Genomic DNA, 144,179 nt, shown 5'->3' on the forward strand with positions numbered 1-144,179 from the left:
GAAGAAAAAGTAGAGCTAATGCACGTTTGCTCAAGGCCACTCATTAGGGAGAAATGCAAAGCAAATGATAACTTTTTTTCCCTGTTTTCTCCTCCATTTGAAAATGAAACTATTGATCTTGTATCCGGCAAAGCTTTTAAAGTGTACTGTAAATGAATGCAGGGCTCTATCACTATGTACTGCTCGCTTTTACATTTCAGGGGAATTGACATATCTTACAAAATGTCATAATTGTGCTAGCAGGCAGTTGGGAATAATGACTTTGGGCTGCTTTTTTTATTTATTTCCCCTTTCTTTCTGAGGAAGGAGAGATGTCACGGAGAGTAGCAGGAAAGTGGTCAGCACATGGACTCAAGCATGCCGTCGATGAGATGACGTATTTCCTTTCCTATGACTTCTGTTATCTAAGAACAGTCACAGGTCATATTACTCACATGTTTTCCCCAGTCAAACAGTATTTTCATTGGAAGCTGAGTTTCACAGGGTCCTACGCTTCCAAGCAATGAACACTTTATGTTCCATTGTTTGATAATGTGTGCACAAATGTTTTAAAGCATTTCCTAAACTATTATATTCACTTATTATTTATGTATCCGCAATGACATAAGGATTGTCTTGTCAGACCATGGCCCGGCTGGTCTGTTTTGAGACAGCTTTGCCTTAGTTATCCATATCCTGGTAACCTCCAGGTTGAACTACTGCAATGTATGATACATGGTGCTGCCATTGAAGATGGTTCTGAAACTGTCCTGCAACATACTGTTGCAGGAGTATGTTAAATTGGACGGGTTGCCAGGGACCCATCTCACCTGTGTGAAAACATCTGCACTGGATCTGGGTCCATTTTTGGTGATTCTCTTTTAAAGACCTTCATGGCTTGGGACCAAGAGTTGGACCACCTTTCTCCGTATGAGCCAGTGTTTTAAGATCAACCACAGAGGCCCTTCTTGGAGTATGCTCATTGTCACAGGTAGATCAGGTGACTAGTTAGCAAACAAGCCTTTTCGTTTCCGCTTTCCTGATTATGGAATACTCTCACTAAAGAGGGTTACTTACCAGCTACTTGTAATTTCAGTACCAGGCAAAAGACCTTTCTTTAATCTCACAGATATTTTAACAGTACAGTGGTACCTCGGGTTAAGAATTTAATTCATTCCGGAGGTCTGTTCTTAACCTGAAACTGTTCTTAACCTGAAGCACTACTTTAGCTAATGGGGCCTCCCACTGCCACTGCACCACCAGAGCACGATTTGTGTTCTCATCCTGAAGCAAAGTTCTTAACCCAAGGTACTATTTCTGGGTTAGCGGAGTCTGTAACCTGAAGCGTATGTAACCCGAGGTACCACTGTATGGCATTGTTGGTGTTATCTCCCCTGCCTGGTTTTTAATTATGTTCATATTTTATCTGCTGCAGATTTTATCATTTCTGATGGCGTTTTAATTATTGTTGTATGAAGGTAAAGGGACCCCTGACCATTAGGTCCAGTCGTGGCCGATTCTGGGGTTGCAGTGCTCATCTCGCTTTATTGGCCGAGGGAGCTGCCGTACAGCTTCCGGGTCATGTGGCCAGCATGACTAAGCTGCTTCTGGTGAACCAGAGCAGTGCACGGAAACGCCGTTTACCTTCCCACCGGAGCGGTACCTATTTATCTACTTTCACTTTGACATGCTTTAGAACTGCTAGGTTGGCAGGATAGTTTTTGAATATTTGAAGGGTGGGGCGTACATATTTGAATCAAATAAACCAGCATTCCTTCTCTGATACACCACTGAAAGCTCATGTTCTGAGTACAGTATAGTACTTTGTATCTTCTTTCACCCTTCATATCAAGCAATCAGAGTACAGTGCTGTTCACCATGGAAGTTAAGTTTTACTTGGTGTGGATGATGTTCATTAATAGACCTTTAGTGGTTGCAATTACTGGAGGAATAAGAATAAGAAAAGCTTGTAAGTCAGCTAGATTCTAATCAAAACTAGTGAACTGGAAAATCTTCTCTAAAGGATTGACAAACAACCATTGGGAATTTCCCAATAAACCAGTGAATCAAAGTGGGTAGATAGTAGATAACGCCAAGTAGAATTTACTGAATATATATATATATATATATATATATATATATATATATATGAGAATATAGAATATAGGTGAAGAAATCACCCCAAACGTCAGGGCTGGTGATACATGAAAAGTATGGGGACAATCTTATGATTTCATCACACACTCAGCTCCACTATAATAGTAGGGATGGCAATAGGCATAGGGAGTGTATAGAGTTAATGACAGTTGCTAAACCCACCACTTGACTTCTGCACTGGGCTTCCCAGAAAACTTCTGAATGGCACAGCTGTGCTTAGTTGTGTTTTTAGATATGGAAAAGTGGCAAAAAGAGACATAAGACTTCCAACCAAGGGTTAAGGTTTATTAAATTTATACATTGCTTCCCACTCAGAAATCATATACATACAATTAAAAATGCCATTTCAGTTCTAATGAATGAGTAGTTCTTGGGCCGTGCTCCCAGAAATATCAGTGGTCCCGAGCATATGATGAAGAGCGAGAGAAAGAGTATAAAATTTCTTTGAGGTTTTTTTTATGTTCTGAAAAGTTTAACCTCCGATGACCATCACCCTGGCTCTTCGGCAGTGGAAAGTGGCTGCATGAAAACCTAGAGTCATAGTATCTTAGAATTGATGCTTTTGAATTATGGTGCTGGAGGAGACTCTTGAGAGTCCCATGGACTGCAAGGAGATCAAACGTATCCATTCTTAAGGAAATCAGCCCTGAGTGCTCACTGGAAGGACAGATCATGAAGCTGAGGCTCCAGTACTTTGGCCACCTCATGAGAAGAGAAGACTCCCTGGAAAAGACCCTGATGTTGGGAAAGATGGAGGGCACAAGAAGAAGGGGACAACAGAGGACAAGATGGTTGGATAGTGTTCTCGAAGCTACTAGCATGAGTTTGACCAAACTGCGGGAGGCAGTGGAAGACAGGAGTGCCTGGCATGCTCTGGTCCATGGGGTCACGAAGAGTCGGACACAACTAAATGACTAAAGAACAACAACAAAGTGGCCTGGAGGGTCCTCTATTCCAACTCTCTGTAATGCAGGAATCCTGCCCACAGCCATCCCAGAGTGGGCTTGAACCACTAATGTTCTGGTTAACTGCTAGATGCACTGACCCATTGTGCATGAAGGACAGAAGTGTGTGTGCAAATTTTGTGCATTTGCGTGCCTCAGCTTATACTGTATTTACTTGAATATAATGCACACATTTTGCCAAATTACATTGAGAAAATTAGGGTGCACATTCGATTTGATGGCGCCTTTACATTTACCAGCAAATACTTTTTTGGTTTCAAGGTTTTGAAAATTGAGGCGAAATAGATTTGATGGCACATTAGATTCACATCAATATGGAAGTAGTTCTACCCATTCAAAAGGTGGGCTAGAAGCGACATTATAGTTATAAAGTTATGTGTGGAGTAGAGAAAGCGGGTAGAGAAAAGTATCTCTCTCACACAAACGCAGAACATTAGAAGTCATGGACATCCAATGAAGCCAAATGCTGGAAAATTCAGGGCAGATTTTTAAAAGGACTTATTCACACAGCACATAGTTAAACTATGGAGCTCACTCCCACAGGAGACAGTGATAGCTAACAACTTGTTGTTGTTGTTGTTTAATCGTTTAGTCGTGTTCGACTCTTCATGACCCCCTGGACCAGAGCACACCAGGCACTCCTGTCTTCCACGTCAAACTCATGCTGGTAGCTTCAAGAACACTGTCCAACCATCTCGTTCTCTGTCGTCCCCTTCTCCTTGTGCCCTCAATCTTTCCCAACATCAGGGTCTTTTCCAGGGAGTCTTCTCTTCTCACGAGGTGGCCAAAGTATTGGAGTCTCAGCTTCAGGATCTGTCCTTCCAGTGAGCACTCAGGGCTGGTTTCCTTAAGAATGGATAGGTTTGATCTTCTTGCAGTCCATGGGACTCTTAAGAGTCTCCTCCAACACCATAATTCAAAAGCATCAATTCTTCGGCGATCAGCTTTCTTTTTGGTCCAGCTCTCACTTCCATACATCAACTTAGACAAAAACTTAGCTAACAACTTAGACAGCTTTAAAGAGTGGAGAAATTCTCAGAACAGAAGGCTATCAATGGTTAGTAGCCATAGTGGATATGTTCTGCTTCCACAGCTAGAGTCAATAATGTTTCTGAGTACCAGTTGCAGGAAACTACAGGAGGAGAGAGTGCTCTTGTGCTCTGATCCTGCTTGCAGGTTTCCCACAGGCATCTGTTTGGCCACTGTGAGAACTGGATGCTCGGCTTGATGAACAATTGGCCTGATCCAATGTTCTTGCATTCTTAACTCAGATGTATGTTCTTATTTATTTTTTTCTGCAGTTACTAGCTTGATGATGGCAATAAATATAGTTTTCTAGGTTAAGCCCCTTGGTAGTTGGAACCTGTGCCAATATGCTGTATAACAAAAAGGCAAGCCTTACTATTTCATTTTTTTTAATAAAACAGATGGAACTTGATGATTTCCAATGAATTTAATGGTAACCTATATAGCATAACGGGGTTTGTTTAAGACAGATGATTTAAATTCCCCATTTCTAAATGCAGACCACATGAATCAATACTGAAGAAAACATTCTTCCATGGAAACAAAATATATGTTGAGTATAAATACAACACCAACTAAAATACATCAGAATATTTTCTTAGTCGTGGGGTTCACGTTAGCTATATGACAGTTAGATGGACAGCAGGCATTCAGTTCCTATGTGTTTCTATGCATGAATAAGTCCCTTTAGGTTTAATGCAGTTTCTTACTTCAAAGTTTGCAGCCTTTGATTCACTCCAAAGAACTTGCCAGTGGAACTTTGCTGAAAATTCATTCAAATAATAACCTTCTATAAAGAATATGCAGAGAGCACTTTGGGCAACATTTCCACAAAGTGGTACTAAATAATAAGGCAATTCTGTAATTGCAGTGCATTCATCACTGCAGTAAATCATTTGACTCCAACCCAGTGCAGGTAAAAGGGATCATAGTTTATTTTAGATCATATGTCACACTAAAGGTATTGTGTCTCCTCCCTTCCCAGTTGCGGCCGATGACAAATGCAAAGGCACTTGGATAACATCTTCAAATGAAAGAGATAACTCAGTATTTTGGCTATCAAGTAAGGATCAAAGCCGAAGCAAAGCTTCCCATTCCTTGATTGCTGGATTTGACATCCAGTATCCAAATGCTGAGAGTATCTTCATCAGGAGAAGAGAATTCTGGAATGCCAGAAAAGGCTTCTCTTGAAACCAGACAAGAATCGGTCAACACAGCCTTCTCAGCAAGGCAAGAAAATAGTCACCAGCTGAGTAAAGCCTTGGGATGACATGATGATGGATGGCCAGATGGTTTCAATCACACAGAAAAAGAACAAACTATCCTAAAACAGTAGGGCACAGTTCTTGGGATGCAATACAATGACCTAGTCAAAAATAAGCTGATGAGGTGAGCCAAGAAATCCAAGGTTTTGGGTGTGATTTTGCTGACTTTCTCAATGCTGTCTCCTTTTTTGCCTTGAAAGAGAAGTGAAAGCAAGAAATGCCACAAATAAAGGAGATGTAACTTTCAATAGAGTCTGCACAGACACCAGGCCTAGCTATTATTGTCACCAAGCAGAACCACAAACAGTTACCACAGCTGTAAACACCTCAATTGGGAAGCCTGATGCAAAGTTTAGCTTAGCGTAGTTTCTCAAACAAATGGAAAAGCCACAATCTTTTTCAAGATAACACAGGCATACCTGTGTTCTATACCAGCTTCCACCAACCTGCTGCTCTCCAGATGTTCTCAACATCAACTCCCAACAGCCCAAGCCAGCACAAAGCTGCCTTTTTATACCAAGACAGAGCATTGCTCCGTCTAACTCAATACTGACTACACTGACTGACAGCAGCTCTCTAGGACAAGAGTATCTCCCAACTCTATCTGCAGGTGCCAGGGACTGATCTTAGAACCATCTGCATGCAAAACAGATGCTCTGCCAGTGCGCTAAGGCTGTTCTCTTATAGGCAGAGTCACATCAGGTACCCTGGCCCTAAGCTGATGGTGACTTTATTTTTAAGGTCACAACCAGCTGCTATGCAAGCTGAAGATGAAATTTATACTCCCAGATTCAAACTTGGCTCACAACAGTTGGGTCTAAAGAGCATCTCTTTTTGCACACAGGATCTTTAATGGGTTCCTCGCGTGCTGGAAACAAACTCACAAGAAGATACATAATTCACACTAACTACCCAGCTGCACTTAATGCATTGGCAGCTATAACCTTTAAGAAACAAGAAGTCGCATACTTTGCACATAAGTTATGGATGCTTCCATTAATCAAGTATAATCTAATAGATAGGTGTTTCAGTGTGTCATGTCCAGTGTGCATTTTTCACCACAAGGTAGCCAATTAGACTGAAAACACCAAAGTGGCAGAGATATAGTTGTGCTCTCTACCGGGATTGGTTGGTGCGCCTCCTAGTTTCTTAGGTGACCTTGTCCCGCTTTATTAGTCTTGAATTGCCTATTCCTATGTCTTTAATATCTATGCTGCAGGGAAAGGTTTCAAAGATATTACTTTTCTTCCTAGCAAAGGAGCATTATGATGATACAATGGCTAAACCTTTTGTTGAAACACAGCCAAGGATTCAAAGACTTCAGGGAGTAGCAGCTGGTATCCCCTACTCCAGTATTTCTCTCCCTGAACTTCAGTAGTTTACCACTTTCAACATAGTGCTAAAACAATTGTTCCAACAGCACAGAGATTTCTGCTTGCAAAATAGAACTTTCCATGCCTCCCTAAACCTCTTCTGGGGTTTCTTCAACCCCCGGAGCAGATTTGAGGAAGGCATGAGGGAAGAGGGAGGAGTCTTGTAATGCAATCAGAAATCCTAGGGCTGTTGGGACTCATTAGTAGAATACTGCACTGTGCTTCTATCTTCTTTATGGCATGTTGAAATTCAGCAGATACAGCTTCTCACACCACAGCCTCTGCTTACCGGGACGACCTGCACCTGTTGGCTTTCTGTTTGTCAGGCAATAGAGCACCGCTGTTAAGAAATTCAAAAGGGAATGGAATTTAATCTGGAGCAAACCAAGCTCTGGTTCTCTGGAGCAAGCTAATGCCTTTAGTTGATCCAGTCCCTTTTGGCAGAGGTTTAGGAGCCAGGGGCTAGCTATGTACGTCTTAAAGGCTTCTTTTTTTTAAGTCTCCTTCAATTATGAATTGAAAATGAGGCCAATACTGCCAAGCATGTCTGGGAAGAAGAATGGGTAGCCAGAAGGGAGAGTGGCGAGGCAGCAACATATTGCTCTTTTTATTTGTAAACAGAATCCCTCTGGGAGTCCTGGTTGAAAGGCACCGTCATTAATTACATTTGAGAGGGAAAATCAGGAGAATCTACACCACGGAGATTGGGTGCTGATTCCTCTCCCTGAAGCTGCAGCGGAAACTTCACGCTCATCTGTCAGGAACAGTGATGAAATGAAGCAAAGCCCGTGAGGGAAATGTGTGTTTTCAAGGATGTTACACAATTGTAAAACAGAGTGCTCTCCATGGCTCCCCTAACTCCATAGTGGAATTTTATATCAAATAGACATACACACACACCCCTGATCTCTCTTGTCCATGAATCCTGTGCCAGACACTGGATATATTGTTTCATTTCAGGACTCTTCACATGGTTGTAGAGAGAAGAATAAAGTGGCAAAACATGAAGATTTCCCAAAGAAAAATGAATATTGCCTGTCTGTCCTCTGCCTTAGGCTGTATCCACTCTCTCGTTTACTGTGCACCCACTGCGTTTTCAGTGCTGGGTTTTAAATCTGTGTTCACACAATGTTATCCAAAATGCATATGTATCCTGTGCTTTGCTATGAGATATTACTATCTGATGCATTGTTTATCAAACTAGCTTTGCACCTATTGAAATCCTTAAGTCATTCCTTTGTCATCTCTTGCCAAGGTGTGAACACATTTGCACAGTGTAAATAAAAGCAGAAACAAATTGAAGCCATGCCCATATGAACAGCTAGGGGGGAAAGAGCTGCGAAATGGAGGCACACACAAGCCCAACTTCATGGAACTCTAAGGTGGTACTATGAACACACCTCTAGATAAGTGTGGAGTGCCATTACCAAGACTTCCTTAGCTACCCCTAGCTTCAGTGGTGTTGCAAAAGTGTAGCTGTTAGAGAAACAGCATATGTACCATCACTGGAGAAGCTTCTTTGATGTCACAGAACATGCAATGAATCCTCTATGTTGGATAGTGGGCTGATTTCTTTTTGCATTGCCATCAGATGTTTCCAATTTTAAAAATAACGTTCTCTGCTTCCAGAACTCAGATGATAAATCCCCCAATAAATAAACAAAGGGCTGAGCCGAATGTTCACCAGTTTCAATATTTGAGTTAAACTAACAATATCAGTTTGGAGGTAATTTCTCCAGGAGACCACTTAAATTGTGCAAATATTCGCTCTTTTAAAACTCCTGTGCCATTATTTCATCAGTATGCTGCTGGTTTTGTACCATTTTGTGGGAAGAGCTGCAGCTCACTGGAAGAACTTCTGCTTTGCAAGCAGAAAGCTCCAGGTGAATGTCCCTGCGTCTTCAGATAGGGCTGGAATATAACCTTATCAGAAACCATGTAGAACTGCTGAATCCCTGGAGAGCTACTGGCCATCAGCACAGACAGCACTGACCTAGCTATACCAATAGTCTGAAGAAGAAGAAGAAGAGTTTGGATTTGATATCCCGCTTTATCACTACCCGAAGGAGTCTCAAAGCGGCTAACATTCTCCTTTCCCTTCCTCCCCCACAACAAACACTCTGTGAGGTGAGTGGGGCTGAGAGACTTCAAAGAAGTGTGACTGGCCCAAGGTCACCCAGCAGCTGCATGTGAAGGAGCGGAGACGTGAACCCGGTTCCCCGATTATGAGTCTACCGCTCTTAACCACTACACCACACTGGCTCTCTGATTTGGTCTGATTTGGTATAAGGTGACTTTCTATGTTCCTTAAAGTGTCAGTAATCAGAACCTGCAATAGAAAATACTATGAGCTGTTGGCAAATGAAGTGACGAGGCAACACCATGTTGAAGCCATACCAAAAGTGTAAAGGCAGGTTTTACATAACATGGCTGTGTGATTCATGATTGCCTCCTTTGTTTCCCCTCTCAAATTTCTCGAAGAATTAGCCTCATGGGTATAAAATATCGGTGTGTGGGAGAAACACACACACTCAGATATAATTTTCGGATTCAGAGCCCTTGTGGATTTTCATATGGCATCTGTGTTCTCAATAATATTTGTGTGGATGTTGGAATATTCCTCCTTCATGGTAGCTTTCATTGAATGCCCGCACAATTTAATGCCCATATATTTTGCTGCTGAAATAGTAAGTTGCTGAACTTTTCCTGAACTTGTTATTCTCAGAACACAGTGCATAGTTAATACAATCTATCGTCTTCAACCCTAACTTGCATTTTATTATTTCACAAACCTTGTCATCATTTAATATAAATCCACTAAGAACAATACTGCTGGACCTGTAATTGGAACTCCATAAATACACATTCCAGGCAGATTATTGGAGAATACATTCCCTTAACTCTTGACAGTCTGAAAAACAAGGAGGCAAGTAGGTTTCAAAAGATCATGTTTCAAGCATAATACATGTGGGGTAAAATATGTGTGTGTGTGTGTGTGTGTGTGTGTAGGCTGAAAAATTGTTTTGCTGAAATTCACAGAAATGAGATGTAGCAAAGTTTCAGCAGGTGGAGTTGTTTATGGTTTCTACTGAGTCTGAATCTATATGGACAGAATAAAATCACAGAGAATCTTGAGGTGGCTGAACAGGCAGAAGCAATTCAGACTGCAAATGGAGAAGTCCTTTTGCAAGTGTTCCCCAACACTTGTTTGTTTGTCTTAAGAAAACCCTGCAAGGAGGAGAACAGCAGGAAGTAGACTGAGCTGGGATCTTAACCGTAATGTGACTGTTTCCTACCTGCAGAGGTGTTTCTATGCAGCATTCAAAAAGTATGCTCCTCATCTACGTGGGAATGGTACATTTGAAAGAACAGCCTGGATCTGTGATAAAGAACATGTTTTGCATGAAAAACATCCCATGTTCAATACCCAGTATCCCCAGATAGAGCTGGGAATGTTCCCTCTCTGAACCCCTGGAGAACCCCTGGTGGATAGTGTAGATGGACTAATGGTGCATCTTCTGTGTAATGTGGTTTCCTATGTTGTAAAGCAACACAGTACACTTTACCCTCTCAGGGTTTTGCCAACTCATTGCTTGTGTCAAAACACCATTAATTCTCCCTTGCTGCTGTTTCTTTCTAATCTTCTTCATCAACTTTAGGGTCTGATCCAACACTCAATATTTTTTTCAGCCCCCACAACACCCCAATGGATTTTGGTGACAGAAAAGAATGGGGAGGGATTGAAGCAAGCACAGCACTGGGGTGGCAGAAAAGGAAAAAGAAAATTCTCCATGTAGCCCTAATGGGGATGTAAACTGCCTCCACTTTATTAATTTGATGCATAGATCAAATGGGATGGGTAGGCTGTGTGTACACCCTGTACATCTCTGTGTTTGTTTTTCTCTATTATGTGTCTTCTGACAGGTTAGCCAAGGGAGAATGTATCTCTTGGACCACAGCTCTATGCAGACAAAAATTGGATTCTGATTAAAGAAAAGGAAGTTGTGATGATGAAACTCTATTTTTGCTTGTTTGCTTGCTGTAGTGGTCTTTAAAAAATATTCTGACAATGGAAGCTGGCTCATTGAGGCAACTGAAGCAGTGCCCCATCAATTTCTATCTGCCTTCAATCACCAGCCATCTATCTAGCTGCTTCCTTACTTAGAGTCAGTTCAAGGGCTAACTCTGCCTGTCTGCTTCCTCATCATTAGTCTCAGTGTTGTCCTTAGCAGGGAGGATGGGCTCTGCCCATTATTGGCTCTGTCTCCTCTTGCTGTTGTTTCCCCGCCTTCTGCCCCACTGGTCCTGATGGTCCCCAGCCATCACCATTGCCCGATACTTCACTCACGTATAGTGATGTTGCAGCTCTCCACCTCCAAGCCCAACCAAGATCTAACTTGTATTCCATGAGATGGTTAATCCAATTGGTTCAGAACTGTGATGAACTGAACCTAAGGTGGAGCGGGAATGAGGGAAACCCAGAATGACATATCCATCCATCCCTAAGTACTAATAAAGCAGCCCAATGCATAAGGAGCATAAAGACTAAAGGAAGCTATAAAGGGCACAAATCAATCTTCTTGTTTTTCAGAACAAAAAGAGACAGAGACAGAGAGACCATAGATCAGTAGTAGACCAGATATATAAAGAAGGTCCCAGAGTCAACCTCTGGCAGTCTAAAAAGGTTCATTTATCAGGTGGTGGGAGAAATCCCTGCCTAAACTCCTGAAGATTTGCTGGTGGTCAGAAAAGACAGTGGCCAGATAGTCTGCCCACCTGATATAAGACAGATTGAGGACATCAGAAGAATCCTGTTGGATGAGACCAAAGGCCCATTTAGTCCAACACTATGTTCTTACAGTAGCCAACCAGGTGCCTATGGAAAGCCCACGAACTGGAAACTAGTATGATGTCCCTCTCCAAACTTTGCTTTCCAGCTACTGGTACTCAGAGGCCTATTTCCTGGTGGTAATATATAATCATAATGACAAGTAACTAATGATGGCCTTATCCTCTGTGAATTTCCCTAATCCCCTGGAAGTCATCCAAGTTGGGAACCACCATTCTATCTTGGGATAGCAAATCCCATAGTTTAATTATGTGGTGTTCCTAAAAGGCTAGATGATGGGGGAGTGGGACTATTATTTGAAGTTTGCTTTGGGCCCAGAGAAATGAAGATTGTGCTAGAATGCTGCCTTCTGGGGAATTCCTTCAATGTTTGCAGACTATAATTTATTGCCCCATTCGGAGGCAATGGCAAGAAGCCTGCCTATATTGCTGCTTTTAATCCAGACTTCTCACCAGGTCTTTTGAGAGAGAGGGAAAGTGAGGGAGGGAGTTTTCAACAGAAATTCAATGGTATTTCTAGAGAGAACTTCAGCAGCATCGAGCTCATCTCAGAGGCTCTCAATTCTGGCTGTTAAAATACAGTATGTGTCTCGAGGTAACACTTCATGCAATCCTCCCAGGCATCACAGAGCCATTTGTAATTGTTGATAAATTATAGTGCTTATCATTTTTAACAGGGTAAGCAGCAAGTGTTGGTGCTCCCACAGGGCTGACAGCTTTAGAAGGAAAGCAATTTGCAGATATGGTTCCTTCTGCTTCTCCTCTCTGTAGAATAGACTATCCAGAAAGAGGGTAATAATTCTGGCCTCCTCCGATGCAAATGAAAACTCAGAGGCTACAGGTTGTGTCAGGAAGCATTTAATAATTCAAGAATGTGTTTATATTTCTAAATTTGTGTACAAGGATCCTTGCCATCAGTTGATTGGCCCTTTGTACCCAATGAGTAGGGAGCTAATTATTTTATTTTGTTTAGCCTATTTCTTAACCATCCTTCATTTAGAAGATTCTAAGGAGGTATAGAAAAGTATTCACACAACTTAGAAATATAATATAGAATACAGAAATACAAAATGAACACAACAATGTAGAAAAATAAGATGCAGACTGAAAAAAGAACTAAATAATAAGTGACACAAAATTCCTACCAAAATGCCTGGACAAACAGGAAGACCTTATCCTTGCACAAAGTTGTAATGTTCACATCAGACATGCCTCCCAGAAGAGGGGGATTTCAGAACTGTGGCACCACCACAGAAAAGGTCTTCTCCTTTGTGAAAACATAACATATAACTGCTAAAGAGGGTATACATGGAGAAGAGTCCCTACAGAATATCTTAATAGAAAGGCAGGTGGATATGGGAAGTGGTACTTCCTCGAGTATCAAAGAGGCACTAGACCCAATGCTCCACAGTGTGCAAGGATAGCATACAAAGCTCCACAAATAAGGATTCCCATTTCAAATTTCTACACTTAGCCAAAGGGAAACGAGTGAAGGTTTAGAGGGCTCAATATGGCTCCAGACCTTGATGGAGCAAACGTTAATCCTGCTGCTCCATTTTTATAGCTATCCTGGCTCATTCATGATGACAGTTCTTTGGCCTTCTATGACTGGGTCGTTCCGCTCCCGTTCCAAGAACCTCATCTTGCCCTCTGGCCCCTTGTGGTCACCTTTGTCTTCTGATTTAGACTTAGTATGTGATGACATCTCAGAAAACTAGGATGTGACTGAAACAATTACCCCTCTCTCTTCCCCCATGACTACAAAATGTAGCACAATTTATTCCAAATGATTGCAACATTCACATTTAAGATGCCCTGCTTTCCCCCCCACCCCAAAAGTGCACTGGTCAAGGAATCCAATTTTGTTTAAATAAAAAGGTAAAGGGACCCCTGACCATTAGGGCCAGTCGTGACTGACTCTTGGGTTGCGGTGCTCATCTCGCTTTATTGGCTGAGGGAGCCGGCGTACAGTCATGTGGCCAGCAAGACTAAGCTGCTTCTGGCGAACCAGAGCAGCGCACAGAAACGCCATTTACCTTCCCGCTGGAGCGGTACCTATTTATCTACTTGCACTTTGACGTGCTTTCGAACTGCTAGGTTGGCAGGAGCAGGGACCGAGCAACAGGAGCTCACCCCGTCGCGGGGATTCGAACCACCTACCTTCTGATCGGCAAGTCCTAGGCTCTGTGGTTTAACCTACAGCGCAATAGAAGATAGGATATTCTGATGCAAACAGTTTGATTTATTTTTCCTTCCATGCTTAATATACACTGCTCTGCTATAGCTTATTTGCTGCTTGTAGTCCTAAGGCCACTTCATACTTGCTATGTTTCTAACTGAAGATAATCTAAACGTAGGGTGAATTGTTATGTGTGAAGCAGTTCTGTGGTTCCAGCAACATAGGACTGACCTGCTCTATTCTCATGACCAGAAATTGTGCTGAAGTTGCATCAGCATCCCTGTGACATCTAAGGGTACCAGGAAGAAAAGGATAACAGTGCATGGTTTTCATGCAGGAAGTCTCTAGTTCAGTCCCAAGCACCAACAACTCAGGTGGCATGGACTGGGTAAGATCTCCGAGACCTGGAGACCTGATGCTGATCAGAGTGGGAGTCACTGAACTAGCCATACCAATGATTAAGGCAGCTTCATGCATTCAAAGTGACGCTTGTGTGCCTGTTTCGAAAATGGCCACCCTGTCAAAGGTACAGAGATAACAAACACATTCTGGCCACTTGGTGACACTGTTCTTGCATTTTCATCTCACTTTGTGTGGAACAAACAAATTACATTGGGTTGGGCTTTTTTTTTTAGGTGTTTTTCTTTATTTTTTGGAAAGCAGCAGACAGTTTAAGTCAGAAAGCTAATCCATAAAAACAAATACAATCTGCCCATTGTCTACCCTTCATTTGCTCCCTCCTTGTGAAAACCAGGAGGCGCTAAATGATTTACAGTACACCCCAGACAGCCTTTTACCATTTATGATTAGCTCTCCAAGTACATGGGAAGCACGGAGTCTCCACGCTTCACATTTTGAAGGCAACCAAACCCTTCGCTCAAGCATCACCTCAGTATAATGTTAATTTGAAGTGAATTTACCCAGCACAGTTTAATGCTTTGTACGTATTATATTTTGCCACAGAGTATGTCCCATAAAGCTCCTTGACTGGCGCATACTTGTACTCATTATATGTAAGACCTAAATCTAATAAAAACCAATTCACTCAAACAGGGTTGGAGCCTTTTAAAAATCAGGATTTGCCTGAGGGGATAGGAAGGAGCTTGACACTGCGTCTGAAGTGCATATTGGGGAAAGTTGTTTTTTTTTTTAAAGCAATAACTATACCTCCTGCCAGATCATTACTTTCTTTTTTCTTTCTCTTTTAAAAAATCATTTTTTATTCTTCACACAGCAGAGACCCTTAGTCAATATGCAATATCTGGAGGTATATCACAAACCCAAGCAATAGGGTCTAAATCAGATGGAACCATGTGATTAGCTTTTTACTTTCACAGGTACACTTTTGCACATCATTGTTGCAGTCGTATGTCTCATCTAGGGATGGGGGATAAATCTTTTTCAGTTCACATTTAATGGTGAATTCACAATTTCTGAAGCACCATGTGGCCCGACAGACAGCGATCCTTTGAGATTCATACTCCTTTGAATATTGCAATGCAGTTCTCAAGCTAAGTAATGTGCCCCCAAAATGTGTACATTAAAATGTTCATAAAAGTGCATACAATATGAAGACGCACTGTGCATATTCTGGATATATTGTGAAGATGGCATATAAAAAAATATGTGTTTTACGCATCATTGCACAACAATGTACATGTCGGGCAAAATTTACAGCAAACTGCTGATGAATTTTCATACTTTTTTTTTAAATGTAAACTGATGTGGAAATGTGAAAAAAACTGAGTTTTAAGATAACAAAATGAGAAACGGAGAGAAATCATAACTGATTAATTCACCCATCCCTAGCTTGATCTAGGGATGAGCCAGTGTGGAGAGCCAGTGTGGTGTAGTGGTTAAGAGCGATAGACTTGTAATCTGGGGAACCGGGTTCGCGTCTCCGCTCCTCCACATGCAGCTGCTGGGTGACCTTGGGTCAGTCACACTTCTTTGAAGTCTCTCAGTCCCACTCACCTCACAGAGTGTTGTTGTGAGGGAGGAAGGGGAAGGAGAATGTTAGCCGCTTTGAGACTCCCTAGGGTAGTGATAAAGCGGGATATCAAATCCAAACTCTTCTTCAAACTCTTCATCTGTTGTGATGTCCCCCTTTTTCAAGCTAACCAAGGTTTGGACAGATTCACAGTCACATTTTTCATCTGAAAGTCACAACCACTTTCTGCCTACTTGCCTAGAAATTTCTGTAACATATCAGAGATCACAGACTGGGCATTTTCAGAATATGCACTGTAAGAAGTATCCACAGTTGGAGATTAGAGGTCACATGTGGTGGGCATTTTCACCTGAAGCTGCTGTGTGCTCAGTGCTAGATCTGTATCTCCTGATCACATTTAGATTTCCCCCTGCCCCATATAGATTGTTTTTAAAGAAATCTATTCCAGAGGTGTTTATTTCCTGAAATTAGTACTGGCACAATTAATAGTTGCCATATCACATTAGACTCATGCTCATCTAACTGAAAATAAGGTTGCTAAATTAAGGCTGTGATAGTCAAGATTTTGAAGAGCAACTGAATATGCAAGGATGTCCTATGGACTGCATGCACCTCATAGAGATGAAAGGGAAATTAGGTTCAGATCCCATTTTAATGTGGACTTAACTAATTCATACTTCAAAATGCAAACTGTAACATAGCTATCCTTCAGTTCTCCAATGAAATAATGTGTGCCCAAATGCTTATATTATGAGAAAGTGTGCGCAGAAATGCATATTAATGAACACAACATACAAAAATGGAAATTGGTTATATTAGGCAATATTTACATCCATTAGGCAAAATTGCATATGAAAATCCGTATGTTAGGGAAAATGTGAAATTAAATGCTAATGAATTTTTATAGGAACTGCTTTAAAAAAATACAAATGGATGCACAAGTGTGGAGGACTGAATTTAAGTTTGGAAAAATGAGAAACTGAGATAGGGTTGTGATACGTCCGGAATGTCCCAGACATAGCTGGAATATGGTAACCCTAAACTCATCCCAGATTTCTCCATCCCTAGTGTCTCATGGAACCTGTACTTCCTCATGCATAAGTTTCAACATATGCCATATATATGGTCTTCATCCATCAAAATTCTGCAGCCTATTTAGAGCCACTGTGCTTCTAAATTTGCTTGATAAAATAATCAACAGCAAAAAGAAAAGAAAAGCAAGTGTTGCCAGAATATTGGAGCTGCTCCCTTTCTCTGATCAAGCAATCACTTTCTGTTCTCTAATAAATAACATTTTTAGCCTGGATGCCTATCAAACTTCAAGTAGGTCAATATCAAATCATTGAAGTACTCTTGCTGTCAGCTGAGGAAAACTATTTTTTTAGGATGATATAATGTCTCTGGTTATAGGTTATCAGATGGAGGCAAACAATAAACCAATGATCTTGTCATCAGTCCATCAATTCTGCCCACTTGGCTGCTTGCTGAAGGGCAAAATGAAACAAGCAAAGAATGAAGGAGTATTTTGAGGACCTGGAAGAGACTCAGGAAAATAGAGTGAACATTTCTTCCAAGAATTGGCATTTTTTATTACTTCCATTTTACATTATATATCGCATTTATTATTGCTATTTTGTTTTCAAATACTAGTAGAAATTGTAGCTCTTGCTATTTACAGTGGTACCTCAGGTTACAGATGCTTTAGGTTACAGACTCCGCTAACCCAGAAGTAGTACCTCGGGTTAAGAACTTTGCTTCAGGATGAGAAGAGTAATCGCGCGGTGGCGGCGCGGCAGCAACAGTGGGAGGCCCCATTAGCTAAAGTGGTACCTCAGGTTAAGAACAGTTTCAGGTTAAGAGCGGACCTCCAGAACGAATTAAGTTCTTAACCCAAGGTACCACTGTATATTCCACCTTTTCTCCAATGTGCTTGGAGTTGTGTTAAATGGATGGGATTGCCCCACTTTATCATAACAGGACTATGAGATAGGTTAGCCAGAGGGAGGGAGAGAAGTTGAGATGTGGGGATTAGTACAAGCTTGCCAGGGTGTAATCCTATATACACCTACCTGGTAGTAAGTGCCACTGCACTGTAGGACTAATTCCTGAGTTTACCTGCGTAGGAGTGTGCTGTCAATGAACTTCATGACAGAGTGAGGATTCAACCCCTGATCCAAATGCCAACATTCAAACAACATGACACAATGTTCAATTAGCATTGTGAAGTATACATACAAGAGCTAAATTAACTGCAGAAGAAAGATCCATAACCCAGATCTGTGATTTCTTGAGACTACTAGTTTTGGAAACTCAAATAAATTAGGATGAGAAAAAGCATGATAGGGCAGTGCTTATGTGGATAAAATCAGTAAATTCCCCTCATTGATCACCTCCTATAACAAGCAAACTGGTGTGGTTAAGCTTTAGGCATGCAACAGCTTCTACGGCTTAACATATACCAGTGAGTGATGTGGCCATTTCACAACATTTGACATTCAGTTGGATATACCCTTAATTTTATGTGGGCTACTGTAAATATTCTTCTGTGTAAACACACACACCATTTAACTAGTCTTCTGGAACCAAGTTGGCTATCTTGGCTGCCCAGACTGGCAATTTGGATAAATGAGGTCGTACTTTATGTTCTCTGTTTTCTAGTGGATAAAATGATCTTACTAAATGTCACAAATGCAATTCAGGAATAGGGGTAAGCAGTTCAAGATGAATGAAAAATGAGCCCAGCAGCTGTTGGTCATATTTTAACCTAAAGGTGAACTTTTTCTGTGCTTCTTGACATTTCTGTAAAGTTCTTTCTTCTGTTCTTGAATTTCACTTTCACACTCTTCTTTCTTTCTTGTTCTGGGCTTGATCAGTAAGCAGATAGCTAGAGAGGGATTGAGTAGCTTAATTCTGTCTTGTTTTCACTTTCATTGATGTTCAATCATAGGTCCATACCTTCTCATTTTGCATGGATGTTTTAAAAGGATGCATGTAAAGTCCACATTTGAATTCTACACATTTTGTATGTATTTTATGCACTTTAAATGTAAAACACACATTCTCAGTGCTTTTTGATGCATTCCCCCCACAAAATGTATGTTTTGGTCCAGCTCCGCCCTCAAAGCCTATATGTTTCAGCTGGGCTAAAATGTCATCTCAGCACTAAACATTAAGCCCCCATATCTCAAAGCTGAATTGGCACAGTGTGCCAATAGATGCATGGAATTCCATTGTAAACTTAGTGTGGGTTCCATTGCCTATCTATAGCATGTTCCTTTCAAGAAGAAGGAGCCCTTTTCATTCAGTAGAGGGGCCCAGAGCAGTGACATATGCAGAGACGCAATAAGAGGCAGCTTGCTTGTCACTGGAAGAGACTGAATGACCACTTCAAATAACAAGCAGTGCTAGCCAAGCCCAGTGGCTACTGCTCAGAAGACAACAAGGCCTAAGGAGGAAATTGTGCAGAGACAAAACTGGAAAACTATGTGTCCTTTGAGGTCTTGGGAGAATTTGATTACTCAGGAAATTGATTCCATACAGCAGGCTTGCCATTCTCTTTTGGCACACCATTTGTGAATATTTGCACTAGGGATTCACTTTAGCCTGGAGTTGTTCTTTGTTTAAGTGCTCTGTCCCTTGGACAGCTCTAGTGATCATTACTACTACTAATGAAGAAGGAAAGTAGCTCTGATCAACTGCAAAATGTGTGTGTGTGTGTATATATATATATATATATATATATATATATATATATAACAATACCCAATTTGCTGGGAGCACAATTATCAGTTAAAGAGAAGTGGGTGGGTAAAGCCTTTATGTCTGGAGTCTAAAATTACTTAACTGCACCACTGTTGGAATCAAGGATTGGGTTGGAAGGCATGGGATCCAAACAGGATGATGACTTGACATTTAAAAAAAAGAATTTGACCACTGGGACTCTGTCTTTGTCCCAAGGTAATTGTACACCACACACATGCACACAGTCTCATGAGTCACACAGAAATCTATTTCATAGTTTCCAGAACTTTCATTATTATTGGAGAAGGATAAGAACTTAAGAAAAGTGTTACTGCTTTCCTTTTACCTCAAGCCTACTGGTAACACAGTGTGTATTTGTAGTATTAAAAACATCTCAGGTTACTTTTTTTAAAAAAATGGGTAGAGGTGAGACATGCAGTTAATGGTGTGGGAGGGAATCGTTGTACTAGCTTCAGCTGAGGAGAGGCAGTCACTAAGACATCCATCCAGTCATTCTTACTGCCTCTGTCACCATCATTTGTGGTGTACATGTTTGGTAACTTTAGTCTGCATGTCTTTAGCCTTGGCTAGGACATCAAGGGTTTGAAATATGAAATTCCTAAAAGGGGAAAAGTATTGGCTTACTAACGAAAATAAAATTTTGAAAAATAATGTTTTGCCATTCTTCTGCCAAGATCTGGTTTGAACTCAGAAGCCAAAACCCACTGTAAATTATATTTAATAGCTGAGACTTCTGAATCCCCAAAGGAAAGCAATGAGGTTTTCATGTCTATTAGACACCGCTAGAAGGATTTCCTGAATATGAAAAGTAATATAATATCTCACAAATATGCCACATTTATTGGCAGCCTCAAGAAGGTCAAGATATGATTGGGGGGAAGAGGCGGAATCTTAAAGACCTGAACATGAGAATTTTAGACTGCACCCAGACAGTAGTTTCCTCTTAAAATTGCAGTGGCAAACTAACTTGGATATGGCTCTTGTATCCTGAAAATTGCAGCCTTATAGGTCTTAGAAATGTTCCAGAACCAACTAGAGGGTTTTGATGGACCCTCATAGGCCCATAAGATTGCATGGCTACAGTGAGCAGTTGGCAAGTGCACAGTGATGGGAATATATGTGATGAAACATAAAAGCTGGCACATTTCTGGACTTCTACGCTATTGTAGATGTGAAATTGCAACTTGAATGGTGAGAGAACAGAGTTAAAATGAATATTTCAAATTCAAATGGGACACTGTTGAAACTGAAAACTGCAATGATTGGTGAAATCCAATTTCATAAATTAACACATAACACTGGGATCTCAAAAAGTTCATTCCAAAATGAAACATAGTGAAAATTCGTGGCTTTCTCTGCTACATTTCAAGCACAGCGGTCTGCATTTTCCCTTTCCAGCCTTCTCCCTCTGCAGCTTAATGGGAGTTTGACAATATCCCAGGGTATATTCTTTGAACCCATAACTGTATGCAAAAATATAACACTGGACCAATTTGAATGCTTGGCAGTGCTTTCAGCTTTTGTTCTGTACTGTATGTGCAATTTTGCAATAGATGCAACTGGATATATGATCATTTTATTACACAATCACATGCATATTGTAACGATTCAAGGCATTTCTACACTGTGGGCATAGCCCAATACACTGTGGGAAAAGCCAATTACATTAGCATGTAACTAAGGGACATTTCCTGTTCAGCAACCCCATGAACTCACAGAAAGTCTGTCACCAGTGCAGCAATATTGCACTAGATAGAAGGGGCCATTAAGGGAAAGAAAAACTGGCATTTTGCCAACCTGATGCCCTCCAGATATTTTGTACCAGAAGTCCCATAACCCTAAACCTGCACAGCCAAAACATTCATAGTCCAAAAAGCTGGAGGGTAACACATTGGTGAAAGTTGCCCTACATACACATGGAAACATGTTGTGTACTAGGGATGAGGGAGAATTTCAATTTAGTTCACATTTAAACCTGAATTTATCAACTGTGCACTTTCCTAAACCATATGAGAACCAAAACACAGCCATGCTATGAAATCCATCCAATATTTGTTATGGAATTTTCTGCCCAAACAATGTTAATAAACTACATATATTGGAGGAAAGTGTGCATAAAAATGAATATAATAGCAAAAAGAGCATACTAAAATATATTATGTTAGGATAAATCCCTTGCAAAAATGTATATATTAGTCAAAGTGTCATACAGAAATGTGTTCATTGTGAAATATTTGCACTAAAATGCTGAAGAATTTTTTTATGAAGATTTTCAAAAAGAAAAAAGAAAACCTGCAGATGGTTGCAGAAATCTAGTCAACCAAATTTAAGATTGAAAGAATAAGAAACTGAGAGAATTGAAATTGACAGATCCCTTCCATTCCCAATTCTGACTATCATTAGACATTCTGAAGCTCTTTGTTTTCATAACACAAATTGTGGTCTCTATGCAACAATTGGCTTGCTTCTTTTCTGGCTCAGTTATTGTATTAAACGGAATTAATGAACAGTAGATTGCAGAATGCCCTGAACATTCTGAAGTTTCTTCTGACTCTGTTCTCACAGAGAAAAAAATATGACAATTTACACCCAATCCTCATCAGTCTAAATATGTTAAAGAAACAGTAATATGGTTACAACTGTACAAAAAAGTTATTTATAAAAATCAGGCATCTGCAGCTGGGTTTTGCTCCAGGATAAATAAGATTAGGATTTAGCCTGAAAGCTAGTTAATTCCCAAGGATATGTACATATGCCCAATTAAAAGAGAGAGAAGGGGAGTGAGAGAGAAAGAAAGAGACTTAAGTTCAGCAGAGTTTTGTTCGGGTAATTAAGTGGACATTCATTAGTCTGTACCTTCTTATAGCATAAAAATATCAACAAGACACAGAGCACTGAATCACCTTTTTGTAACTGAAGATCAGATTCCTGTGAAACCTGCCACTCATCTGCTGTTGCCATTATGGGTGTATTCATCCCATCTTTCTTCATAATGATAGAAGTAGGCATCTAATGAAATACACTTGTTTTTCATACCACAGTACATTTGTTGGCCTTCAATGTGCTGTAGGGTTCAATGGCAGGGATGTTTATGTTATGTTAATTTCTCTTCAAGTTTAGAAATTTCACTGGAGGCTGCCATTTTGTGTGTATAGTGGCTTCCATTTCACCCACACCCAAGCAAATAACATAGAACAAATCTACACATAGGGCATTTAAAAAATAAAATAAATCCCAGAAGCCACTTCAAAGAACTCTGTCACTGCTGTATCCTTGAAGGTGGTAGTTTTTATTTCCACTACAACTGCTTCCACCACCCTCCCACAGAATTCTTCAGAAATCCTCCAACAAGATTGTCCCCAGATCTGCCAACTCCAAATCAGGGGGAAACTGTGGGGGATTTTGCAACAGCTCTGCAAAACAGATTTCAAATAGTGCTCAGATGGACTTCCATCATGAACTCCCCCCCCCCACCTCCATTCCAGGAAAACATCTGTCTCACTGCTCTGCTCCATCACAAATGAGGAGATGGAATGTTTGATATCCCGCAAGTGGGGAAAAGGGCCTACAAACTATTCTATGACTGTGTTGAAGGGTGTCTTGTTTGTGCCCAGTTGCTGCTCATGACTCCTTAACTAAAGAAATCAATGGGAAAATCAATGCATTGCGCCTGAAATATCTCCTCAAGGTTAAGACATAGAGCTAAACCTCAGAAATCCTTGTTTTGAGATCCAAGGGATATTTATAAAGGCTAGGTCTGTTGATTGCTACGTGGATCTCCTGCATTCATGAGGACTATATATCCAAATACTAGACTCTGAAAACAAGCAAAACAAGGCATTGCCTCCAGGTCCACATGCAAGATTCCTAGAGATATCTATGTGGTCAGTGGAATGCTGGATTAGAATGGATATTGATCTATTGCAACAAAACAATTCTCATGCTAGGCTTTTATTGGCTACATCAGAGCGTGCCTGCCTTTATTCTTTATTTGATTTCTGAAAAGGCCATCTCAGGAGAAAGCCCCCCAAAGTCCTCAGGGCAGCATTCCACACCCTATCTTAGCACCATTTCTTTATATTCAGGATGTCATTCTCTTACTGGGTCATGTCAAATGTTTTTCTGTCCAGATAAAAAGAAAACTGTGAGTGTGGGTGGGAGGGAGAATCTGACTGGGAAACATTAAAGATGCAACCACTGAGCTGAGACGTCCTTCGATCAATAAATTACACACAAGCCCATGAACGAGCAAAACAGAAAGCGAGAAAGAAACTGTTCCCAGTGTGATGCTGCCTTTATTAAAGAAGCAAAGTGAAAGACGATGAGTAATGCCTGTTATCAAGGAAAAGGATTAGATTCAGTGTCGAGGATATCTGAAATGTCACCCATTTTAGTCTAAGGAGGGAGGGGGAGAAATCTATTGCAGGGCTTCCCAGCTGCTCTTTGTTTTATGCACTCGTTCTGTCAAAATATCAAGGTTATTGCTTTCTTTCCCCGATATTTATGGAAAATTCATAAAGTCCTAGCTACAAAGCTGTAAAAAAAATTGAAAACATAATATAAAACAATCCCAAACATTGCCATGATATAAAACACCCACCCACAAATGTGTACTCTAGCCATGGTTGCAACCCTGTGCTCAGTAACAGCTGCTTAATTCTCATACAAATCAATGGGTCTCGTGTGTGAGCAGCAAGGACTTAAGGCTTTAGGACGGCTAGAAATAAAGGCCTTGCAAAACAGACCAGTCATGGCTATATGTGTTCATACTAAAGAGAGTACATGTATTGAAATCATTGGAATTCACTTTGGAAGGGCCATAGCTCAGTGGGAGAACATCTGCTCTGCATGTAGAAGGCCCCGGGTTCAATCCTCGGCATTTCCAGGTCCCCTGTCTAAAATCCCACAGAGCTTCTGCTGGCCCGTGTTTACAGTATTGGGCTAGAGGGACCGGTGGTCTGGCTCAGTATAAGGCAGTTTTCTATGTTCCTACTTCTGAGTAAATGTGCAAAAGAATGCAAAGTAGAGATTTTTCTTTAATACAGTGGTATCTAGGGTTACATACGCATCAGGTTACATACGTTTCAGGTAACAGACTCCGCAAACCCAGAAATAGTACCTCGGGTTAAGAACTTTGCTTCAGGGTGAGAACAGAAATCATGCGGTGGCGGCACGGCAGCAGCAGGAGGCCCCATTAGCTAAAGTGGTGCTTCAGGTTAAGAACAGTTTCAGGTTAAGTACAGACCTCCAGAACCAATTAAGTACTTAACCCAAGGTACCACTGTATTTAACAGATTGTAGATCTAAAACAAACCGGCATGCCAACAGTTCAAAACTCACAAACTGCACTGACAATCTTAAACAGGGGTAGTCAATCTGATGCCCTTCAGGTGTTTTGAATGACAACTTCTGTCAGCACCTTGGTTGTGCTGGCTGGGGCTGTTGGGAATTGAAATCCAACAACGTCTGGAGGGCAGTATGCCAGATATGCCTTTACTAGGATGCAAGACCACTGTTTTGAAGGATCCCTTAGCAAAATGCCATGTGGTGATCCCCTTCCTACCTAAAGGCAAAGGTAAAGGGACCCCTGACCATTAGGTCCAGTTGTGGACGACTCTGGGGTTGCGGCGCTCATCTCGCTTTATTGGCCGAGGGAGCCGGCGTACAGCTTCCGGGTCATGTGGCCAGCATGACTAAGCCGCTTCTGGTGAACCAGAAACGTTGTTTACCTTCCTGCTGGAGCAGTACCTATTTATCTACTTGCACTTTGACGTGCTTTCGAACCTAGGTGGATGCTAAAAGGAGGAGGAGGAGCACACTGAATGAGTGGCTGGCAGTTAAGAGGAGGAGGAGGAGTTTGGATTTGATATCCCGCTTTATCACTACCTGAAGGAGTCTCAAAGCGGCTAACATTTTCCTTTCCCTTCCTCCCCCACAACAAACACTCTGTGAGGTGAGTGGGGCTGAGAGACTTCAGAGAAGTGTGACTAGCCCAAGGTCACCCAGCAGCTGCATGTGGAGGAGTGGAGACATGAACCCGGTTCCCCAGATTATGAGACTACCGCTCTTAACTACTACACCACACTGGCTCTCTTAACAAGGGCATTGTGGGAAATTCATATGACATTTCCCAGCAAAGCCATTAGCTACACCCTATAGCAGCCTATCCTTATGCCATGTCTGTAGGTCACAGGCCCCATTGAACTAGGAATTTCCTCTGAGTAAACTTGATAAGGGTTGCATTGCTTCCCATTGGCATTTTGGGAATAACATTTCTCATCTACTTTACATGGCTGCTGAAAGTATTGTTGAGAGAATATCTGCTTTAAATATCTGAAACAAGAGTTGCCATGGAAATGCCACCCAAACTCAAAGTGAATGCAGAAGTTCCTCATCAGGTTGAACCATCTGAAGGAGATCAAAATATTTTCCATAAGGCTAGCTAGATTCCCTGCAATGTGCCATATAAATGCTAAACATTATTAGGACAAAATTGCTCTCACTTCCCTATTTCTCTTTTTTGTAATGAATAGCGATTCATACATTAACAGAGATTCTAAGTGCTGTGTGCCTTGAGGTTGTTTCTGCATTTGAATCTTCTATCAGAGTCATTATTTTCACTGAGTGTCAGCTTATCTAAGACAACTTAAAGTGCAATACTTGAATTTCAATTTATTTATGTGAGACTAAATATCAGCACCAGTTATGAGATGGGCACTTGGCTGCTCTCTGCAGAGCAACCTTTCTGTGAAATACGGTCACTAGGAAACATTTATGTCAAGTTTCAGTTGTGTGGTAAAAGTGGAGGATATGAAGAAAAAAAATGAAGCTGTCTTTTACTGAGTCAGATGTGGGGGATAAGTATGGATCCAGTTTTAAAATTATTTCATTTTTTTAAATGAAATAATTTAAAGAATTATAATTTAAAGAATTTCTCAGAAGATAATTTCAAGAGGAAAAACTTTTAGAAGACTTCACACACACAGCTTAAACAGCTTACCCATAAAGTCCCAAATTCATTGCCGCCTTATCACTCCCTTTCCTGGTAAGTGGAAGCAATAATGACCTCACTGTACTGGGTAAGCTACTTCGGCCCTCCCCAATATTCACCCACATCAACTTCCATTTTGCCACCCCAATGTTGCAGGGATAATTTTGGTTGGCCATTTTGGCTTTACTTAGCAGGGATGAGATGTGCCTCCCAGCAAAATGATACCAGCATTTGCTCCCCTGAGGGGAACTTCAAACCCACAACCTCACACACGAAAAGTCTCAACTGACAAGCAAAACCTTGTGGAAAGATCTACAGGACAAACACAGTCTGACACCAACTGCTCACCATGGAGAACGTCAAACTGTTTCTTTCTTGTCAACATTTCTGGGAAGGAGATGAAAAGTTAATTTGATTATGTCTTGGGCAGGAGAAATTCGCACAGGGCTCAGGACAACGGGGAGATCAGCATGATGGACTGAGGCTGAGGGACAATATATTTATTGGGAAGTAATGTTTAGACCACTTTTTGACCTCCTGTTTTGTAATATTGTTTTATATGAATACTTAAAGCTGCTTTATTGTGGGTTTCTTAATGATATTATATTACTTGGCAACATCAGTCCTTTCTATCCCAAGCATTATAATCGTGATGTGCTGTAACCGTGAGGTTCTATTATTATGTCCATTGCTGTTATTGTTTGTAAGTTGCTTTGGGATTCACTTGAGTGGAAAGCGGCATAGAAATGCAATAACTCAATATGCATAATATTCAATAGACAATGGGAACTGTGCCTATCTCAGCACTGTTCTGGACATTATCTGGGCAATGTGTTCAGCTTGAAAAACAACAACAATAAGGAATGTGCATACTCCAGCATAATCTGATCATAATCATTTACTTTGTCCATGCAGTAAGCATAGCCTCCAAGTGAACTCAGAAAATTTATAGAAAATCAGCAGCACAAGAAGAGAATTTTCTATATTGTTCATTTAAATTATACTTTGTCTGCAAGTTATGTTGGAGAACATTGTTAAATAAGTAGTAACTGAGCAAATTAATTGAGAACAATCTACACCACCTTGAGCTCATTGGAAGGAAAAGTTGGTATATAAATGTAATAAAATTAATGAATGAATGATGTAACAGCTACATAGTGTTGCACGTCAAGGCCCCGGTGCACCCCCTAAGAATAATAAAAACACATTGACACAGAATTTTAGTTTAAAGGTTAATAGGCAAAATTTAGGCCACAACTTTATTGATTACAGAACTGAATGGTATTGGCTTAGGCATTGGCAATAACTATATCTGACTCCTGCCTTCCTTGCAGGAAGTCTGGAAGGTTAAACCACCAAAAGAGGGAGCTCCGTTGATGGCGACCAACTGAAGCTCACCCCGGGGTTCCCGCTGGATCCTGGCATGGCCCTAACCCCCCAAGCAGACTTTGGATGAAATCCAGACGTGTGGATTCCTTCAACGGAATACCCTTGTACCTGGAGGGGCAGGTAATGGTCGCACCTCCCCACATCTCACTAAGCCAATGCCTAACCGCCAAACCTTACAAAGTTGTGACGATTGCTAAGAGGTAGGCGAAAACCAAATGGCCATTGCCAATCTGCCAAATGGAAAAAATTCCTACCCGGCCCCTGTTCCAAAACAGGCAACCAACCGAAGTACAGAGCAAGGCCAAAGCAGACACCTAAAACAGTAGGGCGGGTGGGCAGGTGTTTGGCGGTACGAAGCCAGGTAAAGTCCCTAGCAACGCACCACCGCCTTTTAAAGGCCCCACAATCACACCACTACTCTCTGATTTACCAATAGGCCATGGTACGATCATGGGGCCATCGCGTGGCCCGGGCTCATCCCCCAACTCTCTCCAAGGATGGGGGGGGGAGGCACCTCACAACATAGTGATACCATCAAGAAATCAGTTCGACTCTAAAAATTCACAGATTGCAAATAAAGTTGGCCTTGGACATTATAGAAAATATATCTGGCTCTCTTGATAGGTCTGACGGTCAGATGGTTTCATCCTCTTGTTGCTTGGCAATTATGCAACAGAAAGAGGTGATATAGTATAGAAGCAGCAGAATGGTCTGTGCCATTTCAGGCAGCAAGTGGTAGGTTTTTGAAAGGTCCCCAGTGTGAAAACAATGTGCAACGAGAAAGGTAGCATAGCAGGGAGAGGACTAGAGTGCAGCTTTCCTCCCTGATCTGCTATATTTCTACTTGAAGATGTTCATGTGTTCAGAAGGTTATGACTCTTACGTACAGAAAGTATTAAATGCTGTGATGGCATTTATTTACTCCAGTGCTTATTGGAGATTATGCATATTGCCTTCCACAATCCAGTGCATGTTTAATAATATTTTTTTTAAAAAAGGCCAGAAAGGTCAGCTATGCCTATATGTAACATGGTGAGGGCACTTAGGCAGTTAGGTACACATGTGAATCTATTCTTAACAGCATAAAGTTACACACTGACCACCAGGCGGTAAGAAATGTTGGCATCTCTGTACTCCAATTCAACCTTGGTGCATGCCAATTCACCCCGGTGTCTCCTGTGGAAGAATTCAAATATGTGCTGGGCTAGGACTTCATTAAGAGAGTATAATAAGGGTTGTCTTCCATTAATATGACATAGCAGACACTGTACTGCAGTGCAAAATAATGAACAATATTTATTCGTGTGACAGTCATATTGATCTTACAATAAAGCAGTCACATTTAATGTACACCACAGCTGTAATTAAGTCCATTTAAGAAATAGTGGAGCTGATATCTAGCCAACAACAGTATAATTGGGTTGTCGAGAGTGCTAGAATGCTGAACTGTATGTTAGGGTCTTTTCATCTTTTTCTATCTCTATCCTTTGTATACCAATCTGGTAGCAGGTATAATGACATGCTCAGTGCAAAGAAACAATTGTTTGACCAATCATGTCACAGTTCAGATATTCCAAAACAGAACATGAAAATCTTTTCCAGAGCAACTTTTGAGGGTGTGTTCTTTATTGATTAGGTTTCTGTGACAAGATGGTGAACATTTCCTGGGTGACACTGTGCAGTTGAAGGGGTGATGAAATACTGAAAGCTAACCAGTGAATGGAGATAATTTAAAATTACTGAATAATTCTTGAATTATGACCATTATTTCACCTTAAGTCTTTGTAACTTTGAAAATGCACCTTCTTAATACAACTACTAGTCATCTCTGTATAATGTGTTTCTTATTTTTAAAGTAAATGTTTCAAAGGATAACATGCATTTAAAGATTTTTAAAAAAACAAACAAACGCAAGATTAGCAGTTGAAAATTTCACGAGTCTGATTAGTATTGCCTTCCTGACAGTTTGAAAACTTTGCTTCTGCTTGGCGATTTCAATCAAAGATGTCACAACATTCACACTTCAAGTAAAAACCTTTGCAGCCAGACCAATAGATTCCCACACCTGAAGTCCAACACCTTGTTATTCAGGTAGAGTTTACTTCTTTCTGGAATGGCCTCCTTAACTGCATAGGAGTCAGTTTGCCATATTAAGCCCTAAGCAGGCATTTTGGAATCAAGAAGTTCCACTGGAAGCCAGGACATGTGTGGCAGTTGCATTCAATCCCCATATCACACTGCAAGTTGAAGAGCAACTCTCTGAAGCGGGGAGCCTGTTTCTACTCATGCAATATATACAAGACTGGGGTTCTACACTGTGTGGGGAACCTCCATAAGTACAGGAAGCTCCTTGCTCATTCAGCTTGTGGAGGGCAATGGGGGTTTGGAATGGAACCAGCATAATTTCTATAACACATGAAGATGACTTTAGCTACAGGAAAGTTCAGTGGTTCCCCAAGTTCCAGTTTGGTGGTGCTCTAGCATATAACTTCAGAAAGCAGACAGTAACATGTAAAAAGAAAAGAAAAAAATCTTCAGCAGTAGTTAGTGGAGCCATTTGTTAGGATGATCTGCTGGCCACCACTGTGGGGTGACCCAAAAGGGAGCAAGTCTTCCCAGCTAGTGTTGAGAAGTGGTGCTGGGGACAAATAGCTGGCGTGGACTCTGGGAATCAGCAAGGGATAGCAAATCAGCATGCATGCACTACCAGCTATCGTTGGTAAAGACAGGAATTTTCCTCCCCACATAATTGCCCTGTAGTGGAGTAAAAGTAATCCTGCCAACATTATCAGCATTATCAATATTGCTTACCTTCTAATTCCTTCAATCTGCTAGGCAGGGATGAATTTAGGATGCGCACAGCTGCTATGTAGCTTGAGGTGCATTGTGATTTATGAGAGCACTCGGAGAAGACTGGTCTAGAGTAATAAAAATGATGATAATAATGACAACAGCCACTACAAGAAAAAATTATTACCGGTATTTATACCCCACCCATCCAGCTGGGTTTTCCCCGCTGCTCTGGACGGCTCCCAAAAGATTAAAAACAGAATAAAACATCAAATATTAAAATCTTCCGTAAACAGGGCTGCCTTCAGATGCCTTCTAAAAGTCAGATAGTTTTTTATTTCCTTGACATCTGATGGGAGGGCGTTCCACAGGGCGGGTGCCACCACTGAGAAGGCCCGCTGCCTGGTTCCCTGTAGCACATTAATCTGAGGGCACAGAAGGAATAGTGCTGTATCAGCTCCCAGACCACCACAGTAAGAACTTAGTCTCTGAATTCTAGTGACCCACAGTCAAGATGTATAATTTTTGTCATTGTTGTCTGTTAGAAGCTATTGCATTGTGCTATGCAAGATTAAAACACTCCCTAATTATTGACTTGGTAACCATATTTTAAATTCCTTGAAGCTTGTGTGCCATTGTTGAGTAATAACAGTATCAGAATCACATATTGCAGATATTTATTGTAACTCTGTTGTTAAATGACCCATGTTTTAAAAGAAGGAAATAATAAATGATAGGAATAAACAATGTGTGCATCCGTGGACCATTTCTGAATGTCTTTACCAATACCATATAACAGTAGTCCCAACGTGCATCAGGCAGAGGAATAATGAGCATATTTCTACTGCTATATTTCCAAATGCTGTCCAGGAAAGCTAAGTCATCTTCAGGGCTATGTTTATGCTCTGCTCTCTATAAATGGTGATATTGTATTTAGTGTAAAAAAAAAATTCTTCATAAAGTTTAAAATATATATTTTCCTTGTCTATTTTTATTTTAACTCACCCTTCTAAAGTGTTATTAAGAGGCTGTACTGTGCACCACTTTTTAGCAGCATAAATGGTTAGTAAAGCAATTACTTGACCTGTAAATTCCTGAGACGTTTGGAAAAGTAAATAAGGAAGGGAATCCAATAGTGATAAAATAGTCATCTTTCATATTTGATGGCACCCATTTATTCTCCAACTTTTTCTTCTGTATTGCACTATGAAGTGCTTCGGTTTCTTCATAGGAGCAATAGCTCTACAGTTCATCTTTAATATACTAAATATAATATATATGGTGCTGTGGGCTCTTAAAAAAACTTGAAGAAAACTATCATTTTTTCCAATATAAATGTAGAAAACATTGCATTTGGAAAGGTCATAGAAAAAGCCCATGCCATGTAATTTGCAATGGGTGGCACACTCTTCTGGGTTTTGATCCTCTTTTCCTATTATTTAATGTTCCCTTTACATGCCCTGGAAGAGATACACATATTTCCCACACTGGTGCCTTCACAATTATTTCAGTACTCTTCTGAATTGTTTCTTCCTCATTCCTGCCTGGAGAAGAACTATGTTGAGGACAAAGAACCAAAATGATACAAACTACATGGAGAACTAGCCAATACCATGGATAAAAGGTGGCTCAGGGAGTTCATATCCCATTAGCCATATATACGATATCCCATAAGGCAAACTGAAATTTGTTCGTGGTTGGATTTAGAGAGGTGGTGAGTGAGAAAGGAAGGCAGCAACATGTTGCAGGCTTCAGCACCATTAATTAGAAAGCCATCTAAAGTAACATAATGGGTATGAGAACATTTTGCCTTGTTAGGTAGAATGACTCCCCCCCCCCCCCGCACACTATTCTCTTGGTTTTCTCAACTTCCCCAAGTCACTCTTGGGTGACACAGGAGGAGAAAGAGGTGGAAGCCCCTTTGCACAAGAAGAAGGGTTTCTGCTGTGGTGATTTATTAGGTGAATCCTATCCAATATCCTGAAAGACCTACATTGGTTCCCAATATGTTTCAGGGCACAATTCAAAGTGTTGGGGCTGACCTTTAAAGTCCTAAATGGCCTTGGCCTGGTATACATGAAGGAGCATCTCCATCCCCATTGTTCAGCTCGGACACTGAGGTCCAGCGTCGCGGGTCTTCTGGCGGTTCCCTCACTGCAAGAAGTGAAGTTACAGGGAACCAGGCAAAGGGCCTTCTTGGTGGTGGCGCCCACCCTGTGGAATGCCCTCCCATCAGATGTCAAGGAAATAAACAATTATCGGACTTTTAGAGGGCAGCCCTGTTTAGGGAAGCTTCTAATATTTGATGAATCATTGTATTTTACTGTTCTGCTGGAAGCCGTCCAGAGTGGCTGGGGAAACCCAGCCAGATGGGCGGGGTATAAATAATAAATTATATTATTATTATTATTAGTGCAGCAGAACTAAATCTACTCACTTTGATCAGATCATTTCTTCATGCATGATACCGGTCATTCATCAGGATGTCCCACAGTGGGTTACAACAATTTAAGTTTTAGTGTTAAAAATATTTGAAACAAATTAAGGTCAAAGGAATAGAGTGAGTCCTGGAAGCACACATGTCAGTTGTCAAAAGCCAGAGTAAAGAGGGGCATCTTTGGCATTCATCTAAAGCTAGATAGTGAAGCTTCCAGCCACACCTCTCTGGGGAGGCAATTCTACAACTTGGAGGCTGCCCCAGACAATGCCCTCTCCCAGGTCGCCGCCACTCCAAACTTCTAAGGGTGTTGGAAGTACTTAAGTGGGCTCCCTCCACTGATCCCAAGAGGGTCCATAGGGAAGAAGGAAATCTCTTGGATATGCCATTGTCTCAAAACCAACTCTGTGGAGCTCATCCAATTCTATTTTTTGCCAGTCTTTCAAAGTTATTATCAGGGTTTCCCCTTCTTTCTTTTTAAAGCAGCAGACTGGAAACATTGGCTAGGTTCCAGCATCAGGAGCCTATGTCATATCTGATCAAGGGGGATTGTTTTAAGCCTGGGAAGTGTTTGCTATATTAAAGTAGATTTAACAGTTTAAAAAGTGACACTTCTACATGGTGTTCTTCAATGAGGGGGAAAATATGAGAACTATGGAAAAGAACGGAAATAGCTTTATATACTGTAGCCAATTGCTCACCAACATTTTTTAAAAGTCTGTGGATTATACTTTTAGTTTAAGATAAATCATTGCTATGAGTGTTTATATGATTTAATTGCAAAATAATTCCCAAATGAATGTCATTCCTTGATTTCCAAGTCAAATAAGCCTATTCATCAATGTAGAGGTGCAAAGACAAATTTTATCAATTATTCCTCATGAAACAGACCATTTCAACATTCCAGAGTATTAACAATTAAATGCATTCTTCATTGCTTGTTAACTCTGTGACAGGCAGATGATCAGATCATCATCTCGGAGACCCTTAGCCAATCTTGGAAGGCAGGAGAAACAGCCAATCAGGAGAGCTTGAGAATGCTAAAGAGAAATTTGACAGTTTAACTAGCAGATAGGGCCTGGCTATGGAATTAGCTAGGTGTGCTTAGGGGTTCATCAGGCATTATGACCCTGTATAATTACTTTAGGTGGAGGGAAAGGACCAAGAAAGGGCCTAGAGGTGTTTTTACACAGGAAGAGTAAAAGTGGACAGTCATTTTTTAATCGAAATAATTCTGTTGTGCATAATTATAAGTAAAGTTCCTGTTTAAACCTGAAATGGAATTTCTGAAAGAAAATGAGTACTGCATCTTTAATAGTGAAACAAAAAAAGCTTCATCCCTCTTTGAGTGCTTGTTAATAAAAATAGGGCTTTCGTTTACATTGTGCTTCAGCATTAATGTATACATAGTTCAGGGAATAAGTTGTCATATTAACTCCAATATCAAAAGGCCTTGCTGCAGGTTTGTATTATATTCTACCATATAAAGAATCCCTAAATTCCCTGTTGCTCCCTGAGGCTGTGTGTCAAAAACTCTCCAGCACAATTTCCAGGAGACTTATGTTTTTGTTCAAGTGGACCTTGCAGCAGTCTTTCCATGCCCTCAGGGTAATGTGAATAGCTCTAGGCAAGCTTTGCCCAGCCCTGATACTGTTGGACTAGGAGAAGTGAGCACAATAGGTCATGAGTAGAGACACTAATCCTGTGGAACAGGATGTCATATAGGAAGGAGAACTGTGGCACCGGGTTTACCTTTTCCTGGAAGATGTGGCCCAAGATAGGTCTTGGACTTTTCCCACCATTTTCCCACCTTGCCTGCCTCTCCTTCCTGCCTGATGCACTCCCCCTTGATGGCCATGGATTACTCTGGGTCAATCCAACTGGACTCACAGCAATCTGTGGCTCTATGTGTCCAATTTATGCACAGCCCTACTGAACACCAGTTGCCAGGAACCACCAGTGCAGAGAGTGCTGTTGCATTGATGTTTTGTTTGTGGGCTACCAATGGGCAGTTGCTTGGTCACCATGAGAACATGATGCTGGACTAGATAACACTTTGGGGCTTATCCAGCAGGGTTCTTCTAATGCTCTTTTGCTCCATGATTCTCAGGGGGAAAAAACATGGTTTAAGAAGAATAAAGTATCTGAAAGGCAGCCCTGAGGCCACCTTATAAGATTGGACAGGGGTGTGGATTCCAGAGTGGACCATGTTCCTATCTGCAAACCATTTTAGTGGCTGCAGACCAAGTGAGAGCATTCTGGAATGTGGACCTCCTAAGTTCATCCAACATGTCTTAGACAGGTTTATGGGGTTGTGGGAACTAGTGCTGAGCTGCTTTTGAAATCAAGGGACTCAAAAGTGGGTGTTGAGGATTCTTTCTATGTTGGAAACTATTATTGGCCATCAGCCATGGATGCTCCCTCACAGACAGAGAAAAAAGATCTGCCACATGTGGCAATGCTTTCTCCTTTCTGAAGATGTATTTTTAGATATTTAATTTGATGTTACTGGAAACAACAGGAGCAGTCCCTGCCTTCCATATTCTATTACAGGCACTGAAACATCTAATAGTTTGAAATATGAAAGGCCACAACAGTCCACACCCCTTCCTTTCAGTTATTTATTTGTGCCTTCCCTATTGTTTCTTTAATATCAGCTCTTTACCTCTCTGAAAAGGGTTTTCCGGTTAAGAAGCAATTTCCTTTTTTTATTATTCACTACTATATTATATTGTTTGTTTTACTTCTAAATCTCAAAGCAAGAGGGAGAGAAAGTGAGAGGGTCAGAGACTACTAATTGAATGGAATAGTTATGTTTTCCTGTCATATTCTAATTCTAATTGCTTTATGGAAGCATATTCTGCAAATGATATGACTAAAGTGTTAGCAATAGACTACTGGCAAACAGAGCAGCTTCTCTGAGAGAAGAAAAAGATCTGTTTGGCTAGGAGAAAATCCTAAAATCAAAAGACAGGGGAAAGGGTGTGCAGCGAGCAAGAAAAGCACAGAGTAGGTAAGCAAGGCAAAGGAAGTACAGTGGTACCTCAGGTTACATACGCTTCAGGTTACAGACTCCGTTAACCCAGAAATAGTGCTTCAGGATAAGAACTTTGCTTCAGGATGAGAACAGAAATTGTGCTCCAGCGACGCGGCCGCAGCAGGAGGCCCCATTAGCTAAAGTGGTGCTTCAGGTTAAGAACAGTTTGAGGTTAAGTACAGACCTCCGGGACGAATTAAGTACTTAACCCAAGGTACCACTGTATGTATATGCATTGCTAAGATACCCCTTGATCTAACACATCAAAATTCTACTTCTTTGTAGACAAATTCTTGGAGACTATGTTGCATTCTACATTGTATAGGGTTGCTGACCGAATAATCAGGTCCATGAGGGATTGAAGGTCCAATCCTGTTAATATTTGAAAATAAGAGGTTGGTTTTTGCTGCACACATTTATCAGGGAGTACTGTAGGTCCCACTGAACTCCATGGGAGTGGTTCAGCCTGAAGTCTTGAAAAACCTCCTCAGATATGAAGGCTAGTAAAGTTTCATATCTCTCATGGACAATTTCCTCCTAGTTCTTGTCTCTTCCAAAGATGCATTTCGAAAGAGCATTAGCCCCTGAAGGCAGAAATTGCTGAAAAGAAAAGAAAAGAAAAGAAGCACTGTTAAAAGCCGAAAACAAAACTGAAGGAATTTTATTGGGAATCATCTATATGCACTTCTTTCTACCAGCTCTGCCTTCTTGATTCTGCTTGGCCTAAAAACAGATTTTTTGAAAAAATTCCCAAAGTGTCAACTGAGTATAAGTCACCCATCATTAGGTTTTACTGTAGAGCATGGTCTGTATTCCAAGCACCCGTAACAAGTTTCTGCATGGTGTGGTTAGACAGAAGAGCTGTAATATTTCCCAGTTTCTCACTTTGCTAATCCCCTTTTGCCAAAGTCTAGAAGCTGCTTATGGGCAAAATACATTGAGAATTTCTACCTATTTCACAGCACCTATTCATATGTGTTGTACAAGAAGCTGCTTTTTTTGGATCGTGTTCTTCAATTTCCTTTCTCCTGCTAGAAAACTACGCTACAACTGCTCTTGTCGTAACAATTCCATATCCTCTAATGTTTCACACATGAAAACAGGATCACCTATTAAATAATATATATATATATATATATATGAATAAATGCAAGTAAGTAAGTAAATGTTGCGTTCTCAATCCATCCATTTCCAATGTAACATCAGGTTACTTGGATTAAGAAGCTGACAAAAGGAGACATTTTATGAAGGTTGGTTTTTTGGGTGTTTCTAACTGCTTTCTTTGAGAAGCAGCAAAGCCTTCTTCTGAGAAAACAGACTTCTATTCATCCAGACAGCAGCGCTAATACGGAAACAGGGTTGGCAGGATTGGGTATTTATTTAGTTTTTTATATAGTTCAAATCATTACTGATCCCAGGGAATGAGAGAACTGAAATGAAGAGACCTGGTTCAGTTCATGGATAATAGTGGCACCCCTGCAGAAAAAAAGTTTCTGCTGGCTCCAAGGAAATTGTCCCAACCATGTGCTTCCCTGCTTGGCACAAACAACTTCGCTCATGACACATACAAACATGCATACCAGTGCTTTCTAGGAATACCTTGGGAGCAGAAATGGAAATTGCTCATTCTAATGTCAAAACAATCCAGTGTCACAAGACACATATCAACAGTAACATACAATCCAAGGCCTTTTGACACAGTCTCTAGATGCTGTGGAGCGATGGAGCTGCTCAAGGTCTCCAGAGATAAGCAAGCTCTGAAGTTTTTCAAGAAAAGCTCCCATCAGCCCCAGCCAGGATGGTCTGAAAGGTGGACAATAGGAACATCTGGTAGATCCCGTGTTTGCTACCCTGTATTAACAGGCTGCTTGCTCATATAAATGGGCCATAACATACAAAGCCACAGCCCATCTCTTCAGGCCACACCCCTCATTGCCTTCACCCTTCATTGGCCTTGCTCCCCATACAGAACATTTTTTGCATGACTGGAATGTGTCCTTGAAGTGTAATAATGGCTTTTTGCTTGTCTGGATGGAGGACAGGGGCATGTGAGTGTTTGTAGAAACCAGCCTATTATACAAAGGGGAATCACCTGTTATGCAGTGCTCTTGACCTTCTCATGAGATGATAGAATTCTGGATTGTTCAATTTCTGACAGCAAGTGGGGGGGGGATCTGCATTTTGTAATGCCTCTCCCTCCCCCATATTAAACAATCAAAGCATTCATGAAGAAAACAAGGACATAGAAAGGAAATGTTTAGTTAACAATTTCCCTCATTATCTTCATACAGGGAGCTTTTGTCATGAGGAAGAATTGAAAAAAACATACAGCCCCTCACCTGCAGTCTGAAGTGGTACAGTCCAGAGTGCTAGTCTTCCTCCCCATTCTACATAATATGTCAATAGGGCCTTTCAAAGGAGCCACCCTCTGTTCAGAGATGAGTGTACATGACGAGGCAAACAATTGCTTCAGCTAAGGATAAAAAGAAACTATGACATTCTGCCTTGAGTGCTGCCATTTACTGACATCGTAAATCTGGAAAACAATGAAATAAATAACCATATTTCTCTCTCTTCTCTCTTTTAGTAGGATATTTATTTAGAAGAATAGCTTTGCTTCATAAAACATGAATCAGTGGTGATTTATTAGAAAGCTACTAATGCACACACAAAGACACACTCTCCGTTTTCTGATATGAAGACAATGTTTTGTTTACCACATAAAATGCTTGCATAGTCGCTGACACCATTGCTGTATTGTAAGAAAGGATTGCTGTCTGCTTTTATTTTTGCTATAAAAGCTTTTTTCATTTCTTTCCTGGTGTGCTCTAGGTTTTTGTGAATATGACATTGTGAATAGATGCATCTTCGGCTGGTTAACATTGAGCTGAGAAGGTATTTTCAAAGACTTCCATACTCCATCAGTGCAAATAAAAAGTAGGGGTGTGTGGTTGAATATGTGTGAATTTTAACACAAGTGAAATCTAGAAATGTGGAAACAGAAAAAGTCATATTTTTAGTCCTCCAATATTTTTTAACATGTATATTTAAAATAATTGGGACATTTTCACAGGTGACCATGTTTTAACATGACAATGCATTATTGGTATTTGGGAAAAGTTGCAGAGTTTTTTATTATAAATGTCTAAACTGCTGTTTTCGTTTGCCCCAAGCTTTTGCATACAATATCTGTGCCGAATAATATATAGGGTAGCTGTGGACAAAAAGGAACAAAAGAGGCAATTTGTACTGACCACAGTCCTATTATGTGGAAGCAGTCCCCAGTTATAGAAACCATAATAGTGGAGACTATTTCATTAGGGTATGTCCAACCAACATCTGTTTGTGTTAGCCAGCCCACAGCAGCCTGTCTCCTTACTTACAACCAGTGTAGTGGTGACACTGGTTGGCAGCTGCCGCCTCCTCCCTTTCAGTATAGCCTTTGTAGAACTCAACAATGGGGACAAAAGCAGAATTAGTTGGTTCCACCCATAATTGGCTCTGGCTCCACCTACTGTAAGGGACGCGGGTGGCGCTGTGGGTAAAACCACAGTGCCTAGGGCTTGCCGATCGTATGGTCAGCAGTTCGAATCCCCGCGGCGTGGTGAGCTCCCGTCGTTCGGTCCCAGCTCCTGCCCACCTAGCAGTTCGAAAGCACCCCTAAGTGCAAGTAGATAAATAGGTACAGCTTTATAGCGGGAAGGTAAACGGCCTTTCCGTGTGCTGCGCTGGTGCCGGCTCGCCAGAGCAGCTTCGTCACGCTGGCCACGTGACCCGGAAGTGTCTCAGGACAGCGCTGGCCCCCGGCCTCTTAAGTGAGATGGGCGCACAACCCTAGAGTCGGACACGACTGGCCCGTACGGGCAGGGGTACCTTTACCTTTACCTTACCACCTACTGTTGGCCCTGCCTTCCAACTTATGAGTTCTAATGAGCACAAGCCTCCATTGGATTTAATGTAATGCACAATAGAGTTCCCTATCCTTAGAAGGGGGGAAAAAGGACCTGGATTGATCTCAAAGGCTTAGGCTTGACTACACAATGAGTGATGTGGAACATATCCACAAAGGTTTTAATATTAGGTGGTCTAAAGAATGATAATTTCTAGTTACTCTATGGAACAGTCGTGAAAATTGTAGAGGTTTTATTCAGACTCTCCTTTATTATCTTCTTTTTTTTCAATATTTCCTTTTGCTGTTGCTGCTTCTGTTACTGCTGCTCCTGAAAATGCATTTGCTGCCCAGGATGTGCTGAGTTCTTTCTATCAAACATATAGAAGGGAAGCAGGTAACTGTATGGTCAACATTAAGATAGTGAGCTGTCTTAAGTGTAACTAGCAATCGCAATGCAGAGAACAGGCTTTCAGTTTTTGCATGCACATCCTTTCCAGGAGTTGGCAACATTAAAGAAATGAACTGTGTGCAAATAAAATATATAAAACAGCAGTTATCCTAAGCTGAACCCTGTTCTTTTTTTGTGCTGGGCATTGACTTAATTATAAGTCTGCAAAGAGCTTATAATAATCTTATGACATATTGTATATGAAATTTCCAGCATCTTTGGGTCAATTCCCTCCACGTTTCCACTTGGTATATTTTAAAAAGTTTTGCTTTGCTTTATTTATAAATAGGAACCCTGAATAAGAGCCTTGTACAACAGCTATTTCATTGAAATTTAGTAAGTTCTAATAAAAGTGCTATAGCCTAAGAAGTTAGCTCTGATCATCTTAGACTCCCTTCTGCAAACTAAATACAGTATTAAATCAATAAGACTCAGAGCCTCAGTGTATTTTATAATTGGAATGTGCAGGATTAGTTTGTCTGTTTATACTATCCCTCCTGATGACAGCCCATTATTTCTGATTAATTTAAATTAAACCTGCAATTGGCCTTTTATACCTAAGCTTTCACTCTATGCTATCTTACACTTGTTTGAATTTAGATTTTATAAATAACTCCAGCTTAACCCCTGCATCCGAGGCTTGAATCAGTGTGCTAATAATAAAGACTCATGGAGATAAAAGGCAGTGGGAAGAATATTAAAGTAAAATGGATTAAACTTGCAATGCCAATGAGTTGGCACACCTCATCCTGTGAACAATTTGATCTCTGTAAAGAGCAAAAGCAGGCACCCTTTACCAAGGAAGGAGGGGTGCAAAGATACCCTTTGCTCCAAAACCTATTGATAAACCTTTTGAATTCCTAATAATCCCTCAGATATTCCGAAACAGGAAGTTTACATTTTGCCTCAAAGCTTGTTTATGCATTTTCAGTATTTATAGGCTACCTTGAGTTCTCAGGGTGGCTAATAACAAGGGGGGAAAAACCATTGGAAATAAAAAGCCATAAAAGCATAAACACACAAGTCACAGGGAGTGAACAAACCTTAAATGAAGACAGATCAGGCAGTCTCTTCCCAGCAAATCAGCAGAGCAGCCTCAGATCAAATCATGGCAGAGTAAAGACCACGGATAGTCCCAGTGGCCGACTATGGGAGAATCATACATATTTTTTTTTCTCCATTTCTCACAGCATCTCTTTGAGATAGGTTCAGACGAGAGATAGTGACTAGACCAAGGTAATCCAGTGAAAGTCATGGCTGAGTGGGGAATGGACCCAGATCTCCCCAGTCCTAGTCTGGCGCTCTAATCACAAATATTTTCATCCCAAGCAGAAACTTGCTTATTGGAAATTTGGTGGTAACTCTAAATGGGAGAGGGACGTGGGTGGCGCTGTGGGTTAAACCACAGAGCCTAGGACTTGCTGATCAGAAGGTCGGCAGTTAGAATCCCCGCGACGGGGTGAGCTCCCATTGCTTGGTCCCTGCTCCTGCCCACCTAGCAGTTCGAAAGCACGTCAAAGTGCAAGTAGATAAATAGGTACCGCTCCGGCGGGAAGGTAAACGGCGTTTCCGTGCGCTGCTCTGGTTCGCCAGAAGCGACTTAGTCATGCTGGCCACGTGACCCGGAAGTTGTACGCTGGCTCCCTCGGCCAATAAAGCAAGATGAGCGCCGCAACCCCAGAGTTGGTCATGAGTGGACCTAAGGTCAGGGGCCCCTTTACCTTTACCTAAATGGGAGAACGGCGATGTCTAGTTGCTCCTAATTGCAGAATGCTAAATTAGTCGTGCAATTATGAAATTTGTTCCCACAAGAAGTGCTGGTGAGCACTATGGCTTTCAAAAATGACTAAGAACATAAGAATAGCTGGCTGGATCAGGCCAATGGCCCATCTAGTCCAGCATCCTGTTCCCAGTGGCCAACCAGATGCCTGTGGGAAACCAGCAAGCAAAACATGAGCATGTGAGCACTCTTCCCTCTATGTGTTTTAGTGGGAGGGAGGGATTAAATAAATTTATGGGATACCGGTATATACTACCTATGACTATTACTACAGCTACACCACATTCCACCAGTGGAAGAAGATCAATATGTGGTGACATGGGCTAGAGCCTTCTCTGTGGTGGTGCCTCAAATTTGGAACGCTCTCCACTTTAAAATATAACTAGCGCCAATGTTTTTATAATTTCATTGCCTGGCATTTTAAGCTTTGTGGGCTGGTGATTATTTAAACTGCTCACTTGTTCAGTGTCATATTTTCTTGCTTAACAACTTCTTCTTCTTCTTCTTCTTCTTCTTCTTCTTCTTCTTCTTCTTCTTCTTCTTCTTCTTCTTCTTCTTCTTTTCTGAACCCTGACTGGTATGTCTCCTGATGCCAGGCAGATTACAAACTGTGTAACTAACTAAGTAAATATTTTTCAAATGGGAGTTGTAGAGGTTCTGCACACATGTGTTACACTTAGTATTACGAGCTGCAGACTTACCACAAATGGTCCTTAATCCTAGCTTGCTTGATGCCTTGGAATTTCCCTTAATGTCCCCCCCCACAAGCCCCCCCCCTCTGTATTTCCCATACCTTCACTATATTCTTATCTCATGCATTCCGCACTCATCATTATCCAGCATGAACAATTTATTGTGTCAGGGGACTTTTAGAGGAGCTCTGTACTCCTGATCTTCAAGCAGACAACTGTGGGACAATGTGTTTTATGGCTGTTGTCCGTGATATAATGGCTACACTTGGCATCTTGCTTGGACCTTTGATTGCAGGTTTTTTTGTGTTCTGTGATTTTCCTCCCCTATATGAGTGCAGTAAAGAAGGGGATTCCCTCCCCTGTACTTAGTCATAATGCATATAAAAGGAAATGCATTTTGTGTGTGTGCTGAAGAGATCTAAGACACTTGGCGGCATTTTGCTGGCACTATTCCAAAACCATGACTGGCACAGTGAAAACATTACACATCTGGCTGTAACCCTGCTTGCATCTCTTGCTTCTAGATAAAGCAAAGATGAGAACTTGTGTAAAAGGGGGAACGGGATCCCATTACAGAAAAGAGATGAAACACAACTGAATAAGGGGCCTTTTGAAATTAGCAATTAATGCATTCTGTGGTAGTAGTAGTAGTAGTAATAATAATAATAATAATAATAATAATAATAATAATAATAATAATAATAATAATAATTTATTTATACCCCACCCATCTGGCTGGGTCCCCCCAGCTACTCTGGGCGGCTTCCAACAAGACATTAAAATACAATAACCTATTAAACATTAAAAGCTTCTCTAAACAGGGCTGCCTTTAGATGTCTTCTAAAAGTTTGGTAGTTAGATGTCTTTGACATCTGGTGGGAGGGCGTTCCACAGGGCGGGTGCCACTACCGAGAAGGCCCTCTGCCTGGTTCCCTGTAACTTGGCTTCTTGCAGCAAGGGAACCGCCAGAAGACCCTCGGCACTGGACCTCCATGTCCGGGCAGAACGATGGAGGTGGAGATGCTCCTTACACTGCACTTGTCACCCACAGCCAAGCATCTAAAGATATCTCAACAGTCATTAACCCAACTATTTATAATAAGCATAAAAAGTGGATGTTACCTGTGGCAAGTCATCAGCATACGTTATAACTGCTTGGAGTCACAATGGAATGTTAACCAACAGTGGAACATCCATGAGTGCTGGGAAGGTGAAAGGTAAGTTTAAATTGAAGGAAAATGACAAAGCTTAGAAATATAACCAATGGGAAATATAGGAAGACAATGCAGCAATTGCTGTATTGAGAAATGGCATTTATTTGTCATGTACTGATGCAATAAAGCACACAACAATATTTAACCATATACCTTTAACTACAATAAGTAAAACAGATGAAAACAGTTTTCCAAAAGAAATCTGATGCTAACTGAGAGTCAATTCATGCTTTCAATATATATATATATATATATAGAGAGAGAGAGAGAGAGAGAGAGAAATAGAAAATGTGTATGATGCCAGAGCCTTTCTAACTCCAATGGGCTGCAAGTTTCACAAAACAGAGTGCACAGTACCTAAAACACTGTAGGTAGTGGGTTCAGAAACTGGCCTAAGGTTTGAACAGGCGATGTGATAAGAAAATAAGAAGAATCTGCTGGATCAGGCCAAAGAGGACAAAGGTTTCTTAACAATTCCCAGCATTCTTAACAAGCTACACAATTAGCAAACTCCATGCTTAACAAACTCTCAGCATTCAGGTAGGTAGCCGTGTTGGTCTGATGCAGTCAAAATAAATAAAATAACATAAAATAAAATAATAGTCCAGTAGCACCTTAGAGAGCAATGAAGTTTGTTCTGGGTATAAGCTTTCGTGTGCATGAAGAAGTGTGTATGCACACGAAAGCTTATAACCAGAACAAACTTCGTTGCTCTCTAAGGTGCTACTGGACAATTTTTTAATTTTTTAATTTATTTAAACTCTCAGCATGCTTAACAAACTATAGTTCCCACAGAGGTGGATTTAGAGGGGTGAAACCCGGTCGCCCACACTGAGTGTCAAGCTGAGAGGGCGCTGCCAGGTACACCAAAACAATGACTTGGAATGGAAGGTGAGGGACTAGAGGGGCACCAAATTTTGGCATCACACAGAGCGCCCCTGAAATTTAAAAATCCAAAGTCTGCCACTAGTTCCCAGGAGACGTTGGGGGAAACCATGACTGTTTAAAGTGCTTTACTAATGCATTGTATGGGGGGGGGAGGCTACCACACAATTCTAGAACACTGCTGTGATACCCACAAGGCAAATGAATTTAATTTTGAATTAAATAACTTTTGGCATTAAGCTGAAATTAGATGGGGAAAGAAAAAAGATTTTGCAAGCATGGCAGGGGGTTCCTTAACAGCATTCGCTTCACTCTAAAACAAACAGTGCATGTGCCAGTTGCATCAAACAGATTTCCATCTTGAGTCTGGTGCCAGTTACAATCAGTAACAAGCATAGGTTGCCATCCAAATGTCTGGAACGTTTTCAATCCTCGTATAATAGAAATTCATAAAGAATATAGAAACCCCCATGTTTCTTTGGAGCCAGAATGCCCGTCTGGTCCAAGACTCGCCTCGCTGGGTGGCCAGTGCCAGAGAGTTCATCCAAATTTACTGATCACTCTAATGCAAATGACTGCAGACGTCTGTGCTCTTGTGAGTGCATGTAACCCCACCGCTGATAAAATGCCTTTGCCCTCAAGCACCAGTGTTTTATAATTCTTACAGTAATCTGGCAAGCGTGGCGTACTGTAACAGATGCATGCCCCTTTTTGTCCTCAGAAACGTATAGTGCTTATAGGAAACTTCAGTTCTCTGCGTTAATGGCTCTGTGAAAATATACAGAAGAAAAACCTAAGGCAGGACTGCAGAATTTGTCGTCTATAGAGCCAAATGCAGCCTAGCCAGGTGAATGAAAACCCTCTGGGGTTTTTTTCTTCTTCTTCTTCTCAGTCTAAACATAAATAGAAGACTGGACAATTCCACAATAGTCTGCTTTGTATGGCTAGATAGGTGGTGGGAACAAGGTAGCATGAGGCAGCCATCAATGAGCAGTTGTGGGGATTGGACACACTTATGGACAGCACTGTGTGAATGAATCACAGGGAGAAGGAGATAGGCTCATATCTCATGCTCATCTGTTGGGAAAGGTGATATGAAGAATGGGGTTTAGGTTCTTGGGATAGCTCAGTCGGTACAACATGAGACCCTTAATCTCTGGGTCAGAGGTTCAAGCCCCATGTTGTGCAAAAGATTCCTGCATTGCAGGAGGTAGGATTAGTTGGTCCTCGTGGTCCCTTCCAACTCTATGATTCTTTGCTAAAAGAGGATATACCACAGATTAGATGTGAGGAACCTTTGGCCCGCCAGAAGTTGCTGAACTCCCATCAGCTCCAGCAAGCATGGCCAGTGGCAAGGGTTGATGGGATGTGCAGTTCTACAACATCTGGAGGACCAAAGGTTTTTCACACTGGCTACAGATCAAAAGAAACTGAAATATGTATGCAGAGATGGTGAAGCAAAAATAAGAGATTTAAAAGATGAGAACTTTGGAGGTTCTTTTTGGACTATTTGCAGGTGGGAAACTATAGTCAAATGAAACCGTGAGCAGGATTTGAATAAGAGGCAAGGGAAGGAGAATAAAATAATGATTGTAATACGTTATAATATAATAGAAAACAAATGGCAGTTGTGGCAGCAGGTAAAGGAATACAACAGGAACATCATGGGTGGAAAGATATGTAAGATATCTCAAAATGTAATATATTGAAAGTGAATCGAATAATGTCAAATTTTATGTAAAAAACTAATACAAATTATATATATATTTAAAAAAATGCAATGTGTAAAGCAAAGATTTAACAAAATGGATTAAAATATGAAATGAAATGGTTAGGAGGATTATACTGTAAAATGGCAACTTCCTGGTTTTTTTAATAAAGATTTTCTAAATGTAGTGGCACAAATAAGAGGGTAGCAACTAGACAAAGACCATGGTGCTTGATCTACCAGACACTGTCCACTGATTTAATCAAAGACACTCACAAAGCAGAGCATTCCAGGGCAAACTCAGCAACATTGTCCCAAAGGTATTGGCACGCGACGCTGGGTTTTGCCTCCTATGCTAACTAATCCCACATGTAAAACAGAGTTAGGTCATTGCGATTAACACTATCACTATACAACAAATACCAGTGGAATTAGTAATGATCAGCCATTTGTTCCCAAGTGTTACTGATACACCCTTTTGATGCTCACACAGTGAAAGATGAGGCTGGAATGCAAAGGAAGCTTGCTTTGATTGACTGCACCTGGAGGTTTCATCACATTTCTAGAAGTAGAATTTTGCTGCTTCTACTTGCTGTAAGGGGAAGGATTATTCAGAATCCAAAAAGGGAAGGAACACTAGAATTATGTCTAATTTCCCCCCCAAATTGCACATGGGGAATTTTATTTGTGCTCCCACATGTTCAAAGGCTGCAACACAGCAGGGTTTTCCAGACGTTTGGAATCCATCGCATGGTGGCCTGATGGCTTTGTAATCCAAATACTCCCGCCACACAATAACATTTCAGGTGAAAAACCAGCATACAGAAGATGCACAGAGAGTACACGGTGGTTACAAGTTTGCACTACAAATCAGAAAATATTCTGTCTGTATTTTCCCTCTGCAAGGTTTTTGGTAAGCTGTGGTTTGACTTAGCATTATGTGTGAACAAGGATATTTTATGCAATGTGTAGATAGGCTTTTATAGTCTATTCCATGGAATAGACTACAATGTTGTGAATAATTGTCAGAAACCTAAGGATTTTCTGCTGGCTTTAGAAAGGGAGAGTTGCATCATCTAGATGGCTCCACCTAAAACCACATATAATGCTTTTCATTCCAGGAAGAATAGTCACAATATGTTGTATCCTTCTTTCAAAGGAAGTATAAAGTCTAACTTCCCATTTCTATAGGAACAGAAATAGAAAACAGTCGCTTTCTGAGAAAAATGCACTTACTGATGACATTCATGCTTTTGATCATTTTTTCCACATAAAACACATTTATCCTTTTCAACTTCAGGTAACAGGACCACTTATTAGAATCTCCCTGTTACATCACACACCAGTGGTTTGTCTCTCTGTAAATACAGCTTTGGTATTCTATGTATAGAAATGGGACCTACAATCAGTTTTGCAGTGGATCCTTACCATCTAACCAGAGTGCTCCTGTTCAGCTTCTAGAAGAAATTATTTTAAGTTCCCCCTCTCAGTCTATTTACCGTTGTCTATCTGTGCAGTTGTTTTATTCCCATTATATTCCTATGGTGTAGTAAAATGGACAGCACTTTAGATTACCACCATCTCATTTGTCAGGGCACCCTTTTGGTGGAAAGAAGCCATTTTTGACTGTCAAAATAGCTCTTGGCCCATGTTGTGCTGGTCAGACCCCAAAACATTTAGCAAGCAACTTCTGAAAATGGGTTTATGTTATAGAATCACAACCCCTCTGTTGTCACTAGGTGTTGATAAATGAATTATTGAAAGAAATACCAAAATCATAAAGGGAATAAGAAAAACCAAAGGCAGGTAATCGGATAAAGTTCAGAAGATGAAATAAAGCAGGACCTCTTTCTGGCACTTTATGTAATCTCATATTCAGCTAAACCTCCTTAACATGGCTGCACATTGTTTATTTATTGGATTTATGCATTGTAAATATGTACAAGAATAATGGCAAATGACATTCAGAATCCTGTGCAGAGGGGTTGGGATGGAGGCCTGACTTTATGAGTGTTGCTTTTGTTGTTAATTTAATTTATATGCCACCCCATATCCAGAGGTCTCAGGGCGGTAGGAGAAAATTATCATGTAAAAAGAGGAAATTATCTTGAAAAGGCTAATTACCACAAACCTGATGAAGAAAGAAAATGCTGTGGGAAATATATAAATCCTGCTGATCAACATTCAGGCATCACTGATGTACCAATCAGCATCCAAAATGCAATGTCATTCCCATATTTATCCTACAAAGAATAAGGGCAAGGGGGTGAAGTTCCACTGTTCAAATTGAAGCCATTTTGTTCGCACAAGGATTTTGTTAGATACAACCCCAAACGTTGAGTATGCTGATCAAAACACAACTATCTAAATTCCTTTTTGTTTCTTCATGAACTCAAAGCAAAGTACTCAGGCTAACTTGAATATGTTTCCCCCCCTCAAAATACCTTCTGATACCATTACAAGTGTTTTCATATGGTTTGAGTAACATTTGTTTTTTTTAGTGTTTCCAATGACTACTTATAGAACATTTGTACCATTTCCTGTGGGGAATGTTCTGAGCTTCAATCAGGGCCTTAAAGTGCTTATCCTGGCATTTTAGATGGAAGGTCAGTCCAAGCAAATATCACGTTAAGAATCATGTCAAACATCATCAATGCTCTTTTCTTCCGCTCTCACTTATTTTGAAAATCTGTTTATCAGCTTTTATGCAAGGGAGTTACATGCAAAGACATTGTGACATTGTTATTTCTAGTCTTTGCCATTGCACTTTGCAGAGTGGAAGACAGAGATTAGATAGCACGAAGAAAAACAGAGGCCGGGGGCTTTAGCCAGTTTAGATTGGCATCGTTCCATTGACTTTACATGAGTTGTGTTGAGTTACACCAGATGAGAAGGGGGCTTCATATTGCATTCAGTCAGCCTGGAACATAAAACATTATTTATACCCATGCAAGCACCCTTGAGGTGAATGGATCTTTCAACAGACTGGAAGGTCACAGTGTCTATGTGCAAGAATCATATTAAAATAATGCCATACCTAGAAAGTTCCCCACTGCTACTCTATCTGTGTAGATAAGAGTGAACTGTTGGGGTTACGACCTGGTCAGGTCTGTCAATGCCTATGAGAGTGCATATGAAATAGCTATCTCCATTAAAAAATAATAATATTGAATTTATCCATATTACCCAAATAACAACAACAACCAAAAAAAAAAAAACTTCATGGAGTTCTCTCCATTTTGAGGAGTGAATGCTATTGTGCACACAAGGCAAGAACAATCAGTCCAAAAACTGTATTTAAATAATACTTTGCTTATCAGTTCAAAAGATACATATATTTTAACCTAAAATACACCTTTAAAACACGTTCTGGTGCTGTATCACAGAATTCAAAGAAGTGCAAAATCAAAAGGATAATAAATCCATTTATTAGGTGTGAATTAGATAAGTTTGCTGGAAAATGTGTACCATAGAGCACTATACAGCAAACTAAATTCCCACTGTTTGTGCCCAGTAATACATGATTAAATTGAATGTTGAATCTCATGCTCAAAGCAGAACTGTTTGCTTTGGACTGAATCACTGTTCCACACTTGCATGAATAAGGCTGACTTGTCTTTTTTTGTCTTTTTTTCTCATTGGGACCTGGTATTTATTGACATTGGAGAAGCTACTTCCTGTATTCAGTTCTGTCTCTTCCCTTTCTCAGCTGGGAGCTTGAAACGTTAATTTTAGCTTTGCTTAACAATATCAGAAGCATGTAGGACTCTGAAGAAAGCCCTGGTGCTGCTGTTGTTGTTTTTTACAAATAAAATATTAAATTGCCACTTACCATTATTATCTTGGGGCCCCATCATTGTGGTTATTTTTAAAGTAGCTCTATTTGGAATTCTTCCACCTAGGGCACAATAAATCTCCTAGTCAAGCAGATACTACAGTAACAAGCGTAAGGCATTTAGCTTGGATTTATTAGGACAGGCGGAAAGTGAAAGCCATCTTAAAATACTTAAAAATGACAAACTTGTATGAATGAGGAGTGGAGGGAAGGGTGTGGGGAGATAGAAAAGGAGGGGAAATGGCCCTAGGTTTAGGCAGAGAAATGGAATCATAAATCATACAAGACAGTTGTGTGCTTTTTATCCAAGGATCCAGATGTTCTCTCCTAAATGTGTAACAACTTTAGAATTATTTTACACAGAGTTGAAAAGGGCGGAGAAGAACTGAAAGCCTCCTAAATAATGTGGGCAAGGAACATTCAGATACCATCCGGGATCCTTTTTTTTTTTTTTTTTTTTGCTATCAACATCTTCCGTGGAACAATTCCCAAAATAAATTCCAAACTAAACTGGCAGAAGAAGAAGAAGAAGAAGAAGAAGAAGAAGAAGAAGAAGAAGAAGAAGAAGAAGAAGAAGAAGGAGAAGAAGAAGAAGAAGAAGAAGAAGAAGAAGAAGAAGAAGAAGGGGGGGATCAGTTTGGAGAAGCACAGCCATAATTTTGAGCTTTATATAGATTTCATTTCCTAAAGACATTTATCTAACAAAGGGCCAGATGATTTCATACACAGCTTTGTTGCAGAAAGGAAATATAATGCAATGGTTAAGATGCTGTCCTTCAATTTGGCTGGCATGGGCTCAGTCTATTTCTCTCCTGCTAGTTTCCTCTGTGACATAAATCCACATTCATCTGAATCGATTTTTCCATACACGGCCTTAATTTGGAAATATGCCTGTTCACATCTAGAAATTTGTCAACAGCATGGGCCAAATTTTTAAAGTTCTTTACATCTGAGCTCTTATGTTCTCACTTGTTTAATTCTGTCCCTTTCTTTGAGAAGTCATTTGCTACACAAATTTGCTTTCAAACAAATGTGTTGGCAACTTTCTTTAACACACACGTGTATATGCACGCACACAGACACACAGACACAGACACACAAACGCATGCACACACGCACACACACACACACACACTGAATGAGCCTAGGCTAGCCTGGTGTGCCAGTCAGGGGTGCCAACTTGAATAAAACATTGGGTGGGGGCAGGAAAGCCCCACCCCACATAATTGATCACATGACACAGCACACACACATCATTTGAATGGCAATGCTCATAAACTCTGGGGGCCCCAGCCCCCTCCAGTGTTTCATGGGGTGGGGCTAAGGGAACTTGGGCCCTAGGTGCGGCTCCTATGGTCCCAGTAGATCAGGTTCAAAGGAAGATTAAGCCACCAGTAGGGATGCCATACTTCAAAAAGAGCCTAGGACTTGCCGATCAGAAGGTCGGCGGTTCGAATTCCTGCGATGGGGTGAGCTTCCGTTGCTCGGTCCCTGCTCCTGCCAACCTAGCAGTTCGAAAGCACATCAAAGTGCAAGTAGATAAATAGGTACCGCTCCGGCGGGAAGGTAAACGGCGTTTCCGTGCGCTGCTCTGGTTTGCCAGAAGTGGCTTAGTCATGCTGGCCACATGACCCGGAAGCTGTACGCCGGCTCCCTCGGCCAATAAAGCGAGATGAGCGCCGCAACCCCAGAGTTGGCCATGACTGGACCTAATGGTCGGGGGTCCCTTTACCTTTACCTTTAACACAAATAATAGTGATTTTAAGCTTCTGGAGCTGTTTTTGCTGCTTTTTCCATTGTGTTGCCATACATCTGGGTTTTCCCTGACATTTTACTAATTCAGCAACATTTCCCCCTGATGCCATTTTTACACCCCAAAACCAGGACATGTCAGGAATTTTCCTGACATATGGCAAGCCTAGCCACCAGCCTGATCACCTTCTGCACATGGAATAGATGTGAGGATAACTTTGCCTCAGGCAACAAAATGTATTGTGCTGGTCTTGAAGTCACAAGTTGTATTGTTTCCATGTTGCATGTCCTACCACAGGAAGTCTATACCTCACCCTCCTTCTTGCATCACTCTCCTAATGCATTGGAGAGTACAATCAGCTCTCCTACCATAGCTGTCAACTTTTCCCTTTTCTTGCGAGGAATCCTATTCGGAATAAGGGAATTTCCCTTTAAAAAAGGGAAATGTTGACAGCTATGTCTCCTACCCACTGTGGGAGCAGACCTATTAAACCCAGGCAGAGCAATCCTACAGTGGTTGGGTTGGAGAGAGTCTGTGGCACAGGAACTACCATTTCCAAAGGCCTTCTAGCAACACGTCAGCCAGGGTAGAAAGAAGAGGTTGGCTTTTTGTCTGTTTCCCCTCCCCTTGCTTGTTGGTTTCTAAGAACATAAGCAGAGCCTGCTAGATCAAGCCAATGACCCATCTAGGCCAGCATCCTGTTCTCACAGTGGCCAACCTTGGGGAAACAGAGAATCATAGAATCCGGCAAGCAGGACTCAAGCACAAGAGCATTTGCTCCTCCTGTGGTTTCCAGCAACTAGTATTCCTCTTTTATGATCCCCCCCCCCCTGGACTGGCTTGTTAGGTAAATGAGGGAGCTTTAGATTCACAGTCTCCCCAATCCATCCCAACACACTCCTGGAATGCTTTGTTTGGGGCCTGGGAGCCTCTGAGGGGTTCACAAAAGGGTCCTCCAGTTATGAAACTCCCACCCTTCAAGAGTGGATTTTCATCTCCAACCATAGCATCTAGGTCCACAGCATCTAGCATGGTCCCATCTACCCTTCCAGGGAGGTTGGGTTTGCTCCCATAGTCAGCATTCAATAATTTAATGCTTTTCACATGCCAGCAACTCTCCCGTTACATTTTGTGGTAGAGTGACAGACTAATAATACCTTTATTGTCAATGTACAACCTGTGTACAATGAAATTAACCAAGCCTAACCGAGCCTCCCCCCCCCAAACACTCAATCTCATTGCACTCTGTGTGCTTATCGCACAACACACCACCTCGCAAGTCAGTTGCGCTATGTTATTTTCCGTTCAACAGTCTAACAGCCCACGGATAGAAGCTATTTTTTAGCCTGTTGGTATGACTGATTATACTTCTATATCTTTTGCCCGAGGGTGGAAGATTAAAGAGGTGCTGGCCGGGGTGTGAGTCATCCTTGAAATTTTTTCTTGCTCTCCTAAGGCAACGATCCCTTGCAATGTCATCTAGCAGACTCAAGGGACAGCCCATGATATCATGTGCTGTATTTACCACCCTCTGTAGAGACTTTCTGTCTGTGATTGTCAGGCCAGCATACGACACTGTGATACAATATGAAAAGACACTTTCTATTGTGGACCAGTAAAAGGAGTTCATCAATTGTTGTTTAACATTGTTCTTTCGCAAGACCCTGAGGAAATGGAGTCTCTGTTGGGCCTTTCTGACCACCTGAGTTGTGTTGATTTTCCAATTGAGGTCCTCACTAAGGTAAACTCCCAGGAATTTAAAGGAGGAGACTCTCTCCACACAGCTCCCCCCCCCCCGATATACAACGGGGCAGGTTCCCCTCTCTTCCTCCAGAAGTCCAACACCATCTCAGTTGTCTTACTAATATTTAGGTGCAAGTTATTCTCTAAGTACCATGTAGATACTTTTTGAACCTCCCCCCTGTATCCCCACTTGGGCCAGGCACTGCCTCTAGGCCTAACCTGCCTCACACGGTTGTTAAGAGGACTGAATGAGGAGCTGAGGGAGAATAATGTGCACCAGCTTGAGCACCTTGGAGAAAAAGTTGGGTGATAAATGCGATGGATAAAACAAGTGATAAAATAAATTTGAACAAGCCCTTCGATTCTGCTGCCAACAGGCCTCCTACTCCTGCTGGTGCCAATACAACATAATACACCCCTTCCACATATACCCAGCTAATATTCTGCCTGCCTCCTACTTTTTGGCCAGTGGATTTTATTAATAAATTATCATTTCTGCACATGAACAGGTGAGTGAGCCCATTTTACTAGATAATTTGTGGAGACAGAATGGGACCTACCAGCCTGCCACCACTTAATTGGCAAGCTAAGTAATTACAGGTTGTGTAATGATACATTCTCTTCCTTGGAAGTGGCCCCGGGCAATTGCTTAAAAATGAGGGGGAAAGGAAGGAGAAAAGTACATTCTACTCTTGTACAGGCTAATGCTTTGCTTTTTGTTTGTACTCACTACACCAGTATTTTTTTTTATTTGCTCATCTTTTTCTTTACTTTTTTTTCTTTTGTAACAATGGAGAGTAAGGATTTAGAAGAAAGGCTGGGAGGAAGCCACGGATTGCACTGCTGTTGTCATTAAACTAATTTCTACGGGCACCTTTTTTGTCAAATTGCATGTTTTTACTCTAACCCCCCCACAGATCCTAATTTGTATACTTTATAATAGCCTTCTAAGAAGACGTCTAGGCATTAACATTAAGAAAAATAACAAAAAACAAACATACAGGCTAGTTAAAAGAAAGGAAAAGGGAGGAAAAACCCCCTGCACAGTACAGCCCAAATAAACAAACTAACAGACTAGATTATAAAGTTGCATGCTCAAGGTCACCAAGAGCAAATTATTTGCTCCTTTAAACCTCTTTAACCATTCCATCAGAATCAGAGTTGGGGTTCTTGTAGGGTCAGCTATGATATTAATTGTGTGAATGCAATTAACATGCATGTTTTTTTAAATATGTGTATGGAGGCAGCAGCATCAGGGCTGAGAGTATGGGAAAGGGGAGTTTAAACTTTCTTCCCTCTCTCCTGATATTAAGAACTCGAGGCTATCCAAAGATGATGACTTTTGGAATATTTAGGTCAGGTGTAAGTACTTTTCTGTACAGGGCAGTTAAACTGTGGCAGTTGCTCCCATGAGATGCAGTGATGACCACCAACTTGAATGTTGCAGTGATATGTTTTCTTATGTACTGTTATTGTATCATTGTATTTATACTTTATTGTGGGGGTACCACTTTGAGCACTTACTTACTTGTGGAAAACATGGTATATTGACATGGCTGTGATTACTGTGTTCTGCTTCCACTGTTGGAGGAACTATGGCTCTGAATTTCAGTGCTTGGGAAACACAAGTGCAGAGAGTGCTGCTCTACACAGATCCTGCTTTCAGGCTTCACATAGGCACCTGGTGGCAACTTTTGGGAACAGGATTTGGGACTACATAGACTTTGGCCTGATTCAGCAGGGCTTTTCATATGTTCTTATGCTGCAATCTGAGCCAGGGCTGAGCACTGCATGTGGGTCACTATCAGTGAATCATCTTCTGCATTCTGTCACTTCTCTGTGTTTGTGCTATACAATACTATTCTCTAACCTGCCACCTCTGCAGAACACTTTTATCTGAAAGAGTAAATTTGCCGTTTTCACATTGGAAGTGGAAAATGTCTATGGCAAACCAGCAATTGTTCCATTAGCAAAAGGTTTACAAAATGCATTTAACTGAATGGAAGAAATGTAACAGATAAACAGATGCAAACGTTCCAAAGTGAAAAGCAGCAGCAGATGTTACCATAGTCTCAACCGTAAAAAGAAGTGTTAGCTGTGTGAAATGATGTGTACAATGATATTATGTTAGAAATAAACATAACACTATTTTTAGTATGTTTGCAAGGTAATAGTCAACAGTTATCTGAATTCGACAGTTTAATAGCTGCTTGCCTGCTATTTTAGTGTCACATCTAATGGTTTGAAACTAGCCATTTTAGTAGTTTTATTAAATGAGTAGTGTATGAGATAATTAGACACCATTACAACACCGGTGAAATGTCCACCAAATGGTGAAGAAATGTATTGGATTTGTATATTTCGTTGACCCATTCTTCCAGACTGATTAATTGGGACATCCATTGTCCCATTCCTTATTGTGTGTAGATTGCTATTCATGCAAATAGGTCTGACATGACAATGGGGATTGGCTGATGCCATTTAGGCGCTGCTGAGTCCCTTGTTTTATTTACTCTAAAAGTTTTATATGCCACCTGGAATGGAATTGACACTCAGGTATGAAGCTTACTGTGTGGGCCAAGCCTGTCACCTTGTAGGGATTAATTTCAGTAACAGGGAATCATATAGGTAAGGATCATACTTCTATGGCAGAGCACGTTCGTTGTATGTGAAAGGTCTGAGTTTGAGTCCTGGCTTCTCCAAGCTGGACTGGGAAAGACTCCTATCTGACACCTGGAGAAGTACAGTGGTACCTTGGTTTTCAAAAGCCTTGGTACCCAAACAACTTGGAACTCAAACACTGTAAACCCAGAAGTAAGTGTTCCAGTTTTTTGGAAGCCAAACATGTTCCGTTTTGAGTGTTACTCTTCCAATTTGAGTGCCACACTTCTGTTTTGAGTGTTACGCTGAGGTCTGTCTGTTTTTGTTATTTATTTTGCATTTTTGTTTTATTTTTGTGTCTGTGTGGAACCAAGTTCAGCTACTGATTGGTTGATTGTGTGACCGCAGTACATTGTTTATTGCTTTCATTTTATGGATCAATGGTCTTGTTCGATAGTAAAATTCATGTTAAATTGCTGTTTTAGGGGTTGTTTTTTAAAAGTCTGGAATAGATTAATCCCTTTACGGTACTTTCTATGGGAAAGCGTGCCTTAGTTTTGGAATGCTTTGGTTTTGGAACGGACTTCTGGAACAGATTAAGTTTGAGAAGCAAGGTAGCACTGTACTGTCAATCATTACAGATAATAGTAAGCCAGGTGTCCCAATGGTCTGACTCAGTATAACTCAGCTTCCTATGTCACTGAGCTGTTTTTGAGGGATAATGAATAAGTTACAGGCAGATTGCGAGCTGTGTGACGTTTTCTAATGCAGAGTGTGGGCTTATGGGTGGAATAGATGGATTGGATAATTTCTCGCATATCCCTAGTGCAAGCCATTGTCTTGGATAGCAATAAATACTGTGAGCAACCTCTCTATTCTGATAATTCCTGCCCACCCTCCTCCGCCCACATGCACATTTCCTTTGCTAAATTGCTTCTTCTTTCTCGCCTGCATATACATCATTTCGGCGCATTGCATTGTGAGACCTTTCACAAAGCTGGAACAAAATCATTTGTGTACCTCTGATCCACCCACCTCATCAAAAGGCCGTTTAAGCATGCGTGGGGCATGATTAGTTAAAATTGCAAAAGATTTTGTCATTAATTGCAGTAGGTCAGCAAAGAAGAGAAAACTGAGTTTCCTTAAACTGCTACAGTAGTGATTCATTTCGGTATATCGGGATGTTATTTTTAAGCATGTTCCCCTCCCTTCCCAAGGGCGGCAGGGAGTGGGGGAATGCATTGCGACTGCGAGAAGTGATATCTATTAATGGTTGCAGCAATGCAAGCTGATAAACTGGTAATGACTTCCTGAAGCTATAAACTGGAACTCACAGTAATTTGGGCTAATTAACCATCATGTTTCTTTAATCATTTGGTGCTGTATACTTTTGGAGGTGGCAAATCCTTTACGAAATGAGTTAGTGACTGCACACAATGTGTAAGAAAGTAACCCTCACTTTGCTATTTCTGGAACAAAAGGGTGGCAGTGCTGTCAAGCTAGTTGTGTGCTAGAAAGAAAGGTGGCGTTTCTTTCCAAAGGTCTAAGATGGATACATTGTTTGCCTCTGTTTTTTCTACAACTCAGTCCTATGGACACTTTCACTCAGACATAGGTCGTGGAGGGGGGGAAATTCAATGATCTTTGCATTTTAATGAGACGCTTCCTAATTCACACTTCTCAGACCAACACCCAAACTGAAAAACAATTACAGTTTGAAATTTGCAGTTCTCCAAATTGTGTGTAGTAGTTTTCTGACCAAATGATGTGTATAAAATATTCTGCCTTGGCCAAACCATACCTGGAATACTGTGTCCAGTTCCGGGTGCTACAATTTATAAAGGATATTGACAAGCTGGAACATGTGCAGAAGAGGGCAACCAAGATGAACCAAGAGCCAGTGTGGTGTAGTGGTTAAGAGCGGTAGTCTTGTAATCTGGGGAACCGGGTTCGCGTCTCCGCTCTTCCACATGCAGCTGCTGGGTGACCTTGGGCTAGTCACACTTCTTTGAAGTCTCTCAGCCCCACTCACCTCAGAGTGTTTGTTGTGGGGGAGGAAGGGAAAGGAGAATGTTAGCCGCTTTGAGACTCCTTAAAGGGAGTGAAAGGCGGGATATCAAATCCAAACTCTTCTTCTCTTCTTCTTCTTCAACGACCTGGAAACCAGGCTTTATGAGGCATGGGTGAAGGAGCTGGGTATATTTGGCCTGGAAAAGAGGAGACCAAAAGGGCATATGACCCCTGGCCATTAGGTCCAGTCGTGGCCAACTCTGGTGTTGCAGTGCTCATCTCACTTTATTGGCTGAGGGAGCCGGCGTACAGCTGGTCAGGTGGCCAGCATGACTAAGCCACTTCTGGTGAACTAGTGCAGTGCATGGAAATGCCGTTTACGTTCCCGCCAGAACGGTACCTATTTATCTACTTTCACTTTGACGTGCTTTTGAACTGCTAGGTTGGCAGGAGCAGGGACCGAGCAACGGGAGCTCACTCTGTCACGGGGATTTGAACTGCCGACCTTCTGATTGGCAAGTCCTAGGCTCTGTGGTTTAACCCACAGCGCCACCCGTGTCCCCGGACATATGATAGCCCTCTTCAAATATTTAAAGGGCTGTCACATGAAGATGCAGCGAGCTTGTTTTCTTCTGCTCTGGAGGGTAGGACCCAAACCAATGGCTTCAAGTTACAAGAAAGGAGAATCAGACTAAATATCAGTAAGCACTTTCTAGCAGTAAGAGATGTCCAGCCATTGAACGTTTCCCCTTGGGAAGTGGTGGACTCTCCTTCCTTGGAGATATTTAAGCAGACATTGGAGGGCTATCTGCCAGGAATGCTTTAGCTGAGATTCCTACATTGCAAGAGTTTGGATGAGATGACCCTCAGGCTCCCTTCCAACCATTCTATGATTCTATGAGTCTATGATTCTATGAAATGCATACGTTAGTGAAAATATCATACAGAAAGAATTGTGCCATTGTCAAAACTATGTACAAAAATTGGGAGATATTAGCACTAAAATTCGGAATAATTCTCATAAGGATTTATTTACTTGTTTGTTTAAATTCACAAATCACTGCAGAAGTGCAGGAAAAATGAATTTAAGGATGGGAAAATGAAAAACCAAGATTAACCTTTTTGTGCATCCCTACCTAGACAGCTGTTCACATGCAAGGCTTATGATGCTGTCTCAAGCAATAGTTTTGGTTGTAAGACAAGAATAACACGCACATTTTCACATGCATATAGTTACGTAGCTAAACAACCATTTTCTGATTAATTACAGGGGAAGTGAAGGAGATTCAAGATTAAGAAGACATAGAACCATGAGATTAACGCAGCAAAAAAGCAGTTAGGAATTTACATCATAAGCAGAAGTAAAGCAAGGGAACTGGGAAAATCTTGGGCAAAAGTTTTACAAAGAAAGTAGATGTACACAGGGTGTTTGTGCTTGTTGTTTTTTTGTAAGGACAATGACAAATGTCTACATGAGGAATCTAGGATTAGGACATGGAGAAGAAATTGACCAACAAATTGGTCAAAAAGATGACTATGGAAAAGCTACAAATGGAACCTGTCTGCAATAGCACTTTCTCCACCTAGAGTCCATCAACTCGCATTCTGAGGTATATTGCCTGCATAATTAAAAAGAAAATAAATTGCATTTGCAAATTATCGAAAGGAGGAGGAAATTTTGTGAAATGAAGTATCCAGCAGATGATTGTGAGAGTATTTCTACAAATCACATAATCTTTAAGTCCAGGCTTCCTGGGTGCCTGTGCTGAAGGAAAAACATTAAGAGAGAACTACTCCCATGGGCTTTTTCACACCAGGAACTGGGCATGCAGGGAGGCTGCAGAGTGTTAGAAACATTGACTGGAAAGGAAAAAACACATATCACCTTTGGCCCCCTTGCAACAATAAGGCAAGCTAAATACCCATACTTACTGAAGTTCTAAATAAAGTCTTAAGTGACCTGAGAATGAGGGAGAATTGAAGCCTCTATCACAGAGGAAGAAAACTTCTTTAGAAATTATGGTACATATTTCAGAACAGTACTAATACATCATATGGTAAAGAAACTCACTCAGCGTTGCAGTGTGGGTAGAGTAGGATTCATCGCAACTTGTAATTATAGCTCAATATGGAACACTTATAAAATCCATTTCAAGTTTTCTTCTTGTTGAACAGAGTGCACCAGAGTAAATTTTAGGAAAATGAAATAAAAGCAAAGCAAATTCTACCTTTGTGGCAATAACAATCTGCTATGCTTCAGAAATCTCTCAACCCATTTTTCCCCTTAAAAAAGAACTTAGAAGTATAGTAATGCATCCTTTACTGTGAACAAGCAGAACATATCACCACAGGAAATCATAAAATGCAGAGGACGGGTGTTTTCTGCTTTTATGTAGGAAGAAATGCAGAGAGTAGGGGGAAGGCTCTTTCATGAAAATAAACGAAGAAGTGACCACTTCCCCATTCTTGTTGGCGATAGCAAGATAGCTTTCTACTCTGACCCTAAGTGGGGCTAGGTTCAGCCATTTTCCATTGCAAAAAGTGCATCAATATTTCATTCATACATATTCACAGATATTTCCAGGTCAGTCCTCAGATCCTACTGTTTTTCAGCACACACATCATTGCAGCTTTAATATGGGAGAGTAAAAAACATGGGCATGGGTTGGGGGAAATTCTGAGCCTCCCTTTCAAAACCAAGTCTAGTATTTTGGGCTGGATCCAGACTAAGATTGTGATCCTATTCCCACTTACCTGAATTCAATAGGGCTTACTCCTGGTTAGACATGGTTAAAAGTGTGTTGTAAGTTAGTGGCTTTTTGGTCCCCCTGAAATTGTTGCCACCTTTTTTATAAAGCCTTCTAAAGGCACACAAGCTTTTGCTTCAGAAAAAGGTGGCATTTTGACTGTCAATTGTTGCTAATAATTTTATTTCACTGCATAATATTTGTTTGTTTGTTTGTCTGCCACCCATCTGACAGGTTTACTCTGGCCACTTTGGGCAGCTTTCAACAAATCAAAACACAGTAAGACATCAAACTAAAAACCTCCGCAGAAGCCCTGTATTGGCTAAGTACAAATGAATGATCAAATGTAGTTATTTCTCCCTTCTGCCTCTCCTAAATGACGTTCCTATTGTTTAGTCTCAGGCTGTTTAAAGATCCTCCTGCCTTTCCCCTACAATATGTGGAACTCTGGCATACCTGCTGAAATATAAACTTATTCACACTTAACATAATTCATTTATGGAATTCCAATGCCATAAGATTTCATGATTGCAACTGGCTTACATAGCTTTTAAAAAAAGATTCATCCAGCTCAGGGTGAATAGGGCTATCAACAGCCATTACCCATGATACCTAATGAAACATCCCTGTGCGGAGAAAGCAAATCACTGCATGTCAACTGCTGGGCTGGGCTGAGGGCAATATTGGGACAGAGCTATTGTCTTCATGATCTGCTTGTAGGTTTTCTGGATGATGAAAGAATGAAACCGGATGGTTTTTATACCTATTGGTGGCCATTAATTACATATGTTAATAGGTGTAAAATGGAGAACACCATGTTGGCTGCCTCATTGCAGAGCTGGACTTCCTGATTATTTTCCCTTCGTTAGAACTATGCTCGTGTATGTTCTGTCTCCTTTGGTGGATGGAGACTATGATGAAATGATAAACAAGATCTCTGTTGAAAGAATGACAAAAAATAGACAGCAAGCAAATATTGCTGAAGATCATAGAATAAGATTAAGAATACTTATTTGGCTTCTGGCAAGGGGAGAGAGGAGGGGGATGACTACATTTCTTTTTCTATGGAATTTATTATATTCATTTTATGTACATTATTAACAAATTTTAAAAGGAAATGAAAAAGAAAGAAATGGGGTGGATCTTTGGTCTGATCCACTTTTGACTATTTTACTGTACATATGATTATATCATGAATTTACTTCAAAACGCTTCAGAGGAAATGATTCACAAATAAGTTAATAATAATAAATATAATGAATAATAATGCATTTGAATGCTGCCCCAGAAGATATGTAACTGGTGTTTTTTTGATTATCTTCCAGGTTGTGCCTTGCAATCAGAATAAGCATAAACTCCATTATTTGGAGATAGTTTTCTCTTGCCTCAGTTATTTGCATTCCATGTTGATATTCAAGCTGTATAAATTTATGTAACAGTATTAAATATTTTAAAAAATGGAATTGAAATATTTTTGAAAGGAGGGTTGAATTATGAATCATGCTTTGTCTCATTGGTTTCAATGGGTTTCAGTATTTATGCAAAGGCATTTATTAACCAATTTATCTGTAACGGATGCTCAGCATAGAAACATTAAACAATATTAGAACACAAAGGCAACATAAAACCAGTAAAGAAAAACATAAAAGCAGGGAAAGAAATCAAAACAAAAATGGTTAAAGTGTATGTCTCAGTGAAAACCTGAGGAAAAAGATACGTGTTTACAAGACATCTGAAGCAACCAGTGGTCTATATTCTTAATTCTCTGATGGTTTGGGGAAGCGCATCTTATTTGTATGCAGAAGTTTCTAGGTCCAATCCCTGGCAACTCCTGGTAGGGCTGGGAGAGACTGCCTAACCCATGCCTGTGTAGACAGTACTGAGCTATATAGACTAGTGGGTCTCACTTGGCATAAGGCAGCTTCTTCTGTTCTGCCCAGCGTGTAAAGGATCCTTCAGTTTCAGCCCATAGATTCTTCCAGGTGTTTCCCACTCAGCTCAGCTTAATGGAGCCCAGTCATGAGCACCACTTATTGAGATCTAGAATTGCAAAAGGAAGTGGAGAAAGAGCCCCAAACAGTGTGAACTTTTCATAAAGCAGTCAAGATGATGTCTTAATTTGTTAAAATTACATTTCCACAGCCCAGAGCAATTTCAAGAACGGTTTACTTTGGAGGCTGGCAAGTGAAAAGGGAAACTTACATAGCTATATACATTTCTCAAGTGACATCCGCCTAGCGAAAAATAATAATAAAAAACACACTTTCTGCATGTGCATCTATAGGCCCGTGTTGATTTCCGTGGTGGTCCTTATCCTTCGTCAAAATATTTTTACAAGCAAATATAATCTGAAACAGATTATGGGGGAATCTGTCAGAAAAATAAACAGTATGTCTGGTCTGACTTGTTGGTGTCTGTGAGCTGGGCAGCTGGGCAGGAGAGGCTATAGATTTGTGTGTGTGTGTGTGTGTGTGTGTGTGTGTGTGTGTGTGTGGTTTCATACAGTTGTGTTTTTGTCTGGTTTGATCAATGCTGGTCTTGTTCCTTATGCTCCCGTTGGTTTCTCTCACACACTTGCAGAGTCATAGGCGCCAATCACCAGCTATGTGGCAGCCAGCCACAGCGAGGCGGGGTGGAAAAAAATTCTTGGGTTTGATAAACAAACCAGTGTTTAAAGCTGATAGGCTGCAGTGCTGCTACACAAAGCAAATCTATGCAGAGAATGAAGAAGCAGATGTAAATGTCTCTCTGCCTGTTAACTCAAAAAACCCACCGTTGTCTAGGTTAAAAATGCTATAACCTAAGATCTGTTCACATGACACGATGTGTTTGTTGCTCCAGAGGGTAGAACCCAAATCAAGGGATTCAAGTTGCAAGAAAGGAGATTCCAACTAAACATTAGGAAGGCCTTTCTGATGGTAAGAGCTGTTCGACAGTGGAAAGGACTCCCTTGGGAGGTTGTGGACTCCCCTTCATTGGAAGTTTTTAAACAGAAGCTTAAAATTCTTTAGCTGTGATTTCTGCATTGCAGGTGGTTGGACTTGATGACCCTATGGATCTCTTCCAGTTCTTTGATACTACTTTCTTTTGTGTCATCCTTTATTTATGACTCAGGACCAGATGCTGTGCTGCAAATGAATGGCATGTGCATAATGTTAAGTGAAGGATGACAAACCTTTGTCAGCCAGAGGGCCACATTCCATTCTGGGCAACCATCTAAGGGCCAGAGTTTTGACTGGAGACTACTCGAAAGACTGTGCACATCCTATATCTTAACCTCCTCCCTATAATTGATCAGTCATTTTGGTACAACTACTTTTCATGAGAGTATTCTGAGAAGTATTTTATTTTTATTTATTATTTAAGACATTTATACACTATCCTTCATCAAAAGGCCACAGGGTGGTTTATAGCATAGTAACATAAACAGCGTGACATATATATATATAACACAGTACCATAACAACTACAACAACAATAACAACAGCAAAAGCATGATACTGAATAATATATAAAGGTAAAAGGTAAAGGACCCCTGAATGGTTAAGTCCAGTCAAAGGCAACTATGAGGTTGCAGGGCTCATCTCGTTTTCAGGCCGAGGGAGCCAGTGTTTGTCCACAGACAGTTTTCCAGGTCATGTGGCCAGCATGACTAAACCACTACTGGCGCACGGAGGATTGTGACGAGTGCCAGAGTACACGGAAACGCCATTTACCTTCCCACCACAGTCGTACCTATTTATCTACTTGCACTGGCATGCTTCCAAACTACTAGGTTGGCAGGAGCTTACCCCATCACAGGGATTCGAACTGCCGACCTTCCGATCAGCAAGCCCTAATAATGAACAGTACAGTGGTACCTCGGTTTAAGAACTTAATTTGTTCTGAAAGTCCATTCTTAACCCAAAACTATTTTTAACCTGAGGTACCACTTTAGCTAAGGTGGCCTCCCTCTGACGCTGATGCCGCCATGGTACACAGAAAAAATCAAGGCTATACAGCATATACAGTACAGTGGTACCTCGGGTTACAGACATTTCAGGTTACAGATGCTTCAGGTTACAGATGCTTCAGGTTACAGACTTCACTAACCCAGAAATAGTACCTCGGGTTAAGAACTTTGCTTCAGGATGAGAACAGAAATCGTGCTCCGGCGGCACGGTGGCAGCAGGAGGCCCCATTAGCTAAAGTGGTGCTTCCGGTTAAGAACAGTTTCAGGTTAAGAACAGACCTCCGGAACGAATTAAGTACTTACCCCGAGGTACCACTGTACTTATTTCATGCAGTTTAGCTATATATATATATATACTTCAACTTTTCTCCAACAATTGGTGAGAAAAAAAGATTGCAATAAAAATTATCAAAGAGTAGATTTTTTGGGGGTGACTTTCTTGTGGATGAGGTGCATTTGTGATGCTAACCTTAGTTTTGAAGTAGTTAAGGATTTTTTTTGGTGGCTTTTCTTTAACTCTACAGATCATCTCAACAGAGGTCTATGATTGGCATACTTCCAGGATGCTCACACTTCAAACTGATGCCCAGGGGGAAATATCACAAGGCTAACTCCTCTCATAGGGATGCGGGTGGCGCTGTGGTCTAAACCACAGAGCCTAGGGCTTGCCAATTGGAAGGTCGGCGGTTCGAATCCCTGCAACGGGGTGAACTCCCGTTGCTCAGTCCCTGTTCCTGCCAACCTAGCAGTTTGAAAGCACATCAAAGTGCAAATAGATAAATAGGTACCGCTCCGGCGGGAAGGTAAACGGCGTTTCTGTGCACTGCTCTGGTTCGCCAGAAGCGGCTTAGTTATGCTGGCCACATGACCCGGAAGCTGTACGCCGGCTCCCTCGGCCAATAAAGCGAGATGAGTGCCACAACCCCAGAGTCGTCCACAACTGGACCTAATGGTCAGGGGTCCCTTTACCTTTACTTTTAACTCCTCTCATGGAACTTTTTCAGATCAGGAAGAGTAGACAGCCAGGGAGGCTGCAGAGTGCTCAAAAATGTTTAATGGAAGCAGAGGCACATACTCCAAACTTGGCCACCTCAGGACAATAAAGTAAGATCAAAATCCTGCACCCATCAATATTTTAAAGAAATTCTACGGTGCCATAAAAGGCAGAAGTATTCTCTTTTGCAGAGGAAAAATACCCTCCAGAAATCAGAATTGCACTCATTTCAACCAACAATGGCCACATTCCCACCATACATTTAAAGCACCATGATACTACTTTAACCAACACTAATCCCCCACAGAGCTACAAATCACAGAGTGGCTTAACAGTCAGTCCTGATTTACAGAGAACTCTGTGGAATTGCAGCTTTGTGGGGAGGTACAGGGATCTCCCAACAACTTCCAGCACCTTTAACAAACTACAGTTCCCAGAATTCTATGGGAGGGAAGCCACGGCGGTTTAAAGTGGCAGCACGGTGCTTTAAATGTATGGTGCGGATTTTGGCCAATGTATGCAATACATTATACTGCAAAGAATGGTAGGCTGTATACTGAGCCAAAAAAGGGTTAAAATCAAACTGTGTTTCTCAAGAAATCTTGAGCCAACGCTATGTCTTATCTGTTTTTATAAACAGTATGACCTCTTGACAACTACCTTACACTTGGTCCGTGGTATGATACAGTATATTTATATAGGAGATCATTAACAGCACAGCTGAAGTGTAATTGAATGCAGGATTCAATAACAACATCGAACTTAAAATACCATCTAAATATAAAATTCCATCTCAATCTTGTTCAGCTTAATTGAGGGCTTTTCCCTGCTTCCTGCCTCCCTCCCGCTCCAATCAGAACCAGTCTACTATTTCAGTTGGAGTGATGGTTGGGAATGGCAGAGGAGTGGAGTGGGGGACAAGAGGGGGCTGTTTGACAGGTTTATTTTGATAACGTTCATGTCCATTTGGATGAGGATAACATTACATGTGCCTGAGGTTCCATGGTCAAACATAAAGTAATGGATCCCAATTATAGCCAGCATTCCATCTTATTTTTTTTTTCTTCCTCCAAAAGGAATAAAAGAACCATGTGGCAGAATGGGGCAGGTTCCCCAGTGGAGAATGTGGTTTTGATCATTTAGCTTGTATTAAGGAATTGATCTGTAAGTAAGCTAAGTCTTCTGTAAATACGTGCAGAAAAGTGAAGGGGCGAATTTCTGCTTATGATCACCTCTGGGCCAAACTAGAAGTGATACAGTTTATCTCCTTAGCCTCATTGTACCTTAAAAGAAAAGAAAATAGCTGGTGTGAGTGTGTCAGTTCTGAGCTAGATCAGGGCTGTACTTTAAGCCTTTGCACCTGCCACCTTCCCCGTCAGAATTGCCCTCTCCATGTCTGCTATTTGTTTGGGGGAAGCCATGACTGTTGAAAAGATCATTGTGCTTTAAATGTATGGTGTGAATGTGGCATTAGAAAATTCTTCAAGCCTTCCCCTTCTAGGTTGGGGCTGGAGCAGATGGGGCCTATGTAGACCCATATAGAAGGAGAATTCCTGGATGCCAAGTTTGGGGCAAATACTCCTTGGTGAGAGAAACTCAGCAAAGATTTAAAATCACAAAACATGCAGCAAAGCAAAGCATGGAAAAAATAGGCTGCAAAAACTTTAAAATGTGCCCCTCCAAAATTTTCCAAAATGTCCCCTTATAAAGTTTCTTTCCAAAGTGTCTCTCTTCCCCCAGCAATGAAAAAACCATATCTAGTAAGTTAAAAAATGGTTTACTTACAAACTCTCCAAAGGTCAGATACGTGTGCTTCAGAAAGTTGCACAGGCAGTTAAACTTGGCTTAGCTACAAAGTTGGGCAAGTTCCCAGTTATTGGTATAGGAACTGAAGAGTGGTTTGTGAGAGCCATGTGACTGAGCTGGAGCAACCAGCTCAAACCTCTTCATCCGCTGAGCTTCTCAAGTAAAGGGGGGGGGGCAACAAAGACTTGATTATCCAGTTCACCCCAAGGTGAGGGGAAGTGGACATACCTAAGCCTGACAGGACAACTTACTGTATGGTATTATGCATTTACTGTACTCTATGCATTAAGGAAATCAGCCCTGAGTGCTCACTGGAAGGACAGATCCTGAAGCTGAGGCTCCAATACTTTGGCCACCTCATGAGAAGAGAAGACTCCCTGGAAAAGACCCTGATGTTGGGAAAGATGGAGGGCACAAGGAGAAGGGGACGACAGAGGACGAGATGGTTGGACAGTGTTCTCGAAGCTACCAGCATGAGTTTGACCAAACTGTGGGAGGCAGTGGAAGACAGGAGTGCCTGGCATGCTCTGGTCCATGGGGTCACGAAGAGTCGGACATGACTAAACGACTAAACAACAACAAAATGCATTAATTGTACTTAAGCATGTTAGTTATTTGAGGCTGTATAGATATGAAATATGGCTAACATCATGTGTATGCTGCTTCCCCTTTACAGACCAAAAACATAGGCAAATACATGTCTGGGTCACACATACACACATGTGCAGAGCAGGAATGCTTCAACCTCCTTGCTATTGGGAGTATTGAGTGTGAGCTAGCAAGGGACGTTGACATTCAGGAGATAATGCATGAATTCGTAGTGGGGAGGAACTCCAGAAAAATAAAACTTTAAAGTCCAGCCAGTGGTGGGAATGCACTTAGTGCACATTGAATGGAAGTGTTTACACAGCCTAAATCTCAATCTAGATCTTTGTGAAGTCAGCCTTTGTTCTCTGGGTCAAAATGCAAGGGTAAGCTGGAAATACACACACACACACACAAATATCCAACAGGCCTCCAAGTCCATCCAACTTATTTATTTATTTTTGGGCCCTTAGCCCTTCTTCTGGCTGATTTCCAGCCACCTAATTATATTGAAGCAGCAGTCAAAATGTTAAACTCTCATTCATCTCCTGCTTTTAAAGGGAGCTTAGCTGAAAATGTTATTGTTTGTACATCCACATCCTACATGCATTTGCTCAGGAAGTGATAAAGCTGACACAATTACCTGATGGCCTTCTTGGGGACTAATGCCAAGAGGTTTCCTGCCTGACTATAAACAATGGCTGAGGAAACCAGCCTCGTGACCAGGAAAACCTAATTACTTGCATAGCTTTATCTCCCTCAGCATTGATGGTGCTAAAACAATGGTGTAGCTTGGAGTCATGATGGCCTTTAAGCATAGCCACTCACTATTAAGTTATTATTACTAGGGTTGTTCTCCTTAGGTGCAGTATTTAGCCCAGTTTTCACTGAGATGGAACCTGTGTCTGGATTCTATCACTTCTTACTGCAGGGACAGATTTAAGTTCTGTAAAACTGAGAATACTCTTCTCATAGAAATTAGCATGTCAGGGTGTCTGTGGCATGTAGATTTCTGTGTGGAAGGATTTGGCTGCAGTGGGAGGAGAGATATTGAAAAACTCTATTAAGTGACACCCCCCTGGCACTATTCTCCCAGTCTCCCAAACAACTCAGCATTTTATTTTATTCTTTATTTTTGTTTAGCATAGCTCCTGGGGTGGATGTCCCTGATTAAAAAAACACTTGCCTCTCCCAACAGCTGCCCTTCCTTTCTGCCAAGGAAGTCTTGGATTAAGGTACAGTAAAATATCCTCCTGCACAATCTACAGTTTAGCCTCAATCTTGACCCCAGTGAAATGTAAACTCCCATCTCTAATTATTAGGCCCTGGTCAGAGGAAGGCCCACGAAGGTTTGTCTCTGAGCATGTGCAAAATCTTCCAAAACCAGAATGTGCTCCTGAGCACTTTATAGTCCCATCTGTCTGCGTATCTTACAATGGACAAGTGCATGGTTCCTGTCCCAAGGAGCTTACAATTTGAAATTCAACGAAAGGGAAAATAATCAGTACTTTTTGTTATGAAGAGAACACTTCCTCATCTGTGTGAATTGAGACTTCCTGATTATGCTGTTAAATCAGGCATCTGGGGCCTTACTGTTTTCTTCTTTCTAGAAATCCTATTTGGTATTCTGGATTCGTGGTTACATTTCCAATTTTTTTAGTATCGTATTCAGGCTTTTCTGCTGTGAATCATCCATTATCATTTTCCGAAAGCTGAACAACTGATGACAACGCAGAGTGCTGTCAGAGTTCATCCATGTTTTTTCAAGCATCCCTCTTACGGTTGTCAACACCTACTTGTCTGTGACCACTTCCCAGCACCAGAAATGGTTCCAGCTTGACATTTTGCAGCTTCATGTCCGCAGAACACTGGAGCTTTGTTGTGATCACGTTTCAGAGTTTTGTTCTATCAGAGTTCTTAGGTTTGGTTTGTCCCCCCAAAAGTAAGTGCTGAACTGTTGTTGTCGTCATTTCATTCTTTATAATGTGGGGTGGGTGTGTACATGCGCACGCACACACACACTAGGTAGTATAGAAATGCAGTGGTACCTTGGTTTGCGAACAGTCTGGTTTGCATACGTTTTGGATTACAAACACGTCAAACCCGGAAGTGTGTGTTTGCGAACTTTTTTTGGATTACAACCCCCCCTTTTTTTATTACGAACATTTTTGGGGGGGAGCCCTATTGGCGAAAGCGCGTCTTGGGTTACAACCTGTTTTGGTTTACGAATGGACCTCCAGAACAGATTATGGTTGTAAACCAAGGTACCACCGCATATTAAATATACAACTAAATGCAGGAATCTTTAAGGTGGCTTCTCATTTAGCACTGTTCGTGGTTCCAGCGTGGTGGAGCGAAACAACACTGTGAGCAGCACTGCCTTTTGCACACCACACACCACTTTGAGGCACATCTCCCAGATAACTCCCTGCCACAAGAAGTCAGGATATCCCAGAGGCCTCTGTGACATTGCACAGAACTTGGGGCATCTATGTCCTACATTGTACAGCAGGGGGAGCCCAAGAATAGCGCTGGCCAGGTAAAAGACTGTGGCAGGAATCCAGCATTGCACTCTTCTGATCGTTCCATCACCGCAAGCATTTTGTCTTGCCAAACAGGATGATTACACCTCTACTCCTTCTGTGTGCTGTTTGTGGGGTGGGTGGGTTCCCCAGAGCCAATTTGGAGTGTTCGTTTAATCCACACAATAACCCTGGGAGGTAGCTTAGGCTAAGAGGCAATGACTGCCCCAAGAGCACCCAGTGAGCTCCATGGCCAAGTGGGGATTTGAACCCTGCTCTCCCAGGTCCTGGTACAACACTCTGACCACTGCACCACACTGTCTCTCTCTGTCCTGTGTGAGCATCTAGTGATTCTCTCCTTTCTTCTTCCTGAGCTGCCTTTGCCTTTTTCGTGGCAGCTGAAGTTTGCCAAAAGCCACCGTTGAGTGGGGTGTTTCATTCACTCCCTCTGCCCTTACCCCCAGTTTGTCCAGAAGGATTGCTATGGCATTAGTAGGAGCAGATAAGGAAATTCTGGCCAATGCCCTCAGCTTGCAGTTTGCATCCGTTGTTAACAAAAGTGGCCTGAGAGGGGTTAGAAAGCTGTGTGTGAAAAGCTCTCAGGCTCTTTTCCCAAAGGAAGAAATGCCAGCATTTTTAGCACTAAGAACTGGTAACAAGAGGCGCTGTGATCTGCGTGTGCTTTTATCTCATCTTTCTTCCTCACACTGTGCTTGTAAAAAAAAAAAAAATCCCTGTAGAACACAGAAATGTAATAAATAGAGAAGAGGCTTGAATGATGATGAAGGAGCTAGCCAATTTTTTACGTTTTTGAAACAGTCATTTCCTTACCCCCCCCAACCCCACCCCACCACCATTTATTGAACTGAACATTCTGGAACAAAATATGCCATGTAGTCCCTTGTTTAAGAGAACACTGTTAATACAAAGTATTCTTTGTAATATTCCAATACTGACATTCTGGAAATGTGAGCTGTGTGTTCCTGCATCACAAACACACCCTTCGTTTATTTATTCATATATTCATATCCTACCTTTTCTCCAGGCAACTCAAGGTGGCATACACACTTTCCCCCCTCTCTCCTTTTTATCCTCACAACAACCCTGTGAGGTAAGTTAGGCTGAGAGATAGTGATTGGCCCAAGGTCACCAGTGGACTTCATAGCTGCATTGGGATTGGAGCCCTGGTCTCCCAGCATTCTAGCCATGATGCCAAGCTGGGTCTTTTCCTGCACGCCTCATCAGTGAACTCCCAATTCAACAAAGTCCCAATCCATAATTATCTGGTCAAACTAATGCATTGGATTTATGACCAAACATGAAATGATACCAGGAGATCCATGACGGGATCCTGTCCTGCTTTGAAACAAGTTTGATCGCAGCTGTGAAAGGGTGTGTTCAGAACACAGCACTGGCAGAGGGATAAACACTTTCTCATGCACTAATGGAAACTGACATACTAGATCAGACTTCAGGTTCGGTGAGAAATTAAGTTTTAATTGGGTACAATATTTTAGCCCTGGCTTTGAAAAAGATGGATTAGGTTTTACTAATGCAATTCTCTTCATTCTGCATACGTGTGTATACTATGGGAAAGTGTGCATGAAAATGCATATAATTGTGAAACAAACATAAAAATGCATCCTTTTAGGGGGAAATTGCTTGGAAAAATCTGTATATTAGGAGCAATGCACGCCAAAATGCTGATGCGTTTTTTTGTGTTGTTGTTGTTATTTAAAGAAACTCAAAAACTGATGGAGAACTGTGGAAAATTGAAGATTGGAAAAATAAGTAATTGAGAATAACTGAAATTGACAGATTAATCCATTCCTCATCTGACTCTTTATTCATCTTGCACAGTATTGTTTATTCTGACTGTTAGCAGAGTTTTTAAGGCCTCATTCCCATTTCCTGCTACCTGATGATAACTGAATCTGGGCCCTTTTGCATGCAATACATATGCCTGTCAGGAGCTCATCCTACACTCAGATAGGACCCTGGCAGACACACATACCTGACTGGCATGTTCTCTCCCTCCTGGTCGATCATTCAGGAGCTTCAAAAGCTTTCTTCAGCCCAAACATCACAGCAACCAATGCCAACAGACATTGGCACACTTAGGGATCCGCAGAGTCTTCGCAGCTTGTATAACAGACCTCAGCAACAGCATTTTGGCTAATCTACATTTATTTACATATTATACACCCGGAGCATTCTGACTTAGCTCCTTCCTCTTTCTCATCAGACAGCAAAGGGAGTGAACAAAGGACAATAGTTCCACTTCACGGAACACAGTAACACAAACATCCTGTCTCTATCACTTCCCACTCTGTGGAGTCAAAACGTACACCATCATGTGATAGACAACAATTCCATGACTGCAATCACGGAGCAGGAATCTTAACAATGCCATGGAACAACCAGAACTTTTTTTCAGCTGGAACTCACCAGAACTCAGTCCCAGGCATCTCTCAGTTGAGTTCCGGCACCTCTCAAGTGGACACCATTGCCATTCTAAGAGAATGAGGGAGGTGTTCATGGTGAGTTCTGACACCTCTTTTTCTAGAAAAATAGCACTGGGAACAACCATCCCTGTAGCTACTGTTTTTGAAAGGCCGGCGGGGGGGGGGGGGGGCGGTTGAGTGACAGTTTAACTATCATTGTTTATAATCTGTCAAACCAGGGATAGTTATGTGTGTGAGATTTCTGTCTGTGCAGGAGCTATGGAATCATAAACCGATAGTTCTAACTGGTCAGTTTGTGGACATTCTGCTTTACCCTATTGGGCCATAGTTATAGGCCAGCAGGGGCATCAACTATGGGGGTGGGAGGGTCATTGGTTCCCTCAATATTTGGAGGCAGGGAGCTGAGCCCTCCCAATATTGAGGGGGCTGTCATCCCCAGCTGCCATCAGGAAGATGGCCCTCCACACTCCCCATCCCCTGCCACTGATGGGAGACTGCTGGCGTGCCAGGTGGGGGCAGGTCACAGCACATGACGCCAGGCCCCCTCAATTGTGTGCGTGTGGGGGGGGGGGAGTTGGCGAGCCTATAGGCCAATGGGGGAAAAGAATAAAGGTCAGACTCTGTCCAAGGAAAGGTAAACTAGACTCTTCTGCTCCACTGGAAAACACAGGAATTTTATGTGTTCTGTAGTGCCACACCTTGAAAAGTGTCCAAATGCCACTCCTTCTCCATATAGCTAGAGGACCACAAAAGTATACAGATACTTTAAAGAAGTTGCATTATCTCATAGTAGAAAGCAAATCAAAGCACCGCAAATATAGGTAAAAATAACACAGGAATTTCCCAAAGGTCCTGAGGATAATTTATAGATTTCTGAAAAAAAGAAGTCCCAATTTGTATGTGCAGGTGCATTGCTGGGAAGAGCATGCATATATGACGGATTCCCCATTCATGCACTTTTTGCGAGCTGGGCTCCACAATGTCTGAGCTTGCATTGGATGTCCTGCACCCACAATGCGGTGCTGGTTCAGGGAGATTACCTGCAAACTCAGAAGGTTAGTTTAATCCAAACCTTGCTGTCCACGTTCACTTAGAGTCCAAGGTAGATTTTACCTTTTGACAATGAACTAGTTTCCACCCATGCCCCTCTCTGTCCTCCCCCGAGACAAGCCAGAGACATTAGCAGAGTCCAGGAACCCATCCCATCCAGGCAAAAGCACTTGAGGTGTGAAGCATGGCCTGGCAAAAATTTCTGAGGGTCAGTCAGAAAGGACAGGAGGAATGTTTTTGGCTCCAGGGTCTGAGGTTCTGCAGCCCTGTTTTAAGTAGGTCTTCAATATTATCTTCTTTTTTTAATGCAGCCTATTGATTTATTTGGACATTCACAACAGATTCATGAAGTTTTGTTTTGTACCAGTGGAGACGTTGCTAATATTACTCAGACACAATGGGAAGGTTTCCTAAACAATAGTTCCCAGAAATAGTCACAGAGGTTGTCTTTTCAAGATCCTGGGCCACGACATTTGAGCGCAACGTATCAGTTTTGCATTCCAGCTTATGTGACCGTGGCATTTATTTTCTTCACACACCTTATCTTTATCAGACTCCTTTTGAAATAACTTCTGATAAGCTTGGCATCGGTTTCCTTTTGAAAAGAAAAGGGGAAGAAAACATTTATTAAGTTAGTTGTGTATATAGGAGCTGAAGTCTACTGAAGAGCATAGGATTTAATAAGAGCGGGGGTTGCTTCCAATCCAAATGGAAGCCATGAGTTTGCTAAATTTGCAATGGGCCTCACATTTTAATGCTCAATATGCCTCATTGCCGTGATCAAAGAACCCCCTCATGTCCATTCAGGCGCAGTGGGAATGCTTCATGAGGATGTACTCATTTCCACTGTGGTGGTGATGAAGGTTGCTTAAATGCCATTATGTCTTAGATCATAGAATCATAGAGTTGGAAGGGACCCTGAGGATCATCCAGTCCACCCCCTTCAATGCAGGAATATGCAGCTATCCAGGACCAAACCTTCAACCATGGTATTATAAGCACCAGTCTCTAACCAACTGAGCTATCCAGCTGATCATATAGGGTCTCAGACTATACGCATGTTGGATGTCACTAAGTCTCAAGTAACGATTTTGTTCTTGTACAATGTCATGGGAGCAGAAATACTGGTGGATGGGTTTTAATTTATTTTATAAATTTAAAAATATAATACTAATGAAGTCCTATTTAAATTGGCTTGATGTGCCTTTTGAGGAGTACAGTGTCCATTCTTCAATCAGAAACACCAGTTGATTTTCATGACTAGTTGTCTCGATTGGGTCTGACTGGAGGCTAATCCTCTGCTCTGGAGAAAGTTAAATATGATTGCATATGGTGATAGGACACTTTGATATACCATAAACCATGCTTGCTTAATTGGGCCAGATGGCTCGAACGATATTTTTTTGCAAATTGGAGCATGGATCTGTTCAATGAAACTGTGTCATATGTGAATTTAGGTGGGGATTTTTTTTTTTATAGGTGTTTGCAATCCCGTTAATCACAAGCAGTGCTTTTATGCTTTATATGGTACACATTTCCATTATGCTGCATCTCCCATGGGAATCTGTTGATAGAAGATGTGGTAAAACTGGAGAGGGCGGCAAAAGAAACCAAACCAAAGGGTCTGTTAAAGCATCATAAATAAGGCTCATTTTAGATAAGGTACCACCATTTGCTCCCTGTAAGATGCATTGCGTCTTTTCTTTCTGCCAAAAGAACAGGTGCTCTAAGGTTTCTTTACAGCTGTTAAAAGATTTACAGCTCTTTTCCTGTAAAACTGAGGCAATTAGATACTTCAGATCTGCTCCATACTTCCTCCTGAATTGTCGTTGTGTTGAAGCAGATGTCACTGTTAGCATTGCATCTGCAAAAGCTGAACTGCATGTTCCACTTATCAGGCCAGGGATGAGGAACTTGTGGTCCTCCAGATGTTGTTGTACTCCAACTTCCACTGCATCCCTGACCCCTGGCCATGCTGGCTAAAGTCGATAGGAGTCCAGCAACAGCTGGAGGACCACAGGTTCCCCATCTTCATATGAGGCATTGTTTTGTCTTCTCTTCGTCTTCAAAATGTAGGTTACCACCTGCAACTCTTTCCCATTTTGCTACTGGATCCTTTAGAAATTCTAAGCCTATAGTATTATAAGCTCTGCTATGATTAGATGAGATGAAGTGAGGAAGCTGCTTTTGGTAGTATTCTCTTATTTAACGGTGTTACATTTATATATCTCATCTTTCCTTCAAACAGCTCAAGATGGCATGAACGTAATTCTGTCCCCCATCCATCTGAACCTCACAGCAACCTTACGATGTAAGTTAGGCTAAAGCACAGGTCAATCAGGAAGTATCTTGTGTAGCCCCTATGCATTCAAGACTGCCATTGCGTCCCCATTTTAATTAGGAGAAAGGGGTCAATATGCCATTTCATTCATCTCAAGCACTTACTGGTTTTGTGCTGTATGTTCCTAATGACTATGTGTTCTTGTTCAATCCATGTATTCTGTATGTTGACGATATGTATAGGTTTAATACAGAGATGTACACAAATGTCCTCTTGCAATTTTCCATCTTTTAATGTGGGCAGAATTATAGGGGAAGCCATGTCACAGAATTTCTCCAGCAGGAGAAAGACTCCAACAGTTTCTTATGGGTGGGGCTCATCAGGAGCAGTGGTAGAAGTGCCTTTCTGTTTTCCTAAGGATTATTTATTCATTTATTTTGGTATGGCTGCTAAAAAAAGGCAGTGCTTTTTATCCTCTACATCTGGTGTGGGAAATCTTCAGCCACTGTCATGCTTGCTAGAGCTGATGGCAGTTGTAGTTTGTTAGTGTGGGGAGCCAGTGTGGTGTAGTGGTTAAAAGTGGTAGACTCGTAGTCTGGTGAACCAGGTTCGATTCCCCATTGCTCCACATGCAGCTGCTGGCTGACTTTGGGCTAGTAACACTTCTTTGAAGTCTCTCAGCCCCACTCATCTCAAAGAGTGTTTGTTGTGGGGGAGGAAGGGAAAGGAGAATGTTAGCCGCTTTGAGACTCCTTAGGGTAGTGATAAAGCGGGATATCAATTCCAAACTCTTCTTCCTCTCTTCTTAGTCTTTTAGAGAAAATTCTGCAACATGGCCTTTTTTCCCTAAGTGGAGGAGGTGAAAGAAAAAGAAGAACCTCACAAATGTTCCCAAGGAAATACTTTCTGGGAAAGTTTGGTTCAGCTATACCTTAATTTACAACGTGACTTCTGAATGGCACAAGTTGGAATTCATTGCTAGGAGTTTGGTCTGGGATGCAATTTTTTTACAGAGTTTGAGGCTTTTGTTTTTACTTTTTTTATTGAATTTGCAGATGGATAGTCTAACCACCACATAAGCATCCTGGACACAATATTTTCATGCAAATGCAACTATTAACTACCTGGAATGTTCCATTAATAAAAGCTCTAGGCAAATCCTTAATCAGGGGTAGCAATTCCACCCAGGTCTATTATTTCTGTAACATCAGTTGGCAACTCAATCTGTATAGAATGACTCAGTGACTTGTAGCTCCAGGCAACCCTAAAGTGTGTGAATTATCATGCACCCTATTAACTAGTCCTGGACAGAGACCACCTAGTCACAATAATAACCTCCCATTTAGATTAATGTACAGCACTACATAGGGCTGCCCTTGAAGATGGTGTGAAAACTTCACCTAGTATTTGGACACACTTACAGGAAATGTTGCCTCATAAGGATTTATTGGTTCTGCCTTTTTGTAAATTGCCTTACTCTGTTCCACAGACTATTTGTAACCCTTTTACCTAATACATTTAAAATTGGGGAAATCTGGCAATGTCCTTCCTCGGTCTGCTCACCACTATTCCCATTTGGTCATCATCCCCAGGTGATTGATTTATCTCTGCATATGGTTATTCTGCCACAGGAACAGAAAAATATGTTCTGATTGTGTGACTATTGTTAACGGCAATCCTACTTCGATGGAACCAATCAAAATGGTTACAGGGGTATCAACTTCACCATATATCAGCTGATCGGTCTCTTAAAGTGCAAGCTACTAGATCACTGACAAATTTTTAATATATTGTACACAGAGGCAAAGGACTGGTCTTCTTTATTTACACAGAGCTTTTAGGGTTTACCACTGGTCCCTTGTTGGGTCTTAAATGTTCTTGGAAGAAGGGTTTAAATGTTCAAATAGATGAATCTGAATGGAAATCTGTGTGGTCAGCTAAGTCTTCTAAATCTGTTTCATCATATGTGAAGGAGTCTTCTCTCAAAGTTCTGCCCAGATGGCATCCTACAGCTGTGCAGATGTCTCATGTCACATCACACTCAACACAGGATTGCTGGCAGGACTGTGGGGGACATTCTTCCATCTTTGGTGGGAATGCCCCTGGGTTTCATTAGTCAGGTCTCAAGTACACAAAGGGATACCTAAAATAATAAAATCACCTTTTTAGGCCTCCACACAACTGTCATTAAGGAATATGTGGACGGATAATATGAAAGCTTATCACCCTCAAGAACCTTTGACATGGATGTTAACTGCATCTCAGATTTCAGTAGCCCAGGAATGGAAAATCTTGAAAAACAATCTACGTTTGTCTTTGTGATATAAGAACTTATGAACTTTGGCAATTGCAGAAGAAATAACACATCAGTTGGATATCTCAAGAGGTATGGAGGAACCAGAAAGCTTTTATATCATCTGGTGGGATTTTATTTCTTATGTTTTGACCTTAAATGCCCAACATTCACCATCCATGCCAGCTTGGGAAATATGGTTGACTTGATTTATATTTGTGTGTTACCATTTCTTCTGCTTATTATTTTATTTTGCTTGCTCGCTTTGTATATGGTATGATATAATCCCCTGCTACTGCCCCTTTGGGTTGTTAGTAATGTTCATTTTGTTACAATAAAAGAAAGAAAGGAAAGCTCTAGGCAAATCCTTAATCATTGGCAGCAATTCCGCCCAGGTCTATTATTTCTGTAATGTCAGCTGGCAATTCAGTCCCTATTGAATGACTCAGTGGCTTGTAGCTCTAGGCAATCCTAGAATTAAAGTGAGCAAATTATGATTCATCCTAGTAACTAGTCCTGGATAGAGGCAGCTTGGCCACAATAATTCACACTGCAATAACACCCCATTCAGATCAATGTAATGTGCTCTGTGTGGGGCTGCCCTTGAAGATGGCATGAAACTTCACCTAGTGCTCTAATATAGAGTTTCGTGGCTGGCAGGAGCTATTTGATACTAGTTCTTGAGGAATTACACTGCCTGCCAAGACGTTTCTGGATCGAAATCCATTGTATTGTTTGTGATTTATGAAGCCCTGAACAAATTAGCACCCCACTACTTGAAGGAGCATCTCCTGGATGTGAATGTCCACTGGGGAGGTCTTTCTTAGCATCCAACCACTGGGAGAGAGAATGTAAGAACAGCCTTGCTGCAGCAATTCAAAGGTCCAGCAGTGTGAGCTCATTGCAGCCAACTAGATGACTTTGAGAAGACCACAAGCAAGACCTAAGCAAAACAGGGCTTATTATCTGTCTGTCTGTCTGTTTGTTTGTTTAATTTGTACGCTGCCCTTCATCCGTAGACTTAGGGCGGTTCACAACATAAAATTACATTATAATGGTTCTTTGCACAAGTCTTTTTTTTAAAAAAAACCAACTTTAAATGTTGCTGTAACTTTGTTCTGCCTTGCCATGTCGGCTGGGGGTTTTAAATTATATTTATTTATATTTATTGCATGTTGACTTTGTTTTTGTATATTTTTAAAAACTGTTTCCGTCCTTGAAATCTGTTCAGGATGAGCAACATGGATTTTAACTAACCAAATAAACAATTCTGATGCGAGGAGCTCACAACTGCATATGTGATTTTGCCCCCTGCCCTTCCTTTCATCCTCACAACAACCCCCTGTGGTAGGATAGACAGAAAACTGGCAACTGGCCCAAGGAGCTTGCGAGATGAGCAGAGAATTGAACCCAGATTTTGCAAGACTAGCACACAATCTATTGCACCACACTCACAGCTGGCTCCAGGTTTGAGGAAGGCTCAGCAAATAGCCCTTGTGAGCTTCCCACTACACCAGTGGACTCCTGATCACAGCCTTAGAATCATAACATCACAGAATCATAGAACTGTAGAAAGGATCCCAAAGGTCATCTAGTCTAAATACCTGCAATGCAGGAATCTCAACCTGCAACACTCCAAATTTGGCTCCAGTATGGTGGGTATCTTACTTAAGACAGGGATGGGGAACCTTTCAGCCCAAAGGCTGCTTTTCTTTCACGACAACCTTCTGAGAGCCATATTTCAGTGCTGGCTGAAGCCAGAGACAAATGTGGGTGGAGTAATGAAAGTAAATATACCCTTTGTACAGTTCCTGTACACAGAGCCACACACCTTCCCCTATGCTCCATCCAGACAAAAAAGAGGTATTGCTAGACCTCAAAGGCACATTCAAACCAAGGAAAACCTATTAAGGTGTGAAGCAAGGGCCAATGAGGAATGTGGCCTGCAGAGAAGGAGTGTGGTCTGGGGACAGTTATTAAACAGGCCTGTGTGGCCACCTCTGATTGAACATAATGCTCAAACCAAACACTAGCTCCTTGTTCTTCTTACAAGAAATAGAAATTCAAATATTCATTGCCTCAGACTAATGTCTGAATTTCTAACAGGGGCTAACCCTCGTTCATTTGCAAAGTTTATTTGTAATCAAATTCTAAGGTGCAGCGATGACGGCTTGTTTCCTTGGCAAGCTTTTCTGCCTTTAACTGATACAAATTAGGCAGAAATTAACATATCTTTCCCCGGTATTGAGCTTCAGTGATTCAACATTTTCACTGGAAATTAACATGGCTCTAAATATACACTGCACCTTAAACTGCTTGGTGAAATCACACCAGTTACTTTTTCTTTTTAAATTTTGTTAAACATTTTCCACCCCTAAATCTCCTTGTCAGGAGATAACACTAAAGAGGCTCAATAATACAAATGAAAATGAAAATGCGCTTATTTCCCCTGTCAAATGCCTCCATTTACCACTCTAGACTTTATTAGTAAACATTTCTTTATCTTTACTAGAACACCTTGATATGTTGCAACTTGATGAGGCATTTTAATGCAGCAAAACAGTTCAGATTTCTGTCTTGTGAAGTCCCAATAATAGAATTACGCACCTTGGATTTAAACCTCCTATTCCGAATTCTACCATGGGTGCTAATCTAGTCAAATTGCATACCAAGATCAAGCTGACATTGTCTAGGTTTGTGGCCTATGGACTAATAAGAAGGAAAACATTGCCTGCCAAATGCCCTACCACAATTATTTTACCGAATACCACTGCAAAACCTGCCACCTGAGAGTAAGCTATGTCCTTGTGTCATGAATGCTAGCTCATAGACACACACGTTTTTAATCTTATAAAGATATCCAATAGCTTTCCTTCAAGGACAAAAGCACGAACACTGTTTTTTTTTCCTTGAGGAAAGGGCTATGCATCCTTGAAGAAGCTGCAAATAGATTTCAATTACAGCAGTTCATTCTACTGAAGTTGTTCCATTCTACTCTTTGCCATGATCCGCCACTATATTAAAACTCTTCTTATTTTTAGCTGGTTTCCATTTTACAACCCAGTGGGGAGAAAATCATTTCCTCTGTCCATCAAAAATATACATGTTGAAAAGTGCAAACATTTTATGGACTTGGCTTCTATTGCAAGAACCATCCATGACCTTAGATGGTGATAACCATTAGATGATGTCTTCTACCTAGGGAAGGTACGCCACATTAGGAAATATTCCAGATGATTTGCTCACAACCATCCAAACTGGGTTAGCCTACCTGATGGCCTCTAGATGCTGTTCAGCTCCCATAATCCCTGATCATTGACACTAGGGCTGATGGGAGCCGGAGTCCGACAACACTTGGAAGGCAACAAGTTGGCTACTCGTCTTGTCTAAACACTGGATTCTGGCATACCGAAAACAGAAACAGTACTGACATAGACAGGATTTCACTGGTCCTGCATAGGATATCTGCTTAAGCAATGTATGTTGGTATCCATCCAAGTATTTGAATGAACTCCACGGCCAGCATTTTCTGAACCCTCTAGAATGTTGTCAGTTGGATTATTTCTGGGTGGAATTCCCACTCTTCCTGGGGTAGGAAAATGCTGGTGGCCTTCAAAGATGGCCACATCATGTCTTTCAGCTGTGAGTAGATTGACTATTCTACAGCATCACTCCCATGGGCAGGGATGGGAAAACTTTTCATCCCTAGGATCACATTCTCTTTTGGGGTCACCTTCTTAGGTTCACAGGTCAATGAAGGGCAGAATTGGAGACTAGGCAGAGCCAAAGATGAAAGTTTTGCCTTTGTATAGCAGGCCATTTTCTACACCACCTGACACATCTCTGTCTTCCTTCCAAGCAAGCAAGAAGTATTAGCAGAGTTCAAGGTCAAATGCCAGCCAGGTAAAACACTTGGGGCACCAATCAGGGCCTGTGAAGGGTGTGTCCTGGAGAGAGTTACAAGGGAGGGCCACATTTATACACACACCTGAGATTCCCCACCTATGTTGCAGGCCATTTTGGTCTACATTTTCAAGGGAAACAGAAGCTGTCTGCTGAGCATATCCAAGCCACCACTTGGGGTGGTTGCTGCTGTTGAAGTAGGAGGGAGAGGATAATAGGGGAAAACCTTCAGCCACATGCTGAAATGTAAGGAGCACCTGAAAGGGCTGGAACTTTCACACACCCTCAACAAAATCAATGCAGTTATTCAATAAGGATTTCTCTCTCACCTTTCTCCAGAAAATGCCAAAAAAGCGGGGGGAGCTGTGTCGAGTTCTTCTAGCTTACTGGGAAATGAACACCTACAGAAGGATGAGACAGCAGATGAAAGACCACATTTTCAATTTATTGCCCAGTGTTGTTTCGAAGGCTCCTTGCAAGGAGAAAATTAGCACAGGAAGGAGATATTTAAAATATTACTTTCTGCTTTCTTGTTTTGTACTCTAGTGAGGAACATGAAGATAATGAACTTCTTGGGGAAATTGTGCTCAAGTCATAAATATATCTGAGGGTTATGAGCCACATAGATTTCTATTTCAGACCTGATAATTACACATTTGGGTGCCATCAATTGTTCTTTTTTTGAGGGAGGGGTGTTTACACATAGCAGCTTTGTTCGTGATTCCTTCGTGCCGTAGATGGACTAGGCAGCCTCCCTCCCTCTCCACTTGGCATAGCTATTTGAATATGTGCATTAGAGAGGCTGCCGTTGATGATTCGACTCATGAGCTGGTTGCAAATCAGCTTGAATGACACACTTCAAACATGATGTCTTGAATTTTTAGGTGATTTTTGTTCCATATAATAGGATGCTCAAGGATTTATTTTAATCCGCCCTTTTGAGCAAACCAGCTTGATTTGCACTTCTCAGAGAATTGTGCGGATTGGAATGCAGCTGCTATTCTTCAGGTTTTTTCTTTTTCTTTTTCACATCCACAAGCTTTACAATGCAATTCTACTCAGAAAAAAAGTACCAAAATGCATGTAAGATGCACATTTTAGGTTAAAATGTGTAGAAAAATGTACGTGTGTGTGTGTACATGTGCATATGCCTTTCATGGAAAAAATACAATATCTACTTACTTACTTACTTATTTACTTACTTACTTACGTATTTATTTAAATAATGGACCACTGGTACCGAATTGTATGCAAAACAGCTGTACTAGAAAAGTTAACCAATAGACTGAAACTGACACAGGGACAAATAGAAGAGGATGCCTTCACCCCAGTATGGCTCCCCTTTATTACATACACAGCCCAACAAGACAACAACAAGAACCCACTGACAGCTTACAAATCAATATGGCTACCTTGTAACCCCAGAAAATCTTTCAGAAAAAATTACAAAAATAATGCAATGTATTACAGAAATGGGACAGGATGCATAAAGCCACACTATAAAGGTCTAAGGACATTCCTACCCATCCTTACTTGGGATCGAGTCCCATTGAACTCAGTAAGCTCTACTTTCTAATAAACATAAATAAAATCAAACTGCACATCTCTCTGTCATGCTGTCCCCATTCTACCATGTACAGTCCAGCTGGCACGAAGTATTTTGAGTTAAGCTTATTTAGTACTGATTTGGATGTAACTTTAAATGTGAAATATGGTCTATAGTTTGCTGATGAATCGGTTGCACGCTGTCACATATATATACAAGGGGAAGATTTAAGTTAAACACAGGGCAAGCCAAACAGGCTTAGCGAAAGCTGAAAACATCAGTGATTGATTAAGCTGTTAAAGGGACCAGTCCGGATGCTGCGTTTTAAAGCTAACAGAGAACTAGATCTATTATATAAGGGTAAATCTGTTAAAGGAAGATGAATCAATGCATTCATTAGGGTTTGCAGTCTATTTGTTAAGGTGAAATAGGATGATGTCTACAAAGCAGACAAGATGCTGACCTCCCACACGGTGGCATCGCAGGGTGTAAAACATGAAATCTGTCGCAGATGGGGCTTTGATTGCATCTGGGTGGTGGAGGGACAGAATGACAAATTTCCCTCCAATGACCTTGCCATGTGGAGAGCAACTATACATGCATATATAAAAAGCCCATCATTTTTAAAGCAAAATATGAGCCTGCTAATATGCAGGCTCAGAGGAAATACTAAAATGATGATATCTCTGGCACTAGATCCCGGAGCTCTTAGGCCAGGCCTTTACACTGATTCTACAGGCTTTTGCACTTTGCTTCATTCCTTCAAGTATACCCACTTCTTGCACCCAGATAACTGCTGTTTACATATAGTTTTTTGGTAGTCTCGCATTCAGCACTGCCCAGGACCAAACCTTTTCAAGTTTCGGCAGTTGATCATTCACACCGAGAAAGAGAAATGCTAGGAAGCCCCCCTCCCCTGTCAGTTAAAAATAAGCAGCTTATTAAGTAAACTGGCCAAGGGTGGTTGTTGATTTCTTCCCCTGCTATTTGCAACATGAGCAAATGACTGCATTTAAAATTCGAAACCAGCACAAAAGTGATGGTAGTAATCAAAAAGTATTGATTCCTTAACAGGTCAGCATGTTTTGAACTGGACATTTAAAATCACAGGCCACCAATTTATTACCAAGGCATAAACAAATCAATGTTTTTTATTTGTATCCATCAATAATAGCTACAGGTGTTTATGTGCGTGCGTGCACATGCACACACATGCACATGTATGCACACACAGTTAATAAGAGAGAAATTTAATGCTGGAAAAAATACACTAATTAATTTTGAACTTTAGCTGGCAGAACATCTGAAATATACTTCTTCAACTTTCTATCTGCTTCTGTATATTAAGCCCACATCTGCATAAATTTCAGGATCACTGTACTTCAATCAAACTCAAGTTGAATTGAAAACATGCTCTTGACTCCCTGGTAATGCAGCAGGGGATAATAATAATGATAATGATAATAATTTTATTATTTATACCCCACCTGCCCATCTGGCTGGGTTGCACTCTCTGTTCTTCCCAAAATAACTTAACAGTGGAAGAAGCTGAATGAAAGCTTGCTGTGCAGAACCATCTCAGACCACTTCCAGATAATGCAATGGTTTTGCCTAGAATCTAAAATTCAAGGAGGCCTAGAAAAAGGCTACAGGTGTCAGATTGTTTAACCAACTCTTCCTTCCTTCCTTCCTTCCTTCCTTCCTTCCTTCCTTCCTTCTTAGAAGTAATAACCCTTTTTCAGTGGTGGAGCTTCATGCTCCGGCGCCGGGGGGGTGGAGAGCAGGCAGGGGCTGGCCTGGCGCGCATCCCAGGGGCGTGGCACGCTGCCTGCAGGGGCATGTTGTGTGTACTGGGGGCATGGTGTGCATCCCCTGTGGGGGCGTGGCACCAAGCGGGGGCGGGGGGCAGGGACAATGGTACCCCACCAGGATCGTGCTGCTGGGGGCGGTACGCTCCCCCCACACCCCTCTTCCTCCGCCAGTGCCTTTTTTCTCCCTGCTAGTGTCCAGTATTGCTTCTGAATACCAGCTGCTGGAAAAATGCACTCCTAACACAGTACACTACATTTTCCTTTATTAGCATCTCATAACATAAAACATCACCATTTGCATGTTCTTATTGCTATACTGTATATGATTAAACAACACAGAGAATAAAAAGGCAATCTTCTCCATGAGTTCTCTTTAGACCTGTTTCCCAACCAGCTGTTTCTTTTAAATTAGCTTAAGTTTTGGGGATTCCTAAAGTGTATGATTTGTTGTTCAACTCTTGCACATCAGACTCTTCTTCAAACTTTGGCCATGTCAGCTTGAGCTGAAGAAGTAAGTTGCTGCAGCACCAACAGCTCCAGCCACATATAATCCTCCTTTCCTGATGATGAGCTCAACCTTGACAGCTGTGGTTGGGACTTCTCTCCAATGACATGTCATCTAATAAATATATCAGACTTCAGAGGCTACCTTTTCCTCCTTGGCACCAGCCAACCATTTAAAAAAAAAAAGAGCATTAACCTTTATTTAATTTCCCCCCTATGATCCTGCATGCTGCGTTCACGAGTCTACGGACATGAGCTGGAGTCGATGTAACATGACTGTGAGCTGGAGAGGGAATAGTAATGGCTTGAAAGCTGTGATGAGTGTGTATTAAGCAGTGTTAATAGACAGCAGAGCAGAAAGGCGTGCCTTGGGTGTGAAATCTGTTTCTACCAGTAATGTTAATGATCACGGGGGAACCGACAATGCAGCTCCTTTCCATCCCAGTATTGCATCTTTTCTCTGGAGAGATAATGATGAGCACAGGGGAGCCTTTAAAACAGTGTTTTATAGCGAGTTGCCAGGTCATGTGATGAAGCTGAACAGGCATGGGATCCAGCTCAAATCCATTCCCCTCCCCCTTCTCTGCCGCTTTGGGCAGGAGGACATTATGCCAGGAAATCTTAGGCTGCGCTGGGTTTGGGGACTTAACTTTGGCTGAACTGGGAATCAGAAGGTTGAGCTGGAGATCCACTGCATACTAATATTCCTCATCCCAACAGATCTTGCCATGTGATAGCCCTCCACAGTTTGTTGCATATGAGATACTGTCAAAGGAGTCAACTAAGGTGATCGGTCTGGAAACCAAGCCTTATGAGGAATGGCTGAGGGAATTGGGCATGTTTAGAAAAGAAGAGGAGACAGAAGAGATATGATACTCATCTTCAAATATCTTAAGGGCATCACATGGAAGATGGAGCAAGCTTGTTTTCTCCTTCTCTGGGGGGTACGACTCAAACCAATGGCTTCAAGTTACAAGAAAGGAGATTCTGACTAAACACCAGGAAGAACTTTCTGACAGTAAAGTATTACAGATGATTCTCCATCACATTCTTTTAAGTAAACTAGAAATGTGCAATATAAATAGTTTTCTATTATATTTATTAAATCAATATTAATCCAAACTAAACTAAAGACTGTACATCAAGCAATAAGGGTGGTCCTACAAAAAGCCAGCTTGCTTTACCTATCACTTTAGTGACAAAAATAGATAAGCCTTGGTTGGAACATCTATGATGGTCAAAAAACAACAGTGGTTTTAAATGATGTTTGATCTCTTCCAAAATGATGTCACTGTAGATTTAGTCCACTCTTTCCCCAAACTGCCAAGCAATTCACAACCCAATCTTCTAACAGTTAAGCTGTGACAATGTTATGGCCCAAAGTCCTTTGAATGAGCCTGACAGAAACCACCTTGAATCCAACCGCCTGTTCACACTGGGATTTTGTGGTCTCTGGGTAGATGGCCTGTTTGCTGTCTGGCAACATGACAGAATGAATATTCCCCACCCCCTGGCATTTTTCAAATGTAGCCACTCAGCCAGCAATCAGAGCGATTAAGCAGCAAGATAAAAGAAGCACAGGATTCAGCCAGGACAGATGAAACTATCCAAATGTAATGGGTTTTCAAAAAGCATTTCCAAAGAGGTGTAAATCCCATCATATCCAATTGCTCTGAACCTTTTCTGTGAAATCTCTCCATCTTTTGAGAACCCAACCCTCCTGGATTTACTGAGATTGTCCGGAACAAAAGAAAATGAAAACGGACACTTAATCCTTTATTTTCAGGGTAAAAGGAAAGGAAGAAGAAGAAGAAGAAGAAGAAGAAGAAGAAGAAGAAGAAGAAGCAGCAGCAGCAGCAGCAGCAGCAGCAGCTGCTGCTCAAGTCCCTTCATTTTCTCATCTGTCCAGTTCTGTACAGCATATCTCCTGCTGGAAATGAGTAAATGACATCGGAATGGGAAATTATTGCATTAATAAGGAATATTTTGTGTGTGGGGATTTCTCTCCTGTGGTTGAAAAATCTTCATGTAATTTTGGTTAAAGGCCAATTTGGACAGAAATTGCTCTTCTAAGAGCTTCCTAGAATTAAAACTATTTTCATCCTCTTTGGCTGTCTTAGAGCTAATGTAAATGTTGAGAGGGAAATTGCCGAGCAAACTCTCCTACCTCAAATTTGCCTGCAAAATGCTCACAGTTATGCTCTCCTAAACTGGATTTACTTCAAATTATAGATTATGCTGGATTTAAGCCTCAATCCTATACTCACTCACTTGTGAGAAAAATGAGATATTCAAAGTAAAAAAAGAAGAAAGAAGAACCAACAAAATTGAAATGACCGAGTATTGGTTGATTAGCAGTCATCTGTCTCAAGAGACAATCGAGTGCAGCTCCAGAGGTGAAGTCAAACTGATGCATAAGTAGTACCACACTGACCTCCCTGGGGAACAAGCCTGGGTGGTGTGTATGAAGGTACTGGGCTGCCCAGATGACAAGACCCCTTCCTGGCCTCGCTGATGTGGTCCAAAGGAAAACAGAGCAATATGTTTGGCACCAGCTTTACTGCAAGAGCTGCTGGAAAGAGGTGTACAAGGCACCATCCAACTGCCTTAGGGACTCCACTCTGGATTTGTGTAGGGTTTACTCATTAGCAGTGGCGTAGCGTGGGGGGTGCAGGGGGGCCGGCCACACCGGGCGCAACATCTGGGGGTTAGGGTTAGGGGGCGCAAATCCACGGGTTAGGGGGCGCAAATTACTTGCCTTGCCCCGGGTGCTGACAACCCACGCTACGCCACTGCTCATTAGCCTTTTCTTCTCCTGAAGGTGTCTCACAAGTCAGCAGAGCTTTGGGACCAGAGTTTTCCTTCTCCTAGATGAGCTACTTTCCCAGGTTGATGAGCCCCATCTGCCACTCAGTTCCCTCTACAGCATGTGCAGAAACTGCCTTCTTGACCATTGGACCCACTATTGGTCTTGTCCACTCAATCCGACAGAGCCTGTCTTTGCATGCAGAAGTCCCTGACTCATTGGCTACCCTCACCTGGTTTAGCTGGCCAGTTGAAGCCTTTTCCAGGGTGTGACCTGTTGGGATACTGCCAGGGAGATAGAGTCCATCTGAGCCCCCAAGCTCGGTGCCGGACGATCCATCGACCTCCCGTAGTCACGCAGTATCAGCAATTTAGCGACACTAAGCCTCTGGCTTAGTGCACACTCTAACAGCAGAAATTCACACAGCAAGAAGTTGCACAGCATGAGAGCAGAACATGCATATTTACAGTTTATTTGGCATTGGTCAGAACAAAGAAAACATGACCGTCTGCTCCGACTGCTTAGGCAAAACAGACAAAAACGAAAGGAACATATAGCATAAACATCCTGTGAGACAGGAACTTACGCAGGCTGTGACACAAACATCCTGCTGCCTTTTAAGGTGGAACGGAAATATCCTAACATCCTCCCCCTTTCCGTGTAACCTGTAGTACCTGTGGTTCAACCCAATTGCAACCTTTGTGCGTAAACCTTCAGTTGTTCTCTGTTAACAACCTTAGACAACAGATCAGCAGGAATTTTATTTCCTGGCATGTAGGACACTTGAATGAGTCCTTTCTGAATACACTCTCTTGCACGATGTAGCTTAATCTGCAAGTACTTGGTCCTTTGCTTGCAACTCTCCGAGTTCAGCAAAGCCAAACAAGATCTATTGTCTTGATACACTTGTATAGGACATTTCACAGAAACCCCAATGTCCTTAAACAGTTGCATCAACCATTCACAATCCATGAGTGAAAATGACAGAGCATTGAGTTCTGCTTCACAGGAACTTAGGCTAACTGTCGTCTGCTTTTTGCACAACCAGTCAAACAGGCAGTGGTTGTACATGTAGCATACTCCAGAAGTGCTTGTACCATCCGTGGTGTCACTTCCAAAACTTGCATCTGCAAAGATTTCAAGACCTCCAGTCTTCTGACTGGTGAACCTCAGCTTGTAGTGCATAGTCCCTTTCAAATACCGGGCTATGCGCTTCAGAGCTTTCCAATCCTGAACAGTAGGATTGTTAGCATGTCTGCTCAGCAGGTTAGTGCTTACAGCAATGTCAGGTCTTGAACATCTAGCAATGAAATTCAACTTGCCTAGAATGCATCTGTACAGCGTTGTGTCAGAAAACGCTTCAGCAGTACTGTCTACCTGGTAACCTGTCACCATCGGTGTGTCTGCTGGGTTTGCATCAACCAAATTCAACCTGGTTAATACATCAGCAATTTTCTGTGTTTGGTGTACCAGAAAATTACCTGTTTGGTCCCTCTCCACCTGCAGAGAAAGATAGTTGGATACCTCACCAAGATCCTTCATGTCAAGGTGCTCCTTCAGCTGAGCTAGGGTGCTTTGGTAGAAAGCCTGATTCTTCCAAAACATCAGAAGATCATCAACAAAACATAAACAATACAGTTTGTTTTGCCCCTCCTCCTTGACAAACACACACGGATCAGCTTTGCCCTGGTGAAAACCTAGAGAAAGCAACGTTTCAGTGAGTTTTGTGTTCCAACACCTGGCACTCTGCTTGAGACCATATAAGGATTTCCGCAGTTTACAGACCATTCCCTTCTGTATCTGCATCCCGTCAGGTGGAAGCATGTACAGCTCCTCCCCCAAAATCCCGTACAAAAAAGCTGTATTTATGTCATGATGGGAAACATGCAGTTTCTCCTCCGCAGCGATCTTGAGCATCAGCCGAATGCTCTCATATTTGACCGTGGGTGAGTAGGTCTCGTGGTAATCCTGCCCTGGTACCTGTGAAAAACCTCTGGCAACCAATCTGGCTTTGTGTCTGACAACCTTGCCATTCTGGTCTGTCTTGGCCTTGAAGACCCATTTGCTGCCAACCAGTCTCATTCCTGGGACTACCGGTACCAGCTCCCAAGTCTGGTTCCTGTTCAAGGAATCAACTTCAGCCTTCATGGCATTAAGCCAAGGCTCAGCATCTTTAGAGGTTAACCCCTGGACCTCTTTGAAGCTTGAAGGTTCCCACACCTTCTCTGAGCTACTAAGAACAGCAGTTGCTGTCTTAGCAAACTCATCAGCAAATCTCTTTGGAGGTTTGCCTTTGGTCGCCCTTTCAGACCTGCGAACCAGACGCAAGTCTTCTGGACTCATCTCCTCCTTCTTAGGAGAAAAGTGACCAATGGTGAACAGTGGTTCTTCCAGTTCATTGTCAGACGCATCAGATGGTCTGACTGAGGCCTTTGCGCTCTTGTAGTCTGCTGTGTCATCACTGTCACTGACAGCAGCAGCAGCGCCGCCCACTGAACTGGAATCCGAACTCTGATCATCATCATCATCATCATCATCATCATCATCCTCAGTTTCCTCAGCTTTCTCAGCATGATCTGCTTTCTTCACATCACCTTCATCCTCCTCTGGGTAACTCTGGAAAATTCCCACATTTTCCCCCCACTTAGGATTGTACTCAACACTCCTTGTGAACTTTATGGATTTAGAGTTAGTCATCCATACTCTGTATGCACCTTTATCGTACCCCATGAACAAACCATGTGCCCCACGCTTCCCAAGCTTGTTGCTTTGTGGGGTGTGTACCCACATGTCAGAACCAAAGATTCTCAAGTGCTTGGTGTTAGGTTTCTTACCAAACATTTTCTCATAGGGAGTGCAGCCAATAGGTGATGACAGTCTGCGATTAAAACTGTAAACAAAATTCGAGAGAGCCTCCCCCCAAAACTTCTCAGGGAGGTTGGCATCATGCAACAAGGTTTTTATCCCTTGCAGCAACGTTTGATTTGCTCTCTCCGCAAGCCCATTCATCCATGGCGATCTAGGCGTTGACAAGTCATGCTGGATTCCCTTCTCAGTCAGGAAAGCTTCAAACTGCTGAGAAGTGAACTCCCCGCCCCGATCAGTAAACAGACAGCCAATACGTTTACCATGAGCATTCTCCAACCAAGCACAGAATGCCTTGAACCTAGGAAATGCTTGCGATTTCTGCTCGAGCACAAACACATGAATGTACCTAGAAAAAGAATCAATTAGAACCATGAAGTACCTTGCTCCTCCCAAAGAGGGCGTCAGAGGACCTACCAGGTCTGCGTGAACTAGCTGGTAGGGTTTGGAAGCCTGCCTGCTAGACTCCTTGCCTTTTGGAGCAACCTTCACCTTGTTCTCTGCACAAGATACACATTTCATGTGAAACTTACAAGGTTTGATGTCCAAACCTTCAACCAACTCAGGCATCTTGGCTAGCGCTTGCCAAGAGAGGTGACAAAATCTTCGATGTGCATCATGAATGCATCCTGCATGAAGAACCTTGTTAGTTTGTGCAACACAACAAGTATCAGCATTAGACACAGCAACATCATCATAAGTTAGACAGAACAAACCATCCATCAACTTTGCATGCCATATGTCCTCTTTGCCTTTTCTGATGACACAGACAGTCCTCTTGAAGGAAACCTCAAAACCACGCCCAGTCAGCTGTGGTACACTAATCAAATTGTCCACAGCTCCTGGAACAAAAAGAACATTACTAATGGTAGTATGCAGACTTTCAAGTTTCACAGTCCCAACTCCTGTAGCTTGCAAAGTCCTTCCATCAGCCAGCTGGACCTCTCCATCTTGAGGTGTGAAGGAGACAAACAGATGGCGGTCTTTGGTGAGATGGCGCGTGGCCGCAGAGTCAACAATAAACCTGGCCTTCCCCTTCGAAGCAGATTTGCTGGCAAACAAAACCTTGTTTTCCACCAGCGTGGGCTTTTGCAGCTTGCCCCCCTGCTCCTGGCCATCAGACTTGCCTTTAGCCTTTGGTGAAGCTGTGCCAGCAAACAAAACCTTGTTTTCCACTGGCGTGGGCTTTTGCAGCTTGCCCCCCTGCTCCTGGCCATCAGACGTGCCTTTAGCCTTTGGTGAAGCTGTGCCAGCAAACAAAGCCTTGTTTTCCACTGGCGTGGGCCTTTCACCCCCCTTCTGCTTCGGGCCATCTGCAGGCATCCGTCTCTGTTTACTTCTGGCTTTCCGGCCTCTGCAAAGTTGACCTTGGCTCCCATGGGAAACAGAGCTCTCAGCTGCCGACTCCTTGGCTCCCCCTGGAGGCTGGAATGCTGCCTGGGATGACATCACAGTCAGCTCCCCCTGCAGCTTGCAACCGGTGCCCTCGGCATCCTTGCATTCACTCGCATTCTGGGAAACAGCCAGGACCTCCGATGCAGTCAAACTCTGGGCTGGGATGACTGGCAGATGGGCTATCTTCAAAGCATTCCACATCTGACGTGCAGTGGTGTTGCCAGCTAGCGTAGCAATTTCCTCCAGAGAGACGGACAAGACTATTACGTCTATGGCTCTCGAATTCTGAGCCTCCCATCTCCCTGTCAGAGGAACTGGAGGGGCTTCACATACAGTATGCCACAACCCAAACTGACGCAGCAAACTCTCACACCATTTTGCCCAGGTCTCATAATTGTCCCGATTTAACTTTGGGCACTCAGCAGCTTCAGAGGCTTGGAAAAACTCCATTCCACCTCTTAACGTCAGCCGTGAGTCTTCTTCACTTCAGAGACTCCTTATCTTGGCTCCTCATAAATCACGAAGCCTGCTTGGCTCGGCTCCCAGGCCAATTAGGCCAGCCGGACATCAAAGACGCTGCCGCGGCAACGAAAAGCCTTTACTTTCGCTTTTCCAACATACCTTTCAGCAGTCTGTCGCTGTCTTACTCTCCTGCAAGTGCCGTGAATCTGGGCCCGAAACCTGTTGTTGGGATACTGCCAGGGAGATAGAGTCCATCTGAGCCCCCAAGCTTGGTGCCGGACGATCCATCGACCTCCCGTAGTCACGCAGTATCAGCAATTTAGCGACACTAAGCCTCTGGCTTAGTGCACACTCTAACAGCAGAAATTCACACAGCAAGAAGTTGCACAGCATGAGAGCAGAACATGCATATTTACAGTTTATTTGGCGTTGGTCAGAACAAAGAAAACATGACCGTCTGCTCCGACTGCTTAGGCAAAACAGACAAAAACGAAAGGAACATATAGCATAAACATCCTGTGAGACAGGAACTTACGCAGGCTGTGACACAAACATCCTGCTGCCTTTTAAGGTGGAACGGAAATATCCTAACATGACCGCTGTCACATGTTGGCAGCCTCTAGAAGCCACAGGTGAGAGCTAAGTGCAGGGTGGGAGCAAAAGGTGGACAAACTACCCCATAAGGAGCATGACATGTCTCCTACCAGAGGACAGAATACTGTATAAGGAAAATGAAAAAATAAAATAAAAATGTTTTGTGTAGTATGTTGATGTGTCACCTTCTTTATCTAACAAAAGCATGTCCAATAGTCATGGATGATGGGAATTTTCATGCAGCAATATGGGAGGGGGGGGGGACGACAGTTTCCACATCACTGCCCTAATATTTGTGAAGAAGTTTCACACACACACACACTGTAGAAAAGGATTTCAAAAGGAAATAACAGCAACGGCACAAGATAGAGGAGGCAATGTCTCTCTTGTTGAGATCAGATCTTTTATGTGCTTTTTTGAAATGGCTGAAATTTTGCTAAGCTCTTCTGAAGCTAGGTCCCCCCCCCCCATTTTATGGCTCTTCCAAGTCTCACAAGATATTTACAGACGGTGCTGTTGTGAATGAAAAGTAAATGGAAAACCATTGTTAAGATGAATGGGAAGAGGCAGGAAGCCTCTCCCCATTCATTTTAGACCACACAAAGTGTCCATTCCTCTTTCAGTTGAACAAGTTCACTCACTTTGTAAAGGCTCGTCTTGTGGCTGGTCGTTACTCTTACTGTTCCTTAACTTATTACTGGAAAGGCTAAAGTCTGAAAGGTAATTAGTTAATCCAAGGTCAAGTCTGGGTAAGCCTGAAGTTTAATGTTTGCCTCTGGCTGGCTTTGTTCATTCCAAATATATTTTTGTCTTCTCTCATAACAGGCATTCTACTTCCTTAATGATTGTAAGTTTGCATGGATTAGATAATTATTTGCCCTTCAGAGAGGTGGACATATGCCAGATTTTATCTTGACTCTCCTGCTGATCTGTTAGCTGTCAGAGTTGTTCTGTAGGCTGGACACAGTCAAAGGATGGATTAGAGAACATCTAATAGTTCTAGCAATGAGTAGGCAGTAATGCTACGGAAATGAAAGGTGATCTATCACGGAACTATCCTAACATGAAGCAATGTTCCTATGATTTTCCCCACCCCTGAACATTATAGCAGTGAAAAGGTTATACATTCCATCACTTGGCATTAAGCATTTGAGTGAGAACTCCTTTTTGTTAATACCAAATAGTCTATAGTTGAAAGTAGAAATAAATGTATGTGGATCTAGCATTGCCACTGAAATTTGGCTTAAAACAAACTTCAAATATAATTTTCCTGGGGGAGAGTCTTGTTTGGGCAACAAAACTGAGAACTATAGGGGAAGCGAAAAAGGTGATTTGGGATGTGGGGACCTAGAATCTCAGAGGAATCACATTCCTAGATAATGTTCTCTGGGTCATTTTATCTCCTATAGCAGGGCTGGGGAAGCTTTAGCTCAATGGTTGAATTCGGCTCACTAGGTCTTATGGGCTGGCCTAGCCAGGCCATTTGGGGTACACTCGAATTTTAAAACCAATTCTTTTTAATCTAACACCTTTTCTTCTCACCCTTCACAATGACACAAAATGCATATTGTTTGGAGAGATGCATAGAAAACTATAGAAAATGTGTGCATTACATAAAAAGTGTGAAGACACAGACATGCAAAATACAAAAATAGACTTTTCATACATTCTTTTAAAACATCTGCACAAAATGGGGTGGGACTGAGCACTAATGGAACTGAAATTGGACAGAATTAGGCAGCTCAGTCCATCCCATGTCCCATGAGGAAAGCATAATAGGAGTCCATATTTTTGAGTGTGTGGTGGTGCATGCACACTACGTTAAGGTTAATTCAAAAAAAGGTTGCCTACGGAGCATTATTTCTCCAGCTTGCTATTTGCCAATATTAAGTGTATCTATAATTTATATTTGCTTCCATGTTTCTTCCAGATTTTCTCACTTTAGCAGAGTCTAGTTAACCGCCCCTCTACACTTACCAATATTAGCTGGGGAGGGAATCAAAGGATTCCTATGTCCTTGGAAAGTCTCTCTTATGTTGCACCTGCATTCTGTGTATTCTGGCTTCTAGGTCTCCTACATCCCCTGTAAGCATTGCTCTTTATTGCAAACACCTTCCTTGGCTCTTGTGAATGGTCCTCATAAAAAAGAGGAGGACAGTGCTTCAGTACAAGTAGCCAATTCACACTCTAATGTGCTTCTTCAACTTTTCCGAGAGCAGCTATCCTGCTGTTCATGTGAGAACCAAGAGCTCTGTGCTTGATCCTGGCTGACGTCAAGGTTTTCACATTTGATAAAACAAAAGCTGAAAATTGGCAAGATTATGGGCCTCGATCATTTGGAGGCATTTGTGCACCAATGTAAATGGACTATAATTGCACTCAGGGATCTCTTGAGACACAGCTGGTATAACAAGGGCCAGTTGGTACCTTACTTAATATTTTACTACTTGTGGGACCTGCGAGGTGTTACTTTCAAATGCATTTGCTGCATTCATTTATCCAGATACATGCAGTGTTTGCGCAACAGATTCAGCTGCCTCCAGGGTTATGTGACGCTGCATTCAAATTTTGCACGAGCTTGGGTGATACATCCATGCATCAGATGTATTTCTTTTTTTGTGTGTGTGGATGGATTTGCATTCCATCCTTCAATAAGTATTTCCAGGCTGGTTGGTTCACACAAATAAATAAACAGATCCATCCTTACATGTATCATCAGTAAGACAAAAAGGTCTTCAGAAAATGACATGTACACTAGTTATGTATGATAATTGCTTTTTGTATTCTGTATTTTATATTTCAAGCTGTGTCAACCTATATTTAGTCATGTGTGGTTAAGTTTCCATTTTTTTTAACCGTTTTACCCATGGTTAAAAGTGAGGGGGCAGTTGGAGAATAATAATAATAATAATAATAATAATAACAACAACAACAACAACAACAACAACAACAACAACAACAACAACAGCTGCATAACCATGTGGAAAAATAGTTGGGGATCACATACTGGGGGTGCAGCGGGGGGATCAAGCAGGGGTGAGGGTTGAGTCAAAGCTAAAAGTGACTGGGGCTAGCCCTTTTCTATCTGTTACATGCCTCTCTCCCCTACCTTTCCTTCCTCTTTGTTTGCCACACCTTTTCCTCTCTTCAATACATATCCATGGACACATGCACTCACACTGATCCATCCACTCCCATTCCCCCACTTTCCTTCCATTCACACACTTCCCTTTCCACCATTCACATGCTTTTTTTCCATGCCTAGAAGGGAAGTGAGCCGCTAGGGGCAAGGTGGGGTCTTTTCACTGCTGGTAACCTCATCTTTCTTCTAGAGGAGATTGGCTAGTAAGAGACAAGGGCTGGGGAGTAGCAATGATGGTAAATCTTCTCCCCATCCCCTGTCTTCACCTCCCAGGTATTCTGGTAGCAAGTGCTGGTCTTACTGCAGTTGTTCCGTTTATTGTAATCAGACATAAATGCAACAGGCTTTCTCTGGATTGGGGTACCGTATTTTTCGCTCTATAACACGCACCTGACCATAACACGCACGTAGTTTTTAGAGGAAGAAAACAAGAAAAAAATATTCTAAACAAAACAGTGGATGTATGATTTTTGTGGTTCATGCTGTGGCCACAGACGTGATCTGACGGTGAGTTTGGGGTAGCCCAATGCAAAAATCCTGAGGATCCATGTGGATCCATGCTTTGTAACCACGTTTTTGCGCCATTGCAGCCCCATGAAACAGTGGGTGCGTGTGTGTTTTTTGGTGCAGGCTGTAGCCATGGATATGCTATGTGATCTGATGGTGAACTTGGGGTGACCCAGTGCAAAAATCCTGAGGATCCATCTGGATCCGTGCTTTGTAACCACACTTTAAGTGGGGAGGGAAGGAAAAGCATTCAAGGGACAAGGAGCACGTGTGGGATGTGTGGAGAAGGATGCTGCTAATAATGCAGAAGAGGGGTTTAAGGGAAGAAGGAACACGCGTGGGGTGTGTGGAGAAGGATGCTGCTAATGATGCAGAAGAGGGGTTTAAGGGGAGAAGGAACACGCGTGGGGTGTGTGGAGAAGGATGCGGCTAATAATGCAGGCGAGGGGTCTAAGGGGAGAAGGAACACGAATGGGGTGTGTAGAGAACGATGCTGCTAATAATGCAGGAGAGGGGTTTAAGGGGAAAAGGAACACGCATGGGGTGTGTAGAGAAGGATGCTGCTAATGATGCAGGAGAGGGGTTTAAGGGGAGAAGGAACACGCGTGGGGTGGGTGGAGAAGGATGTTGCTAATGATGCAGGAGAGGGGTTTAAGGGGAGAAGGAACACGCGTGGGGTGGGTGGAGAAGGATGCTGCTAATGATGCAGGAGAGGGGTTTAAGGGGAGAAAGAGCTCGAGTGGGGTGGGTGGAGAAGGAGCTTTTCGGCGAGCTGAGCGGGGAGGGGGGAGGGAAAGAGCACTGTTGCTTTAAAGGAGCCAACCGGACAGCAGCCACTTACAGCAGTGTAAGCAGCTCCTTTCCTCTCCCGCTTTGCTCCTTCTCTCCCTCTTTGCTGCTTTACGCAGCTAATGGCGAATCCCCTGCAACCCAAGTCCTGCTCAGCAGATCAGCTGAGACGCTGGGAGAATCGTAATTTCCCCCTCTCCCTCATCCCGTGCCCTCCTGTCCCCAGCAGCCTTTTAAAAAAGTTTTTTACTGGTTTTCACTGCGCTCGTGGCTCAGAGCCCTCCTGTGCCCTGCCGTCCCTCTGCAGCCTCATTGCTCCGTTTAGAGAGCACACGGACCTTTGCTAGCTGAGGCTGCAGCAGCTGTTGCTGGCTACGGGGCGCTTTTTCCAGCTCGCTATGGCTCCCGTCTGTCCCTCCTCCCGTGTAAGCGGCTGCTGCCCGCTTTGCTGCCATGGCTCTCCTTCCCTCTCTCCTCCTTGGCTCCCCCCCTCCTCCTGGCTGTAAAGCAAGCAAAGCTAGAGCCGTGCAAAGCCCTGCAAGTGGCTCCCGCTTTGCTTGACTGACGGCAGCCATGGCTCCGGTCGAGTGCATTCACTCCGTAACACGCACAGGCATTTTCCCTTACTTTCTAGGAGCAAAAAAGTGCGTGTTTTGGAGCGAAAATTACGGTATATTCTATGCCTTTAAGCTTCCTTGAATCCTATCAGGGAAAAGGTGGGGTATAAATAAGTATATAATAATTATTATTAGCAGCCTCAGAGACAGTAATGCTTCTGAATACCAGTTGCTGGAAACCACAGGAGGGGTCAAAATATTGTTATATATGGGGAAGGGCCATAGCTCTGTGGCTGAGCATCCCAGGTCCCAGGTCCAATCCCTGGCATTTCCAGGGCTGAGAGAGACCACTTTCTGGAATCCTGGACAACTACTCATAGTCAATTTAGTCCAGGGTTTCCCAAACCTGGTTTGTATCTATTTGGGACTACAGTTCCCATCATCCCTGACCCGTGGTCCTGCTAGCTAGGGTTGATGGGAGTTGTAGTCCAAAAACAGCTGGAGGCCCAAGTTTGGGAAACCCAGATATTGACAATATAGACAATATTGAGCAGGATGAACCATTGGTCTGACAATCTATAAGACTCCTATTATTAAGGGCAGGGCTATTAGAAAATGAAGGCCAATTTAATAAATAAGTATTTTTGTTAAAAATTTCAACAGTTCACTTTTGATTTCATTAAGAACTCACAGATGATTGTCTTCCACTTTATTTTTTACTTTTATGTTTAACTCCCAAATACAGTACTTTTCCGTCTATAAGACACCCCCATGGATAAGATGCCCCCTAATTTTGGGGACTCAATATTAAGAAAATGGGGGGAGATTGTCCAGAATGGGAGAAATGCCGAAAGAAAGCTCACCCAAATTCCAAATGCTTGCAATCCAACGTAACACAGAAGCCTCCTATCCTATTTCCAATCGACACCAGCAGCCGCCAATCACACGCCCAATTGCCGCAGTAGGGCCCAATCACCAGCACCCATTGCCGCAGCAGCGACCAACCGCAAGCAGACATTGCCGCAGCAATGGCCAATCACAAGCGGACATCCTTGCAGCAGCATCCAATCGCAAGTGGACATTACCGCTGCAACCTGTCACCTGCAGTAATGCCAGTGACAATCTACTACTCAAGACAGAAATCATTTCCACCGTCCCCCCTCTGCACTACCCATGTATAAGACGAACCCATTTTTTAAGTGTTGTTTTAAGGTAAAAAAACATTGTCTTATACACGGAAAAGTACAGTATCTCCTACCATCACCGCTGATTAACACATTTTTTTAAAAAAAAGTTCAAATGTGAGCAGCTGTTATATTGAGATTATATACTCTCATTTCTAATTTCTCAACAACTTCACAGTCTTCTCTAAGTGCTTCATCTTATACCTTTTTAACTTAAATGTCCTGATGCCTCTCTAGTGGCCTATAGCTTCTGATATATCCCAAGGCAGTCTCCAGTTTCCTTTTTAATGCCTTTGGTAATTTCAGAAATACTTCCTAATTAAGATTTTGAGAATTGGACTAGATTCCCCTATTGTGAGCCACCACGAGAACGAAGCATTGCAGTTTCTTCATCTGTTATAATTGCAGGTTTAGCATGAGGTGATTGATTGCCTGTGGAACTAATGCTGGTATTTCCATGGAGTTTTGAGAAGAAGCAGTTAAGGCCTGGCTCACATTATTTACATATCATCTGGAAGGAGCAGGAAATCGGGGTGGTTCAAAGGGCACGGCTCACATTGCTTCCTCTGGGGCATTCCGTCAAAGAGGAACAATGTTAGACCCATGGAAAATTAAATGCCTGAATCATGCAAGAACAATGACACAACATGGAGCAGATCAGGGCACTGGAGACCATGAGGGGGATTTTAAAATGTGTTGTCTTGGCAGTCTTTCAGGTTCTTTCATAGACCTCCCGTACAGGTATGGTATACTGACTTACAAGAAGGAAAATCAGGTTCCTATTGATTGGGTGATGGAGACAAGAATTGTCAACCTGAAGGAGAAGGCGACAGAAGGCTAGTCTCAGAAATGCTGCTATCCGATGGCATTCCTTTCCCTTCATCATGTAGCAGCCCCCCACTCCACAGAAAAGCTCTCCTGGGGGATAGGGAACCCTCCTGAGGGGAGTAGGGCTGCCCAAGAAGGAAGCATCTTCTGTGAGCATCTTCTCTGCCCAATTTTTAGCAACCTCCCCTCTCAGCATTGTTCACCAGAGTCCAACCTCACCCACAGAAAAAGCTTTTCAGGAAGCATGGGATAGGGGCTTCTAACTTTCCACTAGCACTTCTGAGAGTCAGGACCTAAATGTGCAAGACAACATCTTTAAAGTAATATAGCTTGTTCTTCAAACAAACTACTTCCTACTGAAAATGAAAAATGTAAATAAAATCAATGTGTCTGTTGTCCCCAACAATAGGAAATATGGCTGCTTCAAGCAGTTAGATAAATGTAGATATTACTGCCTTCTTTCAATAAAGAGTTGTGCTCTCTGAATATGCTTTCAGTGTCTTTCAGACACAAGCCTGTTATTCAGTCTGCTTTAGCTGAGTATTAAAGGATCCCTTGTTATACACCATCATAATTTTCGCATTTTGTATATGTGTTAGAGGAAACCCACATAGGTATCCTTTGATTTGTATTTTTATTGGTAATTTCTCTTCCCTCCCTCGCTTTCTCTGGCTTGTTATGCCATCAATGCCAATGAAAATTCAACTGCTTAGAGGAACAGGAAAGTGGCTGTTAAAAATTCTGGGAAGCAGGCTTCAAACAATGTTTCAGTTTTGGCTGATATTTCCAGAGGCAATGTTCTTAGGACCATTCATTATTATACAAAAGACTCTTGAGACGTTTTGGCTATCAATGATATGTTTTGGCTATCGCTTCATTCTAAAATTAAAGTATGCCCTTTACCTGGAATGCAAGAGGCATCGAGTGGGATATTTGGTAAAACTTAGCATTTAACTTCTGCAATTTTTCAAGTGAAATGGATAATATCCCTCTAATCCTTTCCATTGTAGACATTTCAGAGAGATTGCTTTGCATTTCAGTACTGGAAAACAACAGGAATTGTGCCCAGCCACTGCCTCACTTGAGCTATTAGGCCCAGACAGCTTTCCCTTGAGTGGAGATTGCTCTTTACTTCTGGAAGGCTGCCAGCAGGCAGTGGGATTGGTGGTAGGAAACTACATATTGTTGCACATGTGAGTGTAGAAGATGCACTGATCTTCTGGACTGTGTCCTACTGATTACACTCAAATGTGCTCCTCCACTGATGGAAGGCTCTTTGATCCAGTAGAAGTTTTTGTGAGTGAAAAGTAGGGAGGTGGAAGAGACAATTTTTGCTGTTTCTCCCTTCCTTCTGTAGTCCTCTCTCACAAACATTGCATTCCAGATGGCTGGAAGGCCATTTGGAACAGCATGAGAGATAATGGAGGGGGATGCAGCTGCAAGGAGGAATTTTGCAAACATCACCTCCTCTCCCTTTCCGGTCAAAGAAGCATCCACTGGATCAAAGAGATTTCTTTCAGCGTAGGTACACATGCAGATACAACCCTGTATGTTTTACATCTCAGCCTTAAATGCATTTAATTAGAAGCCACTCAATTTGAAATCACTCCAACTTATATTTAAGAAATAAGTGTTTATTGAGCTAAGTATGTTGTTTCATAAATGGCAGTAGTGCTATTGATCACCACCATTTTTCAACATAATATGAGTGATTTAGTGCAATATTCACAAAACTTCAGCATCAGATTCACAATATCATAACTGGACCAATCAACTCAGAAAAAAACATATTCAACAAATTTCAAATGTTATTCATGCCAAAGGAACACAAAATGCAGGCTTCAACTGGCATCTAAATGCCAACAGGGGGTGTGGCTAAATAAGCCTCCAGACATAGGGATTTCCATAGGTTAGGTGCCACAACTAAGAGGACACTGTCTCTCTCTCACACAGTCTCACTTCTACTGGTGACAGAACACAGCAAATCTAAGGAGGTGCTGTTGTTGTTTAGTCATTTAGTCGTGTCCGACTCTTCGTGAACCCATGGATCAGAGCACGCCAGGCACTCCTGTCTTCCACCGCCTCCCGCAGTTTGGTCAGGCTCATGTTTGTAGCTTCGAGAACACTATCCAACCATCTCGTCCTCTGTCTTCCCCTTCTCCTTGTGCCCTCCATCTTTCCCAACATCAGGGTCTTTTCCAGGGAGTCTTCTCATGAGGTGGCCAAAGTATTGGAGCCTCAACTTCACGATCTGTCCTTCCAGTGAGCATTCAGGGCTGATTTCCTTAAGAATGGATACATTTGATCTTCTTGCTGTCCATGGGACTCTCAAGAGTCGCCTCCAGCACCATAATTCAAAAGCATCAATTCTTCGGCGATCAGCCTTCTTGATGGTCCAGCTCTCATTTCCATACATCACTACTGGGAAAACCATGGCTTTAACTATATGGACCTTTGTTGGCAAGGTGATGTCTCTGCTTTTTAAGATGCTGTCTAGGTTTGCCATCGCCTTTCTCCCAAGGAGCAGGTGTCTTTTAATTTCATGACTGCTGTCACCATCTGCAGTGATCAAGGAGGTAGGTAGGGTCATGGTACAGTTTTGTACCGTAACCCCTGAAAACAAGGCTATTTTTGTTCGGGTTCAGTTCCAAAACCCATGGAGACTGGCTGATTTTCATATATTAATTTGAACTAATTTGTCTGCAGTCTTCAAGTTATTAATAGCAAATGTTTAAGCCAGCAAGATCACTAAGAGATGCTTCTGAAACAGGTCAAACGCTCCTTTCCGAAATTTGGGTTCACTTTCATGTAACTTACTGCCATATGCAAAGCGATGAACTTCTGAATATTTTCAAAAGGCACAGAACTTGATCCAAAATAACATAAGGCTCTTATTCTTGCAGGTGGTTGTGTGCGCCAACCTTACAAAGAGCCTCTTAAGTATTATTAAAAGCAAGAAGTAGTTAGTATAAAATACCAAATATTAACAGGTGATAGAGCATTTATTTGACAGATTGAATCAGGTGCTCTACTTCCATGAGAGCAAGTCACAAAAAGTTTAACTTGTTTTTAACTTTTTATGATTTTATTGTCTAGTTTTATGTCTTTATATTCTCTCTTTCTCACACACAGAGTAGAAAGTATACATGTGCACTATACCTGATGTTTCTCAGTGCTAACTCAGTAACTGTGAGACCCAGTGGCAGCTCCTGCCCATTGGGGATGTTGGAGTGGTGGGCAGGGCACCAAATGCCAGGCCTGGAGCCAAAGGGTCACAGGAGGACAATTGTGGGCATACATACAGGAGATGGAACCAATTTGTTCTGGCTTTTCACCTGCTATCCTTGCTTGCACAGATACATATTTCAGGAATGTAATTACTCTTTGTATAGAGATCCTCCATCCTGCATATAGATCCTCGTCCATATGTGAGAGTTGTTGCTTTAAAAACAAAAACAACCCACCCCCTGCCCCCTATGGAAACAGGAATAGGAACTGCTCTTTATGCATTGTGATTGGCTATGATGCACAGACACTTCTGGAGACTGACAGAAACCACTCCAGAGAGTAACTCAGATTTCTCAGTACATTTGAAGGCTATGGGTAGAGTATGATGGACAGGAAGAAGGTTATGCTATGATTCGTGGGGGGAGATATTGATCATTTGGGGGGCATAGACATCTGGGCTGGGTGAGGTCAGACTGAGCTGGCAGGGGAGTGCTCCATTTGTCCTGATGGACAAGCTTCCACTCGTGCCATCACACCTCATTACTGCCATGTTTTTATACCAAATTAAAACAAAAGTACAGTGAATATCTTATAAGCCAGTCATTTCACCTGAGGTTTTCACCAAGAGATCCACACACTAAAAAGCCATCTGGATAGTTTTTATGTTTCCTCGTTATATAAAATAATGTCTCCTCGGGGGTGAAGGGAGTTGTTGCAAGCTAGAGTTATTAAGTTGGCTTGGCTTTAGGTTTGCTGGGACCTGCTGAGATACTCCTTAACCGCATTCCACATTGGTAAGAATAGTAGACGGAACCACATAGTTTGACATGTTTAACCTTTGCCCATCACTTAAACTAAATTTGAACTCCTTCTTGCAGCTTTGATATTTACCTCAGCTCTCTGCTCAGTAAACCTCAAATCCAGGTGCAGGTAGGACAATAGCACACTAAAATATTTGTTTTCTATCCAAAATGTGGTCCTGAAATGTAAGCATTAATTGTGAGTGGAGTCAGGCTGATATTTTCTCCTGGGATGTTTTTGGCCATCATTGAGGAGGAAGGATGAAAAGAAGACTGGAGAGGAATGAGAGATTTTTTTGTTTGTACATAACTTTATAGACAAGGTAGCTGAGGGTTTGTTCGTTTTTAATCTCATCCCTAAAAAGAATAGGGGGGAATCTCAAGAACCTCATCTATAAAGTAAGATAAACTAAACCCACTTTCCCTCAAAACCCAGAATTTCTTCCTAATTCACAAAAGCAGCCAAAATTCTCTCCCCACTTTCAGGTGGGATGGGATTGCTCCTCAAAAATAAGGAAGGGTGATTTTCACCCACCAGTAGATGTAAATCTCACCAGAAGAGTCTGCAGTATTATTTATTTATTGTATTTATTTATAAACTCTTATTATGCATTTTCATTCCAGGAACGCGCACTCAAGGTGGATGCTATGATTTCATTATATTGTGTAGGGAAAATTGTAAGGTGGTTGGTCACAAGGAGACAAGGCATTATGACTTTTTTTTAACCAAATGATTTAAAGTTTCTGCCTTGCCAGTGTTCAGACTTGTGTGATTTGCTTTATAAAGGTCACATTTACATGGTGCATGTCCTGCCCTTGGGGCCTACGTGAGGAGACCACACAGACACAAATGAGACACATAGGCCCATAATAGTCTTGATTGAAATTACAAGTGGAAGTCTATTTTCAGGAGAAAGGGAGCTCAACTCAAAAATACATGTGCTTATTGTGAAACAAATAAGAACAAGAACAAATGGATAAATCTGAATCGCAGCAACATGTGGAGGACCACAAGTTTCCCATCCTTCTTCTAAAGAAAGAACTGGGTGGGGGGGTCACAAAACTGCTGGAAATGGGAAAACCGACTCCTTCCCCACTTTTCTGGAACCAGGGAAAGCGGGGATAGATGTGGCCAAGTTGTCCATGGTGGTAGCTGTCTGTTTGGCAATGTTACTCCCATCCTGAAGCTGCCTGACTGTTCATAGCAACTCATCACAATTGACATTAATGAAAGGTGCCCTTACAATAAGCTAACTGCTGTGAATGTACCACTGCTAGATATTGTCTACTCTTTAAGCATAATATAAGCATCCACATTGTCTGTAAAAAAGAAAGAAAGAGGCAATTTCATCATAATTTGGTACTGTGGAGAACTCATTGCTACTGGCTAGCCATCTGCCATTAGCATAGTAAAAGGATGTGGGGTGCGGACCCTGAAACACAATAGCATTATGAACTTTTAATAACATTTATTGTTCTCGGCTCTGAACAAATTTGTCATGGCTTGCGGATAAGTGGTAGGTCATTGAAGGCATAGTGAGCTCTTTCTGCTGTTTGTTAGGCCTTAATGAGGGATTTTAAAAGCACTTTACGTGCTTGCGATATAAAATTTATGAGAAGCAGACAAAACACAGCTTGGCTCAAGAGAAATAATCAGATTTCTCACAAATCCAGCACAAGGTCACATCCTTTCCCTCCACACCCAATTTTGAGAGAGAGAGAGAGAGAGAGAGAGAGAGAGAGAGAGAGAGAGAGAGAGAGGCAGCAAGTAAACATAAATAAGAAAATGAATGAAAGAAAAACAACTGGACTCAGGAACACTTTTCTTCTTTTTTTTTAAAAAAAATAATTTTTATTAATTTATAACAAAAACATACAAAAATTCCACATCCAACTTTTCACAAATTGTCTCTTTCCTGGACTTCCTTCAGCTTCTCCATAAATCATCCATAGTCAATTTTAAATTACGCATTCCTTAAGTTTGTATTGTCATTAATTAAACCTTTCCCCTTCTGATCCCTTTTAACAATACTTCTCAAATTTCACAGTGCTTCTTGAAATCCCTCTAGCGTTATCTGCCCAGGAACACTTTTCTTCTTAACATAGATTCTTCTTTCAGTCTGCACACATTGGAGGGAAAGAAATAACATTTAGTCAAGAACAGTTGAGACCAGAGTTGGAGAATGTTTGGCCCTCCAGATGTTTTGGACTCAAACTCCCATCAGCCCCAACCAACATGGCCAGCAGTCAGAAATGATGGGTGTTGCAGTCTGACAACATCCGGAGGGCAAATAAGAATTGTTTTGCAAGGGGGGGCGGCAGCGGCGGCAGGTTTCAGCACAGCAGTATCCCAGATGATGGAAGTGCAGAGAAGATTTAAAAAAAAATTGGGGGGGGTGAAAAACAGTTCTGTACCACCCTTTGTCATAAATAACCTCAGGGCAGTTTATACATATAGAAATTATGATTAGAATTAAAAAACGCTGTATAACAAATAAAGTCCAGTACTAAAATTTGTAACAAGCCAAAGGCAGAAACCAGTCCTCCGTTACAAATTGTCAATGCTGATAACTCAGCTTTCCTTGGAAAGCTCAGGAGGATCCTGCTGAGAAAGAGTTCAAGCCTCAGAGAATTCGGCCTTAGAAGGCGGTAGAATGATCAGACCCAGGAAGACAGAGGGGAGGGTGAGATAGTGAGATAGCAGTGCCAATTTCTAAAGGGGAATTACTTACCTCCAGCTACTTCTTAGTAGGCTTGATAGTGGCTTTGAAATTCTCTTGCTAGCGATTCCTTGGCACACCAATACAATAAGGCACTCTCTCAGTGTGGATGCAATATATATCTCACCCAGCACCTTACCTCCTGCACCAAGAGTATTTGGTTCCTAAGCAAACCAGGTACCTGTCAGTCAAGGGTGCTCCATAGACTTTAGTACCAATTTGAGGATTATCAGCTGATCCCACAGCATGAGTACTGTGAGCTTTAAAATGTCAGCAGTGTCCTGTGTGACGCCAAAATTTGCTGCGCCCCCTTTGGACTTCCCATCTTCCGTTGTTCATCTTTGTTGCAGTGCCCTCTGCTGCACCCTCTCGGCTTGGCACCCAGTGTGGACGAACCGGTTTTGCTCCCCTAAATCTGCCTCTGCTGTCAGTTGACCCCAGAAGCTAATCAGGACCCACCAGGCCCTATGAAGCACTAAAACCGAGTCATTTCTTCAGTTTGCACAACTTGTCACTGGAAGCAGCTTCTGAACAGGCTCGTTTTGTTTCACCCTGTCTCCTCCTTTCTCTGCCTCCTCTAGAAACACCAGCTCATTTTAATCCATATTAATCACTTCTGAGCTTGGTAGGAACTTCACACACCACACAACACACATACATCTGTCATACATGTCTTCGTTTCAGCATTATTTGATGCTTTTCCAGTCTTCTTGCAACATCTTTACCATAAGTACTGGAAAGAAAACCTTTTCCATAAATGCTCTAGCTGCCTTTTTTTTTTAAGGCTATGTGAATAGGATGTTAACACAGGCAGCCTCTTCCAAAGAAGTCTACATTGAAAAATGACCTCCATTAAGCTGTTGCAGTTTGCTAGTGATGGTGAGTAATTTTATGTTGAGGTCGTGGCTAAGTTTTAAACACTCATTTACATCTATTGTATATGTAGATATATGCAGATACTGTGTATTCAATATGGTGGTGAGCAGTGGCGTAGCGTGGGTTGTCAGCACCCGGGGCAAGGCAAGTAATTTGCGCCCCCTAACCCATGGATTTGCGCCCCTTAACCCGTGGATTTGTGCCCCCTAACCCATGGATTTGCCCTAACCCCAGATGTTGCGCCCGGTGCGGCCCGCCCCCCCTGCACCCCCCACGCTACGCCACTGGTGGTGAGTCATTAAGGCAGCACTCCTTGCCCCCTCACATCCATCCAAAGCTAATTTGAAGCTTGAGCAAGTTAGATCTTTTTCAGGGAGAGAACAAGATGGTAAGAGGTTTGGAGGTGAGGAATGATTAAAATATGCTTAGCCTACAGAAGAGAAAGTTAAGTGAGTGATATGATAGCTGCCTTCAAGTATCTGGAAGGTTGGGTGTCAAGAGGAAGATGAAACAAACTTGTTCTCTGTTGCTTCAGAGGGAGGACAAACTAATGGGTAGAAATTTCAAAGAAGTTTTCAGGTAAATCTGGAATCCACCTTACCACTGGCAGTAGACTCAAGAGCCTCACTGTCTCCACCATGACCTACTGCCTTGAATGTTTCCGTGGAAGCTACCTGAGCAAACCCTGAGAAAGCCATACCCATTTCTAGACACGAGGCAGTAAAGCAAATGGTTGTGGGTGAACACTTCTGAAATGTCTGCAAATATTGTGTACAAGCCTGTGTTCAATAGTTGTTTTGACATGTCTAATACGGATATGTAGCTCAGTTGTGTTATATCAACAATGGACCAAATGGTGCTGTATGAAATGTAGCCAAAGGGGGGTAAGAATAACCTGCCTCCAAATGTTAAATTTGCATTTTACGCTTGTTTGAAAATACCTTGCCCAAATACTAGTTTTTTCCCCATGGAGAATGTAGATATGTGATTTTGAGATAACCAGTGTAACCCTTTGGCCTCATTAAGGTATTAGCCTCCTGAAACTGTTCTATGCCTGTGCTTTGTTTTGTTTTTCCAGACCTCAGAACATTATATCCTAAAGAAATAGCTAAAAAGAGAAAACACAAAGCATTTCCCTTTTCTCTCTCCTCCTCCCCTGCCCTCCACTGCCATTAATGCTCCCTTGGACCACAATACACTCTTGGTGAAATATCCTTGACATCCAGACAAGTGTGGAATATCCTTCCAGACAAAAGGATTCTTTCTTTGTTTTCCACCCTTCAGTGACTCATTGGTTATAATACAGCCTTTGGCTCAACTTTCCCAGTTTGTTTTGCCGCTCTTTTAGAGAGGCGAGGGAAGTCAACTAAAACAAAACAATGAACAGCAGTTGATGTGGAAAGCGCCTCCTTTCATGAGACTTAAATTGTCTAAAACAGAGGTAGCAAACCTCTTGCCTTCCAGATGTTTTGAACCACAACTTCCATCAGCTCCAGGCAGCATGGCAATGGCCAGGGATGTCAAGAACTGTGAGCCACAATCTGGAGGACATCATGTTGGCTCTCTCTGGTCTGAATGAATCACAGAGGTCTTTCTTATCCCCTGAGAATATTTCCTCCAAGAGGCTTTAACCTATGTATTACACAATGCATAGAGGAGGGTGGTGAGATGGTCAGGCCTCGTCCCCAATTTCCATGCAGTTACTGGCTCTCCTGTGTTGAGACTCTAAGCTGAATGCATCTTAGAGCTCTCATAATGCCTCTTGCCTAGACTAGAGGACGGTGTGTTGGGTCCCATCTACGCTGAACAATTATAGCAGCACTTACCACATTAAACAGGCATGGCTTCCCCCAAAGAATCATGGGAACTGTGGTTTGTTAAAGCTGCTAAAAGTTGTTAAGAGACCCCTATTCACCTCACAGAGATAATAGTAGTAGTAGTAGTAGTAGCAGTAGTAGTATTTGTACCCTACCTATCTGACTGGGTTGCCTCAGCCACTCTGGGTGGCTTCATAGAATCATAGAGTTGGAAGAGATCACAAGGGCCAACGAGTCCAACCCCCTGCCAAGCAGGAAACACCATCAGAGCACTCCTGACATATGGTTGTCAAGCCTCTGCTTCCAATAGATATAAGAACACAATAAAACAAAACATTAAAAACTATCCTACACAGGGCTGCTTTCAGATGCCTTTTAAAACTTGTATAGTTATTTATCTCCTTTACATCTGATGGGAGGGCATTCCACAAAGTGGGCACCACTTGCTGAGAAGGCCCTCTGCCTGGTTCCCTGTAGCTTCACTTCTCTCAGTGAGGGAGCCACCAGAAGGCCCTCGGAGCTGGACCTCTGTGTCCAGGCTGAACAATTAGTTCAGTCCATGTCTCTTCCCAGGTAACTCTGAGAACTGTAGCTCGCTGAGGGAAATAGAGGGTGAAAACAAACAAGCAAACAAACAAACAAAAAATGCAAAAATCTTAGGGGGAAACCACAATATCAGAGACATGGCCTACTGAGAGGAATCGGCAGAGAGGGAAGAAGAGGCAGAGGAAAACAGAAGACTGCCAGTCACTTCTCAAAGCAACACTGAGATGCAGGAGCAGGAGGCAGGTGGTAGTAGGGGATTGGATTCAACTCCAGAGGAGGAGGAATTGGCTGCACCTGAGTCTCCCAGAAGTAGGAGGTGGAGCAAGCGATTACAGCAGAGGAAGACCAGCTGAAAGCGGGGGTGGGCTCGGCATTTATCTGGCCTTGGAAGGGGCTGGAGGCTAGTCTAGTCAACTGACTCTGATAGTGAAGAATGAGCTGTAGGAGGCTCTGTTTGCTGTAAGCCTGTAATTGCCAAATAAAGCTAAAGGAGTTAAACTGCCAGCTTGTTGTGTCATGCGTGAGAGATGTGCTAAACCTAACACGCAACTATTTAAAGTGGTATGAAATTTAAAGCTTGAAATATTTAGCAAATGGAAACTAGACTACTGAACAAAGGTAAATTTTGCATTAATTGCTCTTCCCACTTTCGCCTCTGCCATCACTAGCATGTGGCTCCCAGGAGGTTGTCCAAAAGGGACAATGTCCCATGGTCTGATGAATGTTCCCTGCCTCTGTTCTACTGCTATCTGAAATGGAGGTCTTGGAAGGCTATCACACAATCTTAGCTTACTTTACCAGACTTTGCCTTATTATTAAAATCCTCTCATTTGTATGTCTAACATCTTAACACATAGGTGTTCCCTGTTTTTCAATTGCTGACAAGCAGTGACCAGGGGTTGTCACTGAAGCATCTGTGTTGACCTGCAGTTCTTTATGAATGGTCACAGTTAATTGAGGGATGTTCACTTAAAAAAAAAAATCAATATCTGCGAACCAGCTAATAAAATTCTATAAATGCATAATAGATGCTTGATTGAGTTGTGTCCAAGACCTCTGGGAGTTTGGAGTTAATAAGACACACTTTTAACTATCAGCTTTGCTGAGCACGTTCCCACTGCTTGGACACTCACAGCAGTCTCATTGCAGATTTCAGAATGCTACTCCACAGGCTATTGTGAACAATTAGAGAGTTGCCTGAACCATAAAGATAAAAAGCAGAACAGCTCAAACTGTGAAGAAGTAGTAAAATGAATAGGAACTTTGCAATTAATTATCTCCTCTTTCCTTTTTTGCTTTTGGCAGGCACAGTCCAGCAAGTCCAAGTGGGAACACGACATTCCTAAATTAGGGAAATCTGATCACCTGAACACCCAAATAGGATCCTGAGGTATGCAACTCTGCACCCTAGTTCAGACATTTGGGTGTATAATAAATAGGGAGCAGGACATCTGTGAACCAGGAAATCACATATAGGACTGTATGTACAATTCATGTGATCCTTACAGCAAGTTGGGATATGCTTACATGCACCCATGGGCTTGAGCATGGTGTCATTTTCATAGTATTTTCTCAGTCCTGATTCCCACCATGTGAAGGATATTGTCATGTCAGAATCAGGCTATTTTAACCTATCACCCCTAGACAGCATAGCCGATGGTCAGGAATGCTGGAAGTTGTAGTCAGATGCGTATCCTGCTCATCCAATAAACACTGATTTTTTTAAAAAAAAATGAAATTGAATTGAATTATGGGCTAAGGGAAAGAGCTGGATGCTCAACCATTGCCCAAAACTCAGTCAAAAATGCAGCCAAAGAGATGAATGAGAACTTGGGCTGGTCTGACATTTTGAATGCCATACAAATATCCAAGTGAAAAGTGTGAAGTGTGCAGACCTCAATAATGGAAAGAAAGATAGCAAGACTCTTAATTAATACAAGTCCCACTCACTGACTAACCAAATAATGCCCCCCCTGCAGCCTTTCAAAACAGTAGTTCAGGAACTGTCTTAAGAACCTTAAGTGGTTCCATTGTTCTTTCTCCCTTTCTTCTGAAACATATTGGGGACTACCTTTATATCTGAAACCTCCCTTCAAACTACTGTGACTAGTGCTTGTAATTTAGAGGACAGCAGTGGGATGGGGTGGAGGAATGATGCATGGACAGAAATGGGCTTGAGGAATGGGAATGATAGGAGTGTGGGAAGAAAGGGTTGGGGGTCACCATCATACCAGCACAGCCCTCAAGTTGCCCCCAAAATTCCAAACCCGTTTATCTAGTTATTAAACCATGCATGCAGTCTGGACCTAACTGAATACTCCATTTCAATACTTGACACATAATGCTTTGGTGTCTGAAGACACTACATGCAGTCTCTGTCTCCTTGGAATAATCTTTCCAAAGTAAGGAATGGAAACATCACCACTTGAATCACTTCTGACTAGGCTTGACAAATCCCCAGAGTTTTCAACAGTCTGGTTCAATCACCTTTTGCACTGGGGAAATCCCCAGGGGTATTGGCTTTCTATTAAAAAAGCAACAGAAAGCAACTGCTCAGGAGAACTATAGCAACTGAACAGGAAATATTCCTTGTCATCTCTGGAATATATATTTTTAAACTTGAATCATGCAAGAACTTCTGTCAAGAGGACACCACTCAACTTTATTTATTTGAATGGTGCAAAGGGATATAAAAGAAAAAATGTACATAAGGTTACACTGACATGGAGCATTTGGGGCAGGCAGGAGTGGTTGCTTAGATAATCACTATGGTTTGGAAATAAGGTTGGGATAGACAATAGGGGTTTTTTGTTTGTTTGTTTTTACAGAGCTGAAAGTGGATGTGATGAAAACTATTCCACTATTATTGGCAGTATTGTTTTCTGCTGTAGGGACGCATCTAACTAGGAAATTCAATAGTTCACAGGGGGACTGGGTGGGTCAAAAGCACCAGCTCGAGAAACTGAAGCTGAAATATATAATAAAGACTAAAGGATTCCTCCAACTTGTCATATTCAGAGGAAACCTATTGAAATTAGTAGACCACATTCACACCATACATTTAAAGCACTATGATACCACTTTAAGCAGTCATGGCTTGCTCCAAAGAGTGTTTGGAACTGTAGTTTAACAATCAATCACTCTTCACACTTTTAGCTCTGTGAGAGAAATGGGGGCCTCCTAAGAACTCTCAGCACCCTTAACAAACTAAAGCTCCCAAAAATTTTTAAGGGAAGCCATGGCTGTATGAAGTGGTATCATAGTGCTTTAAATGCATGGTTGGAGATGTGGCTTAACTTCTTTCATTTCAGTGGACCTACATTGAGTGTAGCATAGTCGGATTTAATCCTAAAGTTTATGGGGAAGAAACCAACTAAAAATAGAGGAACAAGAAACCCAAACATCACTGTACTAGGCTTCTGACTGGCTAGAAGGTTGGGAATGGAGGTGCAAACCTCATATATAAGTAAGGATAAACAGGGCAGCTTGAGAGAATGAGCTAAAACTGTGAAACTTGTTGAGAATGGTTGGAGCACTAAGGAAGGAAGGAAGGAAGGAAGGAAGGAAGGAAGGAAGGAAGGAATTGGCCCAGAAGCAGAACTAAGTGTTGGGAACTGATAAGTGGAGCTCAAGAAAATATGCCTGCCCCCACCCATTTTATCCTCACAATAATCCTGTGAAGATGACTCCAGTACAAATATGAGCTACTGGTGACTATGATAGAGGAAAAACTCCCATATAAATTAATGAAGAATGACATCTCTGTGGATTTCAACGTACAGTGGTACCTCGGGTTACATATGCTTCAGGTTACATATGCTTCAGGTTACAGGCTCCGCTAACCCCGAAATAGTACCTCAGCTTAAGAACTTTGCTTCAGGATGAGAACAGAAATCGTGCTCCAGCGGCATGGCAGCAGCGGGAGGCCCCATTAGCTAAAGTGGTGCTTCACGTTAAGAACAGTTTCAGGTTAAGAACGGACCTCCGGAACGAATTAAGTACTTAACCCGAGGTACCACTGTAGGAGAAATTGGAATGAAGGTGACATGGTGTCACTATGAAACATTTAGCCAGTGATGACAACTAGGAATGGAGAAATCAAAAGAGGCATGCCTGGAGGACACCATGAAGGCAAATAGATGTATCACACAGACATCCAGAGAATATCAAGCATCAAGGATCAAGGTCAGTGTAGGGAGCTCAGTCTTATATATCAGCAGAGCTGATCTGGTGCTCTAGTCAGTTTTTTTCACTGTACCAACCACCCGCTGCCTCACTGCTCCTGCCAGGAAAGTAGCATGGCAGCTCTATCCTACCTGGGAAACCACAACTGGGCACTGCAATGTTGTGGGTGTGACCATCAGGTGATGTCCAGCTCTCCCATGTGCGGAGGGGCACATGAAACAGGCTATGGTGTTCACAAAGTTTGGCTCTGGAAGTCTGTGGAAGTAAGCTAGTCTTGTGAAGTCCTTTTTTAGAAAAAAAGAAAAAATATCATGTTATTCTTGCCTGTAAAACAGTTTAATTTAATATTTGAGCAAAAGGTTTTCAGTTCAGAAGTGCAGGCGTCAGAGCTACAATTAGATACAAACTCATTTGCCCATCTCCACATACACCAAATCATTACCACTTGCCTAGCAGCTGTCCTATTTCATTAACACATGAATTTTCACGAAGGATGTCAGCCTCAGTAAATCGACAACAAACAAACAATTTCAAGACAAAAGTTGATTAGCATGAAATAAAAGAAACATCTGCAAAATTTAGCAGGGACATTCACCAACCCTTGCAAGCCTCCTCCTTTTGTAAGCATCCAACACAATTGCCTACACCCAGTGATTGCCTACTGTTTAGTAACAATGAGGGAAATATGATGATTACGTTTATTTTTTCCATGATAAAGTCTTACACTCAAGCTGCTTTGTATGAAAGGACAGAAACGCATCAGGGTATACATGTGGCTTCAAAGTCTATTATCATTGATTCTCCAGGTGCATTAGGAAACTGTGTTTGGGCTGTTGTTTTCTTTTCCATTTCAAAGATGCCTCCTTTCTTTCAAATCTGTGCAGTTTAATTTTATTTTCTTCATAAATTTAATATAAAAGTACAGTACCTTCCTGTTGAAATGTGCACAAATTGATGTAGGTTACAATTCAGGACAAGCTTTTAGGTTCTGGATCAAAAGAGAAAGAGATTAATTGCTACATAAAGTAAGCATGAGAGCTCTCTTGGTTCTGCACATAGAGAGCTGAATTAAATGTTCGTAGAGACCAGTGCTTTTTTTGGGGGGGGTACTCAAGAGTACATAGTTCCGGCACCTTTTTTTCTAGAAGAAAAACACTGGTAGAGACACATGGTATGACATTATGAAGGCTTGGAAGTACTTCCAGGATGTGAAAAGTTCATTGAAAAGTTGCACATCAAGTAGAAGGATAACAAAGAGACACCTTTGCTATAATAACTTAAGTTTCCATGGTCGATTTTGATGTGGGAAAATTGTAAAACAAGAGATCCAGAAGTTACCACCAAAATTTCACACAAGATAAAACACAAAGCACATTTCCCCCTGGAAGAATTCTGAGCACCATGGTTTGTTAAGAGTTGCTGGCAGCTATAACTGTGATGGGTAAACGACAGTGCCCAGAATTCATTTGAGGGGGGCACGTGCTTCAAGCGTGCTTTTAAGGTATAGTATGTATGCAACCTTAGACTATGCTTCATTAAGTAGCTTCATGCTGCTCATAGCATAAGATCTGCCAAAGAACAATTTGTGGAGTGAAATAAAAAGTAAACTGGATATACATGCTATAAGTTTATACATTCATATAGCAGAGAAAGAGTATGAAGTACTGTATTGGCAAAGGCTATTTTAACTTTGAACAAAGCTATACTTGTGCCATTCTTAAAAGGCTGGAGACATTTTCTATCAGTTGGTGCTGATGTTATCTGGGCATAAGCACCCTCTTTATCTGCCTGAAGGAGCTTCCCATCCTTTTGGAACTCAACTTTACACATATGCACCAAAGGCTATGTAACTGAGGCATACAGACAAACAACCTGAGAAGGCAAAATCTTTGCCTGCAGATTCTGCTGTTTAAGATTTGTGAATGATCAGCCCTTCTCACATTGAGTGCTGCAGCAGCAATATCCAATGTGTGGATGCAAGATGTGTCCAGGGTAGGATGGGTGAGGGCAATGTTGTAGTGTTCTGGGGTCACAGGGGGACAAAGGCACATTACTATCTCTACAGCAGGTTCCCTTGCCCAGTCTGTGTGAAAGGAGAGCTTTTTAGCCACAGTGCAAAGCTAAGCATTTAGGAGCACTGAAAACACTAGATGCTTCAGTTTCAGTGGTGTGCAAGTTCTGTTATGTACAATTAAACTTCATAGGAAACTAAACACAGTGTTGCTCAGAAGGAAGATATTGGAGCACTCTAAATCATTGCCCCATGTATGTGCATAGAACTAGCTGAAAAGCAACACATGGAAGTCTGCATTGATTGTTGTAATGAATCCCCAATTATTATTATCGAATAATCTTATAAAGTAGTATAATCTTAGAATACGTGTGGTTGTGACTATCATGAAGGGAGCCTTCTATTCTGAATTGGCCAGTATACTGCTGGGTGAGTGGAACTCAACTTCCTCACCAAGCACTCCTTAAAGTCAGTTTTGGTGATGGGCAAATAAGGGGTAGATAAATATGAAATGAGGGTGTTTTTTTGAGGGGGCGGGGGAATTAGACATAGAGGCCAGACCCATGGCAAACTTTGACATAACTTTGACTGAACAGAATAGCCATTTGTAATTCAAAGAACCTCTTTTTGCAGCATTCAACAAAGTCTTCCTTGAGCATGATGCAAATTTATGAAGTGTTCCTATGTTTCCTAACAGTCATCAATTACTAATCTGTTGGATTAAGACTGAGCTTGTTGTGGCCTGGAAGTTCCAAGAGTTCAGGCAGCCTCCAGTGGGACTGCTCCCCATCGAGAAAGTCAGATCAAAACATTCCGCATGCACTAAAAATGTTGAGATGGAAAGAAACTTGTCTGTCTCAGAAAGGTGTGAGATGACATCTTTCAAAATAGCCATGGCCCCCAAACAGAAGTCATTCCATTCCAGCATTCATAGCTGTAGAAACATGGTTAATACAGAAAACTAGCTGAATATGAATGAAGACGGGAATTTTTAGACACGGCGGCTGCAAGTTGGATAAATCAAAGGAGGAAAACCAGAAATTGGATTGTAGGAATGAGAAGGAGGTGAAAATAAATATTTTGAAAGTGGGGAAAAGATTTCCCTTGAAGCTTGGAAAGCAAGACCAATTTTAAGGTGTTTTTCCGCTATCCATTCAGGGTTTTCTTTCACTCCATTCAGTGTGTGTGTGCGCATGCATTTTCTGTGGGAGGAAAATAGATCTCACCCACGTGCAGGCAATTAATAAAATAATCAGCTGGGTGCATAGATTCAAAATGTGGGGCTTTGCACACTTTCCAGCAGGAGATAGATCCCAGTGGAGTTAAAAGCACTCTCAGAGTTAACCAGCAGTATAGCATGGAATATAGGTTAAACCCTTTTGTATATCCTGTTTATGCCTTAAAATGCATGCCCCCTTTCCCTACTCCTCTTGTAATTATTAGACCACACACTGTTAAGTAAGTTTAAAATACTTACTAAATCCAAAGGTCTTATTCATGTGTTGTTCCATGCAACTTGGTATTAACTCCTTCATGCACTCACTAACATTCATGCATAGTTGTGTTTCACTGCAATTTCCCACATTTCCTCCTTTTCTTCCTCCTATATCAATATAGATTATCTATATCTACACACACACACACACACATGCACATATACATATATACAGTCACATTATTGATTCTATGGATGAACAAAGAGGGAGAAAGAAAAGATACTTGTAACAACTGAGACCCATCAAGCCAAACACAAATGTATGCCCAAGATTTAAATGATATTCATACTGAATGCTTACATAATGAATTCTCTAGGAGGGGGAGGAAGCAGTAGTTTCAAGCAATTGTCATGGGGTATGTGATGGCATGTGATGGAGCATCCTTGCTGAAACTAGCAGCACATCCTTGCTACATATGTGTGCTTTAGGATGCTACATAACCTTCAAAATTAAAATTTGGAAGAGTACACACTGTGATGACAGAAACTGCAAGCTGCAGAGTAAGTACGAAAGGAGAGAAGGAAACCAACTTAAGGCAGCTCTACTACCTTCTTAATTTCACCACAACCACCAAGTGAGTGTCTTCTTTTTTTCTGGCTGTTTCCATTAAGTGCCTGGAACCACTAGAATCTAGCACGGCTCAGTGTATGCGTTGATGTGCAACGATATGTTTTTTCCAAACAACAACAAAAAACCTTATCAACAACAGGTGCTTTAGTAATACATTTTCATTTTTTAAAAACCTCTTTGTGATTTCTTCTTGACAGAATGAGCCTCTGAACTTTGCTGAGAATCTCCCCCAGCCCAGCTGAAATAGGGAATGGTGCCCCCAGCTGAGTTTCAGGAAAACTTTGCTCTGCTCTCAAAAAGTATTAAAATAAAATGCTGGTCAAGCACTCTGATGTTTGCTGATTTGTTGCAAACTGCTGCCACTTGTCTGTCTTGATAAATTGGTCCGTATAAAAGATAGTTCTCTTAATGCACAAAGCACTCTGGATTTTGCTTGGTCAGGGCAATCATTATTTACGTTGAAACACCTATGATCATTTCCTAGGTTTTGCAAGGGGAAAGGGAAGCTGGCAAATGTGTCACTTACTTTCCCGCTTCTTCATTTCTGCAGCCCCAGAAAAGTAGGTTAATCAGGTGCAGGTTGCATGTCTCAACGTCAAGTCAGAGGTGGAGCCTTTGAGAGCTCCATGTACCTCCAATACAGTTGAGTGTATTCATTAATTGGGTGAAGAGGCTTGGCCTGTGGGCAGAAGGGAATTAGTGACAGAAGGCTTTCCTGTTTTCCTGCCACCACGCAACAAGATGAAGATCATGATTGACCAGCCTATTTTGCAAAGCTGTCCGGGGTCAAGCCCCAAAAACATTTGAGGTTAAAGGAAGGGTTATTCCATTTTCCAAAATAAATAAGCAAGTTCTCAAATGCATCAAGGATGCATGTCCCTTCTCCTTTTTTACTAAGTGCATTTGGCATTCTCTTTCAGAGGGAAGTACAGAGAGTTCAGTGCAATGACCTTTGAGGCTGGTTTCCCCAGTGAGATGGATGAATGTGTATAAAGCAGCACCAAAGAGAGGGATTCATTCTAGAATATTGTTCCAGGGAAGACGCTAGAGAAAATCAAATGCAAAAGTCTGCAGGGAGATTCTATTCACATTTGCTTGAATGCAATTATTATTATTTTATTATTAATTACATTTCTGTACCACCCTTCATCCAAGGATCGCAGGGTAGTTTATAACAACACAAAAACACATAACATAGTAACAAACAAATGAAACCCCCCCCCTTTGGCTGGTTTAATTAGCCAAAGGCCTGGGAGAAGAAGAAGAAGAAGAGGAAGAGTTTGGATTTGATATCCCGCCTTTCACTCCCTTTAAGGAGTCTCAAAGCGGCTAACATTCTCCTTTCCCTTCCTCCCCCACAACAAACACTCTGTGAGGTGAGTGGGGCTGAGAGACTTCAGAGAAGTGTGACTGGCCCAAGGTCACCCAGCAGCTGCATATGGAGGAGCGGAGACACGAACCCGGTTCCCCAGATTGCAAGACTACCGCTCTTAACCACTACACCACACTGGTTTCTGCTTGGTGCCTAAAGATATGTAATGAAGGCACCAGGCAAGCCTTCCTGGGGAGAGCATTCCACATGATGATCACAGAGTTCAGATTGGTTCATATGGGGAGATGCAGTACTTGAGGTATTGCGGCCAGTACTGTATGCAAGTAGACTGAAGCCAAGGAGAACCCTGCTTTATCAATCACACAGTGGGTTCTGCTAGATTTTTTTTTTCTGGCCAGAGAGGCTGAACCCCTAAGAGTGACCTTGTCACAGGGCCTTTTCAATGTTAGCATGCACTTTTCATAACGTCTAGTCCCAAGATATATAAAGATATAGATATGGGAATGATGAGATTTTAATATAGTTTATGCCACAGTCAGTACTTTTTTGGATAAAAGTACCTTGCTCGGTAAATGCAGTAAATAAAAATAAGCAAGAGTGCTACTAGAATGGCTATTGAAATAACTTCATGCATATGGAAAACAGCCTCTGTGATTTTAATTGATTCCTCTAGGGATGTTGACTTCGTCATTATTAAGGACTGCTAACAAAGAATACTACTTTCTTTGCAAAATAGAGATAGGGCAAAAGTGAGAGGTTGTATGTGATTCCCCCCCCCCTTGCAAGCAATTCCACTTTTGCCAAAATAAATTTATTCACAGTTCAGAAATAAGACCTGACCAATTATTTTTAAACCATTCATCCATGGAAGCCCACACAGAGACTTGCTTTAGGTCCATTTTATTAGCAACTAGAATGATGGTGCATGCATTTCTGAGTGAGAGCTTTCCTTTAAAAACAAACAAATAGTTTGTCATCCCCTAGTCCAGGGGTAACCAAAGTGGTGTCTCCCAGATGTTATCATAGAAGGGACTTTGAGGGTCATCTAGTCCAGTCCATGCAATCCAGGAATCTCAGATAAAGCACCAAGGACTGATGGCCATCTCACCTCTGTTTAAAAACCTCCAATGAAGGAGAATGCACAACCCCCTGATGGAGCCCACTGCCAAACAACTCTAACTGACAGAAAGTTCTTCCTGATGTTTAGTTGGAATCTCTTTTGCTGTAACTTGAATCCATTTGTTTGAGTTTGTTGTCTCCTCTTATCCAGGCTAAAGGGGCACTCTAATACCCATCAGCCCCAATTAGCATGCCCTGTAGCCAGGGATTATGGAGACTGGAGTCCATAAGATCTGGAGGGCACCACACTGATTTCCTCTACCTTGATTCTCAAATGGGATATCTTTTTAATCAAATCACATTTAAAAGGCTGCACCATTCATGAAGACATTGGCCTGCTTTGAACATAATACTAAGATCTGATTTAGTGTTACAATCAACCTCTCTTCCCTCCCCTCCTCTGGCACAGTATAGTGTTCCATCTGAACCCTAAATTGTGACTAGCCTATGGATTGTTGGGGAAATGCAGCTTCATAAATAATGAAGTTGGAAGAGAGAACAAGTATTCCTTCCCTCCCTCTGCCATGGTGGCCAGGTAAGTAGATGGGAGCAAGGGGAAGGAAGACATTCCTCTCCAGCTTGGATGACAGTCCAAGCCAGAGAAGAACTATCTGGGGGATAGAGCCTAGTATGATGCACAAAATTTCTATTCTGAACAGGATAATTACAGTTCTCTGAGTCACTGCTAGCAAATGGGAACAGCTGAATGGCAAGGGGCAATGAGTTGCTTGGCCTGAGGTGACAAGCCAATGTCTGCAGCTTTACAAGGCCAAATCAGATCCTATTGCTTCTCTTTGTTACTTGGTCCTTGCTGGGCTGGAAGCCACAGAGCCACTCTCTGCCTTTGCAGTGGTGGCAGTAGAATGCAGCGATGATCAGGCCAGGCCAGGGGGTCAGTGGTGCTGTTGGGCAGTTTCAGACTTAACCATCATGGAGGCCCTGTCTCTTTAGAGGGTAAAGTCCTTTAGTTCAAAAAGTGGTGAGTTAGCTCTGCTGCAAAGGTACAGTCTGAATAAAACAGAGAAAAAGCAATCCATAAAGCCTCAAATAATTAACGTCTCGACTACATTTGTTTTAATGTAAGCAGATGCCATGGCTCATTTGTATGGCGAGCTATAGCTGCCCATGAAGCCTGGCTCAGTTGTCTTTAAGAAACATTTAAAAGACAATTTTCCACTTTAGATCAAACAGGGAATGCGAGGAAGGGATCTGAAAATAGTTATAATATTATTTTGCTACAGCTCCTGGTCCCCCTACCACCCCCTCGATTTTTTTTTCCATCTTAAATTGGTTAACGTTATTTTGAATAGCAAGCATAGTTTGCGCTTTCTGAACTTTCGAGTCCGTCTGTTTTAATCTGTGATCTGATATTTTATGAGGCATTGTTGGCTTCAATTGGGGAGGGGGCAAAGGAGAAAGGGTTTCCTGTCTGACTGCAGCGAACAGCTTTTCCTGAGCACTCTGAGCGGGGAGGTTACAAGAGGGCCAGCCACAGTCACACATATGTGCGCACACACAAATTATAATAATAATAAGGTAATAAGAAACAGGAATTTGGGATTCTGAAGGAGTATGAACTTTTAGCCCTTCAAACTGTGGCTTTGCCCTACTTCTTTCCTAAGATCTCCATCTGTTTTCGTATTAATCAGCCATCAAAATGTTTTCTTTCCTTTGTACTTTTGTGGGTGGCTGATGCTTTCTTCATATTCTGCAGTGTCATCTTCTGCCTACTTGCTTGAGGGAATGGATGGGGGAGAAATTTGGTTCCGTTTGCATTTCAACATGAGCCTGCCTAATTCTCATTTTTTGGAACGAATATGCAAGCCAAAACACAATTTCTCCTTTGAAATCCATGCTTCTCTGAACATTGTGGTGCAATTCTCTGACCAAGTAATGTGCGGGGGGGGGGATATTATCTTAGGGGCATGTATGCATAAATGTTCTGAAAATAGTTTTGAGTCTCCTGCAGTAGGTGTTTTTATATATATATATATATATATATATATATATATATATATATATATATAAAGCATGCATGTGAATATTCATTATCAGTAAATGTAGGTGGTTCTCATGCTGATCCATGTGGGCTATAATTCTATGGATATTTATAGTAAGAGTAATTGATTGTTTAAGCCAATAGGGCTGCTTGCGAGAAAATTATTTTAGAAATTCTGTGTTAGTCATTAAATAAAATTTGGTTCATAGCAGGGGAAACAAACTTCGTCAGAAAGCTTGAACAAATCCTAGACTTACATTTTTTATTTAAATAAAATATGAAATGAAACTTCAATCTTTAGTAATCAATTGCTCAAAGCTAGTGCAAGTTAATATAATCTTCCTGTTATCTGGTTATTTCTCCTCTCTATACCTATGGTGATTAGAAGCTATGTTTACAAACTGCATTTCATCCTCTCTCTCTCAATTATCAAAAATTCTGCCAATTTAAGATCAGAGTTAAGGCTGTTTTATGTTTGCTCAAGCACCACAAACCTGGGAAATTTGAAGCTAAGGCTGATGCCTCAGCAGCTGTGCCTCATGATCCACTATACTAATTTACAATTTAATTTAACTTTCATACATCTACATTTTGCCTTGGTTTTTCAGGCAGACAAGATATTTTTTACCTGTTAGTTGTGCAACACATCGGTAAAGTTTTTAAAAATCTAAATGCCTCTCCCAACGTGATGATTATTTGACAGTGGACTAGCACTGATCTCTTCCAGATCTATCATTTTATGTGGGTGATATTGGTTTCCTGGTAGGTGTTTATAACTTGGAATGATAACTTCAGTTGCATAGACTCTAACTGTCTATTGAAGTGAACAGACAAATCTAGGACTTCGGTTTACCACTCCATCACTGATAGCCATCTTGCTCCAAAGCTGTGGTGGAGGTTGAACTCTTCTTCTTCTTTGGCAATCACTCATAGCCAAGTAAGATTGTCTTCCATAAACATGGTTTTAACAATGAGTCCACAAGTGACTGTGGAGGCCAATTCTGGACCCACGTGTACTTCCACAGTGGGGACATTGGTTTCCAGGCAGGAGTTGATTGCGGTGTGGATTTGCCAAGCATGCCTTCCTCTTAGCACGTTTCTCCCTTGTGTCCTGAGTTTGAGTGTCTTCAAAGCCCATGACACCTTTGGTAAAGGCTGTTCTCCAATTGGAGCACTCGCAGGCAAGTGTTTCCCCATTGTTGGTGTTTATACTACATTTTTTTAAAAATTGCCTTGAGACAGTCTTTAAACCTCTTTTGTTGATCACCAGCATTATGCTTTCCATTTTTAAGTTCAGAATAGAGTAGTTGCTTTGGAAGATGATAATTAGGCATCCACACAACATGAACTAACCCTAGGATGGAATACCATACCATATCCATAGTGCCTAGATAACAAATCAGTTAAGGCTGTGAGCTGCAATTTCCCAGTAGCTGTAATTTTCTTAAGTTTGATTGAAATAGAAAGCCCTTAATACAACATGCTAAACCCAAAACGTTTTCTGTTAATTGAACATTTTGCTTGGGCCTTGACACAAGACATGATTTATTAGTGTTATGGAAGTCTTAGGCCACATTCACACCATATATTTAATGCACTATGATACCACTTTATGCAGTCAAGGCTTCTCCCAAAGAATTCTGGCAGCTGTGGTATGTTAAGGATACTAAGCCTTAGCAGTCATAACAAACTCCAGTTCCCATAATTCTTTGGAGGAAGCATTGGCTGTTTAAAGAGATTAAATGTATGGTATGAGTGTGGCCATTGTTTTATTGGTACTCTACCTTGTGGGGGTACCTGATATATAAAAATACAGTTGATAAAAGCTATTGATGATGATGATGATGATGATAGAAAAAACAAGGTAGGGAGGAAACAACATAGTGCTGTGCTCAGTTTTAGCCCAGTTCTTAGCGTAAAAACTTTAACTTTCAATAAACTTTAATATAGACTGTTGTTTATGGGTGTTCTGTCCTGTGAAATTCTCAGCTGTCGTGACACACACACTTCAGCAAAGCAGTATACTTCAAAAAAGTACAATTCCAACAGTGGGGAAACAACCTTTGAAACAACCTTCAGCAACAGTAAAACACAACCTGTAATAATGGTTAACTGTAACGTTCCTAAAGGGACTTATATACTGAAGCATTAAAATGGATGGGTCATGATGATTTGAAATTGTGCTTTAGCCAATGCTACATTTGACCCTGAGCAAGTTTTACACACAGGATGTTTCTAAAATTAAATATAAAGTACAGGTATATACATAATTTATATCTTGGCACTTCAGTGCAATTATTGCCTATGTCTTAAATCAGTTTTTGAGTAGTAACTGTTTCTAGAAGATGGACTTATTTATTCATTTTGCTTTGCAAAATCATGACTAAAACAAAGCATTATCCTGTTAGGATTCATCATAAACTAAAACTATTGAGGCACTTTTCAACTTGGTATCCATCAGCAGTCCAAAGTGAACCACATTGCCAAAGCAGTAAATTTATTTGTGCACTGATCCTCTCCTGTGTATGTCTTCAGATAGCTGATAGAGGAGGAGACTGGTGGTAGTAGAAAAGATCACAAGGGGAGGGTGCAAAAGAGATGGAGACTCTGTGCCTGCCCCACCTCACATTTTCAGGGAAAGTAGCCAGCAAGAGGCAGAAATTGATGCAATATTATCAGGCAGGATGGTGGGTTCTTTAGACCCAATACTGGATCTGGAAAATATTTCTCAACTTCCGCTTTGAAAAAGAGATACGAAAATGTCCATTTTTTCAGTTCAGTGTGTAGCACATTTTGAACTTTCCACCTTGTGGGACAGCCCCTTAACCACATGTGGGTGGGCTTCATAACCTCCATTTTAATTTAGTGGTCAGTGATGGCTAAGGCTGAACATACTGTAGAAATGTGAATGGCTGTTCTCCAGGCCCACTGCTGGATGTGGAAAGTAATCCACTACCAGCCTCCCTCAATAGGGCAGCTGTTAAATAAGTGAGGGGAGGCACCACCCTGTTGTTGGGGAAGAGCAAAGGAAGGGTAGGTACATATACTTCATGGTTGTGGCAAAATGCCACAGCTGGTGTGCTGAAAGCTCCTTACTACATCAGATCCTGGTCACTCCAACCCAGCCTATAACTTGTTGTCATGTAAGTAAATGGTAGAGGGCAAAATCACCACCCCACCTCTGACACCGAGAAGCCTGGCCTCTGGCTCTGGTGATAAGGATCCCATAGATGGGAGAACCTGCAATGTATGGTTCACCCTACAACTTGCTGTGAAAAGGGGAATTTAATGAGAATATGTTTACACATAGAATATTCACACAGAGATATCTCTTATTTTCTTCATCTAGCCTTTCTTTTCTCAGCTTCTTGGCCAAATGTAGACAACATGTGACCCTGGACTGTATCAGGGCCTTGGCCTGATGTCAACATCTCCTTGGAAGCATTCTGTTTAGATCCCCACCCTCTTCCACAGCCTGCTGTGAAGGAGAAAGACAGTGAGAGAGGGGGGAATTGCATGAGCACACACACAGAGAGAGAGAACACTGTCCAGTTTTTATTCTGACCCCGCCTACTGCTGATTTTGGCTCCACCCACAGGGAATGTGGTCCTCAATGGGGGGAGCTGTCCCCCCCTGCTGTCATCAGTATATTCATGAAGCACATCCTGGTGTCATATGCCAACTGAGGCATTAGGAAGATGTGCTTTCTTTTATATTGAGTGTGGGGGGGTTGAATTCATGAGCTTAGGTTCAAATATTGCAATGTCCCACTTTTCTCAAAAAGGTCAGAAAGGGAACAGAGGTGAAATGATATTGCTTATCAATTGTTCAACGCTGGTTGGCTTCTTCTCAGCAAAGGCGCCATTAACAAATGCTGCCTGATGTGCTTCTGAGTCCTGGAAAATAGGCAGAGTCTCTTTAGAGAGCTGACATGTAAATTGCCCCTAAGTAAGGAAGTGACTGTTGCATTTATTACCCACATTATTACCCAATTTGTCAGCTGTAGTTGACACCCATTGCTTGAAAGCTGGGGAACAGCCCAGAGTAGGAGCCAAGAGGCGATAAATCCAAAGAAATTGGTTTCTTGAGATCTCTCTCCAGCTCACCAGGTTATCCAATGACAAGGACATCCAATGAAGAAACTAAATGCACAACATATTACTTGTATTAATTACCTCTTTGTTTTAGGTTTTGTTTTCCTTTCTTCTACTCTCTGCAGCACATGTACCTTTAAGGGCAGGATGACAAATAGCAATGTTCCAGAATCTGTCTTCCAATTTCTCAAAGAGTTTTCTTCCCTGTAAAAAGGGGGCTTCCATTATTATGCCTCATTCTCAAGGCACTTTAGGTAGTTGTTGTTGTTGTTATGTTGGTGGGTGCAGGACTAAGCTTGCCTTATTGGTGCAAGGTGGCCAAAGGTGATTTGTGTACTTTTCTTTCCAGTAATCCCTTCCTCCTGGACTAAGAACCAATGGCAGTCATTGCCTTATATAGGATAAATAAAAGAGGGTTGGGAATAGGGCTCAGCCGAAATTCCTAAGAAAACAATTTTCTGACGTTTTGTCTTTTCTTTTTAATGTTCTTTCTGGAGAATTTCAGCCCTGCCCAGGAGTAGATTTAACTAAATGACCTCATGAGTTACAGATAGGTAGCCGTGTTGGTCTGCCATAGTCAAAACAAATTTTTTTTTCCCTTCCAGTAGCACCTTAAAGACCAACTAAGTTAGTTCTTGGTATGAGCTTTCGTGTGCATGCACACTTCTTCAGATACACATACAGATGTGTATCTGAAGAAGTGTGCATGCACACGAAAGCTCATACCAAGAACTAACTTAGTTGGTCTTTAAGGTGCTACTGGAAGGAAAAAAAATTTTGTTTTGACCTCATGAGGTTTACCATCCATGAATGGCGGAGGGGGCACAATTGTGGATTCACATTTTATATGGTTAATGTTAGTTTATTAATGTTTCATCATGTTTATTTTGATTTTTTAAAAAAAAAAATCCCATTTTTTGTAGCAAAAGAAACATGGGAAATAACAAGAAATGCTGTTAAAATATCAGAAGTGACTTGCCAGGTGGCAAAGAGCTACTCCAATAGCTTCCCAGCAGGTAAATGATGCTTGCTTACTAAGCAAGGGGAAGGATGGGTCGGTCGAGAAGTTGGTGTGGTGTAGATGCGCTAGCAGGAGCACCCCATTGGCTCTGCTAGTGTGTTTGCACCGCACCAACTTTTCCACTGCTTCACTAATCCCCCTGTTGGTAAGCAGCAGCCACTTAACTGTCGGGAGACTGGGTGAGTGGAGCTACCACACCACCTACTACTGCCTGGATTGCATCTCTTAGTCACACTAAATTGATCACACTAGAGTAAGCCAGGAACCAGCTTACAATGGGTGAGAGAGAAGGTACCGTATTTTTCGCCCTATAGGACGCACCGGCCCATAGAACACACCTAGATTTGGGGGGGGGGAATAAAAGAAAACAACTTTATTCCCTCCCCCCCGGCACGGGGCTGGGGCAGGGGAAGTCCGAGCTTCCCCCGTCCCCAGCCCCCAGAACGGGTCCCAGAGCGATCCCGAAGCTGCGTGCAGCTTCGGCATCACTCTGGGAGCTTGTGGAGCTGGGGGTGGGGGAAGCCCGCCGCCAGCCTCCAAACCACGTCGGGAGACAGCGGGATGGCGCGCTGTGCCTCCCCGCTGTCCCCCGAGCTTGCGGGGCTGGCGGCGGGAAGAAGCATGCTTCTCCCCACTGCCAGCCTCCAAACCACGTAGGGAGACAGCGGGATGGTGGCGTTCCGCCTCCCCGCTGTCCCCCGAGCTTGTGGGGCTGGCGGTGGGGCTCTCCTGAAGCCTGGAGAGCGAGAGGGGTTGGTGAGCACTGACCCCTCTCGCTCTCCAGGCTTCTGCAAAAGCCTGCATTCACCCCATAGGACGCACACACATTTCCCCTTCATTTTTGGAGGGGAAAAAGTGCATCCTATAGGGCAAAAAATACGGTAGTTACAAGGAAAACTCCTGTGAGTCTGAAATACTCTCCTACACACACACACACACACACACACACTTCAGTAGCACTGTAAGCCCCTATTAATGTTGCTCAGGTACTTTTCTCCCTTCTTATCATAACACTGCTCCCTTCTCCAAACAAGGCTGCTGGCCTGTCTTGCTGTTTTATCTGGCACCATTTCCTGAGCAAAATCAATCTCCGATTCCTTGTAATGTTCAGCACTAAATCCATGAAGCAAAACACATCACCGGGGTCTCACATTTAATATGGAGCCTCTTTTATCTGGTTGCAAAGCAGACTTCTAATCAGAAGCAATGAATAAACAGCCGCTTGCTTCCAGGGAACATGGGGCAGACAGCTCTATTGGCTTGGAGGCCCCACCCTCAAAGCAGGCCACCATTTCTTAATTCAAAACATTAGCTGCTTGTTAATTTTGCCTGGCAATTATTAAGATGTAAGAGAGGGTCTGTATTAATACGTTTACTGATGGAACTGGAGAGATAAGGGGGAAAGAGACTTCTATTTCTACTTCATTGGAACCAAGGAATGGTAAGAAACAATGAACTATTGAAAAGCAGACATTTTATATTTGGAGCAGTATGTTAATTTAGCCTCTGTCTTTCTGTTATGTTGGCATATGGAAAGAGCCTATAGAAAGGGTGTCAGTATTTTATGATTAAAAACCACATTTGACTCAATGAATGTATTAATATAGGCAGTTTGCATGAAGACTTTGCACAGAGATGGAGAGATCATGCACCTATGCCTGTCTGTCTGTCTGTGAAAACTACCTATGGGTCCAAACTACCTATGGAACCATGTTCTATGGGATCTCCCTCCATGAGAAAATCCAGTACATGGAGGAGTAGGGGTGAGTGAATCTGTGGATTTCAGTTTCTTTCAGTTTCTCCTTTTTTCCCCACTCTTAGGTTTCGTTCTTCACATTTCCAAAGCAAAACTGTTTCTAATAATTTGTTTTAATTTGTTATAACCTGCCCTGGAACCTTAGGGTGAAGGTTGTGCAAATAACAACAACTTTTAAAAAGTTGTCATGGAACTTCGATAGCATTTTAGTGTGAACTTCTTATACCTTTTAATATGCAATATTGCCCAATATTCACATTTTATTGAAGCAGTTTTCCCCAATACAATGCATTGTATGCTAATTTCACAAATATATGCATTTTAATTCTCACTTTTACTATTATCTGCTTATTTGTACACAGTACCTTTTCTACTTGTCTGGAGAACTGCATTGCAAAATTCAGAGAAGTGTAAATTATGAATCACAGAATCTTAGAGTTGGAAGGGACCCAAGGGTCATCTAGTCCAACCCCCTAAAGGAAGACTGTTTATTGGTTTGTGTATTGTTTTAGGAGATACAAATTATGTAGGTTTGCCTTAAGGTGTAAACTGGTTGCATTACTCCCCACACCCTGTGGAGAAGGCAGAATGACCACACCTCCCAACATTGCGTGCCTGGCTGGCCCTACGCCCAATACCCATGTATTCCACACACTGCTTGAAAGGAGAATGTATGTGGGTAAGCACTGCTTGCATATAGACTCCTGGAACAATCAGGAAACCTGGTTGCACCAGTTTCCTGAATATGGAGATCAGTGCTTTTTTCTGGGGGTATGTAGGGATATGCGTACCACTAAACATTTTGTGAATCTAATAGGAGAAGAAACTAAAAATTTAATTTTTTTTAGTTTCTTCTCTAGCACGGTGAATCGTCAGTTCCGTTGCTACCCCCAATGGCGGCCTCCTTTCCTAATGGCAGTGTTTCCTGAGTCTCAGACTGAAGCGAGCGTTTAATGTGTGAAATAGGAGTTGGAATCTACCATGGTGATTGGTCAGTTTTGTTGTTATGACCTCCAATGGTGGCTTCCTTTCCTTTCCCGGTGTTTCCTGAGTCTCAGATGGAAGCAAGTGTTTAATGTGTGAAGCAGTGTGGAATATGGAGGTAATGCATGTTCTTTGTACTTTTGTCCATTTACTGTATTTATTTTTCCCCAATTTGAACTATAAAATGGTGGTTTTCTTGAGTCAAAATGAGAGGACCCCTAAACATATTTTTTTAGGGGGGAAGCACTGATGGAGACCCTATCTGCTTCCAGCTGTACACACACAAGCTCCACAAAAGATATAGACACTTATGATGGGGCCAACTGAGCACATGACATTGAGGACAGGTCATGTTGAATATATGCCCGGAGAGTAAATAGCCATAGTATGAACAGAACCAAAACGAGTGAGAGGAATCATCCTTAACCCCTTCCTGATAAAAGAGGCAAAACAGAGATGCAAAGGAAGGTTAAACATGCTTTCACGCATTGAACTGATGGTTCTCATGTTGAAAATAAATGGATACAGGTCCCTCAAAATAAAAAGGCACTTATTAACCAAATATTTTAACATTTGCAGCTGCAAATCAATATGATTTTAGTAGAAAAGCTAGTCAGAAAAAGTGGAGCTATGTTTTAATCACACAATCCAGAAAGGGTGAAGTCACCAGCGGAATGTGGATTGCATCCTTGGATGTCCCATGGTAAAATGCTGTACTGGCAAACCTCTCTATCTTATTATTTCACCAGTCTGACCTTTAGAGAAAATAGAGCCATCTTTATAAACTGTGCTTTCTCAATTCATTCTTTGTCTTTGTCCAGATGTTGGACTCTTGTACTGCATTTTGGTAAGAACATAAGAAGCTGCCTTATACCGAGTTAGACTATTAGAATTGGCCATTCAAGTGTTCAACATTTGATTTTCCTTGATACTTTTGGTTTATTTAACAGGTTTTTTAAAACTCACCCTTAAAAAAAAAGGAATCAAAACAAGATAAGATGGAATACACCTGCTTAGCAGAATTTATAGTTTAAATCTCTTGGTTGTGCCGAACACTTAGAACATTAATTTGCCTTTCAAAGGATTAATGTGTTTAATTAAGTTTATGAAGTAATTCCTTAAAGGCTAAGTCCACATTTGACACAATAATGAATTCTCTTCTTGGCCTTCGTATAAATCTAAATCTGTATATATCTTGCTTACAGAATTTCCCCATACGAAACCTCTTCTGGATTAGTTCCAAAGTAAGGGCACGTATATTCATTCCTTATATATTTACTATGCGTTTTGTCCTTAAATGCATAGATGGGGGAAAAAATACCCACATGGCAGTATATACTTGGTTATGTAGGTAGAATAAAACAGTGGCTAGAGTGCTGGCACTGAACATGGGAAGTTCAATTCTCAAAATCTTAAGAGGATAACCTGCTCTCTTTAAGCTAAAGAGGTGCCAGCATTGCAGGCTCTTCTGATACTAGAACTTCTGAGGAGACAGGACCTTTGAGGCGGTCACATTCTTTCTTGGAGATGTCTACTGAATCTATGGCCTCTTCCTCCAAGCACAGGGATTCTGATCCAGCATCATGACAGAGCCACCCAGTGTGCCTGAGGAGGGGATAGGTGCTGATTATGATGTATATGATGATGATCTCACTGTAGTTATCCATGCTTTGGTCCTGACCGAATTGGATTGCTGTAATGCATTCTGCAAAGCACTTCTTCTAAACAGCATTTGAAGTCTGCAGTTGGTTCAGAAGCAAAATACGGTGTCCAATTTATTAACCAGGCCATGTTATCCATTAACTGGGTCAGGTGGAGCTCAGTGCTTAAGTGACTTCCAGCATGTATCTGTGAACAACTCAAAGTCTTGTTTGGGACCCATGAAGCCCCCAATGGCTTGGGATCAGAGCAAGGGATGGACCGCCTCCTCCCATCTCAGCTAGCCAGTTCCTTAAGATCTTTTTTGAGACTCTGCTATAGGTGTCCTCTTCATTGGAAGTCAAGAGATGGTTACTGGGGTTCGGTCCTTCTCTGTTGCAGTTGCCAGTTATGGAATTCCCTTCTCAAGGACATGCATGTGAAACCTACCCTTCTGTTTTAGGCACAATTCGCATCACTTTAGCCCAAAGCTTTAGGCGAGTGGCACCATGAGTGTGACATTTGTTTTCTGTCTATTATGCTGCTTCTGTTTCTGTTGCCATCTTGTATGCACTTTAGCTTGTTTTGAATTATGTGCATTTTATATGACATACTTTTATTTTGTATCGTAAACTAATGGGAGGACATTGTTGTGAGAAGGTGGGGGTACAAATGCTCTAAATAAAGCAATAACATTATGGAAGCAATCCTTATTTTGTGTACTTTATCCTGAAGGTAGGACCTGCTTCCAAGTACAAATGTGTAGGATTGTGCTATAAATCTGTATGGTTTGGTGATATATGGCAATGGGACTGTGGCTGGGAAGTATAATATTAAATTGGCCTCCTGGCTCCTACCTGTCTACCTTGGATTACTTTGAGTCACTGGGCTTTTTATTCAAGGTGTGTGTGCGTGTATAATTTAGTCTTGATGAGGTGTTTTATATCCTGTTCTGCATGTGAGAGATTCAGCACTATTCAGGAAAGTGGTGTGCATTCATAGATTGATATTTGTTTGCTGGTCAGTCTGGAAATGTACATAGATGTAAAGTTTGATAAGAACATAACAGCATGAGAACAGCCTGCTGGAACAGGCTAATGGCCCATCTAGTTCAGCATCCTGTTCTCACAGTGGCCAGCCTGATGCTTGTGGGAAACCCACAAGCAGGGTTTGAGCACAACAGCAGTCTCCCCTCTTCTTGTTTCCAACAACTGGCATTCAAAAGCATTCTTGCCTCTGACCATGAAGACAGTGCATAACCTCCATCATGGGTAGTAGCCATTGATAGCCTTCTCCTCAATGAATTGGTCTAACCTTCCTTTAAATCCATCCATGTTGGTGGTCATCACTACCTCCTGTGGGAGAAGACAAAAAAACATACAGTGGTACCTCAACCCGAGTACTTAATTCGTTAAGTACCGTAATTCGTTAAGTACTTAATTTGTTCCGGAGGTCCGTTCTTAACCTGAAACTGTTCTTAACCTGAAGCACCACTTGAGCTAATGGGGCCTCCTGCTGCTGCCCCGCCGCCAGAGCACAATTTCTGTTCTCATCCTGAAGCAAAGTTCTTAACCTGAAGCACAATTTCTGGGTTAGTAGAGTCTGTAACCTGAAGCGTATGTAACCTGAGGTACCACTGTAGTTCTGCTGAGCGCTGTTAAGATCCCTCTGTATCTAAGTGCTTCACCCTCATGTGACGGAAGATCATACTCAATGTATGCTGGTATATCTCCTCTTAAACAAGGAACTGGAAGCACTGAAAAATCCTGTGGAATCCATAACAGCAGTTTCAAAACTACTAAGTTCATAATATATTGTGTTTGAGTCCTTCTGGAATTATCAGATGGGGTTTCTTTTCCTTGATTCATAGAATAATAGAGTTGTTGAAAGACATCCTCAGGGTTATCTAGTCCAACCCTCTGCAATGCAGGCATCTCAACTAAAGCATCCATGACAGATGGCCATCCAAGCTCTGCTTAAAAACCTCCAAGGAAGGGGAGTCCACAACCTTCTGAGGGAGTCTGTTCCACTGTTGAACAGATCTTACCATCAGAAAGTTCTTCCTGATGTTTAGTTGGCATCTCCTTTCTTGTAACTTGAGTCCATTGGTTTGGGTCCTACCCTCCAGTGCAAGAGAAAGCAAGCTTGCTCCATCGTGCCCGGTAGTGTGGATAGGTGGGCCTCAAGTTGCTGTACCTTCAAGTTGTTGTGCCTTCTCTTCCAGCCAGGCAACCAGCATGCAACTGCTGCAGATGCAGTTTTGCACATTCTCAGGCGGGAAGACAAACATGGCACAAGATCTCTCTTGGTCCTACGTATCCTGTGAGACAGTAGTCCAGGCCTCTCCCTCAAAACACCCTTGCAAACACCCCCTTTACAAGTCTTGGCCATGAGCTCCCAAAGGCTGCAATCAGCTAAATAGAACTGCTGCTGCATCTTACTCTCTTTTGTTTCTGTTTTTTTTTTATTATTGCACAGTTTAGCCCTTGAAATAATTACATTAGAATTGCATTTCAGAGCAAATTATATTATTTTTCTATAAACCAGTGAATCTCACTTTTCAGAGTTTCTTAAGCAGCTGTGGTTAGATACCTGGGAAAAAAAATGTTTGCACCACCATTTTCCCTAACAGAGGTACATAATTTGTCATGCTAAAATGTTACTGCACTTTAAAGCCCTTTGCCATCTTAAGTGAAATCTGAGTTGTGTTTCCCTACCAATGTATGATATATGGCCATAAATGAACTTTTTATAGCGTACCAAACATTTCAACAGCGTGTCTGAAGCACTGCACACAAATGGGACTTGGGGAAAATTAATTGAATATGTGAAATTGCTAAATTGTTGGTGTGTGTGTGTGTGTATGCTCTCACATGCATGCAATCCCAGCTAGGCTATCTGGGAGTCTTTCATTTTTACATGCCGTTCTCCTATCAACCTCCAAAGACTTTATGGGAGGAATAAGTCAGGAACAAAACCAGCACCTTGAGATCCCATCTTTCCTCTATTCTCAAGACAAACTGAATGGTCACAGGACACACACCTATGGAATCTTTTCTCAAAAAGTGCCTAGTCCTAGTCAGTTTTCTTCATATTGTTTTTTTAAGGATCTGGTCCTGTCCTAAAGATATGACAACTGAATATGGTAGAAGACATGCCTCTGCCATGGCAGATAGTTACGAAACAGGTAAAGGTGTTCCTAACAGGGAGATGGTGCCAGGTGGAACACTGCGCCTTCTACCATGTTGCCTGTGGAGCAACTATCTAAGCATAGAAGCTCCACTGAAATGAGACTGGTGAACAACATCAGACAGGCTATCTTTCTTTCTTTGCTCATTTGCTTCAGGATACACACAATCCCTGATGCTGTCCAATAAAGGTTTTAACTTTGCCACATACAATGTGCTGTTTCCAATTAGTTGAGTTGCATTTCAGTGCAAGGAAACCTTATTGCCTATATACCAATTCAGAATATTATCCAGTGCGGGATGGCAGCCAGTTGGTGCACCTGAGATTTATTTTCACCAGCGAACTTAACATGCTTGCAAAGGTCATTGCTTTGCTTCTCATGCACTCCTGTGTGCTGGTATCACAGTGGCGAGAGGTGAGAGACCAAAGCACCCTTTAAGTGGTGTTTCCGGTAACAATTCTCCCTACCCAATTTAGCAATGAAATGAAAAAGAAGGCAAACAATCCCCTAATTGCAAATTTAAGCCCCTTTGACAGACCTCATTTTGCCCTTAGGCTCTTTGGCATGTCTACAGCACAACGGGTCACCGTCTGAAATGGTGCAACTGTCCTGGGGAGTTAGATCTATCTGACCAGACGTTTTCAGAAAAAAATTATACTCAAAGCAGCACTTCTGGAGGGATCGACAAACATTTGCCACCCCCCCCCCCATATTTCTCTTCTTTCATTTCACAGTTTCTTAACAATCTGCTGAAGATTACTGGAAATTTCTCTCCCCACCTCCCTGACCACCCTACTTCAGGGGCATCCAATCAACATGATCACCATTAACCCTATCATGGCTCCAACAGAGCTGTCATTGTGATGAAATGAAATCATCCCACATTCCTGGCAAATGGAGCTCATTAAAGAGTCTCCTAACAGAGGCTCCTTGAATTGGGATAGTCCAATACCTTGGCAAATATTTGTGTTTTAGATTTCTTACATTCTCAGTTCTTCAACCCCCCCATATACTAGCAACTCAAGAGGGTATGTTATTTTGGCCATACAATGGCTTGGGATTTTGCTGTGTTTCAAAGGACCATCTTGATGCACCTCATAGGACTAATTAGAGATCATGGCATAGTACCTTGACTTCTCCTCAGCCATGTGAAGCAGAGTGAAGGAAGCTATGTTGGGAGCTGAATGGAACTCCTTATGTAGGCCCAAACCATCCCTTTAAGATGTATATTGTGCATTGTTGCATTCCGTGCTCTTTTCTATGTCCCACTGATACATTTAGGCTTCTAAAAACAGGCCTCTATTGGGCAAAGGCCATTATATCAGATCAAAATATATTTTAAAAAAATATAAAATAATATTCCATCATCTCCAAGGATATGATCTACAGGGAGCTGAATTCAGGCACCAGACCCATTGGCAGACCAACTCTGCATTACAAAGATGTCTGCAAAAATGACACGAAGGCTGGCAACATCAGCTCCACCATGTGGGAATCCCTTGCAGATGACTGTAGTGCCTGGAGACAGTCAGTCAGATTGTGTATCCACAGCAGTCAACAGAGGAGGAATGGCTGCTGAAAGGAGCACAGAGAGAATAAATGTCACTGTGCATCTGCAGCAGCACAACCAGATGCCTTCATCTGCCCCACCTGCAGCAAAACATGTTTCTCCCACAGGCTCTACAGGCTCTCCAATTCTCCAACGGTTTGACTTCACCCCCAAAGGTGCACTCCTCCATTGTATTCCAGGACAGACAGAGGCCAAGAGACTAAGGGAGGTTGCACTTGTGAATGTTGGGGGGTGGATCTCTGCAGCAGTGGAAGAGCCAAAGCTCAATAGTGGAGTCCATTGCTTGGAAAGAGAAGTTTGCAAGGCTCAATCTCTGGCAGCCTCAGTTAAAAGGCTCAAGAAGAAGGCGATGTAAAAGACATCCAGTTGAGACCCTGCTGAGCCACAGTGACTCAAAGGAGATAGATGGCTAGATACACAAGTATAAGGGAGATTCCAATGAAATGCTGGTGATTTGCAACTGCTAGAACAGCAGCAGCAATCCATGCTGCAGTGAGACATAATTTCCAAAGCAATGCTAACTGGTCACGCTTACATGCTGGTGTAGCAGGCACTCTACTCTATCACGAACATTTATTTGCAGGATCGTGCCTTGAAGCCATTTCCCCCCTCATTCATCATTTTATCCTTTCACAACTCTGAGTTGACATTTCTTCATCATTTCTTTAAGCAAGGTCAGTTTCTTTGCTCAAAATCCCATCACTTATCCAGGAATAGATGTGCAGAGGAAAGCAGAGAATGCATGCGGGAAGATAGCAATTGCCTGCAGTATGCTTATTGCCAGGTTACTGCCATTAGTAATTGGAAATAACAAAATCCTAAAAGTTTGAAGTGTCAGCTCAGAAGTCAAAATCACTCCTTCCTTCTCAGCAGCCAAATCTGTTAAAATCAAAATCCTCTGATGAAGCTGAGGTTTGTTTAAAATAGCATGCAAGATTAGAGAGCATAAATCACCCGTTGTAACAAGCAGTTAACCACAAGTTCAATTGACTACCGCGACTGTAATTTCACTGCTATTGTTCAGGAAATGATGGATCAGATTTGCCACTATCTTTTGCATAACAGCAAGATTTGTAATTTTTAAGTGGAGAAGTGAGAAGCAGTGCTTTCTCTAGCATCAGTACTTTATTGTAATCATTCGTGTTTCCATGGATATCCACAGACTCATGCAGATGCAGGGATGGTTGGATAGACAAAAAGGTAGAAAGATAGATTTGCATTATATTGTTACATGGAAGAAGAAGAAAATACCTTTCATGTCCAATTGGTGGGACCCCTGTTCTGAAAAGTATTGATTTGGCTGTGTGGTCCAATGGTTAAGAGCAATAGGACAGGGGTGAGGAAACTATGGCCCTCAAGATGTTGCAGGGCAATATATTCTGCCATCTCTAACTAGTGGCAATGGGTTCCACACCCCTGTGTTTTTTTTGGGGGGGGGTTCAACTAGGGACCCTTGGCTTAATTTCCTTTCTTGGACCATAGAACATCTTGTCTTCATTATCATTTAGCTGCTCATCAGTGGTGTTGTGGTTTGGCATTGCAGATGATCCAAGACCCATTACTATTTCTGCATTGGAGTCTCTGTTTCCGGTGTCCTAGTGCCTCAATCAGCATGAGAGAGAAGCTCTGTTGCCACTGTATTCTCCAAAGCTGAGCATTTAGGAACACGGAAAACAAAAGGTACTTCCATTTAATTATAAAGGTGTGCAAGTTCTCTTACAATAGACCTTTGCAGAAAACACAACTCAAGTCATTCTGAAAGAAGATATTGGAGTGCTCCAAATCATTTGTCCATGTGTATGCACAGAAAATAGTAGATCTAGCTGAAAGGCAACACATGGAGATCAGCATTGATCATTGCACTACATCCCTAATTGTTATTATTTTATAATTTTAAGACTGTTGTATAATCTTAGAAGAGATGTGGTTGTGACTATCATGAAGTGATCCTGCACTTCTGATTTTGCCACTACACTAGTGCTCATTATGTTGTTGTTGTATTATATTTATTAATATAATATTTTTTTTACCTGCCTTTCACCCTGCTGGCTTTCCTCATAGTAACTTGGGAATCACCTACCACAAATGCAATAAAGTAATAGATGCTAAAATATGGTAGGTGTTCAGAATTTGTGCTTTCCTGGTCAGATTTTCTTTTCTTTCTTCATTACACAGAAGCTGGTGGTCCCCTTCATTCTGTGCCCTCCCTACATCACTTCCCTGAACTTAGTGCTAGTGCTCAGTGAGGTGGTAAACCTGATTGTACAATTTCAGACTACAGGTAGGGCTTCCTAAGATGGAATCTTCCTTCCCTAGGAAGGAAAAAATATCCCATTGTACATCGAATATTATATGTGTGAGAAAAGGGAACTACTCGTGAAAAGAAATTAACTAAAACATCACAAGTAGACTCATACTTTGTTGTTGCACAATATGAAATTAAGAGCAAATGAGCAATTGATAAACATTCCCTTTTTTGCTGTTATAAAGATGTCTTAAGTCAAGGTTAACAGATACTGAGAGGATATTTGCTGGCACTTGCCTCAACACTGTATTATATCCATTCAGTATTCCGAAGGCATAAAGAATATCTTAGCTATCAGTCACCACCCCTAAACTTCAGAAAGATGGTTTGCTTTTCAAGTCTGGATGGCATTCTCACTAAGAGATGTGATCTCTAACCGGGACCTGGGCATTCTCTCTCTCACTGCCTCTTTTTATCTCACTCACCTTCAACCCATAAAATATGTTAATGGCAACCCTTGTCCTGGTTCTTAACATTAAAGGATGGACTCCTTCACTTACACATGCATATTTTTAAAAATCCCAGCCTGTTTCTCATTTAGCCTTGTGTAGCTATCAGTCTTCTTTACGTTGTTTTTGCTCCTTCTCACAACAGTTTCGACTTGATGCCTGCAATCATATTTTTTTTAATCATCTGGGAAGCATTTTGATTGTCCGACTGTCTTCAATTTCTCCTCTCACCTCCTCCTTTAGGTCTGGTCTTCAAAGGGTTTAAGAAAACCCTAAGCAGATTGCATTTGATCCAGTTCCCCATTTATCTCCTCCAGGTTGACCAAGTCAGAGAAGATGATATTCCACTGATATATTCCAAGGTTGTACAAAACAGAATGCCACATCCAAATGATATGAACATTGAATTATTTGCATCTTTAGATTTAAAATATTAGGATGCTTCAACTGACATCCTTAGAAGGGCTAAAGACTAAACCTACACAAATCCGGAGTGGTTGAATAGCAACTTGTATGCCTCCTTCAGGCAACACCTGCAGCTAAGCTAGTGTCAAATGTATTATTCTGCTTTCCTTTGGACCACATCAGTGAAGTTGTCTGGACAGCCCAGTACCTCCATCTACATAGTCAAGGTTTGTGCCCCAGAAAGGTCACTTCAGTGCTGCTAACACAGCAAAAATAATGCAGGAGTTATGAGTTACAGGTCTCTGCAGCCACAGCAGGTGCTGTGATTCCCCAGCAGTTTGACTTCACCTCCAGAGGTGCGCTCCACTGTCTCTTGAGACAGACAGATGCCAACATTGACAACAAATATTGTTTACTGTCTTGTTGTTAATCTAGTTTTATCCCATTGACTTCAATAGGATGCATCAGTTGACCCTCAGTTGCTTCCACCATATTCCTAAGTAACAATAGATCTCATTGTATGGTATTCAACTAACATACCCCCCTTGATTCCCCCCATGTGCCCCTGTCCAGAGGGTTGGGAGAACCCTAAAACGAGAGAGAGAGAGAGAGAGAGAGAGAGAGAGAGAGAGAGAGAGAGAACCTTCCATCATGCAAAGAGAAATGCTTGTGCTGATGGAGCATTCACCTTAATACTACTTTGAATACAACCCGTCAGTCACGTTGGCACGACTTTTCCTCCAGAAGCAGCTCACGCACTGGAAGAAATGTTCTTGTATAAACATATTCCACATCTAGCTTCTTCTAATGATATGCCAGTATTTGCTGAAAACGTGATTGGAGCTTAGTTCATCTAATTTGGTAATCTCCACTCTACTGTGGTAAACCATGCTCCGTTTCATAATGAAGAGAGAGTGAGGCATGTCATTATACCATGTGCTAACGGCCACATAAAACCAGAGTTCAGCTGTCACTGCTTTTACCCCTTTCAAAAACCTCTTGCTGGCAAGGGTCTAAACTCATCTGGATGCAATTGACAACATTAGACATTTTCCACGTAACCTTTTCCACCAGAATGCTATTGAGGTCCTCCAGCTTTCAGCTGGGTCAACAGACTCCCCACTCCCCTCCTGTGCAGGAGAAATTTCACATCAGTGGACTACAAATGGTGGCAGCAACACTGCTGAGGTTTCCAAATTCATTCCTCTCAGTAATTTAGTTCTTTCGATGAACGAACATGAATACATTCTAAAAGCAGTGATAAGGGGAGAGGCTCAATACCTTAAGATATATTTGCATATTAAAAAGGGGGAAATGTTAATAATAATGTTTAACATTCATACAGTGCCCCACTGAGTACTCAGAGCCCTTTACACACATTAGCTCAGTAATCCTTGCAGCAATTCTATACCATAAATCACTATCACCATCATTATTACACCAATATTACAGAGATGTGAGTGAGGCTGACAGTGGTGACATAAATAAGGCTACCTAAAGAGTACCTGGCAAAGATTAAGAACCACACTACACCAGATTTGGATTGGGACCATGCAGCTTCCTCAAACTATGCAACTACTCAAATTATGCATGTGCATATTTCCTTCCTGGGCTTTTTTTCAGCTGGAATTCACTGGAACTCAGTTCCGGCACATCTCAGGTGGACACGATTGCCATTATAAGATGCAGATGGTCCTGTGGTCTAAACCACTGAGCCTCTTGGGCTTGCCAATCAGAATGTCAGCGGTTCGAATCCCTGCGATGGGATG

Source organism: Podarcis filfolensis (genome assembly GCF_964270895.1).
Source record: "Podarcis filfolensis genome assembly, chromosome: 1".
Taxonomy (NCBI): Eukaryota; Metazoa; Chordata; class Lepidosauria; order Squamata; family Lacertidae; genus Podarcis; species Podarcis filfolensis.